At 41.1% G+C, this 144179-nt stretch overlaps 3 protein-coding genes across 6 annotated transcripts in view; 1 reads left to right on the top strand and 2 right to left on the bottom strand.

The window, feature by feature from the left end:
• Positions 1-29731: 29731 nt before the first annotated feature.
• On the bottom strand, positions 29732-78854 carry MAK (male germ cell associated kinase). Of its 4 annotated transcripts, XM_032786924.2 has the most exons (14): positions 78516-78854; positions 74817-74871; positions 73952-74073; positions 72840-72919; positions 70485-70617; positions 70226-70397; positions 68643-68810; positions 56965-57300; positions 54649-54839; positions 53505-53635; positions 47328-47459; positions 44482-44556; positions 36527-36634; positions 29732-31767 (listed from the first exon to the last, which is right to left on the bottom strand). In XM_032786924.2, the coding sequence occupies exons 1-14, from the start codon at positions 78614-78616 to the stop codon at positions 31613-31615; spliced, it is 1959 nt and encodes a 652-aa protein (XP_032642815.1). In that variant the 5' UTR covers positions 78617-78854; the 3' UTR covers positions 29732-31612. The 4 variants fall into 4 exon arrangements, with proteins under 4 accessions (XP_032642815.1, XP_032642812.1, XP_032642813.1 ...); XM_032786921.2 differs by lacking the exon at positions 44482-44556; XM_032786922.2 differs by lacking the exons at positions 44482-44556; positions 72840-72919; positions 73952-74073 and having other exon boundaries at positions 78516-78598.
• Positions 78855-109256: 30402 nt separating this feature from the next.
• On the bottom strand, positions 109257-117998 carry GCM2 (glial cells missing transcription factor 2). The gene is made up of 5 exons (XM_032786914.2): positions 117900-117998; positions 114171-114423; positions 113180-113292; positions 110390-110515; positions 109257-110138 (listed from the first exon to the last, which is right to left on the bottom strand). The coding sequence occupies exons 1-5, from the start codon at positions 117996-117998 to the stop codon at positions 109257-109259; spliced, it is 1473 nt and encodes a 490-aa protein (XP_032642805.2).
• A 5906-nt stretch (positions 117999-123904) lies between these two features.
• SYCP2L (synaptonemal complex protein 2 like) overlaps positions 123905-144179 on the top strand; it is a 57135-nt gene continuing 36860 nt past the window's right edge. The window contains exons 1-19 of the mRNA XM_075062013.1: positions 123905-123913; positions 125986-126051; positions 127100-127237; positions 127339-127458; positions 128471-128575; positions 132617-132641; positions 133592-133677; positions 133854-133942; positions 134247-134281; positions 135064-135206; positions 136490-136539; positions 137476-137521; positions 138394-138486; positions 138562-138622; positions 139629-139777; positions 141201-141261; positions 143468-143574; positions 143980-144055; positions 144166-144179. The exon at positions 144166-144179 is cut by the window's right edge and continues 65 nt beyond it. Coding sequence (XP_074918114.1) covers positions 123905-123913; positions 125986-126051; positions 127100-127237; positions 127339-127458; positions 128471-128575; positions 132617-132641; positions 133592-133677; positions 133854-133942; positions 134247-134281; positions 135064-135206; positions 136490-136539; positions 137476-137521; positions 138394-138486; positions 138562-138622; positions 139629-139777; positions 141201-141261; positions 143468-143574; positions 143980-144055; positions 144166-144179 — 1473 coding nt within the window. The remainder of the gene's footprint in view (positions 123914-125985; positions 126052-127099; positions 127238-127338; positions 127459-128470; positions 128576-132616; positions 132642-133591; positions 133678-133853; positions 133943-134246; positions 134282-135063; positions 135207-136489; positions 136540-137475; positions 137522-138393; positions 138487-138561; positions 138623-139628; positions 139778-141200; positions 141262-143467; positions 143575-143979; positions 144056-144165) is intronic.

The following is a 144179-nucleotide window of genomic DNA, read 5'->3' on the forward strand; positions in this document are numbered from 1 at the left end:
ATTCTCTCACCTGACTACTGCAACAGTGAAGGGGAATTCCTGTATTCCACCTGCTAGGAGCTCCAGCAAAAAAAAAAAAAAGGAATCACATCTGAGCCTCAAACTCTCTCCCCTCTTCTCCAAGACACTTCTTGCCTCTCTTCCCAAGCAAAATCCTAGTTAGAGGGGTTTGATGCAGTCCCTGGATTTCTTCCCTCTTGGGATTTATCCATGGCTGACTCTCCAGCCACCACACCCAGTTGTCCTTTTAGTGCAGATCACTTTGCTTACACCTCAGTCTGACTTCTTAGGGTCTGGTAGTAAAAAAAAAAAAATCAAAAGACCCTAAAATCAACAAACTAACAACTCTCCTTCCAGGGGATTTTATGTCCCCAACTCTATATTTCCTTCCAACACTCCTAATAGAAAGGCTATTGACAGCTCTGGCAATTCCCCAGATTCTCTCTGCCATGAGAGAAAGGAGCTGTGCATAGACCCACACTCTCTTTCTTAGCATGCCTTGCCACAGTAGCCTGCAATTCTCAGCATTCTTCAATGCTGGGTAGTGCTAGACTAGGCAACTGTCTTAAAGGGCTAGCATATCCTGCTACATTCCTATTTCCCTCTGTCCGACTCATCTCTCTATTTATCAGTGATGCCTCCACCAATCCCCCTCCCCTACACTCTAATTATATAATCAATTAACATCCCTCTCCCAATCGCATAGGCCTGGCAGTTGGTTTAATCAGGGTTTCCACTGCAGAAAGCCCATTAACATCACACACTTATAAGCTATCACATTGGAAATAAGCCCACACTAAACTGAGTCCCTGTATGCTGTGTATTTGAATAATGCAGGCTCAGAATGTGTTATACACCCATAGTTAGGAACCAATTGAGATGGTGCCAATTCTACCACCACCTCACTCTTAGTATTTTTCATCTGTAAAGCTCTTTGATCTACAGAAGAGGCCAGTATCATTATCCCCACTTTACAGATGGGCAAACCGAAGCACGGAGAGTTGCCCTAGGTGTCTCAATAGGCCACTGGCAGAGCCTGGAGTAGAATCACTGTCTCTTGAGTCCCAGTCAGGCACACTATCTGGTAAGCCATAGAAATATGCATGAAGACTAGTGGATCTCCATATAATCCGTGTGGCTGTATATGGAAAAATTGGAATAATGTGCATTAATGTCTGCATGGGGCATTAAATAGTATGCAAAATATGTTTGTGTGCGAAGCATACAGAGGCTATATGTGCACGCTTGCTCATAACCTTATGCAAGCATGGGTGTGCCATAAACCCAGCTGTACAAATGCCATGAGCACACTGTTCATGTTTTCCTATCTGGGGCTAGTCAGTGTTCATATTCTTTCCCTTTGGTCACCATACCTTTGTAGCTAAAGTAGCTGGGCCACTACTGTAGCTCCCCTATACTGTAGATGGCTGGCTTTCAGCCTAAACCCATCAGAAAGCATGTCAGAAAGGGAAGCTGCTGTAAATGCCTCTGGTGTTTAAAATTATTCTCCTGCAATGCACTTGACTTTTAGAAACGATCAGATAATGCACAAATGGATAACTCTCAGAGGCATGCTCTTTCTTGCACATTAGAGAAAAGTACTTAAGAGCTTGAATACTATAATTGGAAAGATATGCTGACTTGTTAGGAGAAAGTTTGTTCCACTTTATCCAGGCCTTGTCTACACTTGCAAGTTGCAGCGCTGGTGAGGGGGTTACAGCACTGCAACTTAGCAGGTGTCTACACTTAAAAGCTCAGCCAGCGCTGCAACTCCCTGTTTGCAGCGCTGGCTGTATACCTGGTTGCTTCCGTGGTAGCGAGACAGCGCTGGTGATGCAGCGCTGGTCATCAGGTGTGGACATCACCAGCGTTTTTATTGGCTCTCCAGGGTATTAGGACTTATCCAGCATTCCTCTTCAGCCTCTCTGGTCATCATCTCGCACTTTACTGCCCTGGTCAGAGCTGGAGAGGAGGGGAGGTTGTAGAGGAACCGAGAGGAGGCTACTGAGGTTTTGGAGACTCAGGAGTCATGCAGGCAGAGCTATTTTCCAGCCTAGGAAGAAGGTAGCCAGTCGCACTGCTGGGATTGGTAGTGAGACACAGCAGAGGAGCCTGTTCCTGTAAGAACTTTATTATAAGGATGCAAATGTTTTGGGAGCAGGGGGCTATGGCTGCCTGCAAGCATGCTAGATGTGAATAAACAATTGATTTCCCTGTAGCTGCTCTTTGCTTTCCAACAATCACAGAAACCCCATGGCTTCCACAGTGAAGCAACCCACCCCTTCCCAAGTGAGCTGTGTGTGCAAGATGGCTCTGAGAGTAGCTGCTGTGGCAGATGTGGGTGTAGGGTTAGTGTTATTTCCTGTAGCTGCTCTTTGCTTTCCACAGTACAGACCAACATGGCTTCCACAGTGAAGCACCACCCACCCTACCCTCCAAGTGACACGTAGCAGCCCCCCTTCACTGTGAGCGCGTGTGGAAATGCATCTCTATCTGCAGCTGCGGCCTTCTGTCTATGCTCGAATGTGTAATGATGCTACAAAAAACTCTCTAAACAATGCAGGCTCTGTATTAACAGTTATCTCTTGTTTTTTTTTTAAAGTGACTTGAATACTGCTCTATAGTGCAGACTTCTGAAGACAGCAAAGCTTAAGAAAACAACGGAAGACTAAGAAGAGATGTGAAAGCAGTTAGGAATCTGTATTCCACAGAAAATAAAAGTTGCAAGCCTGGAGGGATAAGGAAACCATGAAAAAGGAACAGGCTGCCAAGATAAAGGAGAAGCTGCCAAGAGAAAGAAATTGACTACAAGAAAGTACAGATGCAGGGATGACTTAAAAAAAATGGGAAAAAGCCTCTCATTTCTTTCATGTATTATTTTACTTTCCATAACTAATAAATAATAAATTAATACATTGCATCATATATTGTTGATCATGTTTATTATGACTGCTGTTTCACATATGTGGGTCCCCTGCCCTGGGGTGTCACATGTGTTGGTTCCAGCTCTCCCTGCAGGTTTAATGCCTGGAAATGCAGGGGCAGTGGACATGGGGTGGCTGAAGGCAGGGCAGGGCTGACTGGAGTTAGGGTGCTGAGGCAGGGCAAGGGATGTGGGCTGGTTGGAGACAAGGGGTGTGGGCGGCTGGCTTCAGCAGTGGGGTGCAGCAGGGGTTGACTGGAAACAGGGCAGGGGGTGCGGCTGGGCAGAGTGTGCAGAGCTGGTGCGGGCAGCAGTGTGGGGGGCTGGCTGGCTTTGGCAGGGTGGTGTGCGGGGGTTGCTGGAGAAGACAGGGAGTTTTGCAGAGGTGGCTTGGGCACGGGTGCAAGCTGGCTGCAGCAGAGGGTGGAGCTGGTGTGGGCAGGTATGGGGTGCAGCAGAGCAACTGGAACCCCAGCCTTAATACCCCAACTCCCTTTCTACTCCGGGGACCTTTTAAATAGCCGCGGGAGCGCTGGGAATGCAGAGGGAGGCAGGGCTCCAGCGCTATTTGGAAGACCGGGGTGGCAGAGGAGCTGACCCAGACTTTAAATACCCCTCACTGCAAGGCTCAGGGGCTATTTAAAGGGCGCAGATCCAGCCGGGTCGCGGGCTTGCCGTGCTCTGGCGGAGCTCCAGCCGGGGTCGCGGGCCTGCCGTGCTCTGGCCGGAGCTCCACCGGGGTCGCGGCTTGCGTGCTCTGGCGGAGCTCCAGCCGGGGTCGCGAGCTTGCGTGCTCTGGCCGTGAGCTCAGCCGGGGTCGCGAGCTTGGCGTCTCTGGCCGGACTCCAGCGGGTCGCGGGGCTGCGTGCTCTGGCCGAGCGCGGCAAAGCCCCACCGCCGTTCTATGGTGGAGCCCGCCGGAGCGCCGCAAGCCCCGCCGCCGGCTGGAGCCTAGTGGGAGAGGGGCCATGCCGCGCCGCGCGCTTCACTCAAAGGAGCGGGACCATGGAGCAGACCACAGCTGGGACAGGGTAAGTTTTTTTTTTTAAAAAAAAAAAAAAAGGTCCTAAGGTGCGGGGCCCTCTTAGCATGGGTCGATTCCCAGGCATACGGGTCGTTGGAACAGGAAGCGGAATGACCCGCACCCTTCCGTCCCCTTCCACAACCACAAGCGACAAAATGGACGCGGTGCTCTGTGGGATAGTGCCACAATGCACACTCAAACAGCGCTGCAACTGGGTGCAAGTGGACACACTGCAGTGCTGGTCGCTGTCAGTGTGACACACTGCAGCGCTGGCCGTACAGCTGTTCGACCACAGTGTAACGGCCGTCGCTGCAAAATGTAAGTGTAGACAAAGCACATGGCAGACACTGGCGGAGGCAACAGTCTGATTATACATGATTAGTTCCCCTGCTTTAGATGACTGTGACAGATTTGGAGCTTCTCTGGGGTATATTTATGGTACTGTTAGGGGCTACTCCTTCCCTCTTACTTCCTGTTCTTCTCACATGAAGAGAGAAGCAACCCGAATCAAGCGCAAACAATTCGATGTTTATGGGTGAACTTCCAGCAAGCATGATTTCATTTCTTCCTTAGTGTCCCTTCTAGCTCTGACCACAGAGCCTTGCCTGTGTCCCTGTTCCATCCCCTGTTCCCATTTCCCTTTAGCAAGACATGATTTAATTCCCATCCATCCCTGTTCTATTGTCCTCCTCAACCCCTTACTCTGACTGACTGAGACTATAAGTAAAACCTGAGTTGGCTTAAGCTATTCTTACGCAATCATTTTACTGAAATTTAACTAACCAATCCTAACATATTGTAACAAGGTTATTTAACCAATTATATCCCACCACCTTAATTGGTTTACACCCAACAAAATTAATTATACAGCAGACAGAAACAATTACAGTACCAGACAGAGACCATGCAAACAAACATACAACACAATACAGAAGTGAGGATTTCACAACTACATCGATATAGACATAAGGGTTTTGCAGCTGTGTCTATTGATAAGTGAGTTCTTGCCAGACAGGATGCGATCAAACTAAGTTTCCTTTTACATCTTCTAGGCTCTACCCTTTCTCTGGAGGTGATAGGAATATCAGCACAGGATTGTATTCCTAATAGCCCAATAGTACCTTATTTCACTGTGACTAGTTTGGAATGTGAGGATGTGACCATACACTTCCCAGCTTATGGCTGCCTAACTACATCTTAGCTGAAGGCCTTAGCCTGTCACAGTAAGAAGGCCATTACACAGACAGTGATTTTGATTCTCTTTTTTCTACCTCTATTACTAGCTAAGTGATAAGAATACACCTAAATTCTTAAAGTATAGGCCTTTGCAGACAGGCCTGAATATCTATATCCTAACAGGTACTGTATGTTGACCTAGTTATTGGAATGCTTATAGTATGAATACAATAGGGTAGTTCAGTAGGGGGCTGTTGGGAAAGGACAAGAATGGCTCAAGATAAGCCACTCCTCTGCAAACACTTGAGAATTCTTAAGAGACAATGTCAAGAGATGTAAAGGTCCATTAACACAGGAGATCAAGAGACTTCTTCTGCCATGTTTAAAGGGGCACACACACTTGAGAGGGGAGTAGTTGTATGGGAGACTAAGAGCTTGTCTACACAAGAAAGTCCACACACAAGTAGCGTTGTTGGGTTTTTTTTGTTTTAATGATCTGGCATCTCATTCCACAATAATCCACTTCCAAAGCGGATAGCTCATTCCAAAATTGAGTTGATCAATACTGGAATAAGGTCACATCCCCATTTCAAGTGAGCTACTCTGCTTCAGGCAGTCCTCCCACTGATATTCCGCTCTACACTGCTGCACACCTGGGTTGGCCTATGCCAAACTGGCTGTGTGCCCTCTACGGCTCTATGGTAAACTTGACCAGATGTCACCTCCATATTTGAGTGATCATGGGAAGCAGCCAAGCGCACCCCTTTGTGTTTCCAGTTCATACACCCAGTCACCTATCCATTATTGCAGCCATGCCCCATGCTTTCACATGATCCTGGACAGAGGTCCTGGACTTCCTTGCCCTCTGGGGAGACGATCATATCCAAGCCCAACTGAACAGCTGTCACCAGAATGCCAGGATCAACAAGCACCTACCAGTCCTGGTAAAGGAGATTTGGGGATCTGGCCCACTGCTACAACAAAGCAAAGGTGCTTCAGGAGAATGATAAAAGTTCCAGGTACAAAATCAAGACCACTAGCAACGGTACCAGTACTTGCACCTACCAGAAGGAGCTGTACCAGATTTTTATAAGGGAGACACCACTGAACCCCAGCTTTTTCTGAACAGTACTGATGCCACTCAAGTGACCAAAGACTCCAATCAGGGCCCTAAGCAGGAAGAAATTGCCTTGGACGTCTTCAGCATGCCAACTCCTGAGATAGACCTTGTCGTAGCTTCCTACTCAGATTTGAACCTTAGCGTTCATAACCTGAGAAGCTAGCATGAACCCCTCTAAGCTTAATTAGCAGCTCAGATCTGATAGGCTGCCACCAGCCAAGAATTTCCAGTGTCTTGGCTCACTCGGGTCTCCCCAAAACCTTCCCTGGGGGACCCCAAGAACCCAAATCCCTTGGATTCTTAAAACAAGGAGAAATAAACCATTTCCCTTCCTGCTCTTTACTTCCTCCCAGATTTTCCCGCCCTGGGTATACTAGGAGATTTCCCTGCTTCAATCCCTTGAAACACAAACCGAGAGGACATTTCCCCCTCCCAGTCTTTCCTGAGAGAGACAGTAATCCTGGCAAAGAGATTCCTATCTCCTTGCCATAACTAGAAAAAGAAAAGTCAACAAGTTTTTTAAAAAAAGAAGCTTTATATAAAAAGAAAGAAAAAGACAAAAAAATTAATTCTCTGCATTAAGTTGACAATACACAGGACTATTACTTAAAAGAAAAATAGGAAATAACAGACTTATTAAAAAGAGGTCAATTTAAACATTCCAGCAAACTACACACATGTAAATACAAAACAAAACATATAAAGCCTATTTTTTGCTACCTTTGTACTCACAACTTTTAAACTGAAGATTAGAAGCTTGAATAGAAAGAACCTCTCATAGCCAAGAGACAGACAAAAGACTCAGAGTCAAACATTCCCTCCCCTGAGCTTTGAAAACTCGGTTTCCTGATTGGTCCTCTGGTCAGGTGTTTGGTTCCCTTTGTTAACCCTTTACAGGTGAAAGAAACATTAACCCTTAGCTATCTGTTTATGACAGACCCCGAAGCAGAGACAGAACTGGAGACAGCCCCTGAAACACAGGCAGAGACCCAGCTCACAGTGTTGTGCCAGGGACCTCTTCGGCAGTTAGTATTGTGTGCTATATTACAATACAACTGTATAGGGGAATTTAAACAACTTTGTTTCAGGTATTATAAGGGTACTACTATGATGGGCAGATGTGAACTAGAAGCCTCTCTAGAAAAGTGGCCTTTGTCATCCTTTGCCACCAGTGTAACCCAGTGGGCTAGCTTGCCTTTATTATATTCACTGCTTTGCATTACATTCAGCAGTAATGCAAGGGACCTACAGGCCTGCATCAGCTTCAGCAAGTTAGCATAAGGCTTGAGGTCTATGACCTTTGAACAGATAAATTTTAAACAGATAAATGGCCAGTGGAAACCCCAAGTATTGGGGAGCCAAAATTAGAGCGTTTAAGGGGAAATTCTGACCACAGGTACACGATCCAGCCACAAACGTGTCATGGCAATGAGTTGATGTATATAGCAGCTACATGCACTACCTAACCACAAAAGGGCCATGGTAATGAATTGAATTATATGTTAATAAATTGAGATCATTGATATACTAACCTATAGAAGAAAGACACTCTAATATTGGTGAGATAAGGAAATACAAAGAAGGAAAAGGGAAAAATCTCCTGCTGAATATACATCAAATATAGTGACATCAGCGTACCATATTACAAAAAATTGCATCCCAGCCTAGGACAGGAGACAGAAGGAGATGTAGTTCTTGGGAGGTACCAGAATGATGGTGCACTAGTGATGAAGGAGGAGGTAATGAGGAAGATGATGGCTTTAACATCACAGGTTGTTCTACAAGAGATGGTGTGAGTATATAGATGTGCAGATGTACATTCTGTAGTATCTCTCTCTATCTTACTAAGTTGTGGTGTGTGCGACTGTGTTAAATGTATTTGTAAACATAGAGAAGTTCCTATCATGTGATTGTTGCAACTGGGCACATCGGGGTTCCCAACTATATAATAATTTAAATAATACTGGGCCTGACCTTGGGACAAGAATCTGTCAACCCTCAGCATGATAATTGGGGATTCTTAAGTACATATATACTCAATCATAAGTCAGTTTGTTTATAAGCCAACCCCGCCATCCTCCCCCCAGATGAATAAGTGAAAATGGAAAATTTTTATAACTCGTTCATAAGCTGACTCTATAATTCAGGGCTCAGCAAACTTTGGCTCCCAGGCCAACAGGATAAGCTGCTGGTGGGCAGAGATGGGTTGTTTACCTCGAGCGTCTGCAGGCACAGAGGTAAACCTAAGTAAACAAAGTGTCCTGGTGCGCCAGCTGCTTACCCTGATGGGCCGGGACAGCAACTGGTGGGGAAATTTTTTTGGAGAGAGAAGTTGGGAGTCAGGGGAGCAACTCCTGTGACCACCTCCCACATGACCCCACCCCTAGCCTGGGATCCCCACACTCTCCCCATCCCATCCCTTCCCACCTTTTTGGGGAGAAAGGGAGCAGGGGAAGCATGTCACTGGCCTGGCTGGAGCTACTTCAGCAGGCTGGGCAGTGCGGCTGCAGCCTTCTCTGGTGGACCAGACCGGGCAGCATGGCCGCAGCATGTTCCAGTGGGCTGTGTCAGATGGCATGGCTACAGCCTGCTCTGCAGGCTGCGAGGAGAGCAGCATGGCCAGAAACAGAGAGACTCTGGTCCCGCCTCTTTCCTTCTGTCTCTGCTGGCTGTGCTGCCTCTCTTTGTTCCTTTTGTTGGGGGGGGAGGGGCTGTCTTCCACCTCTCCCCCTCTATACCCATTCATAAGCCGACCCCCTTCTCTCGTGCTTCTCTTTTTTACTAAAAAAAACTCGGCTTATGAACGAATAGATAGATGGATAGATCGGGTTACACCAGTCCGTGCTAGTTGGCTGAGCCCAGAAGCAGCAGACCACCAAATAAAACCAGTCCAGGGAGAAGTGAGAGAACTACAAGATTTCCACCTGGGATAGGTAAAGTCATGAGACTTTAGAGAGTGCACTCAGACCAGAAAGGGGACAGAGGTGCAGCTAGCCCTGTAACCATGATAGCTGGTTTGTTGATATTACTGATCTCTTTTTTTTTTTTTTTTTTTAATAATACTTATTCCTTGCAGGCTAGACACTAGCACAGACCACCTGTCCAAGAAGGATTCTTTGGAAAATACATAAAGAAATTATAAATATCTGAAAAATAAGAAATGAAGTACAAATTGCTATTACAGAAATAAAACCAAAAACCACAAGCCAATATCCACCTTACCAATGTAATGATCTCAGACCACTATAGCTCACAATAGTGACACTACAGTGTTTTGCTAAGAAATATAGAAAAAAGGACTTTCATCTTCCCTTTTTTTGCCATTTGTGAGTCCAGACAATTGTAGTAGTATTTATATGGCCCATCTTTGAATACTTACAAATACCTTCCACAAATCCTTCCTCAGTTCAGTTATTAAAACAATTTTACACATGCAATAGTTTTAGAGTGTTCTGTGTTAGCTCTCTCATAACCAGAAAGTCAGGGCCCCTTGAAGCATGCAGTATTTTCCCACTTCTTTGGGCAAGAAGTGGCCTCAAGTCCTGCAGTGCTATTGAACCTCTTTACTGATCTCACATTGCAGGTTTGAACAGTTGTTTTTCCTCTGTCCCTTCATATTCTTTAATAGTACAAACTACTCTATAACAGTAAAAAGTAAGGCTTTCCTACAACGTTGGCAGTCCTCTGCTTTGTATTAAATTCAAAATGTAGTCAGCTTACCACCTGCTGGAACTTTCTCCCCTGCTGCCCCCACTCCGCTGGCAGAACTGGTGGTATAAAACTGTGGCTCTGCAGAATGCTCTAAGCCTTTTCCATCATGGTAACCCAATAACTCTATAAATGAAGATCTGAACGCCACTCAGTTCTGTATTCCATGAGATTAATATTCATTTGCATTTCAGAAGTTTGCTGGGTGAGGGCTCAATTGCAGAGCTCTGTCCGACACTGAAGTGTTTCCCAGTGGGGTTCTAGTCTACAGCAGTGGAATTAGATGAAGTGCTGGTGCCTAATTGATTTTTTGCCCATGTGTTTCTCTGGCTGTGAAAACACCTTTTGTTACTACTGGGCCCTGTACCCTACTGTACAAGCACTAGTGTGTTGAGTGAACCCAATCACTGGGTTCCACATGCTTCCAAACGAACTGGGTTTGGGTATATGCCAGTCACTATTTCTAGCGCTGGGGCCTTAGGACACACACTCCTGGGCTTAGATCTTGTCTGACACCCTTCCTTGAGTCCAGGTGTGTGTGTACAGCTCTCCAACTACTGTAGAGCCCAAAAACTTGGGTGACTGAGATTTCCCTTGTCTCTGAATTGGTTACACACTACCCCTTGGAGCTCCATACAGCTGTGGAGGGAAAGCAAAGAAGACAGGCCTAGCAAAAGCAGCAAAGAGTCCTGTGGCACCTTATAGACTAACAGACGTATTGGAGCATGAGCTTTCATGGGTGAATACATATCCATCACAGAGACCTCAGCTTAAACCCCTCCAACGCATCATCAGGGATCTACAACCCATCCTGGACAATGATCCCACACTTTCACAGACCTTAGGTGGCAGGCCAGTCCTCGCCCACAGACAACCTGCCAACCTGAAGCATATTCTCACCAGTAACTATACACCACACCATAGTAACTCTAACTCAGGAACCCATCCATGCAACAAACCTCAGTGCCAACTCTGCCCACATATCTACACCAGCGACACCATCACAGGACCTAACCAGATCAGCCATATATGTCTGTTAGTCTATAAGGTGCCACAGGACTCTTTGCTGCTTTTACAGATCCAGACTAACATGGCTACCCCTCTGGGGCTGAGCAAACACATTTCTTAAACATGGTGATTTTGCTTTGAATGTACTCAAGAGTTACAGACCTTTGAAAACAACATGGGGCACATGCTTCCTTAGTCTGAGCTCACATGTGCATTTCAATACTCCAGATCAAATTCAGCTTTGGCTTAAGCTGGAGGAGCTAGCACTCTGTGATTAAGTCCAGGGCCTCTGATGTCCATCACAACTGACCGTTAAACATCGTTTAGAATGCTGATCCTGCTACTAAAGCAGCAATGCAAGCATTTCAGGGTTTTGGTGCCAGGATTTATCTTATGGGTGGAATATAAAAGGGAGGTTCTGACTACTTGAGAGAGTTAATAACTTCATAGCATTTTATGTAGGTTGATAAGCCCCTCACTTGCCCACACAGGAATCAAACAGGCCAGATAGGTAAAAGCAGCTGCTCCCATGGATATACAGAACTGGATCAGAAGCCTCAGACCAGGTCTAGTAACTGAATCTTCCAGGGTGAGGAGCAGCAGTTTAAATGAAGGCATCATACCGAGATAGGGAACCACAGCAGGGCCATAGGCAGCTCTTCCCCTCAGCTCAGGTGCCCAGGAATCTGTCAGCTCTTGGCTGTCCTGTGGCAGTATTGGGTTATGCTACTAGCATCTGCTACATGTATGGGTTCTTCCATCCTCCCCAAGGTGGTGTCTGTCCTTTGTTCTGGAGCCACCAGGACACCAGAGTCTGCAGCTCCCTCTAATCTGCGGTAAGAGTACTCTGGCTGCACTAAGTGCAGGGGGTGAGGAATATCTCTTGCTGCTTCCCTGCTGTAGCTGCCCTGTCTCACTCCTCTGCTTGAACAGACAGTGAAGTCTGCCAAGCCTAGATTACTGCTGTCCTGGTATGTCTTGTGAATGGCCAGTACCTGGCAGTGAGGGGAGGGGAATAGGCTTCCAGGGGTGAAGGCCACCGGAGACTTGCTGCATACCAGCATTTCTCAGTTGGTGGGTTGCAGCCCCCTAGGAGGTCACAAGAGGCAACTGAAAGGCAGGGTTGTGAGGCATTGGGAGGTGCTGTTACTCTAAAGCAAAGAAAAATCTCACTCCCCTCACACCCTTCCCTTTTGAGGGCAAGTGTTCTCTGTCTACTTCTTATATAAACGGATCAATTATCATCCAGGTGAAATTACTGCAAGGTGGGTTCACAGGCGATATTCAAAGGGCAGTTATCACTGGTTCACTGTCAAACTAGAAGGCTATAGCAAGTGGGTCCCACAGGAGTCTGTCTTTGGTCTGGTGTGGGGGAGAGGGCGGCAGCATGGAAAGTAAACTGGCTACAGCACACACAGAGTGAACACACAAGCAGGGGAGCAAGTCCCAGCCCGGCTTCTTTGAATCCTGAGATGGTGAGCAGTGTCCACCAGAACAACAAAAGGTCCACTACCTCCAGCGAGGGAGGAGCCGCAGAAACCCAGAACTTAACTGGTTACTAGGGGACAAAAATGAACAAACAGGGGAACAAACAGGGTCAAAATGAGGGATTCTAAGGGAGACCCTAAGCAGAGAACCCTGGACAACACCTGCTGCTCTGTGAAGGGGTCCAAGGAGTTGGTGGATGCACGCACAGCTGAGGAACTGGAAAAAGGCCCCAGTGATAGAGAACACTCCCCCATCCAGCTTTCATCTCCGAGACGTATGCATGATCATTGTGGCCAGAGGCAGAAAGTTGTTGATGAGATGGTGTCAGAACTTTGTGGGGCCATGAATAGGGAGCAACGCTATCACTCACTGCAGTTCACACTGCCCCACTCCCCTCCTCACCTCTTTGCTGGGACTGAGTTGAGCACACAGAAGATGGTGCGTATGCCCCACATCTCCTCCCGTGGAGAGGCTTCTGTGCAGCAGCTCACATCATGCCTGGTGCTGCTGCAAATGGACAGTTACACAAAAAGAAGAGAGGGTTTATTATTTTAACAGCAGCTGGGAGCTGGGGGCCAAGTTTAACTTAAGTTCACTTAGGGACATGGTTTAATTTTGCATACAGTGCTGCCTATCACCAAGATGCCTGCTCACCCAGATCCCAACTGAAGAATGGATATTGTCACTGAGTTACTGTGCTGGCTGGGGCATAACCACACAGACAACCCCTGAAAAGGTTCGGCTCCTCCTAGAGAGGAAAGGCCCCTGACTGAGGAAGCAACCCCAAAAGGGGAAAGGGGATACAGTGTTTTTGCAGTCAGCAGTGACCTCTGTCTCCACATTCAGTAATAAATACATGTTCTGTGGTCACTGAGCTTGTGCCACCATTCCCAAGACCTTGCCTGCTTGTGGTAACCCACCAAGACAGAGACCACAGGGGCCCACAACACTAAATAATAAACATCTAAAATGGCCCCACCTAGTCCACATTGGAAGTTCCATTCCAGTTCTTCCCTGCTTCTGGCTTCAGCTGCACATCACTTCCTCTTTGCTGGTCCCCAGAGGCTTCCACAACACTATTTTATTAACTCAAACTAAAGCCTCACAAAGCCACCAAAAACTCAATCTACACAGGCTGCTAGGATCCAGAGAGCTTTCAGTCTACTCTAGAGCTAATACTGACCATTGCCCCACAACACCACCCAACCTTCAACTGCTCCCTCTCAGTCTTCTATGAGGCACACCTGGCCTCTTCCCAACTGGTTCTGATAAACAACTAGGGTAGAGCTGGCCCCAAGGCCTTTGGCTCTTAAAAGGACAGACCACTCTGTTACACAGGAATTCTTTGTGACTTTCTATACCAGAGAACCACCCATTTTTAATAGGACCTTAGATGACCTAAATATGAATTATAAAAATAATTAAATGAATAGAAATATATGAGTCATATTAGCATATGAGAGGGATTAGAAGTCAGAGTTATATAACTCTGTAGAGGGGCTATGGGTATTATGTACAGCAGTTAGATTGCATCCCAAATCATTTTTATTGAGAAAATGAATCTAGGAAGTGAGGCACTATTCTTTTACAGATTAGCTATGTATTCTAGGGCCAGGCTGTTCCTTTACAGATGGACAAACACAGCTGAATGAGTCCCATAGTGGAGAGAAGCATGCAACAGTAGTAGAAGCAGCAAACAAAGTGGATATCTAAATATCTAAACCTCAGAAAACTTCTATCAGTGTCTGGCATCATCACAACAGAGAAGAAGGTTTCTTTAGTTAGATTTATTACAGTAGATACAAACTAGGATGGCAGGATCATAATTGTTTGAGGTATTTGGAGTTAGTTTAATCACATCTGTGCATCTTTCTCTCCTCCTCTAAAGATTGTGTCTTTGGTGTTAATGGAGAATGCTGAAGTTGTAAGGGTGCATGAGTGTGAATTGCAGAAGTGTCTTTGTGAATTAAAAGCTGATGAAAACAGTATATTTTTACACAGTGCTGAATGAGCCCTGTAGCCTGGTTAGTCAGGGTCTGCAGCACGTCTTGCTTAATGCAGCTTGCTTTTATATTTAAAATAGAAAGCTAATTGCCCTGTATGATTTTTGGTGTATTGTATTGCAAAGTTAGCACACAAACTTATGTATTCTCATTGTGAAAGTGCATCCACACATTTGTTTTTATAGCTTATGAAGCCATCACTGTGTGTGTTTCATTTCAATACCACCCCAGTGCACATCTGGACATCTCTAGGTAACCTGAGCCGGATGAGCTGTGGGTGGAACCATAAGACCAAATTTTCAGCACCACTAGATGTTAGTAATCATGAAAATGTAGAAGGATTCTCTTTGTGAGTGATGTTAAATGAGAACCTCTTATGCTGCATGTAATTTTAAACTGCTTTGTCAGGGCTCTCCCAGAAGAGCATCATTCAGGGATTTCTTTTCAGTCTTCATGGTCCTAAAAGGTGCCATATTTATAGCTTTGAAGAGTGGCTTTCCGGTCTATCTACAGGATATTTACAGCACAGGGAGCAACAGTGCATAATTACTTATCTTGCCTCAGTCTGTTTCTGAGGGATAACGTTTTAGGGACAAGAAAGATTTCAATCGCTGTGCTATGCAGTCCTCAGTTTGTCTCCTGAGGCTACCAGCAGGGTGTGTTTATTGTGAGGGTGCAGGGCCAGCTCCAGGTACCAGTGAAGGAAGTAGGTGCCTGCGGAGGCCAATAGAAAGGGGCAGGCACATGACTGGGGTGGCATCTCCGGGTCTTCGGTGGCAATTTGGCGGCGGGTTCTTCTTCTTCGGCAGCACTTTAGTGGCAGCTCAATCAGATGTTTTTTTTTGGGCGGGGGGGGTCTTTTTTTTTCACCGCTTGTGGTGGCAAAAGAGCTGGAGCCAGCCCTGTGAGGTGGCTTCAGTGAGGCAGACACCTGCTCACTTACTGAGTCAAATCACTCATTTCACACCAGCACTGTCAGATGGTGTTAACGGTCAGTTCTGACATGTGAGACAACTGAAATGAAAAGTGTGAATATCCTACTGTGCTTCTATTTCCTCTTCTGCCACCTGCAGTTACCAAATGTCTTCAGATGTCTTCACATTCAGCTGGTTAGGTAGTGGGTGTCTCTATTAATCATCCTTCTAAAAAGGCAGCAATATGCTCTTCCTAACATCCCATGCTAACATGGACTGTACGAGAGAGACAAAAAGTTACAGGTGCAACTATACACACACATACACACACCACAAAAATGTTGATGTTATTAACTTAATAGCAATCAACGTAATCCCCAACTTGCTGAATTTACATAACACCTAACTGGGCATAATATTAAGTCTAGGTCAGTTACCTCATTTCTGAAATTTTGAATTCAAAGCTTTTCACAGATAGTGGATTTTGCAGTTTGTCTTTTTATTGAGTCTACACAATCATTAAGTGATATACAGCTACCAGGACATTTTTTAAAAAAACCCAATAAGGGCACATTTAAAATCTTTGATCACTGTCAATATTAAAGGAAACACAGACACCCCCATGATAATTCTTGAAATATATATAGTAAGCTATCCTTGTAAAAAAAAGCCTTCAAATATGCCATTTAGCAAAGGCACAGCTTATTGCTCCAAATTGGCGCTTAACTGATTACCTCTGGTTTTTCAGGCCTAAAGCAGATATTCACATTCAACCTGTGCTCTTTGTGACTGCTGTTTCTGAAATGACTTGTAGAATATTTTCCCCTCTCATGATGTTTTATTGTTTTGGTTTCTTTACTGTTTGAATGTGGTGCTGTTCTTCATAATGGCTAGAGATTTTGGTTTTAAATAAGAGTGGGAAGAGTCCTACTGAAGCCAAACTCAGAGTAAAATTTCTTAATACAGAGACTGAAAATAACCTGATATGTACCACTTCTGTGGTATGAGAAAATTGTTTGCAGTGGTCTTGGAAACCCTAACAATCTTCCACATTCACTGGGAGCTCCTACCCTCCCTAGATGCATTGGGCTTTACAGGTGGCCAATTTTGTATGAAATTCAAGGAAAACTTTTAAAAATATTAACTAAAAACCTGACCCTTTATCAGGCTATTAGATCCATTGATTCCACTAAGGTTCCATGGGAGACTCTTATGGGATCCAGTTGCAGGATTGGGGCCCAGTATTCCTGCTTAATAAACTATGACATTTTCAACAACTACCTGTGCAGGAGCGAGCCTCTCCAGCACACCCCCTTGTGGCAATGCAGGTATGTTGCACTCAGGACCCCTTCAGGTTCTTTCAGTCAATTACCAGATTTTGTTTAGTACAAACACATGCACCCCCTTCATGTGGTCGGAGTTATTAAGTTTTTCTAAAAAGGGGAGTTACTTTGTTAGTTGCCCCATATTGCCTCACTCTGGGTCCCCCTAGGAGTTCAGGTCAGCTCTTCATCCCAGTTCAGGAGACCTCACCCCGCAACTCCCTGCCTGGAGCTGGGGCTGTGCTTCCAAAGATCTTTCACACCCTCACAACAAGAGTTCCCCCCAGCTCTCCTCTTTCAAGAGGAGGCTGTCAGCTTATGAGTTAACCAGTTCCCCATATCTTCTTAAATAGGAATCCTCAGCTCTTCTCCTGGAACAGAGTATATATCCATGGGACAGTCACTCTGTCTCTATGGCAGGAACCCCAGCCTTCCCTTGGAGTTGAGTAATTCAGGCAAGTGTTACCTCTCTCCTTAAACAGGAGTCCTTAGCTGCTCTCCCCCTCGGGCTGTTATGCTTTAGCCAGCTTTCTCCCCCTGGGCCCTTTTCCCCCAATTAATCCTCAAGCTAGACCAAACCAACAGACAACTCCTACTTGCATCTGTGCTGTTATGAGGGTGAAGACAGCATTTATGTTGGCCCCCTACCCACAGCTTATCCCCAACTGGTTGAGCAAGAGAGGAGCCTTGACCCACAATCATTGCAAGGCTCTTGGCCCTGGGCTCTTAAAAATATAATGATGCGATTGTCTCCCAAGCACCAAGATACTGCGCTGTAAAGCGTCACCTGCGCTCCCAGCGCTGCACGCTACACCCGTAGAGGATGTGGTTTACATGCAGCGCTGGGAGAGCTCTCTCCCAGCACTGCCGCTCCGACCACACTCATGCTTCAAAAAAGTCCAAGTGTAGCCATACCCTAAGACTGCTTCCTCTTTATCAATAACCCCTAGGCCTCTGTGTGTGTGAGTGCATATGAATTCAAACCTTAAAGGACCAAGCCATGTGTTGGGTGGGCTGACCACTAGGCACCCCTACCTTTAAGAGGGCAGACTACCCTGTCACACTGAGTAACTACAATGGCAATCCTAAAATATTCTCTGTGCTGTTTAAGACAAAAATGAAAACAAAAAAGAAACTTGTCATATGACTATAGAGAATGGTTTTGCTTCAGCCTGTGAGGCGGTAATAAAAGACATCAGATAAAATGTTTACCTTCTGTCTAATATTTTCATGTCTTTTTTAATTTAGAAAAGTCTTGTCTTTCTGTCCACTAACTTACTCTGTTTTATGCCCTCATTTTAAAGAACGGTGTTCTATGTTTTTAACTAGTACTTGCTATAAGGCTGAATCAAATGTACTTCAACTTACTAATACATAACTGTCCTTGTGTACAGTGGATGCAATTCTTTTTGAAGGCTCCATCCCAATGCTCAGTGCTTCACTTTGTGTTTTGAAGGCACCCCCAACACTATAAATATGGATGACTTCTAGAATACAGCAGTGGACAATGTGCCATTTCTTTTGTTCCTGTGAATGTACGTTATAAGGATGAAGGCGTGTGAGAATGCAATGAGCTTTATTCATCAAGAACTATTTGAAATACCAATGCATTACAACAACTTCAGAAATCTTTGTGAGTAAATATTTGTTTTATTTAAAGGAATCTGCTGTAAAGCAGTTAGGTGTTGGGAAAGCTTATTCTCATATTTCTTTCCTTCTCCTTTCTTCACCCAGCATGCTAAGAAATTGTCTGGGATTTAATGCTGTGACCCAAAGGACAGAAGAATCTTTTGTTACTTAAAGTTGCTTGTCATGTTAGAAAAATATTTTCCCCTACCTCTTCCTCATACCTGAAAAATAAAGACGTCAGCTCAGATAGCAAGGAAGTTTTGATAATTTCAAAAAAAAACAAATACAGGTCAATTTATGTCCCTTTGAGGACAATTTAAAACAAACTCCCGCATTTTAGAAGAGATAAAAGGAATATTCGGTAGTTCCACTGTACACTTATTCAAGTGTTAGGAATGATGTTGCCTATTGATACAGGAAAACAGCTATGAGCAGACAATGCACAGTGGCCATGATTAGGCGTTGAGACAAAAACATCTGATTGACTTGGATATAGAAGACAGACCAATATGAATAACATAATGAGAAAAGGGTGGGAGAAACTCAATGGAAGAACTGAACCATATGTACTTGTGCTATCTACCTCCTGCCTGACACTAATTCTGGTGAAAAGGCTCATTTTTTCCCAAAGTGCCTAGGAGAGATGCTGAGATCTTCTAAGGTGCTTTGAGCTCTATGCCCTACTACTATTTATTTTAAGAAATGTTTATTCTGCAATAGGAAGGCAGGCTAAGCAACTGTTCATGCACTTTGTTTGAGAAGTGCTTATATGAAACATTGTTTTACAAGCCTATAATCCCCAGGAGCATCTCTTTGGCCTAGCAACCCACACAAATCTTTTCCAGGAAAATATTAGTGAGATAGGCTACCTGAAGCACGTTCCGTCTGGTAATTTATTATATAATTAGTATAATGGGAGCAGTTCCTCCTCTTTGTACAGTTGTGAATGTATTTGATGAGGGCCCCAGGGCATTCTTCGTAACCTAGCTTTCACCTAATGGGAGATCTGGCTTCCCACTGGAAGGAAAATTTCATCAAAAACATCTTAAAGGCATAGGTTACCAATTGTTGTAGACTGAGCTACATTGGTAAAACTGTTTACTGGAGAGGCCTGGGTAGCATAGTTTGTATCTGGCTTTGAACTTTTTCCAAGTTCGGGGCAGGCATTGCACCTAGTGTTTCTGCATCACTGTTTTTCACCTTCCGAACTGTAGAGGAGTATATACACCCTAATAAATTAATATTTTATTTTATTCTAACTATGGGCCCAGTGCTGTGGACTTGACTGAGACAAAATTTCTGTAATATGCCAGCAGATGGTGCCTATGTGTGAGCAGCCAAATCCTGAAAGATCAAGCGCTGAGAGGGGCAAGAAGCTCAAGGATACCATGATAATTGGGAGGAGCTGGAGGGTGAGTGCCATTTGGCTGTAAGCAGTGTGTGTTGCAGAGTGGAGGGGGCTTGCTGGAAGGAAGAAGGACTATGTTGTTCTAGGAGTGGGTGCACGTGAACCCAGGGAATAGGACGTGTGATGGACATTGCTAGAGTGGGACGGGTGGTGAACACTTTGGACTTAAACGCACATGTGTCCTGAGGGCAGGTGAAGGCCGAGTAGCTGAGAAGCAGGCCCAGACTGAGCAGCCACAGAGCAGCTCCCTCACTGGGCTAGCACATCTCAGCTGTGTGTGCACCACTGTTGGGATCAGAGGCCTCGGGTGGGCACTAAAGGTTTTATGCACCTCCAGAGGTGGGGGAAGGGATTGTTCTATTGTTTTACTGTCGTTATTGAATTCCCTTGAATCTCTATCTCCTTTTGGCCTTTTGGTCTGTCCCCATCCCCTTGTCTAATATTCTTCTGTATAACTGGTTTGAACATCCCTCTGTGTGTAATTGATTTTTGTGGCAGGAGTTTCCAGATCCACATAAGCAAAGGGGACAGATGCCCAACCTGGAGAGGAATAGGCTCGCTACTTTAGACTGTCTGTCAGACTCTGTGTCTGGCACAGGGTCATGAGGGTTGGCATATTGCTTTTCAATGGCAAAACCTGATGTTAATGCAGAGTTCAAGCTGTGTGGTGGTACGTTGTTCCTGACTGATGCTGAGTTCAATGAAACTCAAATGTCTGAAGAGCAGGCAATGCACCAGTGAGGTCACTTTCACAGCCTTAACTCTGCCCCTTTCAGCAGTGCCCCAATAACCCTGGTAACACAGACATGAACTCTGCCAGTTCCACAGTTGCTGAAATGTACAAGCGCTTCCCTCTCACCCACTGGATTCCCCCTAGCATAGGGTGACCAGATGTCATGATTTTATAGGGACAGTCCCGATATTTCAGGCTTTTTCTTATATAGGCTCCTATTACCCCCCACTCCTTGTCCTGATTTTTCACACTTGCTATCTGGTCACCCTACCCTAGCATGACCGGGGGGAGGGGGGAAGAGGGCAAAGGGAAGGGCTCTGGGCTGTCATATAGGGTGACCAGATGTCCTGATTTTATAGAGACAGTCCTGATTTGGGGTCTTTTTCTTATATAGGCTCCTATTACTCCCCACCCTGTCCCAATTTTTCACACTGCCTGTCTGGTCACCCTATTGTCATACCATCCTCACTCAGGGATGCTCTGCTGGCTTGTCCATAAAGCTTGGACAAGCTGTTGCACATGTGAACCAGAGTTTCCTAGGACCTGACATCCAAGAAGCTGGAGCAGACTGCACCCAGCCCTGGGCAGGCAGGAAGGCTGGGGACAATCTCCTACTTCTCCCCCAGCACCCATCACTAGGAAGGATGCTTAGTCAGTGCTGCTTGGCTGCCCTTTGCCCAAGGCAGCCTCCGGGTACTGCATGGCTTGGGTAGCTCCTCCTGCAACCTGCCCTGCCGCGGGAGTGGCCCAGCTTAGAATGTTAGGTCCCTTAATGTTTGGGGCGAGCGTTCTGTGGTAGCTCAGGCAAGAGCAAGTTTAGTTCGGGCCTGGGGTGCCGGGCTGCAGTAGTGCAGGCACTGGCGCGTGTCTGCCTGTGGACTGGCTGCTCAGAGCTCTAGTGGGTTGTGCCAGGCGAGGGTAGGGGAGAAGAGAAGCTAAGCCAAGCATTGGGGGGACTAAGCCATGCTGCGCAGGGAGGGGCAGGGCAGGTGGATGAGTGGTGTTGGGGAGACGGGATGGGGGTGCTGAGCCAGATTGTGCAGGAGTTCAGATGTGGGGGACGGGACTGTGCCAAGTTATGTGGGCTGGGAGGAGGTGCCAATATTCAGGAGTGAGGTGTCTTGTGTGTTGCGGTTGGTGACCCCAGACTCTGGAGATGGTGACATTCCCCTCTGGTCACGCCTGGTTCCTCGCCCTGCCAGGGCAGGACTGTTCTGAATTTGCTTCGAGAGCTGCTTTCCTGTAGTCACTCTGCATCCCTCTGGGATGATCGCAGGGGTCTGTCAACCCATCTTATAGAACCGAACCTCAACCAGCCCCCACATCTAAGTTTTCCCAGACTGTGGGGAGGTTTGGATCCAGATTTGTGGCTGGCACCTGTATGTGTACTGGACTGAACCCAAACCTAGATCCCTGAGCCTGGAAAAAGTTTAGATCCAGATCTGATCATGGCAACATGGCCCAGTCTCTGGCTTTTCAGGGAAGTTCTGGGCTTGAGCTATTGCAGGACGATGAGGTTTTTTACCCCTTACGTTGTCATTATAGGGAATTGCTTAAGACACTTGGCAAGGAAACATTACCAATGGCCTCTTTAAGGAGCAGCTTCAGTGCATTCGTCTCAAACCATTAGACACTGACAGTCCTTCAGAGCACATTGGTCTCCTCTAGCACTTCTTTTGAGGCTTCAGATTCCATTTAAAATCTAGTTCAGTTTGTATACTTATGTGTTTTACACTTTCTTGCTCTGTGTTAGTGCAGGGCCATGCACTTCCCATATTCCCAGATGTGTTGTTAGGATGCCAGGTTTAAAGTATTTATTTTCTGACTTTGAAGTATTTGTTTTTAGGTAAATTGTCTCTATTTCTAGGAGTAAAAATTATTCCTTATTATTAAGGATTAATCAATCACAGTTAACGCACATGATTAACTCAAAAAAATTAATTGTGATTAATCACAGTGTTTATCGCACTGTTACACAATAGAACACCAGTTGAAATTTATTAAATATTTTGGATGTTTTTCTACATTTTCATTAGGGATGTGAAAGGTTAACTGGTAAGCATTAGGCTTACCATTAACTGGACCATAACCATTTATCCCAGTGCCGCTCAGCCATGCTGGGCCAGCTGGCTAAAGCTCTATCGGGCCAGCGGGCAGGTAGGACCCTGGGTGCGTTGGGCCTGGAGATCTGGAGTGGTCCCAGCCCTGGCTGTGCCAGATCTTTGGGACTCCAGGACCGCAGCCTCAGCGGGATCCCAGCCCCACTGCGCTGGCCTGCCTGAGTTACCTCTGCTAATGGTTTACTGGTTAAACGATATAATTTTAATAGTTTAACTGGTTAACTTTTGTAACTAATATAGTGTTTACATCCCTGATTGTCATATCTGTTGTATTGTGTGTTGTAATTGAAATCAAGGTGCGTATTATGTTTATTACAAATATTTGCACTGTAAAATGGCAAACGAAAGAAGTAGTATTGTTCAATCCACCTTTACACAAGTACTGTTGTGCAGTCTTTTTCTTGTGAAAATGAAACTTACAAATGTAGATATTTTTTTTGTTACATAACTGCACTCAAAACCAAAACAATATAAAACTTTAAAGCCTACAAGTCCACGCAGTCCTACTTCTTGTTCAGCCAATCGCTAAGACAGGCAAGTTTGTTTACATTTACAGGAGATAATGCTGCCCACTTCTTATTTACAATGTCACCAGAAAGTGAGAACAGGCATTTGCATGGCACTTTTGTAGCAGACTTTGCAAGATCTTTACATGCCAGATATGCTAAAGATTCATATGTCCCTTCATGCTTCAGCCACCGTTCCAGAGGACATGCATCCATGCTGATGACACTTGTTAAAAAATAATACGTCAATTAAATTTGTGACTGAACTTCTTGGGGGAGAATTGTACGTCCCCTGCTTTGTTTTACCCACATTCTGCCATATATTTCATGTTGTAGTATTTCAGCAGTCTCGGATGAAATTACTTCCTTACTTCTGTGCTGCTGCCTTCAGAGTTGGGCAGCCGCAGAGTGGCTGCTTGCCAAGGGCCTAGCTCTGAGCGCAGCAGTTCAGAAGTAAGGGTAGCAATACCATACCGTGTCATCCTTACTTACTTCTGTGCTGCTGCTGGCAGTAGCTCTGCCTTCAGCTACCCAGCTCTGAAGGTAGCACCAGCACCAGCACCAGCACAGAAGTATGGGTGGCAATACCATGACCCCCCTACAATAATCTTGCGACCCTCCACTGCCCCTCACAGTTACATCATGACATTTCAGATTTAAATATCTAAAATCATTAAATTTGCAATTTAAAAAATCCTATGACCATGAAACTGACCAAAATGGATGATGAATTTGGTAGGGCCATAATAATGTAGTTCTTACACAGCACTCAGTATCTTCAAAGCGCTTTACAAACATCCTCAGAACAATCCTGGGAGATAGAAAATACTATCCCTGTTTAACAGATGAGGAGAACCTGGGTGAAACAATTCCAGTGATTTGCCCAAGGACTCAGAGTCAGTGCCACAGCAGGGGTTAGAATAGCATTTCTTTTCAACAGAGGAGCACATTTACTAAGGAACTCTAGGAGGTGAGAGCATGTACAGCTAGTAAAAGATAAGGGAACAATGTTAACTTTTTCAGATTAGTTTGTATATACATTTATTGATGGGTTTTTGTTGTTGTTGTTTTGTTTTTATGTCTAATGAAATAGCCAAGTCAATTTACTTGGTACCATTATTTATCATCTTCTGCTAGCATGTCAGACACACACCATTGAAGACAGGGGCAGCTCCAAGCACCAGTGCACCAAGGGCGGCAAGCCACGGGGAGCGGCCTGCCAGTCACTGTGAGGGGAGCAGTCAAGCTGCCTTCAGCGGCGTTTCTGCTCGAGGTCCGACGGTCCCACGGCTTCAGTGGCAATTCAGCGGCGGGTACGCTGAAGGCGCAGACCAGCAGACCTCCTGCAGACATGCCACAGAATCTGCGTTACCAGTGGACCTCCCACAGGCATGCCGCCAAAGGCTGCCTGATTGCCGTGCTTGGGGTGGCAAAATACATAGAGCTGCCCCTGACTGAAGACATACTTCATGTCTTTCTATCAGTTGCATCTGGTGTAGTAAGATGAGGCCCTGAAACATAAACCTTTGAATCAGAGCCTCAGTATGAGGCCTAAAGCCTGAGCTAAAGTAATGGTCAAGACTTTGCTAACATAAAGCAAAGTTAAGCTGTGAGCCAGAGGCAGGCCCTGCTCACAGAAGCTGGCAAGGAAAGGGCTGATGCTGCAAGAAGATACATACTTAAAAGGTACTGGACACTAGATATCAGAACACTCCAATACTTGCACATTCCACACACACAAGGAACAAGCTGACCCATCCTAAAGATAGGGGCAAAAGGGTAATATGATGGATAGAGTTGTTTTGTTCAAACCAATATATACAAGGTGAGAGGCGGCACTTTGCTATGTAGAGAGTTTGTACCTTGTTACGTAGAGGGGTTGCACCTCAAACGTCAGGAATGATGTGTAACTTGTTTGTACCTGTGTATAAGAATACATCCCTGGGGCGGTGTCTTTGGGGCAGTGGAAAGTCCCACCACTGACTAAGCTGTGTGCATTGTCAGGGGGCACATATTCGTAGTATGTCCTGTAGAGTCTGCTGGAAACTATTACTGTGCTTCTTTTGACAATAAACCTGTCTGGGTGCCTTCATACCTTGTTGGAATCTGTGGTCATTGGGGGTTCTCTCAGGGTCTGCTGTGTTAGCAATCTGCAGAGCTGGGGCAGCACACAGAGGCAACACACACACGCAGCCGACAGTTATCAGCATTGGATAGAACAGAGCATTACACCAGTGGCATCTGACATCATCTGGAACCTTGCCCGGAATTATGGAAATGAGATTTTATAACTCCAGAACATAAGAACGGCCATACTGGGTCAAACCAAAGGTCCATCTGGCCTAGTATCTTGTTTTCCAAGCCAGCCAATGCCAGGTATCCCAGAGGGAATGAACAGAACAGGTAATCATCAAGTGATCCATTCCCATCTTCTGGCAAACAGAGGCTAGGGATACCATCCCTGCCCATCCTGGCTAATAGCCATTGATGGATCTATTCTCCATGAATTTATCTAGGTTTTTTTTGAACCCCATTATAGTCTTGGCCTTCACAACATCCTCTGACAAAGAGTTCCACAGGTTGACTGTGCAACATCTTAAGAAATACTTCCTTTTGTTTGTTTTAAACCTGCTGCCTATTAATTTCATTTGGTGACCCCTAGTTCTTGTGTTATGAGGAGTAAATAACACTCTCTTATTTACTTTCTCTACACCAGTCATGATTTTATAGACTTCAATCATAACCTCCCTTAGTCATCTCTTTTCCAAGCTGAAAAGTCCCAGTCTTATTAATCTCTCCTCATATGGAAGCCATTCCATACCCCTAATAATGTTTTTTGCCCTTTTCTGAACCCTTTCCAATTCCAAAATATCTTTTTTGAGATGAGGTGACCACATCTGCATGCAGTATTCAAGATGTGAGCATACCATGGATTTTTATAAAGGCAATATAATCTTTTCTGTCTTATCTATCCCTTTCTTAATGATTCCCAACAATCTGTTCACTGAAAATTCATGCCTGCAGGATTAACTGCTGGTGCCAAGGGACTGTACAATATGTCCCTGTCCTTGTTCATATTTTTGAATGACCCTTTTGTTGAATTATATGTGGACTATGTTATGTGTGTGTTAAGGTTCAATAAAACCAAATCACTTCAATTTTCTTCTTGCTCTTGTGTTTTTGGGGAATTTTTTTTTTAGAACTTCAATGAACTTACAGTGTTTTCCTTTCAACAGTCTATTAATGGTTGGGTGACTTGGACTCCAGATGATGGACAAACCTCTTCAGCCATAATTATGCATAATCACATGACTTAAAATATGGGAAGCCTGAAAATGCAGCTGCATGAACATACAACATAAAACAAACAGAAAGGACACAACGAATTTTGCATCAATCTTACCCTGGTATTTGTGGGTTTTTCCCCATAAAGGGTGAGGCTATTTCTGTCTTTAAAATTGGCATTTGTCTTAACATTTTCAGTACATTATCCTCATTGTGAAGCAAGAAACTAGGCTACAATATAAAGGTAGGCTCTGATCCTGCAATCGACTGCACATGGGTGCCCCCAAGCACATGTAAACAGAGTCAGGATGAGCTCTACCCTGACATCTGGTGGTGAATTATGGGAAGTGTGGAAAGAATTTCAGAAAGTGTGGAATCTCTGGTATTTGCATGGGCACGTCCGGCATAGCCCAAGGCAGCCTGGGATGGTTATTTTGACAGCTCTGGGATCCCCAATTTCTTTGTTATTGGGGCAGGATAAATAAAGTGTTGTCACCTGATTATGTGAATGAGGAACTATGAGACTGCTTTATGCCAGAGATGTCTCAATATAAATTAAGTGACGCTTGCTAGACAAGGGACATGGGTTCCAAAACCCAGTGAAGAGAGAGAGATTGGGGGAGTGGTGTTTGTACCTGATAGTATGGGGCCCTTTTGAGGGCCTGGAACACCAATTGCATATCCTTCTCTCTCCACTGTTAAAAAGTAGAGCTAATTTTGATTCCATTAGGAGTCCATCTAAAGGCTGCTGAGCTGAATTCAGGTTGGACCAATGGTGCACCAGCACCAGGGCTCCCCTACTATGAGCTGAAATCACTAAGACTTGAAATCACTAAAGAGCTGGAATTACTGAGCTGAGAGCACTAAGTGCTGTGCTAACTAGTAGGGGAGCCTGAAGACCTATCACTAAGCGGCTGGCAGAGCGGAACAGTTTGCAGCATGTTGGAGCAGCCCATGGAACAGTGAGCGGAGTGGAGCGGTTTGCAGGGATGGCTGGAGTGGCTCACGGATCAGCTGGAGGAGCGGCACAGATGGTGAGGTGGAGCTGGTCGTGGTGAAGGCTGCAGCAGAACTCCACGGAGAGGTGGAGCAGTTGGCCTTGGCCCACGGAAGGTGCCTCTTACCACTCTGTGTGCCCCCTCCCCATTTCCACTAAGGTAGAGAGGGGGTAAAACTCTGCAGATAAACTTTTGAACTTTGGGGTGGCACTGACCAGAGACTTTTGGGTTGTTGGACTTTGGGGTGATTGGACTTACTTAAGACCCTAAGGGGGAAAGGACATTGCCAAATGTACTTGGAGGTGGGTTTTTTGCTTATGGTTTGTGTTATAATCCTGTTTGTGATGTTTCTCCAATGTGATGCCGGACTGTTTCCCTCCTTTATTAAAAGGATTTTGCTACACTCAGACTCCGTGCTTGCGAGAGGGGAAGTATTGCCTCCTAGAGGCACCCAAGGGGGTGGTGGTATGTAAGTGTCCCAGGTCACTGGGTGGGGGCTCGAGCTGGTTATGCATTGTGTTATTGAAACGAAACCCCTGGATACTGAACCCGGCCCTTGTTGCTGCCAACTCAGAGGGGCAGAAGGGTTACACACAGTAAACTGCAGGATTGAGATCTCACTTTCCCATAGTACATCCCTCATCTTGAAATCCCTACCCTGTATTTGGAGCACTCTATATCTTTAAGACAATAGGTATAGATGGGGGAGAAGCTACCAACATACTACTAGTAATCACTATGTACAATGTGATTTACAGGGAGGTATAAGTCAGTGGTTTGAGCATTAGCCTGCTAAACCCAGAGTTGTGAGTTCAATCCTTGAGGGGGTCACTTAGGGATCTGGGGCAAAAATCAGTACTTGGTCTGGCCTCAATGACCTTTCAAGGTCCCTTCCAGTTCTAGGAGATAGGTATAGCTCCTATTATTATGTTCTCATTGCATTGTTATTTCACCTTTTCACTCCACCCAGATTTGTCTGTTTCGTTCTGCCATAGACCTACAACATAAGCTCCCTTGGGCAGTGACTCTTTTTTTAGAATGACTTTTTTTTTAGACAGGGCTTACCACAGAGGAGCCCCACACAAGGATCAGAGCCTGTTGGTGCTACTGCACTATTGAATAATAATGGAAAAGAAAGCATACAATTGTCAGCAAGAGTGCCAGATTAAATACTGTACCTTTCATTTTGATATGGTATCTTTCAAGAATGTATCCCAACATGCCTAATCTGACAATGTTTGAAGTATAGGTGTGTGTTGCTTTAAAATCAGATAAATTTTTTTTGCACTTCTGAAATTAAACAAAGGGTCACTTAGATTTATTAGTAAGATTTATGTTCAATTAGTTATATGTTGTGAAAGGTTTTTTTATTGCTTGTCTGGACTAGTGCAGTTTTGTGTCTTTCCTACACTGTGTGCATGGGTCTATTTTGTGAAAATGAAAGTCATTGCAGTGGGCTGGTATCTATATAAGAACCATCCCTCCTTCCCAACCACTAAGTGGAAAAGGAAAAAAATGAGTGCAGATTATAATCTGTTAGCATTGTATCAAGGCCTAACAGTTTGCAACTAGGCAAGGTCTGTTACAGATTTGAGCAAACTACATGTGCTCTGTAGGATACATATGCAGGTGGGTGTACTTTAAGGTGGACTTCATCACTTTAAACAAACTGAACAAAATATGAATGAAGACTAAGGAGGACTGGATTCACAAAAGGACAAACTCTGAACTGCCAGATTAAGTGCCTAAATCCCAGAACCAGGCCTCACTGGATTATGTGTGGCTATCACCTAACTTCTAAAATTTTGTTCAGTAGCTATCATTAAACACTACTCTCCATTGTCCCACAAAACTGGAAAATAAAGAGTTATCTGTTGTTGTGGCTGCATTTTCACCCCTAATAAAATCTAGGATGTAGTTTCAATTCCAAACTGCTGCAAGTAGCAGCTCGTTGCATGTTCAAACGAAGCAATAGCCACCCAAGTGGAGACTGAGTGGAGAAAATATTGGGCTTTATTTTTTTTTGTTTCGTTTCATTTATTAACCATTTTTGTGGCATTTACACTCACATTTTTTAAAAGCAATGTTCATGATTTTGAGGACACGCATGCTTTAACAGTTCAGTACATTCAAGGCGTCATCATGTTTGGGTTATGGTTGTTTGACCATATCAGCTGCTAGTTTCATTTGCAAGGCTGTAAATATGTTCTGATCACATAAAAGCAGCAGGTGGCATGTATATTAATGACAACAGATATTTTAGTTTTTCGGAATCTCTTGGCCTAAGTGACTTTTCACAGGCCATTTATTATGTTTTTTTGACTTAACTATAAAAAAATTGTTTAAAAAACAATAAAGACTGTATCTTGTACTCCTGAGAAGTGATCTTTATTATGAAGTCAGTGCTTTCCAATTCACAGTGCACTAATGAACCAGGCCTGTTTTGAAAGTCTGTCTGTCCTTTAGTAACATAACCAGTAATTAAACAGTATATTAAAAACTGCCTTTAAATAATACAAGGAAGATTAGTTTTGAAGAACTGACAAACCAGTAAAGAAAAACACAACATGGGATTGAAGTCCTCGGTAGTAAATACTAATCAGAAATTCCTACATCACACTATATATACTGTTAACAACTTTTCCAGTATTACATGGTGACATTTTATTTAGCTGCTATTTAGGGTGAAGTTTTCATAGCAAAATAGTTTACTTTTTATGGCTAGTCTGCCTCTGATTAAATTAAGCACCTGTAAATTACATAACCACTGGATTATGGCAAATTAGGTCTACAAGAAGAACTAAAAATTTTTATACACTCATAAAATCTACACAAAATACTTTTTACAATACTTGGATCAATCCGTAACAGTTTTTATACCTTTAAAAGTACAGAATACATACACATTTTGGACTTTAAAATGGCAGATTTAATGTAGCTATTAAGTCTACAATTTCTACTTTAAATGCAGGTTTTAACAGCACACATCCCAGGATAACATTTTAAAAAACCCCAACAGCTTCTTGGAAGATATGAAGTCCTTGATTTAGCATATTAAAATCTAACCTATTAGAAGAAATGTGTTGTTGATGGACAAGTTTATAGATCTTTGACTGTTGCATACCTCCTACTGGCATCAGAGGAGTTTGTATACTTATTAGAAACCAGGAGTTGGATCCTTACTTCAATAGGGAAAACAATCTTAAAATTTTTCTTCCACTAACAGTCTCATTTCCAGTCTTATGTAGTTTGGTGAATTTTTTTAAGTAGTGGGGAATTCTATAGTTTAATTTTATGGTCACTAAGAAAAGACACTACAGTTCAACGGGAGTTAACTAACCAGTTAGCTAGTGTTTTCGTGAATTAGCCAGTCAATAAGCCAAATATACTGCATAACTGATTCTTTGTAACCCCATTAAGACTTCAACTGGGCAATGTGGGCGGGGGAGGGGAAGCTACAGAACTGTGGCCTAATCTACATATAGCTTAATTATAATAGCAGGTTTTGTTTTCTTTTTAAAGTTTTAGGGTACCTTGGCCCCATGACTGTAGCATTCACTACTTGTGTTCCCAAACTCCCATCACTACACCGCTTAGGGCTAAATAATGCAACCCTTTCTCTTGTTGGTGAGTACTTGCACACAAATAGTTCCATGGCCTGTTTGTAGGAGTAAGGGCTCACCAGTGTATACAATTGTGCAGAGACTATCCCTAAGGAAACACCAAACACATCTAGCTCAGTGCTGGGACCTTTGTTTAGCTAGCAACACAGTATATCTTTCTCCTCAGAACACTATTTGTGCTTTCACTGTTCAACTTCATAGAAAGGAACTTGCTCAAGGAAGCAGCAGCCATTCAGAAGCCAGTTGTTACTTCACAAATCACCAGTGCAGGATTACTCATATAGGACAAATTAAAGTCAAGCAATTTTAAGAGTGTACGGGGCAGCAATTGGGTCTACAGAAAGTTTTCTAATAAAATGTACACTTTTTCTATTAGCAGTTCAAATACTCAATTTTGGCAAGATGCTATATACGCTATTTCATAAAATCCCATCTTTTAGCCAGTGTTTTGAATATTGCTGTGTAAAATGTATTTTATTACCTGCAGAAGAAATAAAATACAAGATCTCCAGTCTTTCTGTTGTTGCACAGTCTTACCAGAAATTAAGGGAAATATGCATTTCAGATTCCCAGTGTAGGATGACAATGTAGCTTGCATGAAAAGTGCATCATGAGACAGGGCTTCTATCGATGTCCTCCATATTTGGCCACCCAGTCTGTTCTTCCGTGTACTGGTTGAATTGGAGGTGGGCGGGTCAGGATATTCATGTTTTTTGCAGCTGAATTGTAAATAGGGCCTGGTAGTTGAGCACGAGCAGCTTTGGTTTTCCAAGAATAATCTGAAACAAACAAACAAAAGGTCAGAAGCAGTGGGGATGAGAAGTTATATCTCTCACCATTTTAAAGGAGAAAATATCCAAAGCTTAACTATTTCTGACTCGTGGAATTAAAAGGTGCTAATAGTCCTGTGCTGTTCTCAGTAGAAGGTTGTTCAGTGCAACTGATCGTGAAATACTAACTGGGTTACTGCACTTGTACAATAAAAGATCTATTAAACTAGGCAGTGGTGGCTATACAAGGTTTCTATCAAGTCTAAAGCAAGTTTCCCAAAGTGTCTTACCTTACATGGATACCAGAGAGGCAAATATTATTATGATGTGTCTTACTTTCAGCTGACAAGCACTTTTGGGCGGGGGGGGCAATGGTCTCTGTTAAAATGTGTTGAGATTGAAATTTAGTTCAAAACTGGATTTTACAGCATATATACACACACATCTGCACTGTGGATACTGTTGTCACTGAAAATGGGTGTTTACTCGTCTGATAATTGAATCTCTTAATTTGTTTGAAAATGTTAACTTTTTTTTATTGAGTGTTGGCCAGATTTGTCAAGAATCAAAATGGCCTCTGCTGGAACACTCACCTCTCCTGAAGACCCTTTCACTTTGTACTTCTGTGACTCTATTTCCTTGGTTCTCCTCCTCCTCCTGCTCCTTAGCTGAGAGCTCCTACAGTATTACTGTTGCTGGATTCTCTCTCTCTCCTCCTTTCCCATCCCCTGTTGATGTTCTCAAGCTTTGTCACTGATCTTCCTATTTTTTCACTCTATGTTTGCATCCGGGTGATCTCAACTCCTATGATCTCTCATATCACCTCTTTCAAATCTACCTCTGCATCCCTATTCTCTCAGTCCAGATTTCCCTCTCCATGTTTTTCTTATACATCTTTTTGGATGTTTTGCCACTTCTCAAGCGTAACATGGTTAAAACAGAACTAAACTGTACAGCTAATTCAATTCCCTTCCTTTTTTTCCCAGTGATCATTGTCAACTCTGTGCTCCAGATCACTCAAGCTCACAACTTTGAGGATATTTGTGATTCTTCCCTTTCTTTTTTTCTTCCCAGCCATAGCCCATCACTCCTTCCTCTACAACATTCCTCAGATATGCCCTATCCCTTTTACTCCTACCAGTAAAATATTGTTCCATGGCTTGGTGCTTTCTCATCTGGATTACTGTAACCTACTCTCTGGCCTTCCTAATTCTTTTCATTCTATCTATCCAATATGAGGCAGACAAAATAATCTATTTTCCCTGCTGCTACAGCCAAATCACGCTTCTCCCATTTGAATCACTTCACTTGCTCCTTGTATTTTTCAACATCAAGTTTCAACTGCCTTACACAGTTGAGGATTCATGCATTTAGCAGAGGCCACCCCAAGGAAGTGAAACTGGGGGACACATCTTCCCCCAAGTACTATTTCCATTGTGAATTCTGTTGGCGATAATGTTGTTCCTTTTAGCATTAAATACTGCTCTGTGCCTTCTACCCCTCCCCAGAGAGGAGGTTAGTGGCAACATGGCTTCAAATTGAATTCTGTTGGCAATGGGGAAGGTGGCCAAGTAGTCATGTATAAGGGCTGCCCTTTGCATCTCTGATTTATAGTCTGGGAGCCAAATGTAAGGTTTTAGCAGTTCTTTGTTTTAGCATCCATACATTTGTTTGTGGAGTCTGATTTTCAAAACCCTAAATTCAAAGACCGTGTCACTGTTGGTCATTTTGAAATATGAGCACTTATAATCACCTCCCATCTTAATCCACAAAACTAGGTTATAATGAAACTACTTTCATTGAATTTCATATTTTTTTTTATTAAAACTTCACACTAATAGTTTATTATGGAACATGATTACCTAAGAGGTACATATGTTATTTCTGTATTTGTGCCTATATTAGCAGTATAACTGCTATAATTCCCCTTCCTCCACTGAAGCAAGACACAAGACATTCCTCCTGGCACAACCACAGCATGCAGAAAACCACCAAACAGATCCAAGAAGACTGACACGGCAGAGCCAATCAAATACAATTTACATATTGAGCATTACAGTGGTCCAAAGAAAGTCAGACATGCCCATGGAGGCAGCGCGAAAATTTGTGTCACCCTTAAAGGGGCTTAATCATAGAATTAGCACAGTGGTTTTCTCCAAGATATACTTGCTTCTGCACCTGACGAAGTGGGCATTCACCCACGAAAGCTTATGCTCCAATACTTCCGTTAGTCTATAAGGTGCCATAGGACTCTGCTGCTTTTTACAGATCCAGACTAACATGGCTACCCCTCTGATACTTGCTCCAGAAGGTCGCCCAGAGTTCAATGGATATAATACATAGCTTAGCTGAGAGCAAGGACGCGCTCTCATGCAAAAAACCAAGGCTGTATACATGCCTCTTACTGACACGACAGCACCTGAGCCAGATACAATGCCGACAGCCTTTTTGGCTGGTTAATTTTAGCTAACTTTTTCTTTACCTTTTTAATGTCACTGATGGTAAAAATATATGATAGGCAGAATAAATGAAGACATGAAAATAGACGAGAGCACAATTATTTTCGAAAATAAAAGGAAGCAACAAGAACAGAAGCTTATGTTATGTGGAGAAGAAAGTAATGTGCTACAAAAATAGTAGTATTCTAACCAGATAAGTTAGAGAGAAAAAAATGGTTAGGGTATCCAGTTCATTAATATCTATCTGCCAACACAGTACTGTCCCCTACAGTAGGTATTATGATTTTGTTCAGTCTAGTTTTAAATGTCCCAAGCAATGGGCTTCCTCTACTTCTCCACAGAGATATTTCCATAGCCTAATTCATTTGCCAAAGTGTTTTGTTTTTTTTAAGCAATGTTGTTGTAGCCATGTTGGTCCTAAGATATGAAGAAGACAAGGTGGGTCAGACAGCATCTTTTATCGAACCATCTTCTGTTGGTGAAAGAAACAAGCTTTCCAGTTCCACAGACCTGTTCTTCAAGTCTACGTTTTTCTTTTTCTTGATATTTAAAATAAACCTTCTATTTCTTAATATCATCTTATAACTTTCAATTATGTCCCTTTGAATCACGCTAAAGGATCCCTTTCCATTCTTGACATTCACAACTTTCAAAAATGTGCAGCCATACGTTCTCCTTTTCCAACCTGTTACAGACCAACATCCACAAATTGGTGAATCAAAACTCATCCCTTCTTTGTGTTTATTTTATTATTGATTTCTTTGTTAATAAAGTCAATGAAGTACAGCTCAAATCTGTTCCCTAGGCTTTGCTGCTCCTAGGGTTCCTACCTCAGGACTGAGTAGCCCACACCCTACGTCTTTCTCTCTCTATGGCTATGTCTACATTACACACTCCTTTCAATACGTAGAATATATACACTGCATGTACCCCAGCACAGGTATAAACAACAATGTAGACAAGGAGGCATGGCTTACGTGAATAAAGACATGCCTTAACCCTGTGGGCATGTACCGTACATAGATCTCTATAAGACCAAGCATAGCTTACCCCATCTACACTGCTATTTTCAGTAACAGTGTCCCACTGCCTCCCTCCTGACAGAGCCTTTCATTGATTTGTATAGCTACATGCTGCAGCGTGAACAAAGCCTGCTTTACACTGCGGCATGTCGCTACATGTATCCTACATGACACCAGTGGTGGATAGCGTAGATGTACCTTAAGAGTCATTTCCATCTCCCTCATAGCTGGATGGAGTAATGAGCCACCTGCTATAGTGAGTCAGCAAAACATACTGCATATTTTTAGTGGGAGCATATCAGGCCAACAGATGGGTTTTTCAGACACCTATTGTCAGCCTGTTACAGTCTCTTTAGCTGTAATGATGATTCCCACTGAGTTCCACTGAAGTCAATGGGGGTCTTTCTGTTGATTTCAATGGAACTTAGAGAAGGCCTTAAATCATTTCTCACCAGTCAGTTCCTCCTGTTCCTGATCATTTTTATTGGTCTTCTCTGAACTCCCTCCAGTTTGTCAATATCTTTCTAGTGCCCAGAATGTGATGTCTATTACAGATGAGATGAGGTAACAGTTATATGCAGTGAAATTTTGTATTGGTCGTAAACTGCTAAATACATAAATATTGCATGATAAAATAATAGTTCCTTTCACATATGCTTTAATACAATGCAGAACTACATCAACTGTAGTTAGAACCAGTCATTTATATTACAGAAAATAGAAGTCAGACAAAATAGCCTAGCTACTTTGAAATGTTCTATTAACACAGCAGCATTATTCTTTGTAATATTCCACTCATCCAAGAATATATTCTCATCTCAAAGCCCAAGGATTTACATGACCAACTCCCACACAATGAGATAAAAATACAACAAAACCCATCTTAAATGCCCATGCAAGGAGACCAGTTAAAACAGGCTGTTCAGCAGAGGGTCCTTTATTTAAAAAATTATGAAAAATGCTGAAAACTTTGGGGCTACTTTAAGATGAACGCTTAAAAATTGGAATTTCTTACTGATACATGTACCTGACCTTGTTAGTGGAAGGTCCATGCCATTTTGAAATGGTAACCAGTCAGATCCTCAGTAAATGTCAATCAGCAGAGCTTCATTGTGTTATGTCAATTTACATCAATTGATTTACACCATTACAGATCCAGTCCAACATATCAAGTATATATATAAAAAAAAACCACTCTTAAAAACTCTCCTTGGAAATTATGGGAATTGAATATCATTCCCTGTGCTTATGGTGCGTACATGATAAGGTTATGGAGATGCTTCTTACCTGATGCTGATGCACCAAGAGGAGCTAGTTGTATCCTTTGTCCAGCAGATCCAACTTCTTTTTTATGAAAGGAAGGGATATATCCTCCAGACGGGTTGTAAGCAGCACCTACAAAGCCAAGATTTTCATAGAATCATAGAAGGGATAGCCAAGATTTTCATAGAATCACTGGAAGGGACCTTGAGAGGTCACCTAGTTCAGCCCCCTACACTTGTGGGTAGGACTAATTATCTAGAACATTCCTGACAGATGTTTGTCTAACTTGCTCTTAAAAGTCAGATGATGGAGATTCCACAACCTCCCTAGGCAATTTATTCCAAGTGCTTAAACGTCCTGAAGTTATAGGAAGTTTTCTAAAATGTCCAACCTAAACCATTCCTTGGCTGCAATATAAGCCATTGCTTCTTGTTCTATCTCCGAGGTAGAAAAAACAATTTTTCTTTCCTCCTCTTGAAACAACCTGTTTTTACTGCTTGAAAACTGTTTCCATGTCCTCTCGTGTCTTCTTTTAACAGGACTAAACAAACCCAATTTTTTCATTCTTCCTTCACAGTCGTTTTTCATACCTTAATCTTCTGTTGCCTCTTCTCTGGACTCGTTCTCAATTTGTCCATATCCTTCTTGATACTAATTGCGTCGGCAGAAACTGGACAACAATACTCCTGTTGAGCCTAACAGGAGTTGATAAGAATGCTTCTCGTGTCTATGCTTAGAGACATCCTGCGAATACATCCCGGAATGTTATGTTCACCATTTTTTTGCAACAGTGTTAACGACTGTTGACTCATATTTAGCTTGTGGTCCCACTATGACCCTCATGATCCCCTTTCCACAGTATCTCCCTTCACTTCGGGCAGTCATTTCCCATTTTGTATGTGATGCAGACTGATTGTTTCCTTCCTAAATGGATACTCTGCCATTTGTCCCTATTTGAATTTCATCCTATTTACTTCAGACCATTCTCCAGTTTGTCCAGATCATTTTGATTGTAATCTATCTCTCAAAGCATTATGTAACCCCTCCAGTGGGGTATTGTCTGCAAACTTTATAAGTGTACTTCTCTATGGTCATTATCTTAATCATTGATTGAAGACATTGAACAGAACCAGACCAAGAAAATTGATTCCCTGTGTGGGACCCACCCATTATGCCCTCTTCCTCAGCATGCTGTGACCACTTGATAACTTTGGGGAAACAGTTTTCAAACTTAGTTTTGCATCCATCTTATAATAGCTCCTCTCTGGTGGTTGCATCTTTTCTCAGATTTATTTATAAGAAGAGGAAATGCATTGAAAGACAATATCAAACCATAAGCTTTATTTAAAGTCAAATTTAGATGACCCCATAATGGTGCCATGTCTACCTACTTTCTCCAAGCTGATCTGGATAGTCCTTGTTACCACTGTGCTAATGAATGCAGTATCAGATTGGGATTTAAACAACAATTTGGGGTGTATGGTTGGCAGATCGCGAGTGCTGGTACTTATTCTACTTTATACTTTACTAGCTTGTGGTTCTGTGTGAAGAGCTTAGAGTGTGCTCTCATTTATTCATCCATGATGGGCTATTTAGGGTGAACAGGCACTGTCAAGACGCCCACACAGGCAAGTTCTAAGCTGAAATCTCGGGTCTGTATTGCCACTGGGGTTTGCTGTATAGTTATTTAGTAGCCATGTATATTGCGCCTTATTCGCAGTGCTTGGAATCTCTCCTGATTTCTAATATGATCCTTCTCTGATTAGGTAATCGGTTAAAATGGATCGGAGTATCTCCTCATGATCAGCTTATGGAATTTCTAGGATGTCGTTCATCAGGCCGCTAGTACTTGAAGACATATCTAATTGTGTGCTAAGTGCAATTGCAATCGTGTGTCATCCCTATCTTTAACTATTTTAAGATTCCTAATCTCCTCAGTTGGAACCTTGGAATTCACTGACGATTAGACATACTAAATCACCACCTAACTTGTCGGTGAAATACCGAAACAAATAAGGAGTCATTAAGCACCTTTGCATTGTCGAGATATTCCTTTTTCCACGCTTTCATTTTGAGAAACCAGCCTACCGTTCTCTGGTCTTCCTTGTGCTGACTCTAAATGAATGACCTATCTTTGTGTAGAATACTTCTGCCTCTACCCTATTCTTGCTAGTAGATCTTCCTATTTGTGCCTCTCTCTCCAATAAAATGTGGCACTTTCTTAATTTGATCTCCATCATTGCTCTTTGATTATTAGATTGGAAGATCTACATTGGTTTGCCTAGTGGTGCCGGTCTCTGTCCTACTTTCTTATCTTTAACCTAGGAAGGAAGGACTCAAGTTTTCAACTCTTAGTTTGTTTCCTTAAAGTGATACTCTGATAGTTTAATCTGCATACTGTCTTCTCTATTGTTGTGGTCCCCTAGATACTTCTGTTTACCATGGGATCCTTACCTACATGTGCTGCCTACAGGTAGTTGCTAAAGTCTGCTTAATCTATAGAAAAATCACTTGTCTTGATTTTGCTGTTTCTCCTTCCTACTCTTTATTGAATTACGAACTCTTCATTATATAGATCTACTTCACACTGAGCTGGCCTCGCCACTTTTCACATTCTCAACGACTTCAGACCATTTCTCCAGTTTGTCCAGATCATTTTGAATTTTAATCCTATCCTCCAAAGCATTTGTAACCCCTCCCAGCTTGGTATTGTCTGCAAACTTTATAAGTGTACTCTCTATGTCATTATCTTAATCATTGATGAAGACATTGAACAGAACCAGACCCAGAACTGATCCCTGTGGGACCCCACCCATTATGCCCTTCCAGCATGACTGTGACCCACTGATAACTTTGGGAACAGTTTTCCAAACAGTTTTGCATCCATCTTATAATAGCTCCATCTAGGTTGCATTTTCCTAGTTTATTTATGAGAAGATCATGAAAGACAATATCAAAAGCTTTATTAAAGTCAAGATATATACCATGTCTACCACTTCCCCTCTATCAGGAAGGCTTGTTACCCTGTCAAAGAAAGCTATCAGGTTGGTTTAACAACAATTTGTTTTTGACAAATCCATGCTGTTACTTATCACTTTATCATCTTCTAGCTGTTTGTAAACTGATTGCTTAATTATTTGCTCCATTATCTTTCTAGGTACAGAAGTTAAGATGACTGGTCTGTAATTCCCTGGGTTGTGCTTTATAGATAGGCATTATATTTGCCCTTTTCCAGTCTTCTGGAATCTCTCCTATCTTCCATGACTTCAAGGATAATCGTTAATGGCTCAGATATCTCCTCAGTCAGCTCCTTGAGTATTCTAGGATGCATTTCATCAGGCCCTAGTGACTTGAAGACATCTAATTTGTCTAAGTAATTTTCAACTTGTTCTTTCCCTATTTTAACCTCTTCTGATCCTACCTCATTTTAACTGGCATTCACTACATTAGACATCTAATCACCACCAACCTTCTTGGTGAAAACCGAAACAAAAGTAGTCATTAAGCACCTTTGCCATTTCCAGTTATTATTTTTCCCCTTTCATTGAGAAACAGGCCTACCCTGTTCTTGGTCTTCCTTGTGCTTCTAATGTATTTGTAGAATCTTTTCTTGTTACCCTTTATGTCTCTAGCTAGTTAGATCTTATTTTGTGCCTTGGCCTTTCTAATTTTGTCCCTACATGCTCTCTTTTGATTTTTAGATCATTGAAGATCTCTTGGTTAAGCCAGGGTGGTCTCTTGCCATACTTCCTATCTTTCCTATGGAGTGGGATAGTTTCCTCTTGTGTCCTTAATAATGTCTCTTGGAAAAACTGCCAACTGTCTTCTATTGTTTTTCCCCTTAGACTTGTTTCCCATGGGATCTTACCTACCAGCTGCCTGAGTTTGCTAAAGTCTGCCTTCTTGAAATCCATTGTCTTGATTTTGCTGTTCTCCCTCCTACCATTCTTTAGAATCACGAACTCTATCATTTCATGATCACTTTCACCTGAGCTGCCTTCCACTTTCAAATTCTCAACGAGCTCCTCTCTATTTGTCAAAATCAAAGCTAGAACAGCCTGTCCCCTGGTAGCTGTCTGCACCTTCTGAAATAAAAAAACTGTCTCCAATACATTCCAAGAACTTGTTGGATAATCTGTGCCTGGCTGTGTTATTTTCCCAACAGATGTCTGGGTAGTTGAAGTCCCCCATCACCATCAAGTCCTGTGCTTTGGATGGTTTTGTTAGCCATTTAAAAAAAGCCTCATTCACCTCTTCTTTCTGATTAGGTGGTCTGTACATTGATGTACAAAGTTTTAAACTTTTGAGCAAGATTCAGGCAGCCAACAGATCTTTACTTGCTCTTCATGGTCACTTTAAAACTTATTCATGATACAACCCTGCAAAGTATCAGTTTTATATAAGAAATTGATGTCTGTTTAGAAAATGTATGGGTGTATCTTTACTTACAGTCTAGCTAGGATGCAAAGGTCTGATCTACATGACAAAGTTAGATTGACCAAAGTTGACTTGTTTCGATCTAGTTGTGCATATTGTCTGCACCTAAATCTCTCCCCCCGATCTAACCACTGCATTACAGTGCCACAAAAACACCACTTCACTGAAAGATCAAAAGCCTGGTCCACCTTCCATTGACACAGTGTGAGAGTAGACATTGAATCATATGTGTTGACCCTAACAGTTCTCCCGCAGCTGTCTCACAATGCCCTTATGCCTGTGCCAGTGGTTGCCCTGGTCACAGTCTGGAACTCCACTACCCAAGAGACAGAGACCGGAACCCAATCTGGTCTCTCTAAAATCTTCAGCATATTTTTGAAATCTCTTTTCCTGATTGCCCATCTTGATGAGCACAACTACAAGCCCACTTCTATGAGCATGCAATCATGCCCCCCCCTTCCGAGCTACTAGACACATTCCTGCCTGGAGCAGGAAAGAAGTCATGGGTCTCCCTGGCCTGTGAGGAAGAGAGACTGTGCAAGCACAGCCAGAGAAACAGACATCTATGAGCAGATTGCATAGGCTAGTCTCAGCTCTGTTGTGCCCTCTCCACACCTCCATATACAGGAGTCAGCAAAAGTGGTACTCTTTTTGCCAACCTCCTCAGATCTCCATTCAGGCCAGGGCTGAGAGCAGCTGAAACAATACATAGCTTCTCTACCTCCCCAACCTATCCCACACCAAAATGCAGATCAATAAAGAATGACACAAAAGTCCAGATGAAAGATAAACCTTTAATAAAACATGTCCCTGTGACATTACCCAGGGTACAATCTGGACGGTTGGATAGCACATCCCCTCAGTTCTCCAGCCTGGGATGCATTTTACACTGCTTCTCCTGGCCTGCTCACACAGTCTCCAGCATGTAAGTTACCCCCAGTTATACTGCAAGAGGGCTTCAGCCAGCCAGCCGGCCTGCCATTCTTGAATTATGCTGTAGAGCAGCAGTCCCCAAACTTTTGAGGGTCATGCCACCCCTTACCGCTGTCCACATCCTACTGCCCCTTGGAGCCGGTGCTGGAAGTGGGGCTGCAGCTGGGGGGCAGGGGAAACACAGAGAAGGATAAGGGCACTGAGGCTGGGGCTGCAGCTGGGGGCGGGTCTGGGAGCAGGGCTGCAGCCAGGGGCCAAGGCTAGGGGTGGGAATGGAGCCACACCTGGGCTGTGGTGGGGGCTGGCAACTGGGCCGCAGCCAGGTGCAGCTCCACTCCTGGCCTTGTCCACAGCCTCGGCCACGGGTTGGGAATGGAGCCATGGCCAGTGGCCGAAGCTGGGGTGGGGGTGAGAGTAGAGCCGCACGAAGGCTGGAGATGGGGCCAGGCACAGGACCAGGAGCAGGGGATATGGCTGGAGGCAGGACCGGAGCAGAGCTGGGGGCGGGAAGGGGCTAGGTGGCACTCCCTCACTGCCCCCCCGGGGGGCTGACCCACTGCACCCACCCCGGACATTTCTCCACACACTCCTGCGATGGGGTGGGTGCCCCACAGTTTGGAGACCTCTGCTGTAGATCAACACCAGCAAATTTCCAGTCCCAGACTTCCCCTAGATATCTGCGTCTTGTACTGCCCAGTACCCTCCTGGACAATACAAGCTCATGTAAAGTCCATCATTTCATTAATAGACTCGTCATGGCATCAGCATGTGTAAGCGTGTACCAGGATTTAACCCCTGCCCCTCACAATGCATGCATGGTTCCTCATTCAGGGCATAGCCATCTGAAGCAAGTAATAGGATAATCCAAAAATATGAACAGCTGATATTATATTCTTTAGGTATTATGCACCAGTTCTGCCAGGAAACAGTCCATAGGCTCTGTAATGCTTGCAGTGAGTACGGTGTGAGACATTCTGTTTCACATCCATACTCTCCACACCATTACACTAGTGTAATTTCACTGCAGTAAATGCAATTACATCAATGTGAAATCAGTGTAACCAAGTGGAGTTGCTCTGCGCAGTTGCAGCTAGCATCTACTTAGCAAGCTGCAAAGATATAAAAGCAGTTCGTGTAAATGCTTGTGCTTCTCCCCTAGAAAACTTCAGACCCATTTTCCAGCAATAGTGTAGATACACAGGTGGCTGAATAGAGCAAGTGCTAATGTAGACAGGATTCGCTGCATCATGAAAATGTGCATGTGAAGCAGCCCTAGTGAAGACAAAAGTCCTATAAATTGCTGGCACTGTAAGCATAGTGTCATGGAAACTTGCTCTGAGCTTGACAACAACAGGACTCTCTTGTATACACTGGTGTTAGCAACTTTGGAACATTTTGGCCAAGTAATTTTAGTGTGCACACAGCCTTTTATAGATCAGAATTTATCTGTAGTACAGAAAAATACTTATACATTTCTCCCCATTATTTTCTCTTCTCCTTCTGCTAGGAACTCTGTGTCTTAGTGGAAGAACACAGCAGATCAGTACTCTCCCACCACCAACTTGTTAAAAACACCAACCAACATTTTAAATGAATAATTTTAAATTCATAAGACATACTCCAAAGCAGTGAGCTATGCAAGGGTGTGCTTTAATACAGCACCAGTGCTGTGGTGCTTAAAGCACTTGGCTGAATGCAGCACACCAAAAGCCTATTACTGCAGAAGCTGTTGTGGTTTATTATTATGGTGGTGGAATACTCTCTGGCTTCAGAACAGGACTAGCACCAGGGCACATAGATTCCAACAAGTAAGACAGACAAATATTATTTAATCAATTTAATAACTATATGGCCAATTTCTGTCCTCAGATTTCCGAGGCTGCACTAGGGTAATTGAGGACAGCCTACAAGGTAGTTTTCAAGTTGGCCTAAGTCCTAGGGAAATAACTGCCCTCCCTTCCCACTGTCACAGGACTGTCTCCACTAGGGACTTGATCCTGAAGCCACTGAAGTAAACAGTAAAGCTCCCATTAACTTTAATGGGGCAGGATCAATAACTAAGCATGTTTACTAGACCTTGACAAATAGACAAAAGATGTGGCCCAGTATTTCAGTGTGAAACACTAAAAGGATTCTTTAAATATGTTCATATAGTTTGAGTTCACCTGCTTGACACAAACAGCTATGGGCGAAGTTCACAATGGGGAAAATCCTTTACCCTGCTCCATGTGCAAGTAAACAATCACAGACTGACTGATCCCAGCTGTGTCCTCAATCCTCTCTGCCATTATAACAGAGTTTGTGGAGCACAGCTCAGTGGCAAGCAGATCCCCTTCATTCCCTCCTCTCACCGTTTCCCTCTCCCCTGCACAGCAAAACCAAAATGATCCCTCTGCAACTGGGATCTCTCACTTTTTACAGGGTGGAAGGCGGAGTTTGCCACAACATGGAATAATAGTGATTAAAACTGAAACAAAAAAGTATAAGATCATTTGGAATATATTATACAAGAGCAACTGTTACAAGAAAAGCAAAATAAGAAAATGCATGACATAACTATGAAACCTGCAAAGAATCATCTATCCCAAGCTATAATTGCCATAAATTACCTTTTGGCTCCTCTAATTTTTCATTCAACCTTTCTTTGCATGATAGTTTTTCAATTGGTTTAATTATGTTTTCTTCTGCAGAGGAGGCAGATGAAAGAAAGAAAGAGGAAAAGGATGAAAAGACAGTCCTTCAGAAAATGTAGATGAAGAATTGATTAGGTGATTTATAAACAGAAATAATGAAAAAACCTGAAATCAAAACAGGTGAGAATGAGTGTTTAAAGTACCTTTACAACTATAATGACTTCAGTCTTATGTTTGCAAAAAGGCTTACCCTAAAGTGGGAAATGCTGCTACTGAACTCACCACCAGGCTTCCACTCAAGGGAAGCAGAATATAATTTATCACCAACATGTTCACAGTAAATATATTAAATCACTTAGGCATGGTTAGCTAATCAGACTGCAGGCCTAACTGAACCTAACGCTATAATTCTGCATAGAGAGAGTGCCTCATAATTTGGAACTAACCTGCTCTTAAATTGTTATGTTTTATGGTTACAATGAGGGAGAGGAAAAATACCACTCCAAAGTAACAAATTTAATTTGGTTATTTCATCAGTTAAGGGGACAACTTGACAACTTGAAATCTAATAAAATAAAATAAATTAAATAATGACTTAAAAAAGTAGCTTCTATTATACCTGCCTTTGGGACACCCCTCCCAATGTTTGTGTTTTACCAAACATATTTTCATGTGTCTTTCTTAAATGAGTTTTACCCTGGTGGTGTTGTGTAAAAGAGCCAGAGAAGAAACTGATGGACTCTAAAGGAGAAATGATGAAAATAGCTTTCAAAAGTGCTATCAAATGCACAAGCAAACAAACAGAAAATAAATAGTATTTCTTCTCTAAACTCTTTCAGTTATAGTTATTGGAGGTAACTTTTTCCAGACAGAAGTGGGATTTTTAGGTTGACTGTGTCCATTTCATATGTTTGCATTTCATTATACATTTATATAATGCACTGATTTTTAGTTTATCTGGAACAGAATTATTCAGCTTCATTTCACATTCTTATACCCTGGAGTTGTGATCTTGTCCGATTTCATAAGCTAAAATGGATTCCGGCAGGTCACTACTAGGACTGGAGACCTTAAAGAAAAACCCAGGTATTTGAGAAAGTAGGTCCACTGGTTCTTTAGATGGCACTCCCCTATGAATCACTTCTGAAGAATTACCCCAGCATGGTATAAAGAGGAAGAGTACTGTGGTTGAAGGGGTCTTCTTTCGATAAAAGGTTAAAGTGAAGTCACTGAAAATGCCATGGCACTATTTAAAGGAGAAAGGATGGTTCAGGTGCTAGCCTGAGACTGCAGACCTGAGTGCAGACTTGACCCTGCTCCACTGAAGACTCACGACTTGCCCAAGGTCAAGTTTTTCCAAAAGTATTTAGGTGCTTAGAGATGCAGAGACGTGCCTAGTGGGATTTTCCAAAAGTATCTAACTTCAATTTATTTCAATAGAAGTTAGGTGCTTAACCTGCTTCAGCATTCTTGTAAATCCCACTAGGTGCCTCTCTGCATCTTTACGCATCTGAATACTTTTGAAAATCTGGCCCTTTGCCTGTCTGCCTCATTTACCCATTTGTATAATAGGGATCATAGCACCACCCCACTTCACAGGTGTAGTGTGAGGATAAATACATTTTGAGGTGCTCAGAAACTATAGTGAAGGAGTCACATAAGTACCTATGATAGATATTTGAAAGAGATGCCCCTCATATTGTGTCAAAAATTCCAGTGTGGGCAATGACCTTCTTCCTACCAAACAGCATTCATGTAATTTCAGATAGATAATATGTGCTTCACTTTCAAACAGAAAAACCTGTATTGTTGATGGCACAGACTGGCTACTACACTCCCCCTTATTAGAAGGGGCATGGCAGTTGCAAGGAAGTGAGACCTCTGCATAGTATTTAAAACTCAAAGATCCTTCAAGATGAAGACTGCTACAAAAGTTTTAGAGCCAGATATTCAGCTGGTGATGTAAATCAGCATAGCTTTGTTGAAGTCAATGGGGGGACACCTATTCACACCAGCTGAGAAATTGGTTCTAAATTATTACTTTATTATCTAAAATAATAAAAAGTAATAATGTGGCATATGGTTAGAATACGGGGCTGGGAATCCAAGAGGCCTGGTCTCTAGTCCTGGCTCTGATATTAACTTGCTAAGAGATCTTAAACAAGTCACTTCACCTTTCTGTGCCTAATTTTCCCACCTGTAAAATGGGAATATAGTACATGTCATACCGTTCAGTAGTTGTGTGATGCTTAATCAGCAAAAGCCAGACTGCCATCCTTACTCATATTGTGAAGTACATTACTCCAACAACCTTACTGAAGAAAGCAGGATTACTCATGCAGTAAAGTACTATTTAGTTTAAGGAAGGCTGGCAGGCTCAAAGTTTGAAAACTGCTTTGAGATCCTCAAACAAAGCACTGTGTAAATATTGCACTATTTTTATTATATAAGCTCCCACCCAGCATCCTTTTTTGTTTGTTTTTCCCACATGAGGGTCTGCTCTTTTACCCAACGTTCCAGTTCAAATTGACTAGGAATAATGAAGTCAAAATACTTTCTTAAATTAACACAGTAAATTAATGGCTCTGATAGATTAGAACTTCCAGCATGTACTTCCTCCACACCGTCATGAGAATATATATCTTGGCATATAAATATTGAGTACACTGTTCTTTTCAGGGGATACACATTAAAAGAGAAAAGTAAGAATACAGTGAAACAACTGTAAGCTAGAAGACCTTACCGAAATTAATTTTATACAATAAAAATTAACACAAAATAATCTGGCATACACAATTGTACTTTTTGTAATTATGAATTACCTGCATTCGTTCTGTTAAAAGACAGACCTCCTCCAGTAGGCCCTAGTGGTTTAGAAAACAATGAATTGTTCCAGATTCCTTGAGAGCCTTCTTTACTGGCTGCTACTAAGGTGACATTCTTAGGGTTTACACCTTGGAAAAGCAATCATTTTAAAGAGTGTGAATGTCAACTTCAAAAGACAACATATTAAGCAGTTAAAATCTTAAGAATGGAAGAACACCTTGACAGTACATTAAAAAAGTGTTTGGACTTTACATGATGTTACAAAGAACTAAAACTTTTTTCCTATAACTCAAAGAATGATGCACACTGCTTAGGTTTTATAACTGATCCCTAAAAAAGACTAGTACAGAGAGAGAATTGTAATGATCAAATGGTATAAGATAAACTTTTAACAGCTTCAGAGACAATTGATCTTCACCTTGTAAAAGTCTGCCTTAATGTGACCAATGTGAGCTACTATAGTTAAATGAAAGTCAAACAAAATATTAAATATGTAGTAAAGTTTTTATGGACTTCAAGTAATTAACGGCCATGTGTTATGTACATAAAAGTTAAATTATGTGCTACCAAGTGCTGTATTTCCCAAATGAAATATAAACAGTTACAACCACCAAAGGGGAATGCAAAATATTAGGCTTCCCATGACTAAAAAAAAAAAATTGGTATTTCTAAAACACAGATGTATTGAAAGAGGTGGATGCGATTAAACAGCATGAAAGCAGCACCCGGATCTAGTGGAATTAAAGTAACAGATAAATATCCAGATTTAATATTTAGAAAGACTATTAAATACCATTTTTAAAAAATCTGCCTTGGTGCTATAATTTTCTTACAAGCTGAAGTTGGTTTCTATTTTTGGATGAATATATTAATACACTCATATTAAAAATGTGACTCTGAACCAGAGGAATATTAGAAATGTCCTTGAAAAAGGAAGGAAATTGAGATTATTTATCAACTGAGCTATCTACAGGTAGAGACACATTCTTTAGAGATTAACGTTCTTGAGTCTTTGGGCCTTTATCTGACGTTAAGGAATTGACTTTTTTCTTCCCCACAGGGAAGTCACTGGAAAGGCCTCAACTATACTTTTTACAAAGTGAATAACAAACTCATTTCTTTGGCAAATGAAGATTATTTACTGTAACTGAGGTTCTTTGAGATGGATTCTGCATATTCAAACTTATGAAATGCTCTGACTAATGGAGCCTGAACGGTAGAGCTCTATCTATCAGTAGCCATTGCAGTGCTCACGCACCTTCCGTATCCCTCCCATCAGTGAACATCCAAGGTCCCAAGGCAGAGGTATAAATGGGCATGGTGCTCCAGTCACTTCAGTTCTTTTACCTATGACTCCAAGCCCTTTGATAAATAGGAATCCAAGATAGTGAGGAAAGGCAGGCAGGAAGTGTCAATATGCAGAGTCCACCTCAAAGAACCCCAGAGGCAAATACCTTCATTTTTCTTTTGAGTGTCCTCTGCATACTCCCACTCATGACATAGCTTAAGCAATACTCTGACCCAGGCAGGTGGGATGACAGAATCCTAACTGAATAAGGACTGCAGTATTGCCTTGCCAAATCTTGCATCAGATCTAAACTATTCCTTAGGATTTAGAAAAGGTATAAACAGAACTCCATGTTGCTGCCATAAAAATCTCTCAGAGGAACATATCTAGAAAAAGCCCCAGAGGCTGCCTTCTATCTAGTAGAACGTGTTTTAATTCCCTGAAGAATGGGCAACTCCATCAGTTTATAAGCTTCATTAATACATACTCTAACTCTAGCATTTGTACAGATATAGCTTTGCCCTTGTTCCTTCTTTGTTAATAAACAAATTTGGGGACAGTCTAAATTGTTCAGTCCTGTCTAAATACCACGCTAAAGCCTTTTGAACATCCAGAGTATGTAACTGATCCTCTCCATTGTGAGATTGCAGTTTGGGAAAGGAAGCTGATAAAATTGAAAACTAGTTTATATGGCAATCTGAGATCACTTTTGATAAAAATCTAGGGTGTTTACAAAGAACTACTTTGTCTTTATGAAAAACAGTGAATGGTGGATCAGCCGTTAATGCACGTAGTTTACATATACATCTTGCATAGGTGATGGCTATAAAAAACACTGTCTCAATAGACAAACAAAATAAATTACAGCTTGCCAAAGGTTCAAGGGGAGGTCTCATGTCAGAGCCACAGGCCATTGCCTTTGAAAATCTGTGGCAATTAGGGGAGCTCCGGACAATTGGAAAAAGGCAAATATAGTGCCCATATTTAAAAAAGGGAAGAAAGAGAACCCGGGGAACTACAGACCAGTCAGCCTCACTTCAGTCCCCAGCAAAATCATGGAGCAGGTCCTCAAGGAATCCATTTTGAAGCACTTGGAGGAGAGGAAGGTGATCAGGAACAGTCAACATGGATTCACCAAGGTCAAGTCATGCCTGACCAACCTGATTGCCTTCTATGATGAGATAACTGGCTCTGTGGATATGGGGAAGGCAGTGGATGTGATCTATCTTGACTTTAGCAAAGGTTTTGATACGGTCACCCACAGTATTCTTGCCAGCAAGTTGAAGAAGTATGGATTGGATGAATGGATTATAAAGTGGATAGAAAGCTGGCTAGATCGTTGGGCTCAACAAGTAGTGATCAATGGCTCAATGTCTAGTTGGCAGCTGGTATCACGTGGAGTGACCCAGAGGTCGGTCCTGGGGCCGGTTTTCAACATCTTTATTAATAATCTGGATGATGGGATTAATTGCATGCTCAGCAAGTTTGCAGATGACTCTGAACTGGGGTGGAGGGAGAAGAAGTACATACACTGGAGGGTAGGGATATGCTCCAGAGTGATCTAGACAAACTGGAGGATTGGGCCAAAATAAATCTGATGAGGTTCAACAAGGACAAGTGCAGAGTCCTGCACTTAGGAAGGAAGAATCCCATGCACAAAACAATAGGTCTTTAAAAATACTTTGTTTAGAGGAGTCTTTCTCCTGCAGATTGGTTTTTTTCACAAAGGCTGACACCACCAAGAACTGGAAAATCATGCCTATCCTACCAGCTGAGTCTTTACTAAAAGTATTGGCTCTAGACAGAGCCTCAGGAGGATTTCCTTTTCTAATCTTTATCACAGGGACTCCTCACAACAGAGGAAGAAGACTCATTCAGTTTCTAGTAGACTCGTCCAGTGCCACTACTGGTCTGTAGGCTCTCTCAGCTTGTGGCCCTGTTTCATTCCCAGATAGTTTTGCCAACACTGAATCATAGAATATCAGGGTTGGAAGGGATCTCAGGAGGTCATCTAGTCCAACCTCCTGCCCAAAGTAGGCCCAATCCCCAACTAAATCATCCCAGCCAGGGCTTTGTCAAGCCTGACCTTAAAAAACCTCTAAGGAAGAAGATTCCACCACCTCACTAGGTAAACCATTCCACTGCTTCTTTTAAAAAGGTTACTTGAAGTCTATTCTGTCTTTGCTCTTGTTGTGAACGTTCTGCAAATTGAACACTTAGAGGGTGAGTGCCAGGTATCTACATGTATATCCAATGTCAGAACAATGCCAGACAAGATACACATCTTTTGAAACCGTCGATGTTCTTCAGTTCCATGCCAACTAAGGAACTGTATTACTATAACTATATAACTACTTAAAACTAGCTAACTAATCATAGATCCGAGAGGACTCCAGAGCTTCACACAAAAAGCATTCAGCTGGTTGCAGCTTAGAAGGAACTGAGACAGCTGGAGCACCATGCTCCTTTATATCCTCACCCTGGAATGCTCAACATTCACTGAGGCAGGGGCAAGGGAGGACATGAGTGCCCCAACTACTGCTACCTACAGTTCTACCGGTCAGTCTGCACCAGTCAGAGCACGGGACATTTGAAGGAGAACCAAAAGCTCCTTTTCAAGCTAACTAAGCTGATATAGAAATGAATGTAACAGTGTAAAAGTTAAGAGGAGATGAGTAGCATGGCAACAGAGAGCTTATTATAGCCTACTTTCAGAGACAACTTGTCATAAACAGATAGTTAAGGGTTAATGTCTCTTTTACCTGTAAGGGGTTAACAAACAGTGAACCTGGAACACCTGACCAGAGGACCAATCAGGAGACAAGATACTTTCAAATCTGGGTGGAGGGAAGCCTTTGTTTGTGTTCCTTGTTCTTTGTCCATGTTCTCTCTGGGTTCTGAGAAGGACCAGACATGTAAGCAGATTCCTCCAATCTTCTGAAAAAATCTCTTCTGTTCTAATTTTAGTAAGTATTAGGATAAAGGCGGGTTTAGTCTTTTTGATTGTTTTCTTTATTTGCAAATGTGTAGTTTGCAGGAAGTATTTTAATTTGCATTTGTGCTGGGGGGGGGGAGTTTTTCTCTCTAGTGTCTATAAGCTGAAAGACCCTGTAATATTCCATCTTAATTTACAGAGATAATTTTTACTTTTTATTTCTTTAAAAAAAAAAGGAAAGCTTTTAATAAAAGACCTGAGTGATTTCTTCCCCTTGTTAAGGCTCAAAGGAATTGAGTCTGTACTCACCAGGGAATTGGTGGGAGAAGGGAAAGAGAGGAGGAGGAGGAAAGGTGAATTTCCTCTTTGTTTTAGATTCACGGAGCTTGAATCTGTATTGCCTCTGGGTGAGGGGAAAAGAGGAGGGAGAGGGAGGTAACATTCCTCTCTGCATGGTGATTCAAGGAGTTTGAATCACGGTGATCTCCAAGTGTACCCAAGGTGGGAAAAAGCTGGGAGGAAAAAAAGGAGGGGGAAGGGAAATGGTTTATTCCCCTTTGTTGTAAGACTCAAGGAATTTGGGTCTTGGGGTCCCCATGGAAGGTTTTTGGGGGGACCAGAGTGCCCCAAAACACTATACTTTTGGGTGGTGGCAGCCTATCAGATCTAAGCTGGTAATTAAGCTTAGAGGAATTCATGCTGGTACCCCATCTTTTAGACTCTAAGGTTCAGATTGGGGAATTATGCCATGACACAACTACATATAGGTAAATAGCTCCCCTTCCTTTCTTAGCTCCCTATTCTTGTTCCTGGTGATTAAAGAATTTTCCTGTTACTTTGTAGACAAAATTGCTCAGATTTCAATTGAGCTGCCTATTCTACTCACAAGAAAACAGATGTGTGGTGAAGGGACAAATAGTGAGTTGCCCTCTCTGCCTGAATTTCAGACAAACCAAAAATCATTCAGATTATCAAGGTGTGGTATGGCTGCAACCTACAGCCTCAGAGTTGGACTGATTAGCATGGATCCTAGAAATCTGTTTGGCAAAGAAATATGCAGAATTTGCATTTTTACAGAGAATCTTTAGTTTTACTCTGGCTGCCCAGCTCTGAAGGCAGAGCAGAGAACTGCAGCTGCTGGCTGGTCACTCAGCTCTAAAGGCAACGCCACCACCACCAGCAGCGCAGAAGTAAGGGTGGCATGGTATGGTATTAGCCTTACTTCTCCATTGGTGTTGGCAGTGGCGCTCCCTTCAGCACTAGGCACCCAGCCAGCAGCTGCCTCTCTCCAACAACCCTAGAAAAACTAAACTTCAGCATTTCATTTTAATAGTGGAACTACTCTACTATCAGTTGAGATTGTCAGCCTTTTCCTATAGATGAACAGGATAACAGTAGTTCTTTAGGAAGCCATTGTGAGTACGACATTCAAAAAACTAAATCTTGATGCTGACAACCTGTTTAACCAATACGTAACCAGTTCCTTATTATTAGGGGAGGTCAGTTAGAAGGTTGTGCTGTGGCAACTCTGGCAGCATCCTCAGTTCTCAGATTCCTTAATATTGGTCAACTGGGTTATAGTTCTGGATATCAGGAACTGTACTGGTTGTGTTAGCTGATAAGCCTCTCTTACCAATGGACAAAAAGTATTTGGTACTGATATGGTGAGCAGGTTTGGGCATTACCGCTAAGTGGACCTCTGGAGTGAACTGCCACAGTAGGCAAGTGGTGCTGAGACCTTCGCTATCCAGTCTGGTCCTCTTGTGCCAACTATGCTGTGTTTGAGGGCCCTGTATTTCTGAAGAGTTGGAATGGTATTTGGCCAAAAGTCTGAAAATTTAAACTAGTCAATGAAAGGTGAAATTATCAAATCAGAAGAACAAAAATAAAAGGTATCACAGATAGTCCCTTCAAAACTTGTGTTCTCCATGACAAAGATTTTTCCCTTACCAGGAAGATATCTTGATTGTCTCAGGTAGTATTGTTTTGCTGATGTATTTGATATTCCAGAGTCATTTCGCATCACAGCTTTGCTTTCCCCTCCTGACTGGATACAGCCCAAGGCCTTTGGCTCTGGCATGCTGAAAATCAAGATAGCTAATAATTTAACTGATTACTCTAGACTCAGAATTACAGATATTTACTTTAGCCTGATAAGTACAGTGCTCTCATCCAAACTCCACAAATCTTTTCCAAGTAACGATTGTGGTCCTGATTTTATTTCTAGTGACGTTAATGGCAAAACTCTTATTTACTTCAATGGGAGTAGACCCAGGCTATATGTGAAAAAAAGTAGGTCTATTCTAAGAGCACCAGTGCTGGTGACTACCGAATGCTTAAAGTTTCTCTCTGATTGGAGACTGAGATACACAAATCAGTTCCTAAGCACAAAATAAGTTTAGAACAAGTAAACATTTATCACTTGGTGTAAAACAGACTGAACAGGAGTATATTTTCCTGTGTGTGCATGTGTTGTTTTTTAAAAACAAAAACAAAAACACCAAGAGCAAAGGAACATAATCGTCCTGAAAATGAAAAAAATAAAAATAAAAATGCAGCACTAAGTGAAAGAATCATTGAAAAAAACTCTCCCCAGCCAATATCATATACCACATTCCACCTCAACAGAGAGCATGAAAAAATGACATTAGGCAATAATGGAGACCTGAGACCAAAATCTTTAAACTGTTGCCCAAGTTCTCCCTTTATGGGGCTTCATTACAGGGAGGCTTACTTATGTGTATTAGGCTGTTTCGTTTCTCATTGCCTCCATCAAAGTAAGTACACTTGTTAATAGCCAGTCAGCCTCAAGTATGGTGAGGCATACCTGCAGGGCCAGACATGGCCAAGAGAGCGTGCAGAGGGGCAGCACACCCCTTTACAGGCTATTTTAAGAGTGAGTTAGTACTGAACATTAGTGAGGGTGGCAGACTTTGTCTTAGTGGATAAAGAAAATAAAGTTAGTTTAATGTATCTAGATTTTAGGAAGCATCAAAATAAACCTTACAATGTATGAAAACTCACTCTAAAACCCAATCAAAGATAAAATAAAACACAATACAAATCAAGTGTCTTATGTAATTGTGGGACTTACCTTAACAGAAACTCTTTTGTTTTCTTTTCCTTTAACTGTGAAATGCTGGGCTTCTTGGAATATGAAATTCCAAATTCTGTGTCCTCCAAGTCATCCCAACTGTCCACAGTCTTTAACAGAGCCTGACCCCATCGTCTCCTGCAATTTTTAAGACCAACTGCACCATTTTGTGGGCCTGTGATTGCTTGCTTCTGTTTTCAATAGAAAAAAGTTTCAATATTCTCTATTCTTATATTTTAAATCTAGTTCATTGCCTGACTAAATGCAATGAAATGCTTGGAGAGATTTTCCTCTCCTCGTGGTAAGCAATTCAGGGCCTAATCTTGCAGTGGTTCTGAATGTCTGAACAGACATTAGTATCAGTAGGAATTCTGAGTGTGGCTCAGTGAAGGATCAGGCCCTAGTTGTCCAAATCTACCTGACGCAGTCAGTTTAGGGACCATATAGTAGTATCAATTTGCTGGGCCTAGTTCACCTCTTTGGTTCCACTGGCTCAAGCCTGCAGAAAGAACCTGGGAGCTGAAAATCTGACAGGAATAGGGGGCAGAGTAATACAAGCCAGTCACATTACCAGCAGTCCAGAGCCAGCTGGCACAACCCTAAAAGTAGATTGGCCTGCCCAGGAGGGAGCAGGGCCAGGCCGGCCAAGCCCCTCCCAGGCTCCCTCTGCCATAGGGTCTCCTGTGAAGTCTCAACCAGGTTTTAAAGACATTCTCTCCTTCATTCATTTGCAGTTGAGCTGATGGGCATTGGCACGATTCTGGAAACCCGCTATTTAAATACTTCTCATATTAGAGGTCAGTGAATATTCTAGGGGGAAATAAAACAAAAAATACTGGATATTTTTAATTTCATAAGATATTTCTTAATATTCTCGAGAACAGTTTTTATGCTCAAACTCCAGCTTTGGCTTGAACTGTACAGAATTAAAAAGTGTTTAGAAATAAAATGAAGATGTCAAGACCTAGTTTACAGCTTAAAAGATGTGAGTTTTATGGATTTTGTAGGTACTCATTACATAGCAGGATTATGCCAGCAGACCTCAGCTGGAGAAGTAATGTCACATATTAAAGCACTGGATGGGTGGTCTTAAATAATCTAGTCCAACTCCTGCTTCAAGAAGGAGGAGCACTAACCCTTTCCAAGTGGTTATTTAAATTTTTTTGGTAATGCTTTATATTAATGATATTTTTTATAAATAATTTATAAAAGGAATGATTACTAGATAATCATGTTACGACATGAGTAGTATGTCTTACAGATATTGTAAGTACATTCATCTACGATTCCTTCTACTGATATGCTTATAAGTCATCGTTATAAATAACCTGTTACACTGTCCAGAAGGTAATAACTAACCAGTATTAAAACATCACTTAATCATTTATTAATCCTTGATAAACCACTTTTAGATGTTCTTGTGACAGATGGACAACATCCTGTAATATCCTGAACCATTCAGAATTAAGATGTAATTAATTAATTAATTAATTACATTAAACCTTATTGAATTAGGGATAACACCTTTGGGGTACACCATTAAAAATGCAGTTGTTTATGTACCTTCTCTACAAGGAAGTGGGGGTGTTGATATACTTCCTCCCTCACCAACCTTTTGAAGCTACCTCCTGGAGAGATATGCAAATACTAGTTCAAACTGGGTTCTCCAGGGACCAATAGACAAAGAAAGGGTTTTTGAATAAATCACCTGGTTTTAAACTGGTTCATGGTCTTCTTCCTGCTCCAGCAAATGAACAGGATCCCTGCTCCATGGAATACCCCAGTCCTTAGGGTAGGGTTAGAAGAACTGGGCCTGCTGAGGTCTCATAAGGCTGGGTGCTTGTTCTATGCAGAGGCTGGAATGAACTTGTGACCAAAAAGGAATCCCTTTGGGTAGGTGGGGGTTGAAAGACTTTTCCTGCCAGAGCCCATGTTAGAGATGGAATTAATTCTGGTATCTTATTAGCATGTGTGTAGGTGATTTTATTGTTTTTAATATATTTTCTCTGTAATGCTTTTTACCTTAATGAAGCAGGCTTGCATAGGAAGTGCTGCATGGTTACATACTTGTAGCAGTTACACCAGTTAACCGTCTCTAAAGAGAAAGCAAGCATGTGTACTTCAGCAACCTATCTGTGCTGAAGGAGGGAAACTGTGCAGTCTGAACATACCCTAGTTAGGAGGTAGAGGGATGCACATCTCCAGTATTGAATGGAAAATGTAACCCCGTTTAAAAAAGGTATCTGGTGACTGTACCACAGCTAACATGGACAAATTATTTCATATATATGCTCTTAAATTTTATTGATAACTTACTGGTGATGAGTTTTTATTGATGGCTGGAAGAAGTGGTTGCGGCTGCTGCTGTTGGGGTAGTAGTTGGTTAGTTGTATTCTGTGGTAGCTGGATTTGCTGGAGAGGTTGCTGATTAATCTTAGACGGAAGTTGTGGCTGACTCTCGTCAAGTGCATCAGGTGAAGATTGAGATTCTGGCTTGGATACAGATTCTAGTTTTGATACAGGTTCTAATTTCGGTAGATTTGGCTTTGGCTCTGTTGGCTGACCAGGTTTAATAACAGATTGTTTTTGTTCCAAATATTGTGGAGGAGGTCCTAAAACTTGGCCAACTTGAAAATAAGGGTATTTCAAAGCCTGAAAAAGAATGTAAAGCATATTCAATACACTTCTATAACTAAAATGCAGTAACTTCTTCACCAGTGATGTAAGCAGGTCTCAAGCTTGTTAACAAATTCTACAGTGCAGGTGCAAGATGGATGCAAAATGAACTCACACGTGTAAGTGGAACACATGGAATGGTGTACCCTGGATATTCGATTCTGTGGTGAGGAAGGGGTAAAATAAGACTGTGTGGTATTGGGGTGGCATGCAAAAACATGACTGGCAGGTATTGCAGAGTGTGTTTTGGGGGGGGAATGTGATTACAATCTGGTGCTTGTAAATTATGCGAACACGCAGCCTAGAAATACCTAAAAAAGATGAATGGATGGATAGCTAGCTAGCTTACAGATAATGGATAGAGGACATTTGTTATAAATAGATAGCTAAGGGTTAATGGTTCTTTTACCTGTAAAGGGTTAACAAAGGGAACCAAACACCTGACCAGAGGACCAATCAGGAAAACCTGGAACTTTGCAATCCACGAAAGCGCCGGAGGACAAGGTAATGAGGGCTGAATTTTTGTCTGTCTCTATCATGCATGGAGAAGTTCTTTCATTTTCATCTTATCAGCTATTGTTACTCCAATTGTAAAATACGAGTCAAAAACTAATATACGAGCTTACCCTTTATGTGTCTCTTTGAGTTTAATTATTACAATGTGCTGTAGCTGTGATCTCGCATATCTGGTCAAGATTATCCAGAATAACCTGTGTCTTGGAATTTAGATCTAAGTATATTTATATTTTCTTCTTTACACAACGCTTCACGCGTATATTTCTCTTGAGCGCCTCTGTATTGTCTCTTATACACTGAAACAGAGATATATTTTTGATGCTCTTTTTTTTCTTTTTCTTTTTTTATTAAACCAGTTTTTATGTATTTCATCTTTATGGGAAGGACTCGTTGAAGCTATGGTGTATTACTACTCCAGTGGGATAAAAAAGCTAAGATAGACGAACTAGGGAGGAGGAATCAAAACTTTGTGTTATAATTACGGTATGCTGTAAGGATAGGTCCAGCAGACAACCATAGAGGAATGGTGGGACATATAGAGGGACAAGAGAAGATCATATTGTTAATTCCTATGGTATTGTAGGGGCTTTGCTATGTAACTATGCCTCTCCTTATGTGGAAGAGAAGACAGCTCTACTGTTGCGTTTGGATAAAGAGATTGCTCAGAATAAACTCCAGTTAGACCCAGAGAGAGTTGGCGTGGGAGAGAGCAGTGAAGGGATAGCGTGCGTTATTACCCCTTGTGGGGTAAGACTAGGAGCTTCCTGATCTTGGGGTGCCCTTCCTAAGGCGGTTTTGGGGAGGACACCAAGAGGGCAAAACCCTGAAATATAATTGGATGGGCGCCCGCCGATCCAAGCTAAAGCTGTAATAAGCTGAAGGTCATGGCATAAGGCCAGATGTTTCGAGTGACGCTAAGGTCGTCAGATTCGGGAAGTTAGGCCTTAATGATATGATGGATCGTAGCAGTATGGGTAGATCCAAGCACCAGGTAGGAAATCTTTTCCTTTTCCCTCCTAAGGCTTTAGCAGAGAGAAAGAGGTTTGGGTTTAAAAGTACCAAGAGAGAAATTTTTTTCTCTTCTGAGCGCTTTAGCGGGTTGGTGGCTTGCATTGTGACAGCAAGGGAGCCTAAGGTAGCAGTCTTGTAAACAAGCCCATGGAGACGTATCCCAGCAGAACAACCCCAGGTAAATAAACGTGTTTTACTAGTAATTGCGAGTTCAAGAGCAGGTAGAGAAGTTTAAACAAAGGAGTTGCTAGGCAGACCCCAGGAGACAACCAGTAAGAAGCCAGCAGTTCAGACATAACACCAAGAGGCCCAGAACAGAGAAGCAGGAACCGAATGACTACCCAAAGGTACGCCTTGAAAAATACAAGAAAGAGCAAAACTGGATGCAGAGGACAATCAAAGAGAATGAAATCATGCGGACAAACATGGAAAATAGAGAATAAAGAGGTCGAGTGGATAAGCAAAATAGAAGAACAAAGTCAAACTGGCAGGCTTACAAAGAAGAACATGCGCAGCCAAGGACATAAATTACAGCCCACCAAAAGAAAACACAAAGAGGATGCAGACCCACCAAAGAAAACAACAGAAGAAAGATCAGCCCACAGAAGACGCAGAGACAACCCAGGGGAGAAACAACAACAAGAAGAGTGAAGAGAGGTGAACATAACAGAGGAAACAGAAATCTGGAAAGTAGCTGAGCAGGCTAGCCAAACATGCCCCATGCCATCCTAACCCTGCCGCCAGGTGTGTTCAACCGAGCAAACAATGAAATTCCAACACAAGGCAAGGTATGACATGAGCTTCTCAGAGACAAATTTGAAAAAGCCTGCATCTGGCGTACATGCAATCCCCTGAGGACCAGTACATGCAAGGCGAGTCACACCTCAGTGGATCTCCTTCGCAGAAGTGGCGCTGGAAATGCCAAATAGACCAAAAATGAACGAAGTAAGCTGTTCAAACCAAGCAGATCGAATCGGGATAACCATACGGAATCAATTGCCACATTCGCTTCAGAACCCAAATGGAAACCAATAAGGTCATTCCAAACGCGCCATACTAAACGTTGGAAAGAATAAAGCCGATGACAGGAGACCTCAATGTTCAAAGTCCTGACGAACTCACGCCATCCTCTATCTGTATAACATGGTAAGCACTCTCTTCTTAGAGGCTGTTTCCTGAGGACAAACAGTGTACACAAGAGGAAGACCCAAAAACTCCCGAGCGATGGGGGGCAGATTCGGAGCCAAATGGAGGTGAATGTCAGTAGACAGCAAAAAGCTAATGTAAAGGGAATCGAAAACCCCAGGGGGACACCACCCGACAATAAGAACCTACAAACGAGCAATCCAACGACCTACCTACAACCCAAGAAAGCCACCACCTTTTACTTTTCACCATGCACCAGAGCTCCAGTAACCTCACCTCGACCATGACCAGTTACCGGAAGAGTTATAAATGGAATTGAGAGCTGAGGGACATAAAAGGCCTAAACGCGGCCGTCAAAAAGAAGCCCTCACCCGTGCACAGAGCATACAGGAAATCCACCTGATCACAAACAAGGTCCTAAAAGAATACCCAAGGCCCGGATGAAGACACTCTTTCAACCCTTGGGAGCGAGAAAGAGGAAGATTGAGAGAAGTGGCTGTCGGAAAACAACGGGTTACAGAGCATGGGGTGGAGACACGGGGGCACAAGTGCAGCTACACCCGTCCTGTGGTCAACCCACAACCAGAAAGTGCCATTTTCCCCCTGCATTCACAAGCCTGTCTGATTTCCTACGCGAAACTGCCTTCGCATAAAAGGCTGGTCGGATGTGATTTGCAGTCATTGACAATTATCATCCCATGCTACTGGGGAAGAGCTGGGCCAACGCACAGATGAAACCAACCGAGAGTAGGAAAGGTTCAGACGCCAAAAACCAGGTCAAGCTCCAACCCATCCTGTCCTGACCGTCACGAAGCCGTCTGTTTACCAGATAACCAGAAAAGAGGTAGTGGAACCAAACCGGAATCCCCGCCAACGGCTGAACCAGCACAGCAAGTATCAACCAGTCAGCCCGGACTCTGGAAAGCAAACCAGCCCAGCAATGCAACCACATCTTCACCTCAAGCGCAAGAGGGCGAGCCAGTTCGACACTAACTGGCCGAAGCAACAGAGCAACCTAACCGAAGAGGTACCAGTGCCAGAAGCCTGAAGACCACCTAGGAGTATACCAGCGGGAAGCGTTCACGCAACAAAACACCCATCACTTACATCTGCTCCAGATGGCCAAAGCCAAGTCACAGTCTGAGGAAGAACTGAGGTACCTCCCTAAGCTACTAGAAATGAGACACCAGTTTCCAGACGAGTCAAGGAAGCAGAGACACTTCAGAACTTGACTTGGGTGCGCGAGCAAACCAGACAATAACCCACCGCTTCACTTCTTCTCACCGATCCGGTTGTTTATGACAAGGGACTTTATACAGCGAAGATTTTTCGGGGGACACCAGAAAATGGCAGCCGCAATGTGGTCCACTAAGACCTCGGGAGGGTGGCAGCTCAGAGCTTTAGCCCATGATGCACCCAGTGGACCAGCGGGAACAGAACAAAGACAGATGGGGAGAAGTCCTTCCACTGGGAGCGATGGGCAAGGCAATGCTCACAGTATGTGTGCGGTCTGTCGAGTGTCCAACAAGCAGTGGGGAAAGCCCCAAGATCCTGGTAAGCCCCTCTCCCGCCACTCATAATGGGTCCCCTTCAGCGCATAGTCTGTGATATTCGTTAGGGTCCTTTCCCAAGAAAGCTCCAGAGCATGAGGTAACAGGCAGTACGTACTGACTTTCGTGGACTGCTACCATACGATGGCCGGAGGCGTGTCTATAGGAAACCTACCAAGGGCTAAGCTGTGTTCCAGTGCCCTAAAGACATTTTCGTCAAGGCTAGTGCAAAAGGAGGCTGGCCCCCGATATTCTACAGAATAGAACAATATCTGGCATAGCACATGAAAGACCCCGTGGGCAATTCATGGGATGAATCACTGGGGAGTAATGCCACCTTCACCATCGCCATATGAGCCCTGATCGAAAGGTTTAATGGGGTAACTCGTTGGCCCAAGATACGTAAATTCGGCATGAATATCTAATGACTGGGACCTTAGTGTGCGCATTTTGGGCTCGATAATGCACGGACGTACCAAATCCAGTTAGGGTTTACACCTTGAACTTGTGTATGGCATGCGGAGTTTAAGGGGCCATTTTAATCATGTTTGTGAAGCACACATACGGGAGGGTTTACAACCCTCTCCAGAACAACATTCTGGAATTTGTAAGCAACCTACAAAACACCTCCTCATTCGGTTATCACTTGCAAAAGAACCTACGTATACCAAGAGGATAGAGCAAAAGGCTTGATGCATAAACATACCAGAGAACGGTCTTCACGGATAGGGAAACCCGGTTAGTCTGTCTTAAAGGCACTAGAGCAGGCCGCATAAATGGAAGCATAAGGGGAAGGCGCAATTCCAACGGTCCCAGAGCGCCGGGGCCATTAAACCCAAGCATCCCAATTCCTCACTAAACCCAAAGTGTACAGGTATCCTCAGCCCTTTTATTCCAGACTTACAGGTTTGTCAGTTTACAGTCCAGGGAGGAGATGACGCTGAGTGGCCTGACGGTGTCTACTACAACGGGAAAAAAAACGGTGGCGTGGAAGAGGTGAACCTCTCAACCACCCTGGAACGTCTGCAGCGGCAACAAATCTAGGAGATGTGCACTAGCTTCGCCCCATTGTTCTCAGCCACTCCAGGACGGACTGAACAGGCATACCACTCCATTGACACAGGTAATGCTCACCCAATTAGAACACCGCCCTACCGGGTGTCTCCTCACGCCCAAGCTGCTATAGAATGGAAAATCCAGAACATGCTACAATGTAAGTTCAGAGCCTTCTTGCCATCCCAGCACACATGTGGATTCTCTATTGCAATGTTCAGTTCACATTGTTTCCTAGGTTAACAGCACTCATCAGGAACATCCCCAAGGGGGATATTTCTGAACGAGGTTCTCCTCTTACTTAGGTTAGGTAGGCTACAGCTATTGATGTATATGGGAACAGTCTCATATAGATGACTTACACACATGCATCATGGCTGCTATTTTGAGTGAGTGAGTCTTTGTTCTTTAATTGGTATACACTAATGAGCAAAGTTTCTCCTATATTTTCAGTTTGCTCTATGCATGTTCACATCTGCAGGTCGCTTGTTTTGTTTTATGTAGTCTACTGCGGCATACATCCAGAGTGCCGTGCTTGCTGTACTCTCATGATGTTCATCTGTAAATGACAGCACCTATTTTCTTGCTCTTGAGGATGCCATGGAAAAAAGCAAAATGAACAATCATGTCCTCTGCTGGGTGCACAGCACAGCAATACCATATGCTCCAAAGGTGTAGTTTCCCAGAGCAGTCCAAAGCATTGTTCTGACACCTGAAATCCAGGAGGGATTATCATTGTCTGAGCCTTAGGGTATGTCTACACTGCCATTGGGAGGTGTGATTCCCAGCACTGGGAGAGAGATCTGTGCATGCTAAAAATAGCAATGTGGACATTGGCATGGGCGGTGGCTCAGGCTAACTGCCTAAACTCAGCCGCAAGGGGTCAGGCAGACTTGGACTTGGGTGACTAGCAGGATTAATTTTAATCAACTCCTCTTCAAAGCCAGCATTTAAGTTTTAACCAGGTTTTTCTCAGCAGAAGGATTCTTAAGTGGGTTTTAAAATGAGCCACTGAAAGAGTAGGAGTGACATCTTTTCTTTTCAGATTATGTGGCTTTGGAAGGGTTTCATTGGCTTCTTACTTTTGTGTGCGCATTTAACTTTTTAAAGCTTGTCTATCTTCATTTTCTGATGTAGGTAAATCAAGTTACTTTGCCTAAGAAAGACACCTAAGAATAAACTGTTTCATGCTGAGATAGTAAAAAGAGCTAAACAGCAACAGCATGCTCCAGTTCAAATCACTTATAAATTTCTCTCCCCCATCTACTCCTTCACTCTTCCTATGAGGAAATCTAAGTGTCTTTTTTTAAAAAAATGGGTTTCCAATTAATGTAAATACTATAGCAGCCATGTACCAAAAGTTCTGAAACTGAATGGTTGCTGAAATAAAGATCAGCATTAAGTGACCTGTAAAAATGTGCTGAAATACTGTGTGTGTTAAGGCCAGATTTTGCCTCCCTTATTCCTAATTAGTAGTATTTTATTCCCAGAGCCATCTCATTAAAGTTAAAGAGACTTCTCAGAGTAAACTACTATGCATTATGTGCTTGATCCACTTTCATTAAGGTCAATGAAAAGACTTCCATTCACTTCAGTGGGAGTTGGATTGAGCTTTATGGACAGGGCTGCCAGAATCTGGCCCTTAGCCTTTGCATATGCATAAACTAGAATGTGAATCTGTAAATGCAATTCAAGTGATTAGATCACTCACTCTGCATGAGAAAATACAGTTTGCATACAACATACTGCATGAAATAAATACACCATCCTGGCCTACAGGAAAGGAAGTTCTTAATGTTGTTCCATGGCATCCACTTTAATGAACAAGAAGTCTCCTGAAGGATAGGAAGAATTTTAAAGGGCCAGGACACAAGATGTGAAAAATTTCAGTTTGGGTCAACAGATATGGATTTGGGTCCTGATTCCAAAACACCTGGATCTAGGATTTTATTTAAGACCACCTGTAATACTGAAAAACACAGAACCAAAATCATCTTTGATGATCTCAGCCCCAGGCAAGTCCATAAAATACAACTAAGAGTGAATTTGTCCCCTATTGTTTGATACTTGTGATGTTACTGAATGGTACAAGGGAAACTCAGAATCCAGAACAAACTCTGTGCATACTGTACATCAATAGTCAATTACAATTTAAGACTTTAGGGCTATACATCATGTCCACATGGGTTTAAGCTTGCTCAGTTAACAGATTAGAATATTAAATGAAGTGATGCTCTTAAGTGAAACTGTCTAAAACAGAGGACTAAAGATCTATTTAAAATATAGCAGATCAACAATTTTATAAGTGTAACCAATTTCTTTCAAACTATTGAAACATAGGGTATTCAATTCAGTACTGTACTAGCCATCAGTTTAATTTTAAAACTAAACTGTGGTAGTCTGCATTGCTGCCTGATTTTCATATGATTAGATCCCTGAATTTTTGAAAGTCAAAGCTGATCAAATGCCTGTTGTCAACTTTGCATTTTTTTTTTCAGGGTAAAGTCAATCTCAAATATTTGCATTGGCAGAAAAGTTGGGGTTCCCCAGGCCAACTTTTGAGAGTTACAAACTGCCAGTCTTATCTGGCCTATGATCTGATGTCACAGTGACACGCATACCCTGAGACAGCTTGATCACAAGCACTAAAATACAAAATCAAAACTGCAGCACTTTGCAGATATGCAATGAACATTCTAAGTACCATCATGGATTTTTAGTAAAAGTTGTAATGTATACAAAACCTGCCCCATGAAGCAGCTTCTGGCACTACACTACGTAGAACCAAACAATTTTCTATTGTGAATTACAGCAACATTTAAGGAAAACAAGTTCTGCACAATTACACAAACATTTAACTGATTTTGTTTATAATCTACTTCTCCAAATATCAAGATTCCCTGAAAACACAACATTAAATTTCTCATCAGGTTAGTTCAGCCATTTTTCCATCCAAGTTGAACTCAATGTACTTATTACATTGGATATTTTGAGTGAGGGTCTATCTGCTCTCCATGGACATTAAGGAACTCTATCACACTTTCCAAGAAGTAAAGACCAGTGTTACAAACCAAAATTCCACCCCCATGATAGAATATACCCCTATATTCACATCCTACACACTGTTGTAATAATCTTTGTACAAGATATGCCTTGTAAGCGATCATTTGAAAACTCCTAATTTGCTGGTCAGTATTGTGCTGGTAAAATATCTATGGCAACATTATATGTAAAGTTATAAGATTTCCCTCTATAATGCCCCGCCCAAGCAGAAGTTAGCAAACAAGTCTATCTTAAACAAAGGATGAATGTTTGCCTTAATTGGCACTTAAGCAGTAAACAGAGTCATCAAGCCATGAGGGAAACAAAGAAAGATCAAAACTGGGTAAGAAAAAGCCAGCAGGGAGCATCCTTGCACGTCAACTCTTTGTCTTCTGGTTCCCAACTGGAAATGTTTTTCAAGAGGGGGACTGAAACTATAAAAAGGAGGGATAAACATCCCAAGGCACCCCTCTCTACCTCCCTGTCCATTGCATTCACTGCACATGAGGAAATAAAGGAAGACTTCACTGGACTCTGGAGGAGGGGTACTGACCTAAAGGATTTGGTCATTAAGACCACTGAAAGCATGTGGTGAGAAACTTTGCTTGAATCGGATATCGTCTGTTAAGTTATTAGTAAATGTCTTATCTTTATTTTTCTTGTAACCATTTCTCACTTTTATACCTTAGTACTTGTACTCACTTAAAAACTCTCTTTACTGAGTACAAACCTGTTTTATCTAACATAGTATGTTTAAATTGAAGTGTCTGGGTACCTCTATTTGGAGTGACAAGTTGTGAGCATATTATTCTCTTAAATAAATAAGACTTGATTCAATTTTTACTGTCCAGGAGAGGGCTGTATGGTATAAGATATACATTTCTAAGGGAAAATCTAAGACTGGGGGTGTGTTGAGGTCACCCTGCAGTATAACCAAAGCTGATAAGAGCCAGAGCATAACCCAAGTGTGACTTGCAGACTGCAGTTACACACACTCACACTCTCAGGGTGTGGCTTGCATGCTGCAAGGCTGTTTGTGAGCAGTCCAGGTGGGAGCTACTTCAGCAAGGCATTGTAAGGTACCCAACACTGCAGGGCAGGGGTGAAACAGCTGCTCATTAGTCTGCTCATTAGTCATTGTACTCTGGTATGTCACATTGCCTCTCCTACTTTTTTTCCTTTTTGCATTGCTCTGGGCACCAGCTTGCTGCCTTCCACCCCAGAGGAGGCTGCATTTGAACAGGGCAATATGTATGCAAGTAGTAAAATATTTTGAGCTCACCCAGGATGAGAAGCACTGTGTATATCTAAAATGTTATTACTAAATCCAGAATGTATTTGATGAGAAAGAGGAGCTCTGGGGAACAGGCTCCCCAGCAGCAGAGAAACTCAGAAGAAAATGGCATGTTTACTCTAATAATGATGCCCCACTAACCCCTCAACATCACCCTCATACCATCAGCCCTGTTCCCCCTATTGTCCTTTACCCCTCCAGGGTGGCTCCAGCCCAGTGGTGGGGAGCAGTAGCTAGGGCACCAGGCCAGCAGCAGAGTAGTCAGGGTTAGGGGAGGAGGTGGAGTCAGCCACATTCCAGAACTCTGAGGTGATGGGAAAGCTAGGCCACTCCCTGCAGCTCAAGCAGGAATTTGCAACACTCACTTCTGGTAACAACAGTATGGCGCCCTTATCCCACCCGCTGCCCCAAAGCAGTTCTTCCTATTAGAAGGACAGAGCATTGTGATGTATTATACTTCAAATGGACGGAGACAGCATGAATGTCTTGGCTCTGCCCTGCAGGAGGAAGGACACAAAGAGTAGGTGTGGGTGAAGAAAACAGAGAGGGAGAAAGAGTGCATGTGTGATAGGCACATTTCTACAGGGCTCCAACATTATAACATTTAGCACTACATCACAATACCATATGGACTATTGCACACCAACTCCTGGACATCTGTTTCCATGAGCATACACTAAAGTCTCCTTTATGCACTGCACAGCTGACTCTTTGACAATGCAATTTAGGCCAAACTCAGTTCCTTTTTACAGAAGGGCTGTGTGGCATTGTGTGTGTGATGTCTACAGTGCTACAGGTGACTCGTGTAATACTAGTTCTTTTTTTAAAGCGGAGACAGGTGGTTGATTTATTTTGTACCATCAGCTTTAGTCACATTTGAGTCACCTGCATTATATCAACATGTGATCAGTTGGATTTTCATCTTGTCCTGCAATATTCCCTTTTTCTGTTGCATTCGCTACTGTAATCCTCTTTTACATCCTATAAGTGTACTTACATTAACTTTGGCTACCCACAAAAAGGTATCCAATTTAGACTCCTTTGGTACTTGGCAGTACACATATTTGGGGTTTTAATTAACTCTTACGGAAAAAGATGTGGTATGTTGAAGCCCCTACAAAATTTGTCCCTGATTGCTTAGTAAGGTTCACCTCAGATCTATGGACAAAGATATTTAGTTCCTATATAGCACTTTTCACCCATGGATCTCAAAATACTTCACAAGGGAAGGTTGTATCACTATCCCTTTTATAAATGGAGAAAATGAAGCACAGAGATGTAATTTGCTTAAGGTCACACAGCAGGTCAGATACCAGGAAAACAACCCAGCTCCTCCGAATCCCAGGTCAGTGCTCTGTCCATTAGACCACATTGATTAGTTCACATTGTTTCACTTGCTGATTGAATTTATTCAAGTCAGGTGTGACAGAGACTGAGTGTCTGATATGGACCTGTGCTGACAGCATCAATAAGATCAAATTACAGAGAGAACAGAACTCACAGTTTGATATTAGTTGAACCACCCAACTTTGAATATTTGGGCTTCTCTTCTGTCTTATTTCCACCCACATTTACAAAACAGGAAGCTGACTTTTACTTTCCTACAGTGCTATGATGACCATTTTGCTAGTATGTGTAACATTTTAATCTAAAGCACTATATAAATTATTAGCCTTCTAATAAATCCAACACTTAGGCAGTCTTACCTGACTTGCTGTAGGTCGTTTCTTTGGATCCCAGTTTAGCATATCAGTCATAAGCTGTATTGCCTCATTGCTGGCATTTGGAATGAGAGTTTTGAGGTGCATAGGGATACATTGTGGGAAGCGGAAATTCATGGCAGATGCAAGCTGGTACCCTTCTGGCCAGTCACTCTGTTAAAAAGTGAAAACAAGATGGCAGAAAGTTAACACATTACATCATTTTGGATCCAATTAAAACAGAATTCTAGAACTTGCATGCTGAGGAGGGAGGTGCACAGCCCAAGTGGTGGAAGCTAGAATCATTAATCTTGTGGAGACAATCCATAATGCTTTGGATCTATTCAGTCTATTAAAAATTCTGCAGGGTAAAGCTGTCTTCTTCTGCTGCCACTTCAACCATTTCACCACAGTGCTTCCTGAAATCCCTTCACTGGCTTCCTCTCATCTTCAACATTAAGTTCAGGCTTCTCATTTTTACCTTCCACCCCTGCTCACATCTCTCTTCTCTTGATTAATACTATAGGTCCCTGACTCCCATACACCTTCCCTTCATACCACTGTTTGGTCCTGTCACCTTCTTTCATGTCATCCCCTAGTCTCGTTTCCCATGCACCAAGCATCATTCACCTCCTCCTTCAAACCTTCTTTCATGAAGTCTCTTTGCTGTTGCATCTCCACACCTCCTTCCATTTGAACTGTTGTGTCCAAATTGAACAGTATGCTCCTTGGGGTGGAGACTGTCTTTCTATGTGTTGTGTAAAGTGGCACACGCATTTAGCGTGTACTACAAATACTAATCTATGTAGTACTTTTGTAACTCACTGCAGAATCAAGCATTTACGATTTTGTTTTAAAAAGAACAAAACCTGATTTGCACCTGCAGAAAATAAACGTTTGCATACCCAAATATTTGCCTGCTCAGATATCTACTTATGCAAGCAATTTCTGTGTGTGTGCAAATGCAAGTACACGTGCATATTTTTGTAAGCACTACTCAGCCTACATTTACCAAAACTTGGCCCTTAAATAGCATATGGTGCCTAAAATAAAGTAATTCTAACATCCAACAGATCGTGTACATTTTTCCTCCCCTTATGCTATTGCTAACAATATTTACATGAAAACAGAAGCGCTTTATCTTAACTTATGTGTTCCATTGTTTCCTCACTTTAAAGGCACAATTAAGACATCTAATTAATCTAATTAAGACATCATAATAATTTCCAGAATAATAATTTGGCAATATTACAATGAAAAAATATTTTAATGCAAATATCCTTAAAGCCACAGGTGCAACCTCTTTTTTAAAAGCAATCTTTCATTTATCTGGCTTTCATCATGATGTGGATTAAGTAGATATAAAAATCACACATCATATAAAGGGTGTTAATACACAGAACAGGAATATTATTCTATATGTCAATAAGAACAAAAGTAAAATTTAGAAAGCATCAAATGTTTGCACGAGCAATTACTACAACGTCAGTAGTTTATATGCACCCACTAAAGGCAAGATAGCACTCCATATGATTTATTCATTTTATTCTCATTAATGTATACTACTATAAATCTACAATAGGACTTACCTTCTTTGGAGTTCCTAATACTTGGCAAATTTTGAAGATTTCATCTACTTCGCTTGTCCCTGGGAAAAGAGGTCTCAGCGTGTACAGTTCAGCCATTATGCTACCAACAGCCCATATATCAATAGGAGAGCTATAAACAGAAGATCTCAACAAAACTTCAGGAGCACGGTACCTGTAACACATAATGAGCCAAATTCTGAAGCGGAGGTACAAAGCAAGGGTAAGTTAAGGTCATACGTTTACTGCATAAATCACTTACCATCTGGTGGAAACATAATCTGTGTACGGTGGTTGAGATCTTAGTTCTCTAGCCAATCCAAAATCAGCTATTTTCACAAGCTCTGGACCCATACAGAGAAGGTTTTCAGGCTTCATATCCCGATGGAAAAAACCTGTGAGTATATACAGAAAAAGACAAATGATGCCATCACTTGTTCAGCAACCAGCTTTGATTTAGCCATACAAAATTCACTCTGGGATTCTCTAGAGACCATAAACTTTTCTTTCATTCACACACTTTCAACAAATGTATGTTATATTATAAAGGAAAGAAACCGTTTTCCTATAATTTAATTGGGATTTATTGGTAAATTAAGAAGCACAAACTACCTGGTTTTAAAACTCTAAACTTAAAACAAAAACATGCAGCAGCTTTCAGGAAATGGCTGTTTCATTTTGTACTGTGACAGTTTGGCTATCAATGCAATGGTAGCTAATGGAAGTTTGTTTTGTTTAATAATTTTAAATAACTGAAACCAGTTTTAGAAACAGAGCACTTTTTTGTTTCTTCCTCTTATATATAAACAAACAAGAGTCTCTGAAATAATTCTTCAGTTAATATTTCTTGTAGGAGTTAGTTTTATTTATCATTCTGGGTCCAGCTTCCAAAAACTGGCTTTTAACAGGACACCCAAATTCTGATTTTAGATGTTCGTATCAGCAGTTACACATACAAAGGTCTGTTTCATGCACCTAAATTCTAATTTGAGCATCCAAATACAGGATTTGAAAATTGTATTTAGGTATCTGTGTTTTAAAATTAGGCTGTGTATAGCATGGTTTCTTCCTCTACATGGTCTAATCATTCTTGCTGTTTAATTCAAATATGTTGTTAGATTTGTAGAAAGTATCTATCTATCTATCTGTTGACCCCATTAAGCAATACTGCAATTCAGTATTTACTGAATTTATTGGTTTTCTATGTTCACCCAAGAAGATATACGAGTACCATTATTATCAGGAGATACTGGAGATGGACTGGCCCTGTGCTTCGGACAGAAACTGATTCCATCACCAGAACAGTACTAAGATGGATACCCGAAGGCAAGCGAAAACGAGGCCGCCCAAAAACAACATGGCAAAGAGCTGTGGAAGCCGAGCTGAAAAACCTGGGACACAGCTGGGGAACCACTGAAAGACGTGCCAGAAAAAAAGACAGGCGTGGAGGAGCTTCATCACTGCCCTAAACGCCAGAGGCATAATGCATACTAACTTTATACTGAAAATCTAAAATCACAAGGATTCAATTCTAATTATGAAGGCAAAAGGTGATTTTGTAAATTTCATCATCTATCTATGCCCATATATCTATGATTAGAACAACACATTAACATTTTATAGAAATGAGACTTTTTTACATGTTCTCTACATGTGACTCACTCATCTATTTTATGCATATAAATAGAAAGTTTGTTGATAACCAGAGAATAATCTATGGTCATAAATCAAAAAGACACAAACACAATACTTTAGGGATCACTTACAATATTAGTAAGCATAGAAGAGTTTCTTTTTAGTGAAGTACTATATCCAAGAGTCTTACTGTGCAATACTATGTTCTTTATTTCATTATCAGTGAACATCTTATATTCTCTGGCATATTGCAGAGAAAGTGATGAGGGAAGGAAAAAAGTATAAAGATAAAATGAACAGGAGAGTAGGATGATACTTTTTAATATAAAGGGACTTGATACTAGTATATCAGAAAGCAGTTTAAAAGATGCTTTGCACACCAGAATAAATTAAGTGGAATATTTTGCTAAATTTGTGTAAGTTCTGAAAGATACAGTGCACCCACAACTTCTTCAGTGAGCTGTGGCTGCTCACACCTGCTAGATTTCATGCAATAGACATGTTCAGTTTGTATTTCAGTGAACAAATAATTTCAACATTTTTTCTACATATTGCACTACTTTATTCTGATATCTTAAAAGAGATGAAACTGCAATCTGCAAAGTATCAACTGTCCCCAAACATACCCTCTTGAGAAAAATAAGAAATGCACTGTATAGCACAGCATGCAACTTTCTTCAGAATCAAAATCATCTTTGATCTAGGGCTGAAAGGTACTAAACGGTCTCTAAATAATAATTATTGATGCTTTCAGAAAAGAGAGCCTCCGATTACAGAAGAACCAAATATAATTTAAAAATCCAGGCGGCTTTCTTAAGATAGCACATTTCTGAGACTACATATGACAGTCACATACTTTCTGTAATACTGTAACTTGACCTGTTTAACCTATAACCCCACCCATAAAGTTTTTTCTATGATTACTGTGCATTATCTTCTTTCTCAAAAGAGGGCTGCAGTTAAATTCTACAAAGAAACCTACCGTGCTTATGGATAAAAGCTAGCCCTTGTAATATTTGATACATAATATTTCTGATGACTGACTCAGGGAACAACTTGTTTCTGCAAAGAAACAAATTTACATAAAATATTTAACTATTTCAAGCAATTTTTAGAGAGATTTTTTTTCCCAGTAATGATCATTTTCAGCATTTTACACAATATCCTACGACGTAACTGAACCTCAAGGGTGAAAGAACAAAGCAAAATTTTTATATTAATAATCAAGGGCTTAATATGGAGTTCCATATTCAAGTAAAACTCTCTCTGATTGCAAAGGGTATTTTATCTGCAAAAGGATGGAAAGATCAAGTTCCATGTTTGTATACAAACATGTTGGTCTCTCTCTTTCTCTCCTGCGTACCTACAACCACTCCCCACTGCCCCGACGCTCCACAAGCCAAACTGAACAATATAGACAGTTGGTGAAATATTAGTCTAGTGGTGGGCAACCTGCGGGCTGCACATGGCCCATCAGGGTAATCCACTGGCAGGCCGCAAGACAGTTTGTTTATATTGACCATCCGCAGGCATGGCTGCCCGCAGCTCCCAGTGGCCACAGTTTGCTGTTTCCAGCTCATGGGAGCTGCAGGAAGCAGTAGCCAGTGTGTCCCTGTGGCCCGCGCCACTTCCCACAGCTCCCATTGGCCAGGAACAGCAAACTGCGACCACTGAGAACTGCGGGCGGCTGTGCCTGCAGATGGTTAATGTAAACAAACTGTCTCATGGCCTGCCAGCGGATTACCCCAATGAGCTGCAGATTGCCTACATTTTGTCCTTCATACAGTAAAAGAGATTAAGAAAATTGCTTTCACAAATTCCTGCATGGCTGCTATACACCCAAGGCATGTGATTATATCAGAATTCTTATCTAGTTCTGTTATTCCAGCTATACTAGAAGCTGAACGATTCATAATTCTGTCCTCAGATACAGGCATAACTTCCATTGACCTCAGCTTTTATTAATTTGAATCTACTAAGTATGGAATGGGTCTCAAAACAGAAATTTTAACACATTGCTCAAGATATCAATGGAACTCATTAACAAAATTGCAAACACCAGATTCTACTGTATATTTTACAAATGAAACATACCTGTCCTTCATTAACTGATAGAGATTTTCCTTCATATACTCAAACACAAAATAAAGGTGGTCATTTTCTCTGACAACTTCTTTCAGCTTTATCACATTGGCGTGATTTAGTTTCTTAAGAGACTGCAATACAGGAACATGTATATTCAACTTATGACAGTAATTTTGGTTATCCAACAGAGCTAAAATAGAGCAATGCCTAAAGTTTTGTTAATTCTACACTAGGTTCTTGGACAAATGCAGCGTATCTTGTCTATTTTTCTGTACTTCTCCTGAATATCTATTTGCATTCCTCCACATCAGTGTTACGTTTATGAAAGAATAAACCTTCAGGGCCAAGTTTTCAATGAGTATCAAGTTTGTGCAAGTGAAACTATTTTCATACAAAAATCCAATATTTTTCAACCAGGAACTCATTTATCTATAATTTGCATGTAAAAAAGACAATGCCAATCAACAGAAAACTTACAGTAAATGGATATTTTAAGGTTGCTATCAAAATCATGACCACAACCCAAATTCATTTGCATGCAAGATAAATGAATATGACTTGGATGAAAACAGTCAATAAAAGAGCCTTCCAGATCACATAAATATCACAAATCACAAGATACAGAATTTTTCAGCTCCACCATTAATCAGTACACTACACTGCTTCATATAATGTTTAATTTAAAATGTTATGTTACACTCTGTTGGATGTAAAAACTTCAAGAACAAAAACATCAGGTAGGAGAGTAAGCTTTCCCTCTAGCTCCTTAGTAATTTGGTTTCATATTTAAGGCTAACCAAGGTGTAAATTTAAACAAGAAGATAAAGACACAACATTCAGTATACATTAAAAAACATTATGCTCTCAGTTTTACCTTGACTTCTCTCAAATTCATACATTCATCCCAAGAATAGAACTTTCTTTTCATTCTGAAATAAAATCCAGAAAATACAGTTTATTCTAAATAAATAATACATACAAAATATTCTTAGAACCAAGAAAGATCAGGAATGTGTCACTTTTCAGCAGCAGAACAATCAAATTCTATTTTCAATGTTTCAAACATACTTTAGTAAATATTAATAAAATTATTAAATCTAGTTGAATTGCATTTTTTTAGGTTTGCCACAATTAAACGTAATGTATGATATTTAACCACTACACAGAGTTTTTAAACGGTAGCTAGCCAGCCACATAGACCAAGGTATCCCCAGGAGTTCTATAAATATCAGCAAGCATTTTACCCCACCTATGTAATTTGAACTATGTCCTTAAGTCTGGGAGTCAGCATGACCCAGTGGATAAGACATGGGCCTGGGAATCTGAAGTAGGGGAGGTCACTTAGGGTATGTTTACACTGCAAGTGAAAGTGCTATTGTAGCATGGTAGCCATACCCATGTTAGTGACAATCTAGCTAGCCTAGATAACAATAGTGGTGTGCAGACATGGTGATACTGACTTCAGCATGGGCTAGCTGCCTGAGTACAAGCCTGCTGGGGTCTGGAAGCCTGACTCAGGTTGCTGAAAGTTACGTACAGCCTAGCCCGACTAGAATCCAAACATCAGGCTTTGTTTTGCTCTTCCTGAAGTCAAACGCGCACTAACGTATTCATAGATTCTAAGGCCAGAAGGGATCATTGCAATCATCTAGTCTGATCCCCTTTAACACAGGCTATAGAACTTCCCCAAAATAATTCCTGGGACGGATCTTTTAGGAACGCATCCAATCTTGATATGAAAATTGTCAGCGATGGAGAATCCACCACAACCCTAGGTAAACTGATCCAATGGTTAATTACGCTCACTGTTAAATTCAGACTGGAAGTAAGGCATACATTTTATCTAGCTTCAACTTCCAACCATTGGATTGTGTTATACCTTCCTTTGTTAGGCTGCAGAGAGTCTATTACTAAATATTTGTTCCCCATATAGGTTCTTATAGACTGTAGTCAAGTCACTCAAATCTTCTCTTTGTTAAGCTAAATAGACAGATTTAAAGAGCTCAATCACTATGTCATGTTTTCTAATCCTTTCAACATTTTCATGGCTCTTCTTTGAGCCCACTCCAATTTATCAACAACCTTCTTGAATTGCAGACACCAGAAATGGAAACAGTATTCCAGCAGCAGGCACACCAGAGCCAAATACAGAGGTAAAATAACCTTCCTACTCCTACTCGAGATTCCCCTGTTTATGCATCTAAGGATCACATTAGCTCTTTTGGACACAGTAGCACACTAGAAACGCATGTTCAGCTGATTATCCATCACATCCCCCAATTTTTTTTCAGACACTGCTTCTGAGGAAAGAGTCTCCCATCCTATTGGTACAGCCTATATTCTTTGTTCTTAGATGTATACCTTTAAATTTAGCCATATCAAAATGCATATTGTTTGCTTGTGTCCAGTTACCAAGCCTTTGAAAACAAAGCCAAATTCCAAGGGCAGGAGGGAAGAGAGTTGTAACTCTACAGTATGAGGGTTGTATTAAAGCAGGTTAGGAAAGACACCTGCTCTCATGGGCCCACAATGTGTTTCTTCCTTTAGAAACAGAATTGCTTTGGTGTTCACCTTTAACCTGTCAGAAGATCCAAGAAAACCTTAACATTACATTTATTATTTAGATTCCCTGATGACAAGCAGATATGTTAGAGTGGATTGTGTGGCAAAGCAAACAGGCAGGAATATATTGCTTGCAGTAATCTACTACAGCATCTAATGAGACATGAAATGCATCTGTTCTACCATTTCTAAAATACAAGTAGTAAAAGCAAAATTAAATTTAATGGAGTCAGACCTCAGACCCTTAGGAACAAAGAGACTTCTTGTTTTATAATGGGCCAGAGTAAGGTAATTTCTTTTTAATGTGTACATGGGCAAAGTAGCAGTCAGTCAGGACACAAGTGTTGCAACAGGGCCTGGGGTATTCCTCTGTAGCTGAAACCCATGGAGGAGCCATGCTGGGGCAAAGCCTAGGGTCAGTGGAAATAGTAACTGTTCTCATATGCTCCCTGGACTAACTGTCCTACATCTTGCACAGTTGGTCAGTCACAGAAGTTAGAAACCGAACTCCCCTCCCCTGACAGGAATAATTTGCCCCAAAAGCTCTATATGGGATCATATCTGGGTCACAGTAAGGTTGCTTTTGTAGACCTATTTTATGCCCTTCTGCACAAAACAGAATGGATAGGACCTGAACCTCATCATAAGAATTTAAGGATTTAGGGGTGCCCAGGAGCTAACGGTTTTAAGACGAGATTTAAAACCGAACTGTCACCCGGCTTATTTACTTACTTAACTAGGTACTTATATATTGCTTATCATTACAGTAACTTAACTTACAAATGCTAAAGCATGCATGTAAGGGTCTTTCTCTCCATCTGCCAGTTAAGAGGTAATATATCTGTTTTTATAGTAGTTAACACTTATTGTTGGAAGACCATGTGTGAGCAGCATATTTTCCATTTGAATCTAGAGGCTTGTGGCTATTCCAATCTCTTCTGGCCCGGAGTTTCACAGTCACAAGTCAGCTATCAAGAAAGTTCTTTCACCCACACCTCTCTCAAGACCCACTCTTGAAGTAAACAGTTCAGTTTTTCCCAGAGGAACATAGCTATCATGGGAATTCAATATGTAAACTTGAGAAGAATTTGGTGGTCACTTTAAAGTATCTCAGAGTACCAAAAAGTATATTGCAGTCACCCTTAAATTTCTGACATACACCATTCGCAAGAAATTAGTTACTATGATATTCAGGGCCAGGGCCAGCTCTAGCCACTTCGCCACCCCAAGCACAGCGGCACGCCGCGGGGGGCGCTCTGCTGCTCGCTGGTCCCGCGGCTCTGGTGGACCTCCTGCAGGCATCTCTACGGAGGGTCCGCTGGTCCCACGGCTCCGGTGGAGCATCCACAGGCACACCTGCGGGAGGTCCACCGGAGCTGCGGGACCAGCGGACCCTCCACAGGGACGCCTGCGGGAGGTCCACTGGAGCTGTGGGACCAGTGGACCCTCCATAGGGACACCTGCGGGAGGTCCACCGGAGCTACCAGCTGCCCTCCCGGCAACCAGCAGAGCGCCCCCCGCGGCATGCCGCCCCAAGCTCGCCCTTGACGTGCTGGGCCCTGGAGCCGGCCCTGTTCCGGGCATTATGGTATAACTGTAACAAGTATAACCACTGATCCAGCAGCTTTTCCTAAATTATCAACTGTAGGCCAAATTCTGCCCTTTGACTTCTACGGGTGAAAAAAAAAAATCACACTTATATTACTTTCTTCTAAAGTTACTCCAGGAGAAGAAAAAACACTGATTGATTTTTAAAACACATTCTGGTTTTGTTCAGAGGCCATATCCTTGGCTGGTGTAACTCAACTGACTTCCACAGAATCACATTTTACACCAGTTGAGAATGTGGTCTGAGGTCATCAAATCAGACATCTAAAAGAACACACAATCTTTGTTTTTTAAGATCTTAGTTTACTTCAAAAAATTAATTATTTTCTTGCCTATAAATAGCATATTATAAAAGAGTTACAATCTTTACTATTTCAGAGCACATTTATTCAATATCACGTACCTTTTGATAGCCACAAGCTCTCCTGACTCATTGCTCTTTCCCATGAGCACGCTGCCATAGGTGCCATCGCCAAGTTGTTTCATGGTTGTGTAACGGTTCATTCTGTAAGACCTGGATTGCTGAAAGCCTTGAAAACTTTAAATGTCTCCTTTTATTATAGGACTTCTACATCCAATCTTTTTAAAAGAAAATTTTTGTTTTTCCAGAATGATGATGTTATATCAGTGGATTGTTTGCCATAATTTATTAAGACATTTGGTCTTCTTCCTCAGGATTATAGCCACTTTGAGATCCAGAAATAAAGTAACAAGGAACGGAACAACACAGCCATTCTTACATACATCCTTAACAAAAAAAAGGGGGGGAATGATGAATTTTAACATTAATGTATTCTAGGAAAAATACAGTACAATACTCACATCTAACACGAATAAAGAACCTTATATGAATGTTTCCTCTGTATAATGTAACATGTCAGAATGGCCAGGGTTTTTTTTTGCCATATGGAATAAAGATGCAGATCTAAACTGAATATATTCTACAAGCATCAGGCAACTTGCTACATCCATGTGGCTTTTCCTGTAAAATGTAAGAATTCTCCCCATATCACTGAGAGCACCAGAAGCTAACAATCCAGCATTAAAATGACATCCCAGTGTAGGTGTATTCTGCTGTTTATGAGACATGTCCTACCCTGCAGCTGTCTAGTACATACTCCTGTATGCAGGATGTGCTTGCTTGAAACACAGCCTCCTTATAAAAGCAGCAACATGTCCCACTATTCAGTGGTGCCGCTGTCATCAGTGAGGAATTGTGCACTGGAAGTCATGATGCCAGTAGCAGATGACCCACTCTGCTTATTCCCTGTGCATTGGCCCTCCACCAGTTTGGCCACAAAAAGGATAAAGTACCGGTAAACATTTTGCCCCTCATTGAAATGCAGCCAGCTCTATGGTGAAATAAAATAATTGTTTAATGGTGCACAGCAACACTATCCAGCAGATTTGGAAGTAAATTATTGCAGGAATTTTAAATAGGCAAAAAAAATTAAAGACATCCAATCTTCAACCTGCTGCCTTATAATGCCATCTAAAGTATGCAATTTTAGGCCCCAATCCTGCAAACCCTTACACTTATTCTTATTAACTTCAATGAGTCTATTCATGGTGGACTTGTCTTACTGCTTAGTTTTATTTATCCTTTAAAATTAGCTATTTTTAAAAAAAAACAAAACCCAAATCTTAAAGGTTTATTTTAGAAAGCCCTTTAAAAGGCATGGTTATTGGCACTTTAAATGACAGCATGAAAAGCATCAGAAACTATATAAAATATATATATGTATTAATATATAACAAATATAGAATGTGATTAATTTTAATAGGATTTGGTGGCCAAGTCACTTAGTCAGCTTTGAAAAATCTCATACACAAGTCTATATACTGTTAAATGATCCTGATATTTACATAATGTTTTCAATTTTGTTCAGAACTGCCAGTGAACCAAAAAATCAGTTATTCACACAGCTGTAAATAATACCCCCCACCATGAATATTGGCAGGGGAATCCAGAGGCTGGTATAATATCTGAAAATATCAAACAGCTGTTAGGCGATGGGGATGGGAAGCGCTTGGAGGGAGGGGAAGGAGCAGGGACGTGGTATGCTGGGGAGGGGTGAAGGGGGGAAGCTTGGCTGCCGGTGAGTGCGGTGTACCCACTAATTTTTCCCAATGGGTGCTCTGGGGCTGGAGTTGGTGCCTATGCAGGTAAGTGTCCTAGGCACTGGGCTAGAGAGTCATTCCCACTCTCTCTCTGGCCCACTGACAGTTCAAGTATTTTATACCCAGCCTATAAAAACCAAACATTTGGTTTCAATCTAAACAATTTGCCAAAATCTATATGAATTCATGAAATGTTGCAGTTGTCCTGGGTCTGCATTTTTTGGCTAAAAAGGGTTTAAATGAAAAGTTTCACTCAGCTGTTTATGGTCCATCTCTTTCCAAATAAAGTTTCTTCTCCCTTGTAGCTGAGTCAAGGATGGGAAAATAAAGCCCCAATTTCAATTAAGCTCCATGCAGGCAGAAGGTTCTGTTTCCTAACTAAGACCCAAACAGTTTCACTATTTTCTCTGCGTTGTCAGATAAGGCCCAAATCCTGCAAACTCATACACATGAGGATACTGGGACTCTTGCAGGAGGATTGTTACTTACATGCATATGTGTTTGTATGACCAGGCCTTATCTGACAAGGAAGGGGCAACAGTGAAACTGACTATACACAAAATGCAGTCAAATGTCAAAAGCAAACGAACTCCAAGACAAATATTTTTCTCTAATATTGGTCTGTTTTGGTAATCTTAGCTAAGTAAAAAACAATTCAAATAAAATGTTTTGGTTTTGTTTTAAAAAATTGACTGTCCTGTTTACCATGAGGGTACTCTTATTGGCACACCGTCATTCATTCATTCATTCATTCAGCCCACACTGCCAGATGCATGAAGCTGAAGTCAAATGATGCCAATCATCCCATCCCTTTCATATTCAGATGTAATAATGACACTTCAGCCATTACTGTGCTATGGAGTATAAACTGCATTTTTAATATGTGAACAAATTGTTGTAATTTTGAAGTCTCTCTTATGCACAGTACACTTATCAAATATAGATAATCTAGGATTTGATCTTACAAGATGCTGAGCATTCTAAACCTAAACTGACATCAGAATAAGGTTGGGCAAGTGTGCTCAGTACATCACACAAAACTGTTGCTCTTATTAGATGTGCACACTTAATTTAGAATTGCAATAAAAATGCTATATTGATTTCCATAATAACCACAACATTCCAGTACAGACATTTGTATACATCCATTCATATTTCACATAATATATACCCAACTGATGTGCTCTCTATTGGGCTTTCCTTTCTGCAAAGGGAAAACAGAGACACAAGTAATCCCTATTCAATTGATCTCCAACATTTTAAATTACTGTTACTAAATCAGATGTGTACTAAACAAAAATATATGCTATACATGCTAAAGTAGCAGAATTAATTCTTTCCCCTGTGCACATGTCTATCTTTGCAAGTTTAGAGCCCAATCCTGACTTCCCTATGGAACCAAAACCAGAGATTGGGGAGTATAAGAAATGCAGGATCAGGTCACTGATAGCAACAGAGGCTTCTGTCCTGATCCCTTTGAAGTCAATGGGAGTTTTGCTGTTAGTGGAGCAGAATAAGGCCCATACATTCTTCTGCACAACCTAATGTCCAGAATCTTACACCACTCTGTGAAATAAATATGCCACCACATTCGGGAGCATCACCTGTGATTACTTAGTTGAAAGAAGAAAGTCTATTGTAAACAACAGATTGTTTCTTATTCATAGTGACACACTGCCAATAATCTCTTCACATAAGATTAAGGAAGGATTAAAACAGAGGACAAATGGAGGACAAACTGCAATAGCTTGGAAGACCCTAGTAGTCTGCCTATACTTGCAGAATCTGAGCAATTTTGAAAGTATATTTCCATATTTGTAGCATTACCATCTTATCGTTTTATTGCAGCAATAGTAACAGTCAGTAATGTCATCACTGATTTTAAAATGTCTATTTGTAATTTTAAAATATGCAATGCGTAAATAGCAAATCACCAAAGTTCCTGAAGCACATTTATAATGTATTTCCAAGGAACAGAGTCAACATTGCATAAAAGAAAAGACAAGCTACTGAAACCCTAAAATATAGTAAATTACAAACAAACTAGAAAATACAATCCACTCAGGAGCCTCCATGCAGATTAATAAAACACTTAGAGGCCAATTTTGCCAACCCTATTTACACTGATTATTGAAATCAATGAGACTATTCATGGCGCAAGACACTACCAAGATGAGTAAAGCTGGCAGGATTAGGCCCTCAATGATCCTGTTCTGTTAAAAATGCTTTATTAATAAAATAGTAGCAATACTTTTAAGAACAAACATAAAACAAATGTTAAAAAACAGACTATGTCCCTTAAAGACATCTGAGTATTTAGAATACAATATGATTAAAACAGATAGTAACCAAGTTCTAAGATATGTGGATACATTTCTTGAGCTAGATTGTGAACTCCTTATTCAAACTGTTGAATCTCATAAGGGAACAGTATAGAGCATTTAGGACTCAATTCTGACAGCCTTAATCTATTGGAGTACTCATGAGAGTAACTCCTTACCAACATAAGTAAACAATTCACACTCTGGCCCATAGTAAATATTTGTTTGTATACATATAATAAAAAAGAGATTAATTTACTTTTTAAAGAGTTTCATTTTTATATTGTTGGCTGTCAAGATAATATACATTTTCCCCCTTTAGAATTAAGCCGCATGCTCATTTTGAAAATGAGGTCACATTCATTCAAGATGTGAAACTCAAGATTTCCATAGAAGTTTTATCTTAGTTCTGACAGATAAAAATCAGACTCTTCTCATTAATACATACCATAACATTATCAGGGTTTGGGCCTACTCTTTCGGAAGTCAATGGGAGACAGAAATTGGGCTCCCAGTGTGTCGTATCTGAGAATTAGAACATGACCCAGTTCTCCTCTCACATACTCTAAATCAGGAGTAATTCTACTGGGATGAAGTAGAGTAAGGAAGTGGAGACTCAGGCCCCTTGATAGACAATACAAGGATGGTTTGCAGAAGTTATCATCATTCCTTTTAGAGTCCACAGTCATTACTCACACCAAATTCCCACTGACCTTAACAGCTGGCAATGGAAGAGGTTTTGCCTGAGAGAAAAGACTGTAGCCTGAGGGATGCGGCGGTAGGGTGCAGGGGGTATCCCTGCATTTACTTCTTTACTGTTTACTTTTACAGGAGTTGGCTGTGACAACGATAGGCTGCTGCTGCTTTATTAGCTGAGTGCTGCCTGGCCAAGAGAGTGAACAGAACTTTCAAGTCTCATTCATTTGCACGGAGTAGCCTTCATTGTGAGGCTAACTTCAAGAAGAGTGTTTATGTTCTCTGCCTTTGGGGATACTGTGCGTGTTTCAAACGAGGCATTTAAAGCCTTGCTCGGACATGCAGTGGGCTCCCTTCAGCCAAACAGCCCCAGCTGTTTGGAGAGAGAGTCAAGGTTGCGTTAGGAAGTGAGCAAAAGGCAGCGCCTCTCTTTTAAAGCACGACAACCAAACTGCACCATGGGGACGGGGGCACAGACATACACATGTATTTTGGGAGGGGGGGGTTGGGAGAATAATTTCTTCTCTGGTTTGCCCCACAACCCACCTCCCCCCGGCACAAAAAACAAGTCAATCTGGAGGTGACCTGCCTACCCGTGCTACCCCTCCCCCCACCCAATCATCCCCTGCTCCAGCCCCCCACCATCCTCCCAATCCCATGTCCCCCCATCATCGCCCCCTTCCTACTCCCCGCCCCCCACTCACCAGCACTGAGTTCCTGGTCGCTGGGGCTGCTGCCGGGGCCGCCCCACTCTGGCGCGCGGCGCATCCCGACCTCGAACTGCCAGCAGCGCCTCTGCCGCGAACTCCCCCAGCCCGGCCGAGGTGGGACTCGTCTCCTAGGCGACGGCGGGGACGCGCGGGGGCGGGGCAAGGGGAGGAGAACCCGCCCACCTGACGGCACGGTGGCGGCCGGGCGCGAGAGCTGACCACGTGACCAGGCAGGACTCGTTGCGGGTAGCAGTGGCCCGGGTGCTGTGGGGGCGCGCTGCGCTTGCGCGAGAGGCGAGTCTAAAGTGCGCGCGGAGCGTCAAAGTGCGCCCCTTTGTGAACAGGCAGCACAAGGCGAGTTGTGGCGCGCAGGGGTTGGTGTGTTCGTGCAGCCAGCCTGCAGCTACAGCTGTTTTGCGAATCAAATACAGCCCTGAGAGGGTCCGCTGCCTTTCGCAGGGGTGCCATGCTGCTCGGGCGGGTTGCTACCCGGAAGGTTGCTGCCAAGTTTTTTTTTTTTCTCGATGGTGGGAGTGGTGGTGGGCTGCAGTAGCCTTCGAGGAGGGCGCTAGCGGGGGAAGAAAACCCACCTCTGAACAATTTCCTTTCCCTTGTACAGGGACTGTAAGAGCCAGCTGTGGGTCAGGATCCCATTTTAGTGGAGTTGTTAGGACTAGCCTAAATTTGGTGGGGCCAAAGCTGAAGCCTGAGCCTCACTGCCTGAGGCTGAAGCCCCGGGTGGCAGGGATCAGGTTACAGGCCCCTTGGGCTTCAGTTTTGGCCTCCTCTGCCCAGGGTGGTGGGGCTCAGACTTTGGGCCCCACACCTTGGGTGAGGTGGCATGGCTGGAGCAGGCTCAGGATTTGGTACCCCTGTCAGGGTGGTGTAATTTTTGTTGTCAGAAGGGGGTTGCCATTAAATGAAGTTTGAGAACCCCTGCCTTAGGCTACAGGGCAGAAGACTCAGAAGCCCACTTTTCTCTCTCTCTCTCTTAATCTTGCAGGCTGAAATTCACAAGAGCTCTCACCCTAACCTGGGGTGAAAGTAACATTAACCACTTATGGGTACAGGGCCTCAGCAGAAGGGGCAGGGCTGGGGGGTCAGCTTCCCCCAGCCAGCCCATCTGTGTACCGGGGCTCCAGCCACAGTAGCAGTGACCAGGGTTTGCACCCCCCACCTCTTCCCAAGCACTTTAACAATGGCTGTGTATGGGCCTTTAGCAGCAGCCACTTTTTACTGGTATGCCATATTGGGCTACTTCCATCCCTGCTCCAACCCCAGAAAACATTTGCTAAGTCCCATAGAAGTCAAGCACATGAATAGGTATGGGTTTAAGCAATTAAGGTGCTTTTCTGCACTGGAGACTCTTTCAGGAGAAATGTTTATCCAGCACCACTGACTCATGGAGGATCAGGTATTGTGAGGTGCTGTATAAATGCACCTGCTTGGGTGACTTTTTTATATATCAGTACAGTCTGGGAGCTACTGCTGGAAGAGTTCAGAGGGGAAACCTCCACTGTCTGATGGTGGAAGGTACTAAGCACAAACAAGCCCCACTGCAGTTAATAGGCGTTACAGGTGTTCAGCATATTGTTGATTTTCCTTACATAGGGCCTGCTCCTACTCCGATTGATTTACACGGCTGTGGGACTGTTTATATGTTGGATTCAGAATTCCAGCAGGCTGCTGGTGAAGCTACCATTTTTGAGACAGATTGGTGCATCATGTTACAGAAGTCACACATTCATATGGAGACTTCACTTTTACTTACTGTATTTCTACTGCAGTCACAGTTAGCAGCCTGACTCATGGAGGACCAGGTATTGTGAGATGCTGTATAAATGCAAAATAAATTACTATCATGTCACTTTATCTAAATTCTGTCAGTCAAAAGTATACAGTTGCTTTTTGTGCCTAGAAAAACATAGTAGAAAGCAGCAGGCTATGAGGATGATTGCTGCCTTACAGGATTGCATCCAGGCAGCTAGATCCTGCTTGCCTTGTTCACACCAGTAATGCCTTTAACTTAAATGGATCCACCATGTAATCCTGTCAAGCAGTATTCACACCTAAATTTGTAACAGGAGAAGTAGTCAACCCTCTTGATAATTTAGAAGATGAAATGAGTGCTGTCTAGAATTTTCACTCTTTTCTCCTGTGTTTTGTTCAAATAAAAACAAGTTTAAGTATTCAAATCCAAAACAAACAAAAAAGAATGCCTGAACTGCAATAGATTTTAAAATGCTCATAACTTATGATGCCAAGTGCAAGTGATAAAACAAGATTTAAAAAGTTATACTGATGCAAAAAAAAAAAGTTGGTCATTTTAACACCACAAGTTGGCCCTAATTAACATAAGCACTGTAGGAGACAGATGCTTGTTAATAAAATGAATCAGATTTCACAGCTGATTGTAATATAACTCCTACCTGACCTTTCTGATTTTTAAAAAGATAAACACTGCATTATATTATTAGACAAAGCATAAAAAGTAATACTGACCTCTAAGCCTTGTACAGACTGTCACTAATTAATCCTCAAAACACAATTGAGGTTAAGTGTCTCAGTTTTACAGACAGTAATGGAGGGAGAAGGCCAAAAATCATCATCAAGGGAAGAGGTGCTGAGAGCCATTGAACCAAACTGTAAATCCTGTATATAATAGAAATCACTTCAAGCCTGGGGATGCTGCAGCATTCCCCACAGCCCTAGTTTCAGCATCTATGATCACGAGTGACTTTGCCCAAGCCCTCTGAGGGAGATAGTGTTTGATTTGAATGATCATTTAGGAATACATGAATCCTTATCCTGTTCATAGAACACCAGGTTACTTCACTTGGGGTCTCCACCTGTGAGCTTTATGTGGGGTAATATTTCACATAAAGGTTGCATAATTATGGCCTCAGTTTGTTAAATGTCTGGAGGTGTAAATTACTTATTTGGATATTCCCTTACAGGTAATTTATTTTAATCCATCCTGCTCCTCTGAATTTGGAGTCTCATCCTACAGAAATCAATGCAAGTAACAGTGGGACTATTCACATGAGTAAAGTTACTCACGTGCATGTTTACAAAACTGAGCCCTCAGTGTAATATTTTAAATTTGCTGCTGCCATTACCAAAGATTTGAAGCTTTTTCCTTTGTTAGACTATTGCAGTGTATGAATCTAGCCACTGGGAGGTGTAGGCTTCCATCTCTACTGTATGTCTACTCTTGTCATGTGTTTTTCATTTTATAGCACTAATTAAAATCAACCCCTTTTACAAATTGGCCTTTAAGTGTTACAAAAATGTGCATTTTAATAGCCAGGTGTTTTGTAAATATCTAAAATGGGCATAACTGTGAATAGACCTATTGGAAGGGAAAAATCAGTTTATCAATTTTAGGCTTTTGTACCAATGGAATGAATAATCTCTGCTCATTTATAATAAGATCTATTTGTATGTTTATTATGAGGAAGTGCAATCAAAATAATAATTTAAAAGGATTTGAGAATTATGAATGAGGTTTACTTGTAAGTATACAAAATTACTAGAGACCTGTCTAATATCTGTTGCTTGTCATTTTGAAAAAAAAACCTAGATGCTACAGTGTGTATATACTTGAATATATTATTTTTGGTCATTCAAATTTGATTTAGTGTAAGTAAAACTAAGAGACAAGAATAAATTTGGTATTCAAACTAGTATCTTGGTGTCATCTTGCTTGCTTTACAAAACTACAACACAGTCTGATAGTTTCTACTCAGAGGCCCATGGCCTGGAAAACCAAACACACTTTAGGTCAAGATTGATGCACATTAAGAACATAAGAACAGCCATACTGGGTCAGACCAAAGGTCCACCTAGCCCAAGATCATGTTTTCAGACAGTGGCCAATGCCAGGTACCCCAGAAGGAATGAACAGAATAGGTAATCATCAAGTGATCATCCTCTGTCACCTATTGCCAGCTTCCAGAAAATGGAGGCTAGGGACACCATCCCTTGTTACAGCTATATGAAGAATTTTGCATAGCAGCTAATTCTAATCATTATTTATGTTTTCATAAATACCGTGTAATTTTCAAATATGATTAACAGCACATGAAACTAGTTCACCTTTTATAAATGGTTTCTGGTTTGCACATGGTGAGGATAAGTGATACAGGAATACAGCACAGGATTGTGTTTTACAGACTTAGATGATATCATTTGCAATGAAACTACTATTAGGTTTGGATCCAAAATTTAGGTTTGGTGAAGTAAAGGGCGCATTATATGAGGTGCTGAACACACTCAATTCTTTAGGGTTAGTTGAGGGCACTCAGTGTTGTGAAGAACTGAAATGCTTTTCTGATTTATTTAGATAACAATTACAAATATTTAAAAGATTTGTTGTATTTTAAATGGGTATTTGTCTTCACAAAAACACAGGTATATTCTTCACCCATGTGATGCTAACCTGTGTTAACTAACCCATGTTAAAATCCTGGTTAAGACAAGAAAGTTGTAGGCCACGTCTTCACTGACAAAATAGATGTGTTTTGACTGAGGGATATCCTGCTGTAAAAACATAGTGGACCCAAGGCACTACAGTTTTACTGCAAGGTTAACCAGGTAAGGTCAACCACTGTCTGGGTTTATGGTGCTGACCTTGCCTAGCTACCTCATGGTGAACACCACAAGTACCTTGTCTCTAATTAGAATTTTACTGCTAAATAACTACTGCAAGTTTGTTATCTTGCTGTAAAAAAAAAAAAAAAAGACAGCTCTGTGTCAGTGAAGACAAAGCCTTAGTTTGAAAATGTGTTAGCTAGTCAAGGTAAATCTGTAGGAAGCCAAAATTTTACCTTAGCCAGCTAATGCAGCCTTATCTTCATTACAACTTAACATGGGTTAGTTAACACATTTTAGCTTAACACAAGTTAAAAAGACACCTCTTTCCAAGTAAAAAATTGAGGTTCCTCAAATCCCACTAATTTAGGAATGGAAGTTGAGGAAGTTCAACAGTTCATAGTAGGTACCCATTGCTTTGCAGGATTAGACTCCTACTATCCATTTTGTAAAGTGTGCAGTGAATGAAGCAAACTTTGCAGAAGATCTGCCTCATGTATTACATATCTTGCAAGATGAAACCTGCAGGAGTTCTCTACTGCAGAGTTCCTAAACTGAACTGGAAAAAGAGCTCTTTCCTATGGGTTTCATAAGGTGTGTAGGATGCTGTGTTCCAGTGGTGAGCAGACAATTTCACACGGGAAATTCCTTTTTTTTCTTGGTATACACCTTAAGAAATATAATTTTTTTGAGAAATAGTATGTGATCATGTAATTGAAGACTGTCATAATGCATATGCACTAAGGGGCAGAGCTAAAGTTGCAACTTAAGTTTAGTACTTAAGAGCACTTTCACACACAACATATATAGGCTGGAGGGAGATTGTTTCATGTCACTCTGTACCTCACAGATGAGGTGTGATATCCAATCCAGGATGTAATGTGACCTTTTGCTAATAGTATCAGAGCATAAAATCATACATAGTGCAAAAATTATCACAAAACAACAAAGAGCTCTGCCTCTTTTGCCTCAGGATTTGTGCTATCAGAAGCTGAGAGAGATTCCTTATTGAGGCTGTCATTTCTTGGGGTATGTAGGTGGGTAAATAGAGCCAGGTGGCAAATCTACATTTCATTTTGTTGTACAGATCATGGATTCTCTGAAAGATCTTTAAGGAACATGTTACATATCACCTGGCCAAAAATTAATGCTTTATCCAGGTAGAACTAGGCTACAGAATGCCTGTTTTTGTTTTCAAGCCATCCATCCTGGCTGGTCAAGCCATAGTACATCCTAATTTAGTCACAACGAAGTTTAACCTGTATTATTTTCAAGTGGTTGCAGAATACGGTTGGAAACACTATGTAAACAATGCATTAGTGAAACGTCTCTGCTTAAATTGAAGTTTTATGCCATTGTAATCAGGTTCCACTATACTAGGCCCCTTAAAATTCAGCACTTACCTAATGCCTTTGCTCCGGTTGCATAATATGGTTGCTTTGTGTTGATTTAAAAAATTATCACCTGCACCTTGGCTCTGCAGGAGGGGAAGGAGTAGAGCAAAATTGCATGAACCTTGTGTGAGGAAGAATTCCTGACTGCAGTTGTCTTGTTCACAGTTGTTGGCACGAATAAGCAAAAATGATTTAGTCTTTCTACAGTATATTTTCTGCAGGGAATGATGATATAGAATGAAATCATGGCCCCAGTGAAGTCAATAGGACAAGGATTTCACCCACAGACTTTCAAAGCCCTTTGCTACTACCCCTAGCTGCCAGTGCTACCTGCAAGGATGAAGAAGAAGCAGCCCTGAAACTATTCACTGAATAATGAGGAAGAGGCTTTTTTGAGAGTAGGTCCTTTCCTGTTCTCATTAAGTATTGTTTATTCTTCAATATCAAGAAATACAATTAATAATCTAAATTTAATCTGGGGAGGGAGATTGGGGATAGGCAGCTCCAAAAGATCAATATCAGCACCTATAAATGCTTATGACTGCATAGTTACATATTGATTAGCCATATTATTTTTCCACAAATAAGAATGCAGAAAAAAATAGTACAAGGGAAAAAACCCTTAATTCTTACACCTGGTCTAAACTTGGCAAAATAAATATCCTCAGTAGAAGTTCTTTCTTATCAACAATGATAAAATAAGCCTTTGAACCAATGACTGTTGTTATGCGAGCAGTTCCTCAGCAGGTGTAAATCAGTGTAGCCTTCCAAGTGGAAGGAAGTCAATGGAGTTATACTGATTTATACCACCTGAGGAACTGGCCCATAGATTTTAGATGAGCTGTTAGAACTAATTTTTTTCTGCCCTAAACCATTACATCTCATTGTGTGAAATAAACTGGAGTGGCTAGATATAAAACAAGGAATGAGTTTAGAATGTTAAAAATACTCTGATGCTAATAGTTACAGGCTCTCTCTATGTTTTACCTTTACACTTCCCCTGCCCTCACAAAGAGCAGTGCTAACCAATATTAAAAAAGCTGCCTTAAAGAGATCTTTGCTGACTATTTGTATGCTGCTGTTTCTCTCAAGATCACTCTCTGACTGCAGAATATTGTGGTCTTTTATTGATTATGAGACAGGAATGATAGCATAGGCTTTTAAAAATGGGTATTTCAGTTGAAAGAACTTACACTCCTTTGTTGTTTGGCCTTTCTTCCAACAATAAAACTATTAGAGTAGCAATAAAACTCAGGTCTTTTATAAACTGTTGGATTTAGTCTCTCTAGCAGTGGCAAATAGCCAGTTTTTACTTTTCAATTCAACATTACAGCCTAGATGAGACATTGAATCAAGTATTTCTGCTGCATCTAACAGAAGAATGTTGAGATTAAACCGTAGATGTCATCTGGCTGTTGAAATATAAAGCTATTTTTCCTACACCTGTAGGAAAGAATAATTAAGATCTCAGTTCAATGACTTGGAGTCTACAAGCCGTTTTTATTGCACAGTAAAGTACACCAGTCTTTTTCAAATGTATATATTCATCGCATGGGGAGAACTGGTTAATAACATAGGTTACTGAACAGATTATTTATTCTCTTAGTAGTAAATGGACAAGATCATCAGCTGGTATAAACTGGCACAGCTCCATTTACTTCAATTGAGCTATATTAATTTAGATCAGCAGAGGCTCTGGCTAGGGGAAGTGTGCAGAGGTGTCTGATAAATCAAGAGTAACTCCACTGAAATTAGAACTGGCACATTGGTAAGCAACAGGAAAATCGGACCTAATTTGTTCAATTTTATCCCAGAGTTCTCACTGGCTCAGAGTGTTTCCCTCTGAATCTTGTGGGGGGAAAAAACCCTAATCCTTCCACAAATGTTTTACTTCTATTTTATGTAATTTTAAGAGTTGCTGATGCAAGCTGCTCCTGGGTTCAGCACAAACCACTACCAAGTCATTGATCACAAGTGAAGAAACAAAGTTTTTTATTTGGCTGTTGCTCCTCTAGCCATTGCACTACCTGCCTCCAGACTACAGGCAGGTTCCCAGTAACAAATCAGAAGAACAATTATCTCACATCAGGCATACCTTCCCTCAGGGAGGCTCTGACAGGCAGGTATCTCTCAAACAGTTCCTAGCTCCAGTCAACCTTCTCTCACAGAGAGTTGGTGATTTTACTCTCCTTCCTAACCAGCTACTACAGGAGCTGTGCTCTCCTCCTGCTACATACTGCATGCATAGCAGGGTGGGGCTGACTGAGCCCACAGCAGCTCATGGCCAGCAATAGATTTTTATACCCCAAGCTCAGAGCTAACTACATAAAGTAGCTTAGGAAAAACTGTTCCTCCAAACCATGAGCCAGTATAAGAGGAAACAAAATAGATGTCATCCAACAAAGATGTTTTGAACTACATAAGGGCTACACAGACAATCCTGAAGTGGATGCCACCCATTCAGGCTACACATAGGTTTCCATGCTGCAGAGTTTGGCTAGACTACGCAGTTCCAGAAGGCTCCTTATTAGGAGCTCATTCCTACTCACCACTTCATAAAATTGAGGCCTGTAGCAACAACAACGGTCAGGATTCAGTTTTAAATCCAGCAAAACACTTAAAAATTAAGCACATAGAATCATAGAATATCAGGGTTGGAAGGGACCTCAGGAGGTCATCTAGTCCAATCCTGACTCAAAGCAGGACCTAATCCCCAACTAAATCATCCCAGCCAGGACTTTGTCAAGCCTGACCTTAAAAACCCCTAAGGAAGGAGATTCCATCACCTCCCTAGATAACCCATTCCAGTGCTTCACCACCCTCCTAGTGAAAAAGTTTTTCCTAATATCCAACCTAAACCTCCCCCACTGCAACTTAAGACCATTAATCCTTGTTCTATCGTCTGCCGTCACTGAAAACAGTCTAGATCCATCCTCTTTGGAACCAGCTTTCAGGTAGTTGAAAGCAGCTATCAAATCCCCCCTCATTCTTCTTTTCTGCAGACTAAATAATCCCAGTTCTCTCAGCCTCTCCTCATAAAACATGTGCTCCAGCCCCCTATTCATTTTTGTTGCCCTCCACTGGACTCTTCCGAATTTTTCCACATCCTTCTTGTAGTGTGGGGCCTAAAACTGGACACAGTACTCCAGATGTGGCCTCACCAATGCCGAGTAGAGGGGAATGATTACGTCCCTCGATCTGCTGGCAATGCCCCTACTTATACAGCCCAAAATGCCATTAGCCTTCTTTGCTTAACTGCTTTGCTGTATTGGGGCCTGAAAACAGAAGATTTCAAACAATATTAGAGCTATGTGATTTTGTTTTCTTTTAACCCCAGCCCCAGAAAAGAACCTTACAATTTGGATTCTACAGAAAACTGCATTTCAGGGAGTTAGAGCCATTGGGTCAATATATTAAAATCTCAGCAATTGATGGCAAGGGTGTAAGAACTTCTTCAGTGTGGCCTCTTTAAAATCACTCTCAGAGGGATGGAAGACACTTCCTGGTCCCTTTGGAAGCAGGTACAATGAAAACAAAGCAATATAAAGCTGTTGTTTTAAAATGAGCACTTCTTGTTTCAACAGCTTTCTACCCATGGCAAAAACAGACCAGCAAGAGGTTGACTTACCCCAAAACAAGCTACAGCTTGACTCTAGTGAGGAGATAAGGAAACTGAGTACTGTCAATTACCAAATCCCGTTTTTTCTGCAGCCCAGCAGAACATCTGCAGCCTGTATGTCTTCTTCTTGCTTGTGCAGCCTGAGTGATACTATTTCTATTGGATAATTAGATGTCAGTTAACAATGAATGGGTTTTAAAGAAGAATGGTTGCATCTTGGGAATTAACTGTTTGCTTTCTCATACTCTGTCATACTGCAATATCTGCTAACAGCCAAGCCCTTCCCTGATAAGCACACAGATGGAGGCATAGATGCAATCTCTTGCATCCTCTGTCCCAGCAATTTTTCAGGCCAGGGGAAGATTCAACATGGAAGGCTTGTGCACCATACCATGAGATACATTTAACTGCTCTTTCAAGTAGTAGTAACAATCTGCAGGCTAGAAGGGACATAGTGTATGAAGCAGCACAGTAGTAAGTGGCCCCATCCCATCATATTCTACACACAATTATGGGAGGGATCTTGATCTGCTGCTTGTTCATACACCATACTTCATCGTCATCTTTTCCTTTCTCCATGTGCATGAGTATAGCACAGGGCCGTATTGACTGAACACTGTAGCTACTTGCAAGGTTCCCTGCACTGAGTGATTCCACTCTGGGATGTTGATAAATTGGAGAGGATTCAGAGAAGAGTCATGAGAATAAGTACAGGTTCAGAAAATGTGCTTTAGAGTGATAGATTCAAAGAGCTCAAGCTCTTTAGTTTAACAAAGAGACTTGATTACAATCTGTAAGTACCTACATGGGAAACATATTTAATAATGGGCTTTGCAATCTAACAGAGAAAGGTCTAACATTATCCAATGGCTGGAAGTTGAGGCTAGACAAATTCAGTCTGGAAATATGTTGTAAGTTTTTAATTGAGTAATTAACCACTGGAAAAAATTAGCAAAAGCCAAGGTGAATTTTTTGTCAATCACAATTTTAAAATCAATGTTGGATGTTTTTCTAAAGGATCTGCTCTGGAATTATTTTGGGGAAGTTCTATCACCTGTCTCATACAGGAGGTCAGACTAGATCTTAATGGTTCCTTCTGGCCTTGGAATCTAGGAATTATGGGGACAGGTGTTTGAAGCTTCTCACCAGGTCCAGTGGTCATAGTGTACCGTGTGGTTTTTAAGAACAGTCCATTTTGGTCAGCTCCTTCAGAGAAGTATCAAGTCAGTTGCATGCAAAAGTGGATTTTCCTGTAAATGTATACAGAGAACTCTGAATGATGGACAGCTGATCCGCAGTTGGTGTAAAATGAGAAGTTCAAATGAAGTCAATGTTGAGGGTCTAGCCTAGAGTTTTTATTTTACAGTCATCTAGTAATCATAAAAAGTTAGTCATCTTGGTGCACATGAGAGATATAAGAAAGGGAAATAATATGGAAGCTAATATATTTTAGGGGGAGGGGGCAGTCATAGCATCCAGCAGCATAACTGAGCTAGTGTCAGAAAGTTAAAGTTGTATCACTCAAAGATAGAAGCAGGCAGGCAGATTGGCTGTAATAACTGAATGTTAGTATGATATTTTCAGATAAAAAAAAACCTATGAAGGCCAGAATCCCCACCCTAACACAAGTATGAAACTTCAAACACATGAAAATTTTCATTTCTTGGAAGTCTCCTCAGCAGAGGAATAATATATATGCTCTCTAAGCAAATCAATACTTTTCCTACAGTGGAGTTAATTACATAAAAAAGAACCAAATCTTATTGGCATTCATGAAACTATTGAGTGTACCATACATATCACACACACAACCCCCCAGTATAAATTATAAGTAACATATTATAAAAACATGAGGCCTCTGGAAGGCCATTTTTCTTTCTTCTCTTTCTTTTAATCTTGTGTTATATTTTTAAACTTTTTTTTTTTTTTACCAGTCACATTGTTGAGGAGAGAAAGGAAGAAGGCTGTTTTAAAACTTTGAAAGTAAAGGGGTTCCAGTCCTTTTCTATACAATTGAAAGAGTAGAGGCTGGGAAAGTCATCATTGCTTTACTTGTGCAGACAGATTAGGAGCACTCAATAAGAAGTAGTTTTAATTAAAAATATTTTTGTTTTCATTCATTAACCGGATTGGTAACCCTATGATAGAAGTAAACTGTGTTGACAGATTAATTGATTCCATATCAAGCCAACCATGTAGAACATTATGCTAAGGCAGTTTGTTTTCTGGAATCCAAAGGATGGTTTGCTGAAAGTGCAAGTAAACTACATCATTTTTTTCTGAAATAGAATATGCCTGTTCCTTTTATTGACTGAAAAAACAATCAAAAATATCATGTTGGTAAAAACAGGTTCAAAGCGCAAGGTGAGGGTTAAAGCAATGACTTCCAAGCTAAAAATGCAGCACTGCTAATACCTGCACAGAGTCAAATTTAGATACTAATTCAACCAAACATATCCTTAAGTCCATTCCTGTTCAGCTAAACACTAAAGGACGTGGCTAACTTGAAGTTGTTTGAACCTCATTGACTTCAATGGGATTTAAGCATATGCTTACAATTAATCACATGTTCATGTGTTCTGCTGAATAGGAAAGGGATCTGATTTCAGCTGGGCCAGTGAAAATCCTTCAAGTGTGCTGTGTTCATATGACTAATTGCCAGCCCACGTCTCGTACTGTCTTTCCTCTGTATAATTTTTTTTAAACAAGTTGCCGTACTTATAACTAAAGGATACTTTTAAATTAGATGTTGGGGCCTGTTTCTCACTGCATTTCTACGTACTGTAATTCCATTCACCTCAGTGAAGTTACTCCTGATTTATACCAGTGAGCGTACAGAATCAGGCCCTTAATCAGGGGAAGATGTTTTTCTTTGTTCATTTGTTTGTTTAAATAAAAAGAAAGGAAAATAAACAGCAAGGCATCCATGACAAAGAGCCCACTGGCAGATTGCTTATCATCAGCACCGTGCAATATCTTGACTAAAAGATCGATACCAGACACAATGACTGAACCAGCAGCTTCATGCCTCTTTGTGGTGTTTAGATGCGCTTGTAATTATTAGAACTGGGGGAATTGGCCATTGGGAGTCTGAAAGGACAGGAAACAGGAAGGAGCGGGGAGGAGTTGAGGAGGCTGAGTGAGAGTTACAGAGTGTGCAGCAGCAGCTTGGTAAAGGGGTTTCCACTGTAAAAATAAAGTCCTGTTGAAGCTTGTTAGTACCTTGCCTGCTTGATAAAACACTCTTTAAGCATATTTTGCCCACTCCCTCTTTCTCATTAAGATAAAAATGTTTATGGAAAGGTACCTTTCTAAAATTGCACCTTTCCTTCCAATCTGTAATTATTTGGAGACTTGCAGTACATGTAACAGGATGAGTGTTTAATGTTTAGGACCTGCAAAGGAAAATTTGGAGTACATTGTATAGGTTTTAGGGGAATTTTTATTTTTTTTAAACAAGGTAGTTTGTGTTTTGGTTAAAATCATAGGACTAGGAGTTAGAAAATCTGAGTTTTATTCTTGACTGTCACTGACTCCACTGCTGTAGAACTGACAAACTCAGTGTACAGTCCTTACAGAACTTTGCATATTCTCTGATTGTGACCCCTCAGAGTTGGGCCACATTAGTTGAACTGTGTCACAAAGTTTAGGGCCCCCTGCTTTAACATTAAATTGCTGATTCAAGTGTATTACTTCTAGTTTTAGCTTTAATTTATAAACACCTGGCATCAAGATCCATAGATATTTTTGCTGAATATTTACTTATATTAATTGAGCAACTAAAGATTTCAAATTATGTTTCAAAGATTTCAAATTATGAGAGAGAAATCAGTTTGAACAAGGTGAGCCATGTTCTTATTGGCCAAAAGTGCCTGGGAACAGTCTACAGGTGAAACATAATTGCAATTTCTATCCTGCACATACAAGGTTAAATTAAATGAGTGTGTGTCTGTAGAATAGCACAGGATGCTGAAAGCAGACTGTGGGAGATATTAAAGAAGAGTGTACGTGTCTAAACTGGTCAGACTGCTGATTAGGGACTGATCTTATTCTAACTGGAATCAAGAGGAGGCAACAGGATCTGTCTCATAATTTGTTATTGGAAATCCTTACTCCATTTTAAAAGGCCAAGTACGGTATTTTATAAATGAATTGCAAGTGGGCGCTTTATGATTCTTTAATACCCAATAGGGACCCCCAAGAAAACATGATAGCATTGCATTGACTGGTATATAGCTGCAGTTTTTGATTTATGGTGTGTGACACTGCAAAAATACATCAGAAGTGACCTTGAAATTATTTTCCAGGCTTATACATAGCAGATATAGGTCACTGATAGCTTTTGTTAGTCAGTCACTGTTGGTTACTCACTTCTGATTCAGCAAAGTTTTGGCATGACATTACTCAAGACCAGGTCAGGATCATACTAGACAGTCTTGTTTCCTGGCTGGCTGTCATGGGAAGTTCCTCAGGCTTTTTCTGTCTGAAGTGCAGTGGTCTAATAAACATTTAATAAGTGCATAGGAATAAGTGCTGTTCTCAGTATTTCAGATCTCCAAATGAAATCTGACTGCTTTTGTGTCTTTGATTTTACATAACAGTAACAAATATGATAAAGCACGTATTGCGATGAGAACCCAAGTGTAAGGGAATTCAGAGAAACAGCTGGACAAGCAGATGTACGTTAAGGCACTATCAAATTGCAGACAGCTAAATGGTAGACAAATTTTATAAGTGCTTATATACAAATGATAGAAGTTTAAATACTAAGATGGGTGAACTTGAGTGCATGGTATTAAATGAGGATATTAATGTAATAGACATCACAAAAACTTGGTGGAATGTTAATCAATGGGACACAGTAATACCAGGGTACAAAATATATAGGAGTGATGGACTAGGTCAGACAGGCTGGGGAGTGGCACTATATGTGAAAGAAATCACAGTCAAACGTTGACTGTGAAATCCTCAGGGAGATTAGAGAGGCTATACAAATAGAAAACTCAGTAATAATGGAGGATTTCAGCTATCCCCATATTGACTGGGTACATGTCACCTCAGGACAGGATGCAGAGAGAAAGTTTGTTGATGCCATAAATGACTGCTTCTTGGAGCAGCTAGTCCTGGAACCCACAAGAGGAGAGGCAATTCTTGTTTTCGTTGTAAGTGGAGCACAGGATCTGGTCCAAGAGGAGAGTATAGCTGAACCACTTGGTAATAGTGACCGTAGTATAATTAAATTTAACATCCCTGAGAGAATAGATGGAAACACCAAAGAAGCCCACCACAATAGCATTTAACTCCAGAAAGGGGAACTACACAAAAATGAGGAAGCTAGTTAAACAGAAATTAAAAGATACGGTCCCAAAAGTGAAATGCCTGCAAACTGCATGGAAATTTTTAAAAAACAACATAATAGAGGCTCAAATTAAATATATAAACCAAATTAAAAATGTAGAAAGAGGACCAAAAAAGTACCAGCATGGCTAAACAACAAAGTAAAAGAAGCAGTTAGAGGCAAAAAGGCATCCTTTAAACATTGGAAGTTAAATCCTACAAAGAAAAACAGAAAGGAGCATAAACTTTGGCAAGTCAAGTATAAAGGTATAATTAGGCAGGCCAAAAAAGAATTTGAAGAGCAACTGGTCAAAGACTCAAAAACTAAGAGCAAAATTTTTTTCAAGTACATCAGAAGCAGGAAGCCTGCTAAACAACCAATGGGGCACTAGATGGTTGAGAATAAAGGAGCACTCAAGAATGATAAGGCCATTGTAGCGGAACTAAATTAATTCTTTGAGTCAGTCTTGACTGCAGAGGATGTGAGGGAGATTCCCACCCCTGAGCTATTCCTTTTAGGTGACAAATATGAGGATCTGTCCCAGATTTAGGTATCATTAGAGGAGGTTTTTGAACAAATTCATAAATTAAATAAGTCACCAGGACCAAATGGTATTCAGCCAAGAGTTTTGAAGGAACTCAGATATGAAATTGCAGAACTATTAACTGTGGTATGTAATCTATCACTTAAATCAGCATCTGTACCAAATGACTGGAGGATAGCTAATGTGATGCCAATTTGTAAAAAAGTCTCCAGAGGTGATCCCAGTAATTACAGCCGGTAAGCTTAACTCCAGTACCAGGCAAGTTAGTTCAAACAATAGTAAAGAACAGAATTATCAGACACGTAGAGGAACACAATTTGTTAGGAAAGAGTCAACATGGTTTTTGTAAAGGGAAATCATGCCTCACCATTTTATTAGAATTCTTTGAGGGGGTCAACAAACATGAACTATGATGATCCAGTGGCTATAGTGTACTTGGACTTTCAGAATGCCTTTGACAAGGTCTCTCACCAAAGTAAGCTGTCATGGGATAAGAGGGAAGGTCCTTTCATGGATCAGTAACTGGTCAAAAGGTATGAAACCAAGGTTAGGAATAAATGGTCAGTTTTCAGAATGGAAAGTGGTAAATAGTGGTGTCCCCAAGGGGTCTGTACTGGGACCAATGCTGTTCAACATACTCATAAATGATCTGGAAAAGGGGGTAAACAGTGAGGTGGCAAAATTTGCAGATGATACAAAATTATTCAATATAGTTAAGTCCAAAGCAGACTGCAAAGAGTTACAAAGGGATGTCACAAAACTGGGTGACTGGGCAACAAAATGCCAGATGAAATTCAGTGTTGATAAATGCAAAGTAATGCACATTGGAAAACATAATTCAATATGCATACAAAATGATGTGGTCTAAATTAGCTGTTACCACTCAAGAAAGAGATCTTGAAGTCATTGTGGATAGTTCTCTGAAAACATCTGTTCAATTTGCAGCAGTAGTGAATAAAGCTGTTAGGAATCATTAGGAAAAGGATAGATAATAAGACAGAAAATATCATAATGCCTCTGTGTAAATCTATGGTATGCATACATCATGAATACTGTGTGCAGATGTGGTAGCACCATCTCAGATAAGATACGTTAAAATTGGAAAAGGTACAGAGAAGGGCAACAAAAATGATTAAGGGTATGGAACAGCTTCTGTATGAGGATAGATTAATAAGACCAGGACTGTTCAGCTTGGAAAAGAGATGACTAAGGGGGGATATGATAGAGGTCTATAAAATCTTGACAGGTGTAGAGAAAGTGAATAAGGATGTATTATTTACTTCTTCACATAACACAATTACTATGGGTCTCTCAATGAAATTAATAGGCAGCAGGTTTAAAACAAACAAAAGGAAGTACTTCTTCCCACAATGCACAGTCAACTTGTGGAAATCATTGCCAGGAGATGTTGTAAAGGCTGAAACTATAAGAGGGTTCAAAAAAGAGCTCAATAAGTTCATGGAGGATAGGTCCATCAATGGCTATTAGCCAGGATGGGCAGGGATGCAACCCCGTGCTCTGAGTGTCCCCATCCCTTGTTTGTCAGAAGCTGGGAATAGACAACCTTATATAAATTAAATGTTAGACAGTGCACGTTTTCATGGCACTTCTGCACCAGTGAGAATGCTTCCGGTCCATTGGCCTTCCGTCATACCAGCACTGTAGTATCACAAGTTCGTACCTGCTCCTCCATGTAAGCACTGTGTGGGAAATACAGGATTAACAATAGCTTTGTGCACATCTAGTTTATTATTTATTACTTAGATGCTAAAGACTAAAAGGCTCTGCTGGCAAAGCTACAGAGAAAGGAAGCTGATTGCAGTTACAAGCTGATCACCTCCAGATTTATTTCTGCATCACTAAGGCTGTGAGATCAAGTACTTAAATAAATCAGAAAAGTTCAAAAGCAAAGGTTATTTTTATTTACTTATATTTCAGTAGCAGCCACGATATGCTAGGTGCTATCCAAACACCTAGGAAAACACAGTCCCTGGTAAAATTGTTTACCATTTAAGAAGACAAGCGATGACTGAAGAGTGAGGAGAGTAGAACACAATTCAAATTTGTATTTAATATGCACAATGTTTACATTATGTTTTATATAAATACAAAACTAACCTACTGCCCCTCAACATCCATTATTCTAGCTATTTTAACTCTATTGCACATATGTAACATTTTCTATTCCTTTTTCGCTTTGTAAATTTAATTCTTACCTTATTACTCTGGGTTATTGATGCATACTGTAAAATATATAACATTGCTGAATTAATGTTGCAAGAGCTTTGAAATTTCCTGAATTCTTTGCATAGGATTTTGCAACCTTAAATGCTGCTTTAGCACTAGTTACTAAATGTAAGAATATTGACATTTTAAATGACAAAGAAGTGATGCATAAGGAAAGAGGACATTACCACAGATAAGTTGTCCAAATTCAGGTCCTGATTCTGCAGAGAAAACCATGTGGGCAGCGGGTTCTACCAACACAATTGTCTTTGTAGGTTCAGCTTGTTAAGGCCATATGCTACTTATTAAACTCATGGGAGCACCACTGATACCAAGGGGAGCGGTCCATGCAGTTCTAGGGCCGTATATGGTCCATCTGTGTCTACTCTTAAAATAAATAAATAAATAAATGACATTCACTTACTTGTGCTGATTGGCCTCCTCACTCACAGTCTATTTACCTCAGCCTCACTCTACACCAGTCCCTCCTACCCTTCCTTACATTGTCTTTCCACTTATCTTATCCTAGCCTAACAACTCCCACCCCCATGCCAAGTAAATAGATAATCATGGAACCAACATGGCGCTAGCCACAAACTGATGTGTTATATGCTTTCCTCCTCCCACGTGTTTGTCTTTTTCATTAGATTATAAAATCTTCAGGGCATGGACTGCCTACCCTGTTTATATAGTGTCTAGCACTATGGGACTCTGTAGCGAGGAGGCCTCACTCCCCGCCGCGCCTGAGAGGGACAAACCAGAACAGGCGCAGCAGTGGGCGAAGCCACCACTGCCTGTCCCCGCCCCTCGGAAGTCAAGGAGTGGGACAGGAAGTATAAAAGCCCGGCCCCAGCGCTCAGTTGGTGGGAGGCTGCCGGAGAGGACAAATGCTGGAGCCTGAGCTATCACCGGGCCCAGCCTGCCCCGTGTTCGGTACCCGGAGGAGTGCTGGCTTGACCTGCCCCGTGCTCGGTACCTGGAGGAGCTGCCTGAGCTTCCCGATGCCCGGCATCTAGAGGAGCTGCCTGAGCTTCCCGACGCCTGGTACACAGAGGAGTGGCCTGGACTTCCCAACACCTGGTATCCTGAGGAACCCATGGTCTGGGACCCCCCGGATGGCACCGGTGGATGGCAGGTACCCAGTGCGGGGGAGATTGGAAGTGGCCCGGGGGTAGCCGACCCCAGTCAGGCTGTAGATATACCTGAGCCTATGTCAGTGTGTTGTGGCCAGGACCCCCACTGACTGCAGCGAATCCTTGCCGCTGCTAGGGCCCCGGGCTGGGACGCAGTGGAGTGGGAGGGCCTGCGTCCCCCCTGCCATCCTTCCAGAGGTGGCAGACTCCCCCTCCCTCCTGGGCTGAGGAGGCCTTTCCTACCGGTTACCTTACTGTTCAGCCCTGCCTATTAACTTCCTGCTCAGCCCTGCCTGAGGGCCTGAGCCTATTAACTCTGGGAAGCCCGACTATTGCTGTTCAGCCTTGCAGAGGAAGGCCCGAACTCCCCAGCGACTCGGCGTTGTTGCCTCAACCCTGAAGCCAAGGGACCACGCCGACAGCATGTGGTGAGCCGGTGTGGCTCCTCTCTGCCCTCAGGGAGAGTTGAGCCCCGGTCCCACCCCTCTACAGGCTCTGTTCTTGGTTGGTCCCTAGGCACTACTGTAATCAACATGATTAATAATATTGAAGTGCTTTGGAATAAGCTATAGAACTGGTCTTGAATTGACTTGAATGGTAGTTTTACGGGTGGAGCAAATATAAGATCAGGCCTAGTTATCAATTACTTGTTTCTGTTCATGTTTTCTGCTTTGGTACTTGTCCTTAGTGTTTCACGCATAAAAGGACAGAACGATCTCAGGAGGCACTGTCCTTATTTACACCAAATAGCAATACATCACAAAGGAGTGGGGCCAACAACATATGCCAATCAATTAGCACTTCATTTCATCCTATAGACATAACAAAGGTAATGTGCTTTGCTCTCGCTATGAACCAGGACACTGAACGAAAGATAACAGCCTGGGACTAAGAGATCCATGAAGAGCAATGCACTTTGCAACCCCTGCAAAAGGACCTGAGAGAGCATCTTCCTGCACCTGCTTCCCTACTCATTTTACACAAAAATATGCACAGAGCCAACAGTTCTTATTTTCCGTTGAAAGCTGATGGTGACGCTTCTTTGCTTGTGATCTTTAAAGATATCAACACCCTGTGTCATTCCAACCTGTGTACTAGAAACCTAGCTCTTAACAAAACTTGTCCTTCATTATTCAAACGGTGCGAAACTCCGTGGGGGTTCTGCAAACTTTATTTGGCTTCTGTTTGTGTGAGTTTGCACAATATGAGCTACAATCTGTGCTGTACTGATTTACACCTGTATAGGCCCACGGATTTCAGTGAAGAATTGGGACTCCTGCATTCCCTCTTTGAGATGTCAGGTTAAAATGCGCTCAACATTTTGCACAATTCTAAACACAATACTGTACAACAACCATTAATCAATCTTCCCAATGCTTCTGTACAATAGGCAAATATCAACCCTATTATACAGGTGGGAAAATGGAGGCACATACATTGGTTCCTAAAGCCAGGCTCCATATTAAGGCTTCTAAGATGCTGACTACTTGCAGAGCCCACTGACTTCATTTTTGTTGAGGAGCCCAACAACACCATTTCAACCCCACCACTCCAAAAATGCCATTCTGTCTTTACATGCGGAGTTTGAAATTAGTCTTATTCGTTAAGGACCCATCCAGTATAGAATAATGAGCCTCATGGTTTCAGGGGCCACAGAAACTCTGTAAACTTCCTTTTGTCCAGCATTGTAGAGGATATGCCTTATTCTGCATGGGAAAGGCTCTGTAATGACTGCACAATGCCAGGTTAGATATTCTGTGCCTGCCATCTTTTCCTCGGAGGTGAAGTCTGGCAGAACATCCAGCTAATCAGACATAAAACAATACAATATTCTCATTGATTCTGCTGCAGACATGTATTAAACTTCTATCCAACTACAGTGATTAATCTTCCATTCTCACCTTTACGGAATGACATGTCAAAAAATAGCATTCCAAATTCCCCTAGATACATGCATGGCTGCCATTGATAGTAAGAAACTATGTAGGTACATCTAAAAGCATGTTTTGGCTCCATAGTTGTGGAAAAGAGCTGTTAAACTTGTGGTGGGCCATCCATTAAGCCAGCTGGCCCTTTAGAAAACTCTACAGCATCCCAAGAAAAGCACTGCACATTCTGTTAAGTGGGGCTCTCCAGAAAACACTTATTTCTTTCATGAGCAAGTATAACTCTGTTGTATTATAATATATGGAGATATACCTATCTCACAGAGCTGGAAGGGACCTTGAAAGGTCATCAAGTCCAGCCCCCTGCCTTCATTAGCAGGACCAAGTATTGATTTTGCCCCAGATCCCTAAGTGGCCCCCTAAGCTTCCCCTAAAAAAAATGGAGGGGAGAAAAAGGCATACAAGGTAAGTTTTGTTCTCTTACACCATTTACTTCCACAGAGTAACTCTAGTTTCCACTGGTGTAGCTGAGAACAGAATTTGACCCTACATCTTGGAAGAAAAATGGTACTTTGTGTGTACAACTAGAGGGATGGTGGCAACTCTAATATTAGTTATACATCTATCTGTGAGGTATTTACATGGTCTCTATTACCACAGTATCTGAGCATCTCCCATCTTTAATGTATTTACAATACAAAAATAGTGAAGTACTATTATCCCCAAACAAAGGGGGAAATGAGGTAGAAAGAAGTTAAATGACTTGCTCAAAGTCACACAGGAAACCTGTGGTGGAGCAGGGACTTCAATTCAGGCCTCCCAAGGCCTGGGCTATCACACTAACCATTAGACCATCCTTCTCTTTAGTCTTTACCAATATAGTCCTTTGTCACTGAAGATAGCAGTAAGACTAAGATGGACCACAAAACAATGTACGAGTGTAGGCATATCATTCAGTTTATTTCTGTGGCTTGTTTGAAAACAGCATCAAGCTATCTCTTGGGGTTAGACAAAAAACTGAGGCTGAAAGAGAACTCAGCTGGCTTGTGGCAGCTTGTAACCATATTTGTAAACAGTTAGGCTGACATTCGTGGGTTGGATCCATTTAAAAATAGGGCTTGAAAATTTTGCCATTAAGCCAATGCTCCGTTTCATTTAAAGGGCAGCCTGGATATGGGGACAGGTGGCACTTTTACTCAGCAGTGCCCTCATAGTTTATCTGAACTTTTAGCTTCAGGTGGCTGAGGCTCCAAAGCTACCACTTTCTAAGGCTTTGCCTTAATAACTGGAATTTGCTAGACAAAGACGTACAGCATAAAATGCAATGTGGGCTGATGAGGCTTCCAGTTCATCTGCTTGAGACAGGACCAGAAACCAAACGTTAATGGAAAGGGAGTGGCTTATAAGGACTGAAGGGGAGCATTTCTCCTTCCAGGATGCTGCTTGGCCTAAGAGAGATGCTTTTAAAGTGAATTCTGTGAATGTATAAACAAACAAGTAGACACTTGATCTTAGCGTTAAACTGTTGTTGGGGTTGCAATTGTCTTTATGGTGCGTATTTTTCAAAGCAGATTAAATATGGGAGTGTGTTTTATCTGTCCTCTGATCCAAAGTGTTGATGTGCAGATATTTTGTCCCTGACATTCATATGTGAGAGCAGTAAAGGGGAGAATGAATGCAGCTGTCGCCAGTATGTTTTTTATTTGGTCTAGCACTACAGATAAGGTAAGGTAAACATCACCATTTTCTTATATTGCTCATAACACCTCTTACATTCATTAGTACTAAGTCAATTTCATTCAAAACAGTAGTGTACCCTAATAATTAGCCACCTGTTTCCCTGTACAGTAGACCTATCAGTGTCTCTGCCCTGTGAGAGGGGAGGAAGCCTGGACATTACTAGACTTTGCAAAGGGGGAGAAGGGTTTCTCCTTCCTAGAAAATGTAGGAAGGGGAAAACCTAAACCCCTGTCTCTCACAAATGCACAGATGGGCAAGAAAAGGGAAAAACAGGAGCTGAAGTGGAGAAGCCCGATAAGGTTTGGTAGAGCCCAGGGTCACTGGTGAAAGTGTGCGGTGGTGGAGATGATAGCTGGGTAGGCAGCCTAGACCCCATTTCCCCAGGGAGAGGTTGTGTGTGTTGGGGGGGTGAGTCTGCCTCACAAAAGAGAGAGAGAAAAGTCAACCTCCCTTTATGAGAGGATCCTGGAGGCAAAAGGGATGACTCTGCCTTGGGCAGAACATCTTCCTGACCCATCCCAGAACAGAGGGGCAGAATGAGAGCAATCTTTGCTTAGAGTGGGAGGAGAGATGGAAGTACATGTGTACACACACATTCTTCCAGAGAAAGTCCAAGGCGCTTGCCCAAGAGCAGAGGCATGGGGTGCATGCCTTCCCAGAGCGAGAGGCAGGCTGGCCCCACACACAGAGAGCAGGGCAAGAGAGAGAAACCTGAGTCCCCTTACCTACAGGGCTGAGGTAGGGGGTGTCTGGGCCCTAGAGGGGGGAGGAAGCCCAGGCTTCCAGATTCTGAATGAGACCCAATCTGGTAGGCGACCTTGGAGCACACCTACTGGATCAGGCCCTGCATGCAACTTAGGCAGAGGAATGCCTGTCTTCCCCTGGGTTGTAAATCACAGTGGGGCTTAGGCATCCAGATGCCTAGAAGGACACAGCAGTGCACATGCTCAGAGACAGAATATTAGGTGCTGAGGGAATTTTTACCATGAAACCTTAGGAGCCCGAGTAAGTTTAGGCATCTACAGGTTTGGCAGCAGTTTTGTGAATCTCAGAGACGTAGGTGCCTAAGTCTGGGTTTAAGAACCTAAGTACTTTTGTGGATTGGGGTGTTGGTAACTAACACACAGAAATGACCTGTACATACTCGAGTTCAAACTGTGTTAGAACACACCATGTTCACACAGAGTCCTTTTTAAGTTATTTTTTTTCTTTCTAAGTACTTAGTATGGTGATGGAGGTTATCTATCTGAGTGTTTTTCCAAATATTTAAGAATAGAAATAACAGCAGCTTTTTCTATTTTCTTTCTCAGCCTATAGGAGAACTAGCTTGTTTAGTTTATAGGATTTGGGGGTTTGTGTCTATGTGTGTCCTTTGTTTAGCATTAGCTCCTGTGTAAGTTCTGTCTCTCGCACACACAAGCCTCCCACTTTTGGTTGACTTCTTTCATTTTTCCAGTAGAACATAGTTGTCATGGGAGATTATGGTGGAAAAGGGAGAGGTGATCACTCAGGTAGCTATGTCTCATCCAAAAAAGAGACCTTCCATGTGACTCTGCATTCAGTGCGGAGCCAGGGCAGAGAATGGAGCACAAGACTGATATGTTCGTGGTGATCAGTGTTGCTAAACAGGTGGGCTGCTGCATTTTTTTTTTATCAGATGGAGCTTTGTTTTATCTATAATGAGTGATTATGATAAAACCTGGAGGTCATGAAGGTGTGGTCAGTTTCCCCAGCCAGTTTAAACAGAGAGAGTCACGTGGTAAATGATTTAATAAAACCATATGTGCAAGTGCTGCATCAGTAGAATGCCAGCTGGCTCCAGCTGGAGTCAAGAAGAAAGACACATCTTTGTGTGATGTTGGGAAAAAATGCCTACAGGTCTTATTGCTTCCAAGCCAGGTATTGATCAGGGTCAGTCTCAGAGTCATCTAGTTCAGTGGTTTTCAACCTTTTTTTCATTTGTGGACCCCTAAAATATTTTGAATGGAGGTGCAGACCCCTTTGGAAATCTTAGACATAGTCTGTAGAGCCGTAGGTGTCCGCGGACCACAGATTGAAAACCACTGATCTAGTCCCTATCTAGGTCTTCCTTTTCTGGTGGGACGACTGGACAGCCTTTAGACTTAACACAGGGAAGCAAAGAGGGACATAAGTACATTGCTAGGCTTTCCCTTTCCTTCCAGGAAACCTAAGCTAGTCTTTCCTACACATGACATTGGCAAACATACTATCAAGAGATTTTCTCCTTCTTTGAGGAACCCAACCTCCCATTGTGTCTCCTCTCACCAGCTCGCTGCAGTCTTCATAAACTGAGTCCCCTCTGTTCTTATTTCTTCTTATCTGCTGATTATTAGTCACAGATGAAGGGCCCTCCCTCAAGGCTTGACATTTTTGGCAGGTGTTGCAAAGGGGGGGGTATTAACTCCCTGTCTCCAAAACACATCATTAACCCTGTCCTGGCTCAGTGTGGGGCCATATTTTGGATTAGGCCTCACTCTCACTCCATGTGAGAGACTAAAAGGGACTGATTTGAACTTTTGTGCATGGATGGGACCTGAGACAGCCAGCAGATCTTCACAAAGGCATATGTCATGAATAAGTAAATTGCCCTAATGTATTGCTTGCTTTCCATTCCTCAGACTCCCCATAGCATGACCAAACTGCCCCATGTTATCAGGACCACCCAATATGAGGGGCTTTGTCTTATATATATGCAGCTATACCCCCCTGAAAAAATGTGTCCTGATTTTCACACTTGGTATCTGATCACTCTAACTCCCAATCACCAGGGTTTAGTATTCACATTATTAGTATTAATGGCATTTAGTATTCACCACTCTCAAATCTGAATGACTGTCCTTCATGCTCAGAGCAGCTGTTTCCTGGGTTTGGCCCATACTGATACGTATCCACAGTCTCCCCTTGTTCTGACTTTGTGGGAACTGGATTGTGCTGGTAAAGCAAAGCTGGTTTGACCACACCATAGTCTTCTTGAATCTTTATCCCAGGATAAACAGTTCCTGAGATGTTTTCTGCTGTATAGGTACAGTTCTGAGGATTTTTTACATCACACATGTTGTCACTGTACTTCACCATAGAGGGCTTGTAGGGCTGGTAGGATACTTTAGTAGTTGTAGTGATAACAGTTTGTAAAGCTGTGGCAGCTGGAGAGGAATTGCTACCATACCTGCAAGGATACTCCCCACTGTAGTAAGGGGGATTAGCATTTGCTTGAATCTGTCCATAGTCACTCCTATCTCCATAACCAGTTTTCCCAAAAATTTGTTTCGGCCCATGATGTCCACTATCAAAGTGTTTATCGTGGGCATTCAATGAATTACCATTATACTGAAGTCCAGTCAAATTAAGGGAGTCTGTATTCACTGGGGTATTTGCCAAATCTTTGTAAAATGTTGGATATGAGCTGGAATTTATATAACTAGGAACTTCAAATTCATAGTCCCCAGGCCTAGGTAGAAAGATTCTTGGGTTAGGATGCTTTTGGAATGGTGATGCCATGTCCCCTTGGAAGCTGGCTGAGTCATAAGTAGCTTTGTAAGGGTCTGTATTTTGAAATGCAGGGTGAGGCTGAGTTGGAATTGGGAAGCTGGTGTCTGTAATGATACTGAATTTTTCTGGGCCTTCCATGCATGACAAATGATGAATGTTGTTGAAATGACCACTGCTATCATGATACCTTCTTGTCTGAAAAGAATATGAAAACAGGTCTTTGAGATCCAGAAATAAATATTGTACACATGCACACACAGCTCTATAGGCTTACTTGTATTATTGCTCATTGCATCTTTGACAGCCTCTTCACTGCTTTAACAACCCCCTCTGTGCATAGGAGCAAAGCAAGCTGCTGAGGTGTCTTGTAAGGATTTTGTTATACTGTATGACTCACAGTACATGGTTACAACATCTTTGTAATGAAAATGCAGATCTACAGTTACCTCCGAGTCTATAAGCCTCTTTTTCTGGGAAAGGTGAGAAGAGGACACTTGTTTCTTAATGGCACTTCTTCTTGCCTCTGTCTCTGATTTACTCTCTGGTCTAGGGTGGTCATGGACTCCTTTGGCCTGCAGTAGTGTTAACACATTGATAATTCACTTATCTAAAGACATTAATAAGTAGGCAATTAAAGCTTATGGTTATTTTATAGCACCCACGAGAATGCTCGGTGCTTCACAGAAAAGATAGAAAAGTGCATGCTCAAACAGCTTACAGTCTAAACAATGGACTTATTAGACAAGTGTAACATACACCAGGAAGGGGCATAGGTGCTGGAACTGGGGGTGCTGGGGGCGTGGCCACACTCTCTTGGCTTGAAGTGATTTCCTTTATATGCAGGGTTTACAGTTTGGTTCAATGGTTCTCAGCACCCCCACTATACAAATTGTTCCAGCTCCCCTAGGAAGGGGAGACAGAGGAATCTGTGTGATGGAGGCATGATGACATGGTTACTCAGGTAAGCAGACAGATGGCTTCATAGTTCAAATGTTTTGTGTACCGTATCTATTTTTAAACAACAAGGTAAAGAATTGTTTTAATCAATGCTGTATACATGAGTTTTTAGGAGTGAACGAGCTGAGGTGCAGATGGAGGTTGAAGAATAGATTTTGAAAGGGTATCCCAAGCAAAAGGGCCCGCACAGCAGAGAGCATGGAAATGTTTGTGACAGAAGGAAGCAGAGAGTGTATCAAGGTTGGCATTGCGGGCAAAGGAGTTCGGGGGTGGCTGATATGGAATACAAACGGGGATTAGCTCAGACATATAGATGTAGATGTGATAAAGAGACTTAAGAACAAAGCTGTGAAGCTTGAACTTGATGGGCAGCACTATGGGGAGCCAGAGAAATGACACTAAGGAAAACGTGTCATGGTTGCAGTGATACGGGAGATTAATGATTTTGGTAACAGTATTATGGATGGGTTGGAAAGTGGTGAAGTTAGTAGCAAAAGAAGACTGGAGAGAAAATTTCAGTGCAAGGTGTGAGATGACCTTAGCATGGGCCAGTAATTTAGCCATTAGAGTGGAGAGGAGAAGGAGATGGCATATTAGTGATGCTGTGAAGAATTAAGCAATGTGATTTGCTTGTGCAAATGTGGGTGAGAAGGAAAAGGGAGGGAGGAGTCAAATACAACTCCAAAATTCTGGATTTGGATGAAGGGGAATACAAATGTTGTCCATGGAGCTCAGGAGTAGCCAAGAGGATTTGAGAGGAAAGATTAGGAGTTCTGCAGTTCAAAATCTTAGTTCTGCTTCATAACAGCCACCGTTAAAACAGTATACATCAGCTTTAAAGAGCTTGCACTGTACTCACTGACAAACATTCTTTACTTTAAAAACAACTCTTCTCAAGCAGAACTGAAATGCATTCTGTAGAACAGGGGTAGGCAACCTATGGCATGTGTGCTGAAGGTGGCACACAAGCTGACTTTTTCAGTGGCATTTTAATTTAATTTTAAATGAAGCTTCTTATACACTTTAAAAACCTCATTTACTTCACATACAACAATAGTTCAGTTATATATTATAGAGTTATAGAAAGAGACCATCTGCAAACATTAACATGTATTACTGGCACATGAAACCTTAAATTAGAGTGAATAAATGAAGACTCGGCACACCACTTCTGAAAGGTTGCCATTTTTTTCTTAGTTTTAGACCCTGATCCTTTTTGAAGTCAATGAGACTATTTACATGCTGAAGCGTTTGCAGGAATGGGCTTTTGGCTTGTTTAAAAAAAAACTGTAGAACCCTATCCAGATGATCACTATTGTAATATGAACCTACTGGTGAAGAAAGAAACCTCATGTGCTGAAATGACAAACATCTGCTATAGGATACTATTATTTTGCTATTTAATTTACGAATGTTCATATTAAATATGGATATTTAATCTAAATGCTACTCGGGCCAGTTAAGTTTTAAAAAGTGACCAGCACTAATGAGGATCAGTGAAATGGTCTCTTTAGATTTAGGCCCCAGTCTTGCAAACAGTTATGCTCATGCTTATCTTTTCTCACAAGCATAGTCCCATTAACTTCAATGGCACTACTCAGCTAGGTAAAGTTAAGTATAGGAATAACTAAAATAGTGTATAAAAATCTCCCTGTATTGAATAGAAAGAGTAAAATTGTTTGTAATCTGTGACTATTCTACTAAAGAAATATGCTTTTCAGTTTCTGCCCTGCTGTGAAGTAACATTTTGAACAGTAAAATGGGATATTTTGGAACACACAGAGGTTTAGGGAACATGATCAGAGTAATCATATTTATCCAGTGTACCAAGATTTCCTTTCATTTTCCTCTTAGTTCAGTAAAAGTTAAATATTAAGCATAGACCACTGATGTTAATTCCTACACAGTGAATTAATCAAACAATTAAATGAAAGTTCTTGTAATGTGGTAAAATCTAACTAATAGACATATTTACATCCTGGTCAGTCCTTGTGCAGGCAAATCTCCCATTTTACTTGATTTCATACCGTTTATGCATGAAATTCAGCAGGAGAGTTTCTTCTTTAAGTAATATGGGATTTAGTCCATGTTAAGGGCTGGGAGTCCTCTCTATGCAAGGACGACAGCATTAGGCCTTTAATGAAATTCTATTGTAAGAAATGTGTAAAGGTAAGAACAAGCCTCATGACTGTAATTGAATGTAACATTCATCAAGAGCTTTTATAAATCCATAGCAATAACAAGAAGTAAAGTAAGCTTAAGGACTATTTATATCTTACCTGGAAAAATATTGCCTTGCCATCAAGCCTCCAAAAGTTAGTGACTGGGTAGCCACTGTGTCCCCGGCAAGGAATTATCTCTAGGGCTGAGTTACAGTTTGGACAGGCTTTCTCTGTGAAATCAGATAAGGCCGATATTGAAGAGCATGGTTAAAATGGAGAAATCAGCTGAGAACACTGTCTGGTTCAATCACTCTATAACTGATCCTTCAATTAAACTCCAAATCAAAGTATAATACTCAAGCAATATAAGGTACACTAAGAAGCATAGCTGAACTCATGTATATACTCGTTCATTAGCCGTTGGTTCATAAACTGATCCCCCAAGATAGTTAGGTAAAAATAGCAAAAATTGCATGACCCTTTCATAAGCTGACCCTGTATTTCAGGGGTTGGCAAACTTTGGCTCCCGGCCCATCAGGGTAAGCTGCTGGCGGGACGTTTTGTTTACACCTGGAGCATCTGCAGGCATGGAGCCCCTCAGCTCCCTGTTGCCGCGGTTTGCCGTTTCCAGCCAATGGGAGCTGCGGGAAGTGGTGCACCAGGTAAACAAAACAACAATGTATTAGATATTCAATGATTCTATAGAGTTTAAAATCATCAAATTTTGGTGTAGACCCATTTATAAGCTGACTCTCACTCTTTGATGTGTCACTTTTTTACCAAAAATATTCGGCTTATGAACGAGTATATGTGGTATATACTAAAGGGCTCGAGATAAATACTTGATGTATTCACTTTGGACATCAGGGATGTTTAGATTTAAATATGACTCCATTATGTAGGACCATCTCTGCTGAACTATCTACCAGACACACACATTTTTGAAATTTGGAGCTACTGTTTTAACACACTTTTTGCCACTAATAATATAAGCAGGATAAGTCAGCTCTGTCTGTGAGTGGGAATTAGGTTCATTTGGGCCTGAAATCAGGCCCAATTGAAAAGAATGGTTCAGCCTTTGGAGTCCCGCCCCTCAGACTTCTCTCACTTTGTTGCTTCTGGCGTGCCTTGTCACAGATAGCAGGTCGGAGCTGCAGCCTGGTACCATCTGGCAGCATGCAGTTCCTGGCACAAACCACCACTCCAAGGCAGGACTTCTTGAGGATCTGGCAGTTGTGATTATTGGTGTTGCGCATGGCCCAGCCGCTGAGATGCCGCTGTGCGTTCTTGTCCTCGACAGAGTAGATAAATCGCACATAGCCATCTGGCCACTCCTGGAAGCCATCCAAGTGCTTGGGCTCCTGTACCACAGTTGGGTTAGGGGAGAGGGGCAACAATAGAAAGGAAGGGGGAAGTGGAGACCAGCGAGAAAGAATGAGAACGTATTAACAGAGTACCTCAGCATAGTAAAAACTACTCAGTCTATCCTTTTTATCCTGTCCCATTATATGTAACAAGAAGTTACCTGAGGAAGTTAAAGAGACGTAAACTTAGAACAACAAACGGAAATAATACTGTCCTTAAAGCACAGTTCTATTCTAAAACATAATTCTGTAAAAATAACATTGTCGGGTCCCGTGTCTATTGCCTCTCAATAACTCTAAATCAAATGTGCTCAATGTACAAGCAAAAAGAATTTTTTTTAAAAACTGCCAGTCCTGTAAGCTCAATCTGGGTTGTGAGAATCAAACTGAGCTCTTTCCATCTTGCCCAACTCCACCCATAATAAAACAGTCTGTGATCAGCGACTTCTTTGCAATACAGTACTCTTTGGTTTACACAGTTGTAACTGATTGGCCAGCAACAGGAACTTAATAAACAGTTTGATGCCTTAGGATAAATAAAATCCAGCTCTCATTCTCTTATGCTATACCCATTTCAGGATTTAGGATTTACAGATTAATAAAAACCAGAAATATTCTAAGTAAAAGTTTTGATTATGTCATTATTACTTAAAATGTATTTAATAAGGCTTGAAAAGACCCTCCACCAAAATAATGTTAGTTGATTATAAGTATAAATAATATATATTTGTGGAATATACTCAATAGGTTTAAAAGAAGCATGTTTTGAAATTGGGATATTAAGACTTGTTTTCAAAGATTTGCCAATAAAATGTAATTTATTAGAAAAATGATAGAATGAAAATCTTTTTGAAAACATTTTCTTTGTTATAGTAAAGAAAAGTAAGATCCTGATCCAGCAAAACTTAGTCATTTGCTTAACTTTATGCCTGTGATTCCTGTGTACTCAGTTGGACTACACATATGCATGAAATTAAGCTTGCCCATAAGTGTTTGCAGGATTAGCACCCAAATGATTAAATGGCAAGCTTTAGGGACTACAAAAATAGATTTTAAAAGAAACAAGCTACTGGGGGCTAAACCATTATTTAAAAATCCAGAATGATGTATTAAATATTAAAATCTATTAAACCACTAGATAATTCAACAAACTTGTAAAACATTTTAAATTATTTGAATAATGACAGACACCATCTTCTAACAAAGAGATGTCAAAGGCAGCTAAGATTTAAAGGAGAAAAAAAATTCATCCAGGGCTGTTCAAATCATCATCCGTCAAGTCTGACTTTTTATTACTAATTGTTCTATAAGCAATGATGGACATCAAGATATTTAGCTCAGACACTCTGCTTTCTTCCCAGGACTGAAAAAGAGCTTTGTGCACCTGGAAATCTTGTATCCTCCAGCAACAGAAGCTGGTTCAATAAAGATATTACCTCACCTACCTTGTCTCTATCAAGATATCATTTTACATTTGAAAATGGAAATATTTATTCTCATTAATCATAACACACAACTTTATCAGAAGCTATAATGAAATTGTAATTCCAAATGATATAAACTAAGCTCTTAAATTCATTATTTTTTTTTCCATTCTATGATTGTATTGCTTTACCCATGTGCAGGAATATATGGTTTCCCCCCTTGTTAGATTGAAGTACCTTTTACAGTTTCAGATTGCCTGCATAACTGAAGAGTCAAGCAAGGCAGTTTCTGAAAAAATTAAGGATTTGGAGAGAAGGTTTTAACTTATGTTGTATCATAAGGTCTATCAGACAAGATTTTTTGAATCACGAGAATCAATTTCTGATTTTTCCAGATAAACCTACTTCGTGACTATGGAAAGCCTTAAAATTCTTCTCCATAATCCCTCTATTACTTGGAGCAACAAATTAGGCAAAATCCTGACACCATTGAAATTGATGGGAGTTTTGCCATTGATTTGAATGAAACCAGGAATGCACAACGTTGTCTTTTATAACGATGCAAATCGATGGTTTTAAACTCTCACTCTATACTTGTAAGTTGGACGTTGAGGTCCTGATACTGCAAAAATGTATGCACAGAAGCAACTTTAGTCAGGCACGGAATCCCAGTGAAGTAAATATCACCTGAGTAGTCTAACTGATTTCAATGGGACTCCTTGTGTGAGTAATCTTTCGCAGAATCAGGCTCTTAATGTTCCATACTACTGAATTCTTCCTCAGCAGAAAACATTCTCGAACCCATTCGTTTTTGAATGATATAGACTCCAACCAGACTGAAAGTTCTTAGGCTAAAAGTGTAAGTAAAGTCCGGAAATCTCTTCTTCCAGCTTCATCCCCTATTGCATGAACTCTCGTACTTGGGGTCGCAACCACAGGGTGCGTGCGTGTGTGTTTGTCTAAAACAGGTTTCAGGGAGGTTGAGACCAGCCTCCCTTTCTTTATAGCTACGGGGCAAGAGGGTCCTGAAACTTTACTTCTGTTTAAACCTTGGTCTGGAAATCCTTGAGAACCATTTCGCCACTGGACCTACTGTAATAGCTAATTTAAAACTTATTTAAGGAGGGCTTTCTATGACACTCAAATATTTTCTAAGCACTTAAATATATATGGAAGTATCTGAATATCATTATAAAGAAGGATTAAAATATGACTGTCCCCCATCATTCTCAACAAATCACTAGTTGATATTCACATGCTTAACAATATGCCCCACCTTGTATTGAGCTGCGGCACTTCTGAGTACCTTTCCCAGCACTCTGTAGATGGAAATCAGCGCTCTCTTACCAACAGAAGTTGGTCCAGTAAAAGATATTACCCCACCCACCTTGTCTTTCTCAGTTTATACCAGTCTAAGTAAAGTAACCTGATAAACAAATATACAATGATATCACCAGGCACAAAACTATCCAAACATACACCGTCTATCCCTTTGAAAAGAAACAAGTCAGGTATAATTTCTTGTTAGCACAGAATTAAAATATAGTGATGATCACTGTGAGATCTCGTTTCTTTTCTGACAATTTTCAGAAACTACAAAGATCAAAACCATTGAGCAAACAAACATAGAAGAAGAATAATTCTAGTTTCTTTCCTTTACAACTTCAGATTCCTAGTTGTCTACATTCCGATTCCCCAATCCATTTAACCTCACCGATCTAATTTGCCAATATGAGGCAAACTCTGAGCTGTAACCAGTTCTATTAAAACCTTTACTCTAGAGTCCAGGATCTACGTCTCCTGTGCATGGGACTTCAAAGTGCCCCGACCCCCGAGGTAGCCACGGTAGAAGGCTGTACAGTTCTGAAGTACGTCCTTGTTAGCTTTAAAGAAGTGCTTGAATTCTGTATAGGCAAATGCTAGCTGTTCAGTTGGGGCAGTGACTCATTCATTCTAGGCTGGCTGCAGCCGAGCGAAGAGCATCGCCGTGAGAGATCAAATCCCTGCTCCCTCAACCCCCAGCAGCAACCACCCTTCTCTCCCTTCTACCTGAGGCAGTTTGGGGTCATTGATATCCCAGGTTAGCTTCATCCCGTAAGAGCACACGCAGTCCGAGTCTTCCTGGGGGCCCTTGGGCATGTTCACCATCGGCTGGCAGGGAGCTGCCGCCTCTGCTCCGGGACGCTACGCAGCAAGAATCTGAAAACAGGAGGAGGACTTAACAGACACCGAGCTGCAAAGAAGAACCGGCGTGCAGGGCAGCTGCTGCTTGGCCAAGGCTCTGAGTTTAGCGGGTGCGTGCAGTGCTCGCGCTTTGCCCTGTCCCGGGACAGCGGTGCTGAAAGGAGCGGGCAGCTGCTGCTGCGCCTTTTGATTCCCGCTTTTGTGTGTGGATCTGAGACAGTCTCCCGGCTTGCCCTGTCCATGTCCCTCCTAAATAACTGATCTGTGTTAAACGCGGGGGGGTTTGCTTTGTTTTAAGGCCGACTCCTCCTCTCTAGTCACTGAGTGCAAAGAAAAAGTTTGGAAATCCGAGACACTTGGACACCGAGTCCCTGGACAACCAGAGCCAGCGCAAAGGGCAAAAGGGGGCAGCAAAAGCAGTACAATATTGCAAAAAACAGTCCCAATCCTCAAAGTCAGCGAGCAGCCCGCTTTGGTTTGTAATCACCTAGTGTTTAGCCAAGGGCGCAATCATCTGCACTGACAAGGCCGAAGAACGGCTTACGGGTGATAGTCACACCTGGACAATCGGTTTTACAGTCCGTTCCAGGCGCACCTTCGAAGGGAGGCTTTGGATGCAGCACCTGAGTGGCAGGATGAAAACGCGAAGCTACTTCCACAAGTATTTTATTTTTTATCTATTCTATTTTGATACCAGGCTTAGCGCAAGACTAACTCTAAAACACAGCTGGAAGGCAAACGGAAAGACGTTCCGCAAGTGACTGCACAGTCCTGAAATCTGTCAGGCACTTTTATTTGCATCAGTGCGAGTTTTTACTCCCATAAATAATGCAGAATGAATGAACGTCCTAAACGGTCCTAAAAGTTGACACTACTATACTGCTACAGTATAAAATATTGATTTTCCCCTCCTCCCGCCCCCGTGTCTGATTTCTAGAAACTAAAAATGCGACATGAAGGATAATAATGAATTCAAGGTTATACTAAATCACCAAGATCACAGCTTGTCTCTTGGTTTTAGATCAAGCCTTATTCATTTGACCTCCAGTTCTGAGTGAGGCAAATAGCAAATGTCCAAAGTTTTGCCTCCTCAGTAAGACAATATATTCTATATATTGTGCACACGCTGCTTCCGATCATGATTTATGTCGCGGGCGGGGCGGATTTCTAAAAGCATCTGCATGTTGGAATCTGTGCAAAAAGCACGAGATTACATATGTGCAAACTCTACAGAGCTGCATTTTTGCTGATCTTGTAGCAAAATCTGCCTGATTCTTATCCAGCCCTGTAATTTCAGGAGGGCATGATACACCTGTGCTCCTGCAAGCCTTCGGGTATGGTACATGTTTCGAGCAATCGCTAGGTTCGGAGTCTCCTCTCTAGTTGCTGCTATCGCATTCATATACCATACCCGAAGGCTTGCAGGAGCACAGGTGTATCATCCAGCCCTGTAATTTCAGGAGGGCATAAGAATCAGGCAGGTTTTAGCTACAACTACAACGAAACACTCGAAGTGTTTTTAGCTGCTGCTATCGCATTCAGCAGCAGCTAAAAACACTTCGAGTGTTTCGTTATAGTTGTTTAAAATGTGAAACTACAAAAATAATTCCACTTCCCTTTCTCCTGAGTTTGTGAAGTAGCTGCTATTTACCCGCGCCTTGTGTGAAACCTAGTCAGTCTGTTGTTCCAGAAGGAGTTCTATCTGCTAAACACACGAGGCGGGAATCTACGTTACAAATCTATTTATCCCAAATTCCATCCAGTTAAGCCTCCTAATGAAAACCAGAGAAGAATGGATGCAGGTGAAACATATTCACTTCTTCTCATGTAACAGGGCACCAGAGCTATACAATAAATCACCCTATTTCAAGACCACAGATCAGCTGAAATCATTGTTCGACAATGTATTCCTTACTTATTTTCAAGCTGATATGTTCAGAGTTAAATGCAACAATTTTCTTTTCCCACATTGCAGCTGATCATTTGTGTAGCTGCTGCAGGATACAGTTTGTAGAGGAACTAAAGGTTTGCGATTGCGGACATCTTTCTATTTAGCAGAGCCAACTTATTCTGCGATCGTTCCTTAAACAAAGTTCTCATGGAAACCGATAGGAATCTTGCTCGAGTGGATTTGCCTTTTCTGTTGTGTGGTTGCAGCTACGCAGAGGTTCCAGCTGCAGGAATCAGGTTGCTGCTCATCTCCGCTGCAGTGTCCCCGAGACACAAAATCACGCAAGCGGCTATGGGTATCCTCATTTATCCGAAGGTACTTTCCGAAAATATAAACGGACACAGTATTAAAGGCCTAAGCCTGCACCATTGAAAGCAATGGGAGTTTTGCCGTTGATTTCAATGAGTCCAGGATGGAACTTTTATTTTGCATCACTATTTGCAGCTTGACACAACTAGGACTTAGAGAAATTCGGATCACTAGCCTCTAATTTCAAATATGTCTGAACAAGTTTGTTATGATCTGAAAGTGATACTTGGGAGTGATACTTATCACTATGATGTAGCCTATTGTTCTTTAGCTTTATGCATATATACAAAGAAAACATGCTGCTCTTACTAATTAATTTGTTGTGCTATTCATATTTGTGCCCTTTCTACACACACTTATTCGAAATGGTTACCTTACTCTACATTAAGAAATAAAACAGCGACTACTTTAATCAACGCGTAGCAGCGTCTTCAGTGGAACTTGTATGATTGATGCATGACAATATTTGGTGTGACTTAAAGAAATAACTTTTTATTTTTACTCTTTCATTAGAAAACCTAATAAGTAAAACATCGTTGTCGCTTAATATCATGGAGATGTGGCAAGACATTGAAAGCCAGCTTTATCCTTTAGCTGGAAAGAAATTGGACATCTGCGTTTCTACAGTATGTGACACGATAGTGTGCCTTGCCACTGCATTTCCGATTCGCTGACTAGGTTCCTCGTTCCTTCACCTGTGAAATATACAAAATTTTCGTCTTAATTTAATAGCAGTTCTCTTCTTCCTTTTAATCGGGAAATAACTTCTCAAGCCAGCAAGGGTCCCGATTCTTCTCTTCTACTCACAAGGGCACTCCAAAAAAATTCCAATTAGTTACTTTGTTCATCCGTCTAGCGTGTGTCCTTTTAGCTGTATACAACTTTGGGGGCTGTGTAATATTGCTCACACAAAAATAATTGCGATCTGAGCTGGCTACTGCAAAAGGAGAATCTTTCTTCTCCATTGCAAAAAAGGCCCCAGTTCCCTCCCTTAATGGGTTAAAGAGACATTTTCTTTCCTGAAATCTGACGGAGATTAGGGAAAGAATTGTAGTTGTTTTTGTTCAGTATAACAATTCCCGGGCTGGAACTGCATCTGTAAGATGCATGAGCAGATGCCAGCCGTCTTTCCACGGGTAAAACTCTCCAGTGAAATCAATGGCGTTTTTGCCAGAGTTAAGGCTACCGGATCTGGCTCATTAGAACGTTCTTTCTTAACTAGGCAAATTTCACACTCCAAGAAACTGACGTCATTGATTAACGGAGGAAGAGCTGAGTCCAAAACAATGAGGGTCAGAGTGCCCCTCCTAGCCCCACTTGTAGAAGTATTCATTGCAGCCTCAACTGTGCAGGAAGGGAGGGAAAGTCAGTTGGCTCTAGTACTCAAGGGAGCAAGCAAGTTCACGCCGATGCCCAAGGAAAAGTTTTTGCTGTCCGAGTCTGCCCTAACTTTACAGCAGAGACCCCTGTGCTGAGGACCCCACCCCCTTGAGATGAAACGTCAGAGGGAGAAGCCTTCAGAGTAACTCCATCCACAGAGAATGGCCAGAGACACAGATTGCCCTGGGCTTCAGGGGATCAAAACTAAAACAGGATTTAAAAAAGAACTAGATAAATTCCTGAGAATAGGTCCATCAGTGGATGAGAGCTAAGGAAGCCTTATTCTAAGTCAGCCATAAAGATGTTGGCATATTGTGGGGCCATGCAGGTACCCATAGCAGTGCTGCTGACTTGAGGGTATAGTCCCCAAATGTGAAATAGTTGTGGGGTGAGGACAAAATCACAAAGTTCAGCCACCAGGTTTGGCATGTAACTAGTTCACAAAACTGGGGGTTAGGGAAATCACTGAGCTGGGCTGAGGGCCAGACACCCTTGCTCCTTTGTCAGGCAGCTGAGGGGAGGGAGGGGATTTGTCCAGGAAGAAGTGGATTGTTAATTCCTGTTTGTTTTGGTTTAAATGTCAAGCACTTACCCTCCCTGGCATGATCATATCATTGCAGGAAAGCACCGAGCAGTCATTCAAAATAAAATGCTGCAGAATGGAAGTGTCTGTGAAAATGCTGAGAGACTGTCCGCCTCGCGGCGGAGGCGCATGTAACGGGGGAAATAATTGTAACCAAGGCACCTGGTTCGCCACTGCCTTGCGCCCCTGGAGTCATTTGCACCTGTGTAAAGTGGATGTTAAAACCTATTGTGTCAAGTATCAGAGGGGTAGCCGAGTTAGTCTAGATCTAACCAATTGTCAGTGTAAGTGGAAAGCTCTTATTTGGTAGCATTTTTACCACTTTCCATAGGCGTAATCAGGCCTAATGTATATTTATTTTACTCGTAAAAAAAACCACGCCGCCAAAAACCAACAACTTTTCAGGCCCCTCCTGAATATTTATGAATACTATCTAGCGGTCTTACATGTTATTTATTTAGTATCAGCTTTGAAAGAACACAGTCAATTTAGAAGTAGTCTGCAAATTTTGTATTTAGTTTAGCAAAAATATTTTCTCATCTTTTTCAGTTTGTTTACTTTGTGTAGAGTCGGTTTAATTGTTTCTCTTCCTAATCAGTTAAAGCCTAATCCTGCAATTAAACAGCTGCATACGTTTACTTAAACATATTGACTTCAATGGAATCCATATACATGAAGTCAGGCGTGTGCTTAAAGTATTTTCAAATCGAAGGCTTTGATCATACAAAATATTTCAGGGGTTTGATCAGTAGTTCCTCAGAACAAATATAATTACAAATCCGTGGGCCTCTTCCTCAAACTAACTGCTGGGAGTAATCCGTATGACTGAGTAGTCCCAGTGAAGCCAAAGATTGGTGTTTAGGCTCCTTATTCTGGAGTTGGTTGCATCTTAAAGGTTAGTGCAGTAGCATCTACATGAGCTCGCTATTGTGCAACTCTCCCCACCTCCAAGACTCAGTTAATCAAAACATTATTTAGGGAAAATGGTCCTGCCTTTAGCAGGGGGTTGGACTAGATGACCTCGTGAGGTCCCTTCCAACCTTTTGATTCTATGATCTGTAATTGTATAAGTAGTAACCTACTTTGAGATACCGTTGAATTCATTACAAAGTTACCAGGCTGCCCCCCATATAACAAGTTTGCAACTCATTGGTCAAATCTTGTAGTCCTACTGCAGCCTCCACGTTGCTTTTCGCTTAGCTGAGGGGAACCTGCGGCCAAATCATACAGCCCTAAGTGGAAACCAACCCTCACTGCAAGTTCTCTCTGAGATCTCTGTCCCCAGCTGCAAGTTCCCTGAGATGCAGATCCCACAGCGGGCTCCTAGAGGCTTAGCCCCCCCGAGGTCGGTCCCCAGTCCTGCCCCCCTGGAGGAGCGCAAAGCGCCATGCCCGCTGGTCAGGCTGGAGACAAGCTCCGTAGCGAGAAGCGACCTCAGATTCCCCCAACGCAGATTCTCTCTGGACTCCCCTTTCCCGGGACCGGGCCCCTGGCCCAAGCCCAGCTGTCCCCTCGAGCGAGGCAGGGGGTGCCCCGGGCTCCATAACCAGCTGCACCTGGGCAGTACACGAGGGCTGCTCGGCGTCTCATTAAGGGCGCAGCTGGGTGGCTCGTGGTCGCCTCTTCCCTTTCTAAGGGATTCGCACCATGTTGAAGGTGAGTGAACGAGCGGGCGGCGCCGAAAATCGAGGCCGGGAAATGGCCCTGTCCCATGAATCAGCTGCTCTAGTTCCCTGGCTGATGGACGCTTATCTTTCTCCCTCCAAGCCTTCCCCCCCCCTTCCTGTCTGGCGGGGCCGGGGGTGTTCGTTCACTCTCTCCTTTCTCTTCCTACTGCTCCATGGGGCTTGCCCTTGCCTCTTGTGGCAGGTAAAGGGGATTCTTACTCCTTCTCCTTCACCTAAGTGCAAAAGGGACTGGCCTTGTGCCCTGGGCTGGGCCCCTCTCCAATTTCCTCCCTTTGCTTTTAGTCCCCTCTGCCTGGGAAAGGGGATCTAGTTCTACTGCCCAGTCCTATGCCAGGTTCCTTGCTCAGCTGGGACTAGTCCGCTCTAAAAACCCCAGGGTTAGGTCGCCTTAAATCTAAAGCCAGTTCTATTCTCTAGTTCCAACTGGCTTTAAAATCGATTAGCACATCGCCCCCAACCTTCGGTGTCTATCCAGTGGCATGGTTTTAAGGTCTGATCCCTGTTGTTCATCCCTTTCAAATCATACTCTTCTTCTCTCCCCCTCCCGCCCCAAGGCAACAAAGGCTCCCTGTAGGCATCCTATCCCACGCAGTTTTAACTGCAGCTTTGTCCCCCAGCTCTCTTGGGCTGCGCTGTAAGGATATTAATTTACCATGTCAGAGGTCCCCACTGCAAAGTTCTCTCTTTTTTTTTTTTTTTTTTAACAAACGAAAACATGATGCAGGAATCATGGTGTCAATAAAGGCTATTCATGAAATAAAATCTATCCCTCTATTTAGTGTCTAGCCTTTGGGGTGACCTAAAGGCCAAAAGCTTCTGGCTCTGTAAGAAAATCAGGGGAATGAATTCCAGAACAGAGAGCTCTTCCCTATTTGTACTTTTAATATTAAAATCTACCACAGAATTCAAGAGTCCCAACTACTGTGATGATGGGAGGAGAGAGCCACTGGTAGCCGGAGCTTGAGCCATTTTTACTTTCTTTTGGAGTTTCAGCAACAAATCTCTCCTTTATCTCGTTACATACTATCCGGGGTATTCTGGTAATTTGGGGGAGCAGGCAGTGCTTGGTTCTTTCTCTTAAAAGTAATTAATAATAACTTAATAAAAACTTGATTAATGCTTTACTAAGGAAACATCACATGTACAAAAAGGGCTCTGTTTAAAGTTCGTATAAGTCAGTAGTCACTTATTAGAAGGAAAAAAAACCTTGGTACTGTAACACACACTGGAACTAACGTCCTGGGTTAATCCTTAGCCATGTTAAGAAAATCTCCAGCAATACTGGGATTACTTGCCTCAGTGAGGGTTGCAAGATTGATCCCTTTGTGGAGCATTTTCTCCCCTCTGATGAACGGAGCCACCAAAAGGAAAAAACAAACAAATATTAGAATGTCATTATGGCTGTATCCTTTCTTGAATGCTGCTAAGGATTCATCTGGCCGGTTAATTTTATCATGTGTTACAGAAACCAGGCTTCTTCTAAGGAAGGTTTACTTTGTTTTTCTGGCTTTTATTTTTAAAATTACGATTTTTGTAACTTTTAGAACAAAATTTAAATATGGATTCATTCTGTAAGTGAAAGTTTACCACTTTTGGGGAAATGTTACTTATTTACAGAACCAATATAAGTTTTATAATTACCAAGACTTTTCTTCCACATACATTGGTTGTCTTTGTTCTGGTGGACTTTTACAGTTCCAACTGCTGTAGTGCCTCCCCACCCAGTTGTGGAAACTCTTATGATGGAGCTGAGGCTGGGGAGGGAATTTGAATTTGGGATTTTTGGTTGTAAAACTGCATATTTGTGGAGTGACGTAATGGAATGAGAACCTGGCTTTCTGTATTTATAATTTTGTTTTAGTGATTTAGTTATTACTTTTAAGCAATGGTGGTTTGACAGATTGAGGAGAAATTTTGAAATAGTGTCTTAAAAACATGCAAGTAAAAGTAGTTGATCAAAAGAGATTTTGATTACAAAGTACATTTTTTTTCATTTTTTGAGCAGCAATGAGTGTTTTTTTTCTCCTTTTTCATTTAAAGGAGGAAGAAAGTCAAGAACAGAGCAGTGAGATAAAGGAAAACATGGCATCCAGAACAGAATACTATGTAAATACTTTGTAATAACCCTCTCCAAACTGTTTCACCTTCTTTTGAATAGCCATTACTGACATGATCTTATATACATCAATTTTCAACATACTCTCAAATTCCTAATTTTATGTAGTCAAAGAAGTGAATACATAATGACATACATATACAAACTGATGGAATGGAAAATGTAATAGAACGTTTAGCAAGAGGGCAAATATGGTATGAGCCATATGTAGGCTCTAGTCCTACAGTTGGGTCAGTGCTAATGAGTCCATCTGATGTACTTGGATGGAACTCTGTGTGGGTGTGTGCGTGTACACATACACACAGCTCCATCCAAGTACGTGTGTGTGTGTGTGTGTATACACACACACACACACAAATGGGCAATGTATATAAAAACAATGTTTTCTGAACAAGTAAATTCTTTAATGGAGGTGACAACAGTTAATTTTGGTATCTTACAGCAGTATTTATAAGGGCCGCCTGGGGGGGGGGCAAGTGGGGCAATTTGCACCAGGCCCCGCAGGGGCCCCCATGAGAATATAGTATTCTATAATATTGCAACTTTTTTTTTTTTTTAATGGAAGGGGCCCCCGAAATTGCTTTGCCCCAGGCCCCCTGAATCCTCTGGATGGCCCTGGTATTTACAAGTCAAGTAGGTAACTGACTATCAACTTCATTGTTTGATTAGAGAATGCTAAGAAGTGATAAAATTAGTTATGAAATGGCTGAGTTGGAGGAATTATGAACATCCACTCTCTGAAAATCAGGCTCTTTGGAGGTGTCTGAAGTTAAATGCTGAAAAATTGAAACATCCCAAATCACTAGTCACTTCTGAAAATTTATGCCCATATTTTTACAGGAAGTGATATAAAAATTAAAAATATAATGCTCAAATTCTCATTGAAAGTCCCCTTCTCTGTCCTCCCCCCACACCCCCAACAAGCACTGTTATAATAGGTGGGAAGATAAGCTATGTTTATGAAATATAATATAAAATACATATGTTTAAAGAATAAAGATTATTTTCAAAGTGATCATTCTTCATGTTTTTCCCCAGCTTGAATCACTCATAACTGATGCTTTTAAGGGAAAGGGATTTCAGAAAATAAATGAACTGTTTGAAGAAAAAGAAATTTACCCTCCTCAAAAATACAGCAAACAATTGTTTAACCAACTTGACAAAGTGCTGAAAAAGGCAAGTTGGCTAACTTATACTGTATTATGTTAAGACTCAAATTAAATAATAATATAATTGTCTAAGATAGTAATCAAATTATGATGGAAAATGTTTTATAGGAGTTGGACAAGAATGAATTCCAAAATGTTTCCCTGTTGTTGAAATGCATTCAGCTGTACTTTAAAAGTGATCCTCAAGAAGGGGCAAGCTTGCTTATTCAGCAAGGACTGATACCAAAGATAAGTATAATGTTCACATTTAGTTGTGTAATCAAATTACTGCAATTTGATGATGGGATTTATTTATTTTTTTAGAGAAAACATTAAGATGTGACGACTTAGCTGTTCTGAAATCAAATCCCAGGGATCCTTTTTAATGGGGATGAAATGAACTAGGTCACCAAACTGAGTAGAGCTTTTTTTTGTTGCTTTGTCTTCAGTTTCAGTTAAATATTACATTTGTTTTGCATTGCTTAGAATAGAAGCTAATGACTTTTATACAGTATTTAAAAGAAAGCAGTCTTACTTTTAAAAACTTGTTATAAACCATGTACTGAATACTCACCATTAACCAGGTTAAGAGGGACAGTCTGCATGTGAACTGAAATTTTCTTTCCTCACCCAGTTCCTTTTAGGTCTTGCAATGTGCAGTCTGCTGCCACAGGCTGCCCAGCTAGCTTCTGCAAAGCCCTTAGAAGCTCATACAAAACCTCTACAGAATTCTAGATCTTCCTGTAACCTATACAGGATGGAGAGGTGTCCTTTGTGTATGATTTCACATGGTTTAACAGCATTTCTTTACAAAATAAGAGATGCTGCAAAACCATAAGTAGAGAATAAAAAAAAAATTGACTTCCTCCAGAAGAGTTCCCCAATAGTTATTATGTCACCAGCATAATGTGTGCTGGAGCATCACAGCAGAGCAGGGGTCAGATGCGGTGGGGATGTAGATTTCACAGGAGCATAAAGGCAGAGGAAAGGTGAGTTGCTGCTCTTTGTTTCTTTTTTTCTTAACTAGTGGGTGCTGGGAGAGGCAATAATAACAACACAAAGTACTGTTAAAAAAGATGGGATTTCTACAAATTTCGCTTGCAAGTCACCTTTAATGCAGTGTGGTACTGCTAAGCTCAGTGATCAAGCAATCTTGTGTGTTTGTGTAATGTCTCTAGCTACTGATGTCTTTGAGGTGAAAATCCATTCAACTGAATCATTGTTAGCAATCTCTGGTTTATTAATTTATTTTAATTTTTACATGGTATCTTGGTTTGAAAGAGCAAGAGAATTTTTGATTCTCATAGAGCCAGAACAGAATAAATCTCTGCTGAGACTTGTGGAAGATTTCTTTGACTCTGCATTGGTAAGTACCCAATTCAAAAATCCATTGCTTTCTTCAGTGGAGACGACCTCCTATTAGAAAGGCAGTTTGTTTATTCAGAGCACCACCATTGCAGAAAAGAAACACAAGAATTTGCCTTTTAAAAAAAAAAAAATGAGCACTGTTTTTATTAAAATAACTGAACAAACTTAGGGAAAAAAAGACACCTAGGGAAACTTTTGGCACCCTTTTGTTATTTCTTGAGAAATAAATCTGAGGTAAAGGACTGTTGTAGCTCAGAAAAGCACATCAACACAGAACTTGCATAGTGGTGTTATGCCTTTTGCTTGAATGCTCCCCTCACGAATGTGTTCCAAATTTTGAGATGTTCCTAATGTGTAATAGCAATTTGAAGGATTATAATTGTGTATGAGTATATCTTACAATCCTAGGTAGTCAAGGAGGCATCTCTTAAAAAGATCCCCCTTTAAAAAAGGAGATGTGAGAATGGGGTGGCTGTGAGTAATTTTGGATTTTAATACATGTTAGTGCTCACTTTTATGAACAGATACATAGATTGCCCATTAGGGCAAAAACTAATAGTTCTAGAGTAAGTTAATGTACTGTCTGTTGATCCCTTTAACCATACCTGATGGCTGGGAATTTTCCATCAATGTTTGTTTGAAAACAGAGATCCTGCAAAATAACAAAAATCAACATTTTCTAGTGGATTTTTTGTTGTTGTTGACACTCTTGTACTTCTCCTTTCCCAGAAATAAAAAGAGAATATTTCATGTCAGGCTGATTCAAACTGAAATATTTTGGTTAGTCAAATAGAATTGAAATGTTGACCCAAGCCAAAATAAGACATGTAATCTGTCTTCCTGAGCTGCTGCAATGCCTCATGAAAATTGTAGTGAAGGTGACTGATGTCCCTTCTGATTTGCCTGGCCAGACTACATCTCCAATGGTGCACCATGGTCTCCACTGTTCTTTAACTGCCATGACATAGAATGGGAGTCCTGTGCTCCAGTGAATAACAGAAGATATAGTCTGGCCATTCAGGGAGAGACAAATTAATCTAGAATCAGACCTAAATAAAATGTATCAGCATTATTGGATAGACATTTTTCTGAACATTTCACTCCACACAAAAACAAATTGACTTTTCATCCCACAATTTAGGACAAAAACAAATGTTGAAATATCAGAATTTTTTGTGGTTTAGAAATTTTTTATCTTCAATCCACTCTAATTTCTCTTGTTTTCATTGCAAATGTGATTAAAATCATTATTAAGCTTTTGGGTTGCTAAGGCTTTGACCATCAGAAAAGATTTTTTTTTTCTTCTTTTTCTATTATCGAGAATTGGAAAATGGGTTACATAAGCTATCTTGCAATATATGTGTATATAGACGCCATATCCTATTTTGCTGTACACGAGCTAAGCTGTACAGTCAAGTCTATATATCAAAACCTGTTTGATCACAGTAAATTATCAATTGCAGGTAATGGTAACTGAAATCTTCCTATAATTAAGACAGTCTAAAAGAAACTTTAGCAGAGCTAAATTATCTTGTTCAGACCGCTAATAAAACCAGAAGTGGAATTGTATTAATAATTTATGCATGGTTGGGCATGGAGGAGGCAATTAATAATATATTTAAAAAAGATACACAATTGCATTATATTCTGATTTGTCTTTCTAGCCTCAGTTTTTAGGTCCATTCCTTTTGTGTTCCTTCATTTGTGTCCATTCATAAATTCCAAGGCCAGAAAGGACTATTGTGATCTAGTTTGACCTCCTGCATAATACAGGGCATAGAACATTCCCCAAAATATTTCCCAGAGCAGGTCTTTTGAGTAAACACTCAATCTTGACTTTAAAAATTGTGAGTTATGGGCAAGCCATTGTGACCTTTGGTGAATTGTTCCAGTGGTTAATTACTCTGTGTTAAAAATGCCCACTTTCTTTTCAGAATGAATTTATCTAGTTTCAACTTCCAGCTATTGGATTATGTTACAGCTTTCTCTGCTAGGTTCCAGAGCCAATTATTACAGATTTGTTCCCCATGTAAATACATATAGACTGTAATCAAGTCACCCCTTAAGCCCTCTCTTCGTTAAACTAAATAGATGAGCTCCTTGAGTCTAATCCCTATGAATATGTCTACACTGCAATGAAGTACCCATGGTTGGCCCATATCAGTGGACTTGGTCTCATTCAGTGGGGCTATACAAATGCAGCATAGAGGTTCATGAGTGTGCTGGAGCCCAGGTGCCCAAAGTCGAATGTCTACACTGCACTTGTATAGCCCCACAGTCTGAGCTCCACGAGCCCAAGTCCACTGACATGAGTCAGCTGCAGATATTTTACTGCGGTGTAGATTTACCTTATAAAGCATGTTTTCTAATCTTTTAATCATTGTTGTGGCTCTTCTCTGAATTCTTTGCAATTTATCAACATCTTTCTTCAATTGTGGACAACAGACCTGAACACAGTATTGCAGCACTAATCCTGCCAATGCTAAATACAGAGGTATAATAAACTCTGTATTCCTACTCAAGATTCCCTTGTTTATGAATCCCAGGATCTCATTTAGCTCTTTTGGCCATAGTGTCACCCTGGGAACTCACCACGACGCCCTGTGGGATCACACTAGAAACACACTTGTTAAATGATCATTCCCTGTCTGCAGTTACATTTTGAGACCTTCATTTAGGCAGTTTTTAATCCATTTAATGTGCGCCATGTTAATTTTCTATCATTCTAATTTTTAATCAAAATGTCATGCAGTACCAAGTCCAATGCCTTACAGAAGTCTAAATATATTACATCACTACTATTACCGTTATCAACCAAGCATATGATCTTATTTAAAAAAAGATGTGAAGCTAGTTTGACAGGATCTATTCTCCATAAACCCATGTTAATTGGCATTAATTGCATTACCCTTTTAACATTCTTTATTAACAGAGTCCCATATCAGCCATTCCATTATCTTGCCCAGGATCAATGTCAGGCTGACAGGCCTGTAATTACTCAAGTCATCTCATTTACCCTTTTTTAAAAAATTGACACAACATTAGCTTCTTTCAGTCTTCTGGAACTTCCCCAATGCTCCAAGAATTATGGAAAATCAGCATTGATGGTGAAGTGAGCTCCACAGCCAGCTTTTCTAAAATTCTTGGATGCAAGTTATCTGGACTTGGTGATTAAAAGAAATCTAACTTTAGTAGCTTCTGCTTAACATCTTCCAGAGCTACTAATGGAATGGACAGAGCGTTATCATACAATATGATTATATCATCTGTTTTCCCCCCAAATACAGAACAAAATATTTAATACTTCTGCCTTTTCTACAGTATTATTGATAATCCTACCATTTCTATCTAGTAATGAATTGATACCATTGTCAGGTATCTGTTTGTTCCTAATACATTTTAAAAACTCCTTATTATCACTAACTCTGCAGGCCATAAATTTTGATTTATATTAATTACTATCAATTTACCCTTTCTTCCATTTGTTATACTATATATAATATAAAATATATATTTTTAAAAGCAGCCTTCGCTTCCCCTTTAAACCAGGTCAGTTTGACTTTCTAAAACTACTTAAATTTTCCCCAGAACTTCAGATACTCTTCAGATATCAATGTCTTGTTATGACATTTAGCACTATACCATACAAGTTTCAATGGTGTGTATATATAAATGGCAAAAATAACACTTTTCCTGCTATGGTTTGGGTTTTCAAAGGAACCATGTCTAAGGGAATTAGGCACCCAAATCCCTTTTGACATTTGAGGACTCCATTAAGTGCTTCTGCAAATCTCAGGATATAAGTTTAATTAAAATTTTTCACTAAATGTAACTGCAGCTTCTGAAGGGTTTATCTGGATGCAAAATTGAAATTATACCCTACTAGGGTGCTAAAGTGTCTCAGAAATGCCAGTGAGGGGTGAGTGGAATGGTGCTGGCTGCATAAACACATAGCAGTTCACTTTACTAACACTGTTTATTACAGTATCTAGTATGTAACCTAGATTCCCCTCTTTTTTTTTTTTTTTTTCTTCATCAGGTTATTTGCAAATGCAACAGTGAAGGTCAGTGATTTTCCACATACTTTTATTCTGCACGTCTCAGTAACCTTTTCTTTGTATTTTTTTTTTAAAAAAAAAGAGGGAAAATAGATCTTGTATGAGTAAGAGTTCATCAAAAGCCACATGTATAACTATTTACAGGAAATTTTACTGTAACATGCAAATAAGAGTATTAAACCTTTTTAGTAACTATTGGGATATGCTGAGAACATGTACCCTTGCTAGTGCTACAACTAAAATGAAATATTTTCTTTCAAATTGTTGATAGTAAGTAGTTAGCTTGTTACAAGGTAAATGGTATTATTGAAATGGGTTTAGTATAGTCAAAATCCTCATGTTGTGTCTGTCCCCCACCCCTGGAATGAAAATAAATATATTTATTTTTTTTAAAAAAATCATTTGCTACTGAAAATGGCTGTGTAGTTCTATAATTTGGCTGTGTCTAGAAAGTAGAATTCTGGGTTAATAAGAATTTCAAAAAGGAATTATAGGGGTGGGTGGGTGTGTGCGTGCACACACACTATATATATTATATGGGGGGGGGTGTATATGTGTCCCCATGGAATAAGAGATAAGTTGCTTACTCTGCCTTAAAAATAACAGCTAGAAGCAGAGGAGGAAACAGCATTATTCAGAACATGCTTGTCTAATAGCCTGGTCTACACACTTTTTGGATCAATTTAACTATTTTGGTTATAGGTGTGATTTTTTTTTCCTACTGAAATAGTTACATTGGTACAACTCCTCTAGCATGGGTGAAGTTATAGCTATATACAAGTAACTTCTATCTGAATAGCTTATTCCCCTTATCATGTAGAAAGCCCCCTTATACTAGTATAACTGCATTCAGACTAGGAAGTTGTACTGTTTCAACTATACTGGTATAGCTATTAGTGCAATTCTATGTGTAGACAAGCCTTAAGCCAGATGTAAAACTTTGACTGTTCTCCTAGGAAAGAAACAGTTGCTGGATTCATTCTTACCTGACCTAGGACAGCTAGTGACTGAAACAAATGTTGGCTGTGCACTTCGGCAGGAGGTGAGACTCAGATGAGAATACAAACTACAAATATATGTCAAATGTTTAAAAAAAAAAAAAAATTCCCCCCCCAAAACCCACCACCTTTTAATGGCTTATTTCTCCTCTTCTTCTCTATACTGTCTCTTTCCACCATCTTCCCTCCCATCCCACACCCACACCCCTCTCCAAAAAAGGCTTTGAGGACTCTGAACTCTATGCTGGACAGTGTACCACGAGAAGAGAGAAGAAAATTTCCTATGTCTGAAGAAATGTGTTCGCTTACGTGAGTATCTCTACAGCAACTGTAACATTTGTTGCAGCGAGAAAAGCATTTAGTTATGGGGTATAACTTGCTTTTCAACAATCTGAGGCCATAATCTATAAATAGAACTTAATTGGTGAAAAGCTGATGGATTGTACAAGTGTGGATAAAAGTTGCAAGCTTTTCATTTTATTTTAATGAGTGGTTGCACTTTTGTTCAACTTTATAGTAAAAGGTGTTGTGGTTTTTTTTTTTTTTAACTGTCCATATGCTTTGAATGGATTAATATGGAAGGAAAAAACATTAATGGATTATGTTGTTTCAGGAAAGATCTGGCAAAAACAATTCTGGAGGTTGGTGGTAAGAAATACTTAGTCATTATTTTCATGAATTGAAGCTCTTTTCCCCCTAAAATCCCTAATGAATTGTTACTTTGTTATACTTCACATTGTGTTTTTAACTTTTTGAACAGGATTGTTGAGGAAAATAAAAATTAAGATGAAATGTATTTTAGGACCTATTCATTCTTGTACCAAAAAGCTACTAATACTGACTTAAACATACTCAAGTAATTAAATAGTAGGAAAAGATATGCTCAGGTACAGTAAGTCAAAACTGAACTTGTGGGAGATCAGTGTCAGGTGTTAACATTTTTTTCTGTTATCCTGGTAAGTGGTTAAGAAGTCCATCTACCTGTTAACAATTTAAAAATAAAACGTATGTGTTTCATCTGTTTTGTCCAATATATTAGCTTTGACCGAGTAAATAATGTAAATATAGATCATAGCCTTTCTCTGTAAAAACAGCATTTTTGAGGTATCTGTGTTTGGCAAGTGAAATAACAGCCATAAGGAGTTTTGGAGGTGGTGAAGTCCTCTTCCTTTTTACTTTATGGAATGTCTCCCAGACACTCATGCACAGAGAGTTAACAATGCACTATAACTGGTTGAATAAAATAAAGGGACTGTATGAGATCTCAAAACAGCTTGTGATATTTTGCTTTTGGCTTTTGTCATCACTGAATCAAAGCACTAGCTTCTTAGGATAAAATTTAATGCAGTGGGCTGATATTCATTAAGCCATCATATTAACCTTCTGTTTTTTCTGAGGGACACTTCTATTCTTGTATTTATCACATGTAGATTATGACCTTCAGGTTGCTCTTTCGGAAGCACTATGTAGACTGATAACAAAAAAATGGAGGGATGACCTTGTTCACAACTGGTTTGAAGATGATTATCTTGCTGAAGCTTTCAAAGAGATAAAGGATAGAGAATTTGAGACGGTAAGGGTCTTTATTTTGAAAACAAAAATTGACAGTTCTATATAGGGGTTAGTTTAATCTAGGTTTAGTATATAAAGTTCCTGATAATGTCGAAGAGATGTTTTAATGTCCTTGTAAGAAATTTGGTTCAATTACATTGTCATTAATTGTATTAACATGAGGTATCCTTCAGTATGCCGAAGAAATAATTTCATATTGTTAGCATTAGCAGAAGTATATAATCATATTTATTTAAAAATATTAATTACAAAATAGAACTAATCACCTGGAATAGAGGCTACAAGAACAAGTGTGTGTTACAGTTGTGCCTTGCCTTCTTCTTACACCAGACCTTATACAGTTAAATTTTTTACTTTAGGACCAGATTCTCACAACCCTACTTCTTAAATAGTCCTAATGTGAGTATTATGTGACTCACTGTAAGTAAGGACAGCTGACTCAAGCCATTTGGATCATGTCATCTGCTATTAGATATGTCTTGTCAAGCCTACATCCAAATATTCCATCTTGTCAAGCCCTTTTTTTAAACTTGTGCTCAAGACTTCTCCACGTGCATTTTCTCATTCCAGAGTGGCCTAACTTATTCATCAAAGCTTTATATCAGAGCTAAAATGCCCTTTCTCACCACTAGAAAATGAATGTAGTATAGAGAGTTACAGCAGAAGGAGGACAGATTATGCTAAAATGTGTGACCATTCTACCTAGGCATGTAACATACCCTCAATTCAGTGAAGTCAAGGAATGACAAAAACATAACAGTAACATTCTTTTCTGTAAAGAAAATTGCTCAAATAGAACATCAATATAAATAACCACGAGGAATTATTTTTTAAATGACAAGCCATTTAGTGTTGTCTAACAGTTCATGAAAACTGAGCAGAAGCTTAATGTAATATGGTACATATAATTTGAATAGGGAGTTTTTTCCTATTATGGGTCCAATCCAACTCCCACTGATTTTCAGTGGTAACTAAACTAAGCCCCTTAGTGAACATTCATTGGACCTATGATGTTACAATATGTTCTCTTCCTTTGAATTGTTCCTCGTCTCTCAAGTGTTCCTGTACTGATTTGTGTGGTTCCTATGTGGGATTTAACTAAACTGGGTTTGAATCAAGTGATAGCTCCAACGACACTAACAGTTTGTTTTTGGATCATTCGACGGTGATCCTGTCGATGGTCTTAGTCACCACACTATTATTTGCCCAACAAAATATTGCTTACAAGTGTAAACAGTAACTAATTTTTTTTTTTTTGTAAGCAAGCTGTCCTTTGTTTTGAAGGACTGCAAAATTCTCAATCAACTAAATGATAGACTTGGGGATAAAAAAAGGTAAGTTCTCCATGGTGAACATGGAATGTGGTATCTAGCCTGCTGGACAGTCACAGTGATTGGCAGTCTATACTATTTGGAAAGAAAAATGCAAACCTTTGGTTATGTGGTGTGTAAATTGCAACATGTCTGTAAATGAGTGGTTAATAAACCCCTTTTACAAATCTTGCATTTATTTTGTGGAGAGAAAACTTTCCATCTAAACACCTAAATCATTTATTATGTGTTTTCAACCCTCAAAGTAAGTATGAGGTTATGCTAGTCACATCACTTAATGCCCTTCTGAAAGGTGCTAAGAAACTGCACGATGAGGGAGGTATTCTAGCTTATTTCAGCTCTCAAAAGTCTGTTGCTAGATTATTAAGCTACCATAGGGTTGAATCAGTTTGGTTCAGTTGTCTCCTGTTAGTGCACAAGTGGCTCCTATAATTATCTAGCCTTTTTCTCAGTCCAGTGTTACACACCAATGTGACTGAACTACTGATACTTCCCTTGGAAGATAGTTAGTTTGTTTACTCTATTTAGATATTAATAAAAGAAGGCACTGGGATAACTTTATTCTTTTCTTTCATAAGTTAGTATTCCTTCCTTTACTGCTGTTTATAAATGAAATGGTGGCCCACAGGTCACACATAATTTTCTAAAGTACACATTTTAAAACTACCAGTGGGTTACCTTACAGTTGAAAAAAAATTATTAGAGTTGATCTCCTCTACTAAGAGAATGAAGACCCAATACCTGCATAGTATCTGCCTAAAAGGATATTGCAGATGCTTAAAGGAAAACAAACTTATTTGATTGCTAGAAAAAATAGCTTTTTGATCAAAAAGTCTAAAGAGACTTAACCTCTCATTCAGGTTTTTGGTTTTTCATTTAAATTCCCATTCTGACTTTTTCAGGAGCAATTTATTATGTTCAAGTATGCTTCTTTTGCAGAGTTTATTCATTTCCCTGCATATCTGCTTTTGCTGACATGGAGGAGGTAAGTGTTTTTTATGTACTGTGGAGCATTTTTTATACTGTTACTACACTGTTAAAAATGGACAAAATAACCTCATGTGATTAAAAGATATTTAGTTCTGCATCCTACAACCATGTGAAGGGAATGCTCCTGTATGTTTGCTTTGCTAAACTGCTGTTTTACCAGTTTTTCCATTTTATTGTCTAGTTACCTACTATTTGTTTCAGCCAAATAATAAAGAAGCTGAATAGACTGGATCTCTCTTAAAGACCATGAAATGAATCACCTGTGTTTTACTACAGGAACTAGGAAGGGAACAGGAAGGAAAATGGAGATTGCCCTTGAACAGTTCCTCCCAAAATGGGTGTCAGAGGGCAAGGTTTGCCTCCCTACCCCACAGAACAGATCATAGGCTAGCATCTCACCCTACAGATCCACATGAGGATCCCTATATCATGGCTAGGTTTCACAGTTCTTTATGTAAGCGGATGTTAAATACATGGCACTGTGCTCCTTAGAAATTTATCAAACTAACCTAAGTAACAGAAGTATTAGTCTGAAGAGGCAACCATCAGCTCTGCTTAATAAATACTGACAAATACATAAGACTTCCTAGAAGCTTGAACAAAACAATCATGCAGTATTTGCTTCAGTCTTAAGTAAACATTATTTTCCCTTGGCTAATGTACAGCAATTTTCTGGTTCTGCTGGCATTATAAGTCAGTTACAGGCTAGTAGTTCACCTCTTCATACCATTTAGAAACAAATTTAAGTGGTCACGCTAAGGATAATTCATTTCTAGTTAAGCTAGTTAACACAGTTGAGGGCACCAGTACTGTATTTTTGTATGGATTCTTCTGGAAATAATGGCAATGGTTGTTCCATTTCTTAAGGTGAAGAAGCCATCAGATGAGAAATTGGAGGAGTTTTGGATTGACTTCAATGCTGGTAGTCAGAGCGTGTCTTTCTACATAGACAGCGCTGAGGTAAACACATCCTCTGATTACTTTTTGATTAGGCTAAAATATTTGAAGAGAATTCACTCCCAAATCCTTTTATAGGGTACTCTTTGGGACTCAGTGAGGCTGCCAACGGAAGTGGTCAGTAGTTACAGTCTGAGAGGTAAGATTATACAAAGGATATTATCTTCACAATCAAAAGTAGCCAAAAGAAACTGCAGATTTATATTCATACCTTTACACTGAACTTCCAAGAAGCATCCAACAGGATTGCAATTGCCAAGTGTAGTCAGCTGCTAACACATGAAAATTTGCAACATAATCTGAGGTCGAGAGTCTAACTCATAAAACTTTCATTGTGTTTTTGGCTTTATTTTCTGCAATATATTTAAATAAGAATTGAAATTAATCCATTCAATCCATTCTAACAAATAGCATGTTTTTTAAATAACTTCCTTTAAGTATTCTGCATATACATAAATGTCTGCTGCTATGAATACCTATCATGAAAATGTATGATCTTCCCCATGGGCCCAATGTAATGCTAACTGAAGTCAATGGAAAGACCTTCACTGAGAGGGAGAATGTGCCCTGAAAGGCTTTTTTCTAAGGCTAACCTAGCAAAGGGTACTTTTTAGGGATGTACTAGATTCTGTCTAACATAGCTAAAATAGAGATCAAATATGTGCTGGGATCATGAAGCAATAAATGCTAATTTGGGCCTCCCCCTACTCCCATGGATATAATTGGCAGTTCCCTAACATTGGGGGCAAACATGGATCCTTGACACACAGACTCCTAGCTGTGATGGTGAAGAAGATGGTCATGTTTGTGGCTTAGCTGCTACATTTTAGATACACAGGCGGCAAGGCTGCAGAAAGGGCTCACAGAGAGACTCTGTAACCTTCTGTGTGGTATAGAGTTTAGCTCCATGAGGGCTGTGTCATCTAAGTGCACTGGTTGGTTTATGGAGAGGCCCAGGACATGGATATAGACTTAGTTGTATCCTATAATGAGAGGAGGATAAAACTTGGTGCATACTCAATGTTTATTTACTTTTGAAAAGAGTGACTGTCTTGGTGTGGGAAATCACATGCAAATTATTTCAGTGATATACTAGCACTTTCTGTGTAATTCTAAAGCAGATTCTAATTTCCTTTTTTAAATAGAAGATAATGGAGAAAAGATAGTTAAAATATACATGAAGAACCCTACTATGATCAATTGCAAAGAAGTAACAAAAATCAAAATTCACTTCAATACCAAATTTGATATTTTAAATACACTCTACGAAGTTTTGGGAAAAGACAAAATGATGGCAAGTATTAGTTTTTGGCTTTATTTTATAATCATTTACAGTCATAAGACTTTTTTAAACATCCTGGTTCACTTTTCAAATGCGTTGGTTGAAAGTTTAACTAGCCCTGAAGATCTTGGCTATTAGATTTAACCAGAGAAGGAGTGAAATGTTTTGTTCCCTGTTTTGATGCTATGGAAAAATCTTTCAAGCCTTCTTAGTATACTATGCAGTCTTTTTCTTGTCTCCCCTACCAAGGCCAGGTCTAAACTAAAAAGCTCTGCTGGCATAGATATGTTGGTTTGGTGTATGGGAAAGCCCCCACATCCTAGTCAACGTAGTTATGCCTGCAAAACCCTCAGTGTTGACAGCTATATTGGCAGACAAACTCCTTCTGTTGGCATGCGCTGCATCTACGCTAGGGAGCTTTGCTGGAATAGCTATACCTGTCTAGTTGAACCAGCAAAGCCTCAGTAGTATAGACTAGTCTTTAGTCTTCTACACTAGAAATTCAGGTTGTGTCTACCTAGTCTTCCACCAGAATACTGGACGTGAACTCAGGTTAAGGCTGATGTTGTCTGTACTCTTACGGATATCCGTAATTAAATGTTCCTTCTCCTTCTGATGTTCAGTAACTGTCCATATGTAAGTTAGATGCTGTGGCACTTTGACCAAAAGGGAAGACATTCCCCACCCCTTTAAAAAGTTCCTTTCTAATGCCCAAAAGAATGGCTGTGTTTAGAAGGTGAGGCCTTGAGCTACTACTGGCTGCCTAATAATGGGTTTGTTTACCTGCATAGTTGATTCAATACAAGTTTTTAAGTTTATCCTATTACTGCGCTTTGAAATACATCATTCTATTCAGATAAATGGGTAACCTAAAAATACAAATGTGTTTTCTTGTTAGCTCATAGCGTAAAATGGACCATGACATGCACATTGGGAAAAGAGAAGCTTGTGGGTCCTGCAACATTCAAATATTCAGATGAAAGTAAAAAAACTATGATCATACTCCTGTAAACTAATGAAACTCTATGGGCAAGGAAGGAAGACAGACTGACTTTGTTTTTTTTTTAAGTACTTGGAAGAAACTCACATTATGGAACCCATAGAAGTACCTAAATACCAAGGGAATAAAGATGTGTGGTGAATGAGCATACTTTTATCCTGGCCGCAGAGTAAATGATTTCCAAGTATTGACTACAGTAATACCCTGAGAGCAGCAACATTATATGTCACTAGCATTATTCAATGTTTTGTTACCTAAAATATTTCTTTGTAGGAAATTGGGTTTCTTGGATAAAGAATTGTGGTTGTGTAGTGTTTGTGTTTTTCATAGAATATCAGGGACCTCAGGGGGTCATCTAGTCCAACCCCCTGCTCAAAGCAGGACCTATTCTTTTTTTAAAGATAACAGTAATGTTAGATTAGTTTACACCAACAGATCAAGACCGATAACGAGGATCTCATCAGCACCGAGGAACAAACAAAGCAAAATGGAACACGTGAGTTTTTAAAAACCTAGATTTCTTGTAGCTTATGGAATTCTAAGAATTATGAATGACACCAGAAAATGGCTATTCTCCAGAAAGCATCAGCAGCTGTAGAGATTTTCACTTTAAAAAGTAACTTTCTATATAATTTCCATAGCGATTAGATCTTTAACAGTGGGAACTGAGGTACTGTTGCTGAAGTCATACAGCCACATTGAAAATGTCTCAAGACAAAAAGCAACATTAATGAAGAGGATCAAAATTGCAAACAGGATTTAGTATCTGAAGTAGAATTTATGCCTTAAAAATCTCTCTCTGAAAAATGGAAGACTCAAATATGAAGTCTTAGCATTAGTCTCTAAAATGTAAGTTTTCTATGAATGAGAAGACTGGGTAAAACTTTCATAAGCTCACTTTGGGACTTATCCTCCAAAGTCACCTAGGCACCTCAAAAAGTTTTACCAAGTCATCTTCGATAAGAACACCAGCAAGTGGTTTTTGGGCTTCCTTTTGTTTCCAGAGCTGCAATGTTTTCTTACAGTTCTTATGGTTTTGTTTTTTTTTCTTCCCTTGGAGACTTTTAATGATGCTGAGTCCCATGTATTTTCAAATTAAATCCTGGTTCCAAACTTTGAAATTGAAAAATAAAGTCTTCCTAATCAAATCTTAAAACTGTAGACCTTTTCATAACTCACCTTGCATATTGAACCCATGGGATGTCTACTTGTTTTGACAAGTAAATCTGCCTCTTTGATTTTGTTTGTATAATATTATATGGTGAAATTCAGAAATAATGCAAGTAGTTATACATTAGTAAATTGGGGCTTATCTTTTCTAGAAAACTAGGTCATGTTAAAAGACTACCTTGAAGTCATACTAATGAACATATTAATCACATTTTTGCAGTCAATATTGACAGGTACAAACTTTTTAACACTGTGTCACCTGGACTTGGGTAAAACCGCTAGTTTCTGTTGGGTATACCACGACCCGTTGATAAGATGTTAAACATGACTTGTCCTTGTTCACACTAACTGCAAAGGCTCTAACATGACCCAATTTTCTAATAAAAACTAGACTGTGGTGCTGTCTTTATATGCTAATGGGGCAAAATACTGCAGGAAGGTTTAAGACAAAGAAGGCACCACAGTTTTGTATCCTCTGGGTTGCTTTTTCTCCTACAATATTCCTTAATTACCACCATTCATGGTACTTCTGGATTTAATTGACAAAATTTGCAGCAAATCTCTTAGGCAGCACTCTCACTTTGGTGTAAAACATAAAGGCAACTCACCACTTTCCTATTAGCTACGGTGATGCATTGATGCCACAGTTAGAGCATCAGATATGCCTAAGGCTGCTACTCAACTACATTTTCTAGCTCCAGTTATCTGAGACAATAACTAGCACTGGTTTAGTAGCTTTTCCCACATCTCCCTGCCAACCTTGCTGCTCCTAAATCAATCTGTTACTGAAGGTCCTCAAATTCAGTGGACGCTCAGCTATGTAAAGTGGACAGCAGGTAGATTAGAAGCTGCAGCTGTTCATTCTTTCAAGTATCAGAGAGGTAGCCGTCTTAGTCTGGATCTGTAAAAGCAGTAAAGAGTATTGTGGCACCTTATAGACTAACATATGTTTTGGACCATGAGCTTTTGTGGGTGAATACCAACTTCGTCGACGAAAGCTCATGCTCCAAAACATCTGTTAGCCTATAAGGTGCCACAGGACTCTTTGCTGCTGTTCATTCTTTGTCTATCTGAAATACGCATGAAGCCAAACCTCACCAAAATAGATACCCCTTAAGTATTTGATCACCCAGCTGCTCCATGGAATGTATTTGTGGGGTTTAATGCCAACTACAGAACGTTTGGTTTGATATTTGCAGAATAATAGCTCAGAGAGGACCTAGCCATGATTTATGGGAAGAGTTTGGTCCCATTATTCTGTGCATTGTACAAACATAAATTATAGTCCCTACTCCAAAGAGCGTATAGCCTGACGAGAGACAAAGGTGTAGAACACAGTGGAGAGGTAGCAGGGGGAAGACAATACCTACCTAGTTGTTTCTATTGACTATGTGTTCAATGTGGAGGATTTGTATGTTTTTTGTTGGTCAATATAATTTAGAAGACTGTAGTTCCCTTCACATTTTGTTGGAAATATAGAAAGGAGAAAATCTACGTATTAAGATATTATTTCCCAAATTACTGTTTCACAGTAATAACTAATGAATCCAGCTACTTACAGTGGAAGAAAGATTCTACAAACATTGAAAAAACAGACTCTTTATCTGACATCCTGACATCTCAATATAGTGATCAATCAGTAAGTACTTTTACAGTAAGTATGAGTGTTTTGGGATCCTATGCAGAAATGTAATAGTTTCTCCCTTCTTTTCATAGACATGGTGGATGGTACTTTCAAATGTTCTTCAGTGACTTAGGTCATTTAGAAAATTTTACCCAGTCTTTCCAAACCTCACAGCTATCAGGGGAAGGTAAAAATGTGTTTTTCCCAAACTTTCAAAAAAAGATGCTAGACTTTACTGCTCAGTAACATTTCAGTTCATAAGTGCAGCCATAATTAAGTCACACAGACTAACACTTTCCCACCAAATGGAACAATACATTTGAATATTCAGGAATGTTTCCTAGCTGCACTTCTCTTGGAGTAAACATAAATGTTAATGTCACGTGCATATCATGTTGTTAATTTCATATCTCAAACCAGCATAAAACTAGTTCTGGTATCACTACGAGCATGGGAAGCCAACAGACTGAAACCGAAGATGCTAAGCTAAGCCAAGGTCAGGCATGACTTCTTGTAGTTTATAAATATCATTCATGCATAACACTTAAGAAATGGGTTGCTTTTGTAGATCTGCACAAATACTGTTTTACCTCTTAAAATTTTCAGAGTGTGAAGCTGCA

The sequence above is a fragment of the Chelonoidis abingdonii genome, chromosome 2 (assembly GCF_003597395.2).
Source record: "Chelonoidis abingdonii isolate Lonesome George chromosome 2, CheloAbing_2.0, whole genome shotgun sequence".
NCBI lineage: Eukaryota > Metazoa > Chordata > Testudines > Testudinidae > Chelonoidis > Chelonoidis abingdonii.

What these genes read in the sequence shown, in the direction of transcription:
- MAK (XM_032786924.2), bottom strand. Translation starts at nt 78,616, where the DNA reads ATGAACCGTTACACAACCATGAAACAACTTGGCGATGGCACCTATGGC. An exon ending in TATCAGTTAATGAAGGACAG is followed by an intron (nt 72,920 to 73,951) that starts GTATGTTTCATT and finishes GTTTCTTTGCAG; the next exon opens with AAACAAGTTGTTCCCTGAGT. An exon ending in TATTAGGAACTCCAAAGAAG is followed by an intron (nt 68,811 to 70,225) that starts GTAAGTCCTATT and finishes ACTTTTTAACAG; the next exon opens with AGTGACTGGCCAGAAGGGTA.
- GCM2 (XM_032786914.2), bottom strand. Translation starts at nt 117,998, where the DNA reads ATGGTGAACATGCCCAAGGGCCCCCAGGAAGACTCGGACTGCGTGTGC. An exon ending in ATGACCCCAAACTGCCTCAG is followed by an intron (nt 114,424 to 117,899) that starts GTAGAAGGGAGA and finishes ACTGTGGTACAG; the next exon opens with GAGCCCAAGCACTTGGATGG. An exon ending in GGCACGCCAGAAGCAACAAA is followed by an intron (nt 113,293 to 114,170) that starts GTGAGAGAAGTC and finishes CTGATTTCACAG; the next exon opens with AGAAAGCCTGTCCAAACTGT.